The 144,179-nt window shown below is 39.8% G+C and overlaps 1 protein-coding gene and 1 long non-coding RNA gene across 3 annotated transcripts; one reads left to right on the top strand and one right to left on the bottom strand.

Moving 5' to 3' along the window:
- Positions 1 to 42,156: 42,156 nt before the first annotated feature.
- On the bottom strand, positions 42,157 to 90,149 carry ADGRA3 (adhesion G protein-coupled receptor A3). The gene is made up of 19 exons (XM_064151336.1): positions 89,647 to 90,149; positions 74,886 to 74,957; positions 71,559 to 71,630; positions 70,098 to 70,169; positions 69,126 to 69,197; positions 67,469 to 67,629; positions 66,501 to 66,714; positions 65,416 to 65,580; positions 59,692 to 59,893; positions 57,290 to 57,439; positions 54,479 to 54,640; positions 53,993 to 54,196; positions 52,192 to 52,405; positions 51,272 to 51,480; positions 47,053 to 47,177; positions 46,388 to 46,511; positions 45,692 to 45,837; positions 43,910 to 44,005; positions 42,157 to 43,743 (listed from the first exon to the last, which is right to left on the bottom strand). The coding sequence occupies exons 1-19, from the start codon at positions 89,916 to 89,918 to the stop codon at positions 42,501 to 42,503; spliced, it is 3,975 nt and encodes a 1,324-aa protein (XP_064007406.1). The 5' UTR covers positions 89,919 to 90,149; the 3' UTR covers positions 42,157 to 42,500.
- A 114-nt stretch (positions 90,150 to 90,263) lies between these two features.
- On the top strand, positions 90,264 to 128,075 carry LOC135179485 (uncharacterized). 2 transcript variants are annotated; one of them, XR_010304013.1, is made up of 3 exons: positions 90,264 to 90,613; positions 91,547 to 91,645; positions 127,995 to 128,075. It is a non-coding gene; the product is annotated as an uncharacterized LOC135179485 (long non-coding RNA). The 2 variants fall into 2 exon arrangements; XR_010304012.1 differs by having other exon boundaries at positions 127,992 to 128,071.
- Positions 128,076 to 144,179: the final 16,104 nt, after the last annotated feature.

Below are 144,179 nucleotides of genomic sequence, written 5' to 3'. Positions count from 1 at the left end.
ATCTTGCATCATTAATACCCTCTGTCACAAATGTTCACATCCAGGGTATGCATTGCTGTCCCATAGTATCAAAACATTTGGAAAGATGGCTGAGAACGATTGCCCTCTGACAGACAGCCATGGTTAATAAGCAAACCATTGGCTTCTTGCAGAGGTATCGAAACAAACCTGTGATGACTGTGTGATACGGAAGGCCTCTATCTGGCCTGAACTGGCCTCTTCTCACAGGTAATTGGAGACAGAACAAGGGGGAATGGCCTCAAGCTGAGACTGAGGAGGTTTAGATTGGACATTAGGAATTTTTTTTTTTTCATGGAGAGAGTGGTCAGGCACTGGAATGAGCTGCCCAGGGAGGTGATTGAAACACCTACCGTGGATGTGTTTGAGAGCTGTTTGGGTGTGGCACTTAGGGATATAGTTTAAGGTGAATCTTGTAGAGTAGGGTTCTATCTTGGACTTGGTGATCCTGAGAGTCTTTTCCAACCTGGATGTTTCTGTGATTCTGTGTGAACATCTGTGAGTTTGTGGCTACATGACATAACAGCAAAAGTATGTGTACATTTACTTCATAAAGGTGAACATCTCTTTAGGTCTTTAGGAAGCATTTATTAAAATATCCTCTATGTCCTATTCACAACCACCCTTTTGATTTTGACATTCATACTGTCCATGTTTTCAGCACTAGCCTTACAGGATATATCTTCAGTGCCATTAAAATCCTTTGCTCCAGGTCCTGCCTAAAATATCAATATTATTGATTCATCCTTTTTCTCTCCTCAGGGCATGATTTAATTTCACATCAATTTGTATAATGATAAAAAGAGTGAATATGCCAGAAATGAATGCTAAGAAAAAAATGCTAAAAATAAATTAAAACTCCTTATCAGCCCCAAAGTCATATCATCTTACTAATGAAGGGAGACCTACTGTGACACAGAAAAGTGGAGCTGATATGATAGCTGTCTCCACTAGCAGATTTTGTACTTCAGTTGACTACAATGATTTTACCCTGATACATTAGAATTTATTTTTAACTACTATCAGCATTATATTTGTGGGAGATTAAGTAGACAATTAAGTCAAATGGAATTAAAATTAATTTATCAAATTAAATAATAAAAAATATTTTTATCCCTTTGTATTTTGTTAGATACCTGTTTTTATTTCATCAGCAAAACCCAGTTGCACGGTATGACTTCCACTGCCAAGACAGTCAAATATAAAAGCAAGTCCATGTAGTTTAGATTCCTGAGAAGTCCATTTTGACAGCAGAAGACACACTTTCATCAGAATGAAATCTTGTGCTTGGTGAATCATTGAAAGTTTTGCTATTGAGTTCAGTAGTGACAGGATTTTGCCCCATGAAATATTAACAAAAATAATCTTGTAGAACACTTGAGATGTTTGTCTAGAGGAAACTTCTAGCCCAACTTTCCATATGAAGTGGGACCACTTTTCTAGCAAGACAAGACTTGAAAACTTCCAAGGTTGAGGTCTTTGCAGTCACTCAGGGTAGCTGTTAGGCTGCAGCTGGATGGAAGTGATGCTAACTGAAGCCTCGCCTGTCAAGGATTTTGAAACCCTGTGGAGAGGTACCTGGGCATGCTGGTGGATAACAAGCTATGCATGAGACAGCATTGTGCCTATGTGGCCATGAAAGCAAAAAGGATCCTGGGGTGTATTAAGAGGAGTGCATCCAGCAGATCAAGGGAGGTTCTCCTCCCCTTCTGCTCTGCCCTGGTGAGACCCCATCTTGAGTACTGCCTTCAGTTTTGGGCTCCCCAGTTTAATAGGGATGGGAATATGCTGGAAAGGGTCTAATAGAGGGCTACAAGAATGATTAGGGGACTGGAGCATTGCCTGATGAGGAGAGGCTGAGGAACCTCAGGATTTTTATTCTGGAGAAGAGAAGACTGAGAGGGGATTTAATAAATGTTTATAAATATCTGAAAGCTGGATTTCAGGAGAGGGGACACAGGCTTTGCTCACTTGCTCCTTGCAATAGGACAAGGAGCAATGGATGTAAGCTGCAGCACAAGAGGTTCCAGCTCAGCACAAGGGGGAAGTTCTTTCCTGTAAGGGTCCCAGAGCACTGGCACAGGCTTCCCAGAGAGGCTGTGGAATCTCCTTCTCTGGAGACTTCCAAGACCTGTCTGGATGTGTTCCTCTGTGAACCATGCTAGATTGTATGGTCCTGCTCTGGCAGGAGGTTTGGACTCAATGATCTCATTGGGTCACTTCCAACTTCTGACATTCTGTGATCCTGTGAACAGTGGGAACTTAAGAGCACTGAGTTCTTTGCTCTTAAAACCAAACCATTACTGTCCTCAGAGAATTGAGTTCTACATTTTTCAGTTGCAGTCTCTGTTTCTTTAATGTGTGTTTTACTGTTATGATGGGTACATATTTTGTGATCCTGAGGGTCATGTCAGCCTTCCTGGTAGCATGGGCTAACTCCAGGACCCATCACATTAATGCAAACCACTGTTTCCCTCCGTTCATCATGCAGATTAAATAAATAACTAAATCTACAGATTCAACTTACCCAGCAGGAACATACTTGCATTTAGCCAAAATCTCTCCGAGAAATCCCATGGTGCATTTTATATTGCAGAGAAATACATCTTATCCAGTCAAGATCCAGATGCTGTAACCTGAAAGTGTGCTAGCTCACTTTCTTTGGAAAAGCAAAGAATGAGTTACATTTAAAATGTCGATTTCTACTGTAAATTAATACAGGAAGGACATATCAAGGAATTTGGAAGCTTATGTTTCCATCCTCTGCCAGAGGAGATGGAAAACTATCTCCTGTGTCCTGGGAAAGCACCCAGACTCTCAAAACCACAGAGTTTGTGCTTTTTACTGAAACAAAGCCAGAGGCAGGAAAACAAAAGATTCATTAAGCACAGTTGAGAACCATCTCATATCGTTAAGCTGCGGCATTTTTCACCTTGAAGAACAGATCTTCTTGCTTTGCTTTCTGAGTGAAAACTAACTTGTGTAATTTAAAGCAGGCAGCTCTAACCAATAAACTGTTAAATAAAGGGCATTTTGAAGGTTAGTTGGCAGGCCAGTGGGTTGTTTGGTTTGGTTTTTGGCTTTTTTTGGTAGGACTTCAGTACCGAATTGAGCACAGTCCAATGTCTCCCTGCTTGTATCTTCTGACAAGTGTGGCCACCAGTAGATAACTTTGAGGGTCTGCCGTAATACGAATCAATAACATGGCTAACAATTCAGAAGTGGTGCTTATACTTTCTGATGCCACAGGAGTCTTTTAGTATATAAGAGGAGACAGAATCACAGAATACATCAAGAGGAAGAGACCTCAAAGGTCATCCAGCCCAACCCTCAACCCATCACTGAAGGGAGCTAGTTCCACAGCAGGTATATGTTAATTTAAATCTGAATCAATGGTTGTCTTATTTCATATTTTTGTAGTGCAGGCTTCAGTGCTATCACCATTTCCCAGCATCTCTAATGGATGTGCCTAAATGAATTATAGTATACTTTACAGATATTTGAATGCAGACATAAGATTACAAATACTGTCTGGTTTTTTTCTTTATTAATACGTAGCATGGTTTTGGCATCACTTGCTTCCAATTTAAATTTTAATAGATCAAAGCTTAGGCAATATTCTTCTGAAAGGACAGAGGCTTAAGGCTTCTCTCTTGCTGAGTTAAATTAGGAGAGTTTCAGCATTCTTTTAATCATAGAATCAGACCACAAGGATCATCTGGTTCCAACCCCCCTGCTATGGGTAGGGGCACTTCCCACTAGATCAGGCTGTCCAGAGCTTCATCCAGACTGGTCTTAAACACCTCCAGGGATTGGGGCTTCCATCACCTCCCTGGGCAACCTGTTCCAGGATCTCACCACACCTCATGAGGAAGAACTTCTTCCTAACATCCAATCTGAATCTACCCATTTCTAGCTTTGTTCCATTACCCCCAGTCCTATCATTACATGACAGCCTAAAAAGTCTCTCCCCAGCTTTCTTGAGGCCCCCTTCAGACACTGAGAGGCCACAATAAGGTCACCTTGGAGCCTTCCCCTCTCCAGCTAGTCACTGCCCAGCCTGTATTTGTGCTTGGGATTGCCTCGACCCAGATGCAGGACCTTGCACTTGGTCTCACTGAACTTCATGAGATTGGCTTTGTCAAAGTCCCTCTGGATAGATCCCTTCCCTCCAGTGTGTCACCTGCACCACAGAGCTTGGTGTCGTCTGCAGATTTGCTGAGGGTGAAATCAACGTCACTGTCCATGGTGCTGGCAAAGGTATTAAACAAGACTGGTCCCAGGACTGACCCCTGAGGGACTCCAGATTTCAGTATCCAGATTTCACACCAAGAGCAATTGTTTTGCAACGACATAATTTACATACTTCTACTGTTTGCAAGTGTCCAAATTTTCTCTTGATTTTGTCTTTCAGTCTCAAACTAAAATGTCTTTCATTATTTTCAACTTGCAAACCTTTTATTTAACCATTATAAAGAAATAAGTCATTCATGCTTTAAAACAAAGCATTTGTTAATGCTTTAAGAGAAAGAAGGGAAAGAAAATAAACACCAAAACAACTTAAAACATACATACTCTTCTCAAGGATAGGCAAGATCTATCTGCTGAAACCTTGGGTTTAGCAGCAGCTGTGTTTTGGGTGTCTAACAGAGTACAAATTGTAAATTAGGTATCTAGAGCAAGAAGAAGCTTAAATTTAATGTGCCCCCTTCCAGCAATTGTGGTATTTAAAGTGCTGTTATTTCTGGAGCACTCTCATTTCATATAGAACCTGAAATTGCTGTCTTTTGGAGATTTTCTGCTCAGAACAGTGGCTAATCCTCTACTCTCCTTAATCCCTGCTGAAGTACCTAGAGCTCCTCTGTATTGTATGAGAAATTTGCATACACTTAGGTCCATTAATTTTGCTAAGCTCTCTCCAAAACACAGGAAAGTTTTGAGCACAGCAAACCCAATTCACAATGGACATTCATCTGCATGTGATGTCACCTAAACTAGACAGTAGGAAAACCTGGAAACTAGGACATCCACCAGAGTACTCATTAAAACCAGTATGCCTTACTTTCAGATAGATATGCTAACATTTACTCTCCCCTCATCCAATATTTGGTTCTGCATGTTTTTTTTTTTGTTGCAGCATTCTTGTCAGACTTGCACTCTTGCTACCAGAGACAGAAAAGAAATTTGACCATTTCTATTCCCACATTTTCTCTCTGTCCTCTTGGTAGAAGGCTAAGAGCCAGGACTGGAGGACTTTGGAGAAGACATGTTTATTTGAGCTAGAAATACTTTGAATATATATAGCAAATGCTCTGTGAGCAAAAATGTGGAGAATGCAAGGCAGTTTGAGTTAGGTGCAGACAATGTACTTGCAGACAAGAGTAGATTTAGATTGGATGTTAGGAACAAGTTCCATACTATGAGTAGTGGAACACTGGAACAGGTTTCCCAGGGAGGTGGTTGGGTCGCCATCCCTTGAAATATTCAAGGTGAGGCAACAGGGCTCTGAGGAACCTGATCTAGTCGAGGATGTCCCTGCTTGCTGCAGAGGGGGTTGGACTAGACCACCTTTAGAGGTCCCTTCCAGCTCATACCATTCTGTGATTATAAGCATGCTCTGGGAGAAACATTTTATTCTCCTATCCAGATATAACCTGGCTTCCCCTTTAACAGCTACATCCAGACAGACCTAGTATCTTCACATCCTTTCCAAGGAGGAAAAAAGAGCGTGTGATCTTAACCCTTGTTAGATTTTGTTAGACTTGGTACTTCTTCAGAATTTACCAACAGTCTCTTTAACGGGATAATTAACTAGCTGGGGATAAAAAATGCTTGATGAATGGTAGCTACTGCAGAAACTGTTCTATTGCCCTGCTGCTCAAATCTCATGCTTTAGAACCCCTGACACATCTGTAAATCAATGAGCTATTTTTATTTGTTTACCTGTCAGTAAGCTGCTGAAACTTTGAATGTATTTATAAATGCTCACATCTCCTGTATTAAGAACAGCGAGTTCAATACAAAGCACACCTGAGCCCACTGAATTTTGTCAGATATTTATGTTGTCTCCTTATACATCTTTTCAAAGTACTTCACCTCAGCTTCAGTTTCTTAATGAAAAACAGTCATTTCTGCTGCTGATTTGATTTAGTATCTCACAGAATTTCACATTTGTTTGTGTGTAAGATAAATTCCCTATTCTGTTACATTTCCTCTCTAGAGCATTATTGTCAAGAAGCGTTACGCCACTTTAACCGTCCGTACGGGTGAATATTTTAACAGATGATGGACCTGAATTGGGGCACTGAGTTGATGCTTCCTTGTATTTTAAATACTTATCATAAATTCATAGAATTGTCAGGCCTGGGAGGGACCTCAAGGATCATCTAGCTTCAACACGCCTGCTGTGGGCAAGGACACCTAACACTAGATTAAGTTACTCAGAATCCTATCCAGCCTGGCCTTCTCTCTCCAACTCCCTCATTCCGTCTCAAAAGGAGAGGAGCTCCAGCTCTCTGATCATCCTTGTGGCCCTTCTCTGGACAAGCTCCAGCATGTCCATACCTTCTTGTAATAGGGACTCCAGAACTGGATGCAGTGCTCAAGGTCAGGTCTCACCAGAGTGGAGTAGAAGGGGATCAAAATTTAGATCAAAGCTATTCAAAATTAAACACAAGTTTGCATAATCATTATCCTTTCCCTTAGATATATGTGTAAAGAGTCAAAATAATGCATAGTCAGAAAGCTATGAATTTGGGGAATCAGCACAATTCACATTCTAAGGTCATTGTCAAGAAGGCAGTTGGTGTATAGGGACAAATTTATCCAAGCATACTCTACCATGAAGGTGTTCATTCTGGCAAAGATCTAAGCTTGCGAGAATGGCTTGAACTAGATAGTAGCTTGTCCTTGGCATAGCCCAAACTGTTTTGAGGTATTCAGTACAGCAAGACAGAGTGGGGAGCTGCAGTACAGAGACTTCATGATTATTTGGAGTGAAATTCCTGCCTTGTATGGTCTTTGGGGAAAGTTTGGTACAGGGTAAAGACAGTTTGGAAGTAGAGCCTGTCCACTCCATGTAAAGATCAGGTTGTCAGGATCAGCTTCAGTTTTGTTTGGTGACAGATATACACATTCCCTATGCACACCCTTAAGCATACACACAGGTTTGTGGGCAGAACTTCTTAAAAGACAGTGTTAAAACTGCAGCAGATGTAACTACAAAGGCTTGTAGGAAAGCAATTTCACTTCTTGATCTGGGTTAACTTACTGCCCAAAGCACTATTTTTATTATTTCTTTAAAAGCCTGGGCTAGCTCCAAAACCTGTGTTCCACAAGCTTTGAGGCTTTCCTCTATCTTATCTCAACTTCTATGAAAAGGGAATCTGCCAGTATTCAGCTACAGCATGTTGGAGGCAGTTCTCAACTCCTCCTTCCACAGAGTTCCTGCAGCTCACAGCTTCTCTGCATCCTGCTCTGAACTCTGTTCCAGCCAGCCCACACTGCACCCAGCAGGCTATAATCTGTTGCATCAGTCCTCCTGTTTCTCTGCTGTAAAACCTCAACTTTTCTGCTGACAGTTTGCCCTTGCTTTGATTCCTGCCTTCTCAGAGTACAGTGTTACAGCCTTGCCAAACACAGTGTGCCAAGAAAGCGGAAGACATCTGCTTGTACATCCTGGCTAGGTCAGCAGAAAGAGAATCAATTTATTAACATTTCTTTTTGGAGATTCTACCTTTCCTTCATCCAAGGTAATCAAATAAAATAGTAAGATAATTCCTGAAGCGACTATATTTTTGCCTCTTGTGCTAGAATCCATAGCTCACCTTCTCAGTTCTTACTGTTCTGTGTTCACATCATATTAACTAAAAAAAAATTGAAGGCATGTTGGAATTGAATTAAGTCTAAATGGTTAACAAAATATTGTTGGATCCTCAGTTAGGAGCAAGACTTAACTGCTCTATAGTCAGGAGCAAGGCTCAACGTCTGGAACGGAAGATTTCACACAAGAAGACTTTTCTTTCAACCAACAGTTAGACCAGGTCTTAGTGCTCTAGAAACATCATCCTTTGCTTCTGTAAAATGTTAAAGACTTGGAGCTTGTATCAGCTGAATAAGAGGCAGCTGGGCTTTGCACAGCAATAAGAGTTAGAATGCATTGCCAGAGGTAGGAAAATGAACACAATAAATTACAAAGCCAATCACAATTGTCAAGATGCATTTTTGAAAGCACAAAGATTTTTCAAAAAGGTTTTCTGTACCTTTCACCATGATTAGATGTGACTAAACAACTGGCAGAAAATGAAAGTGCTAACTGCAAGTGTCTGGGCAGCTACACAAATTAACAAGAAATTGGTGTTCACTGAATAGGAAAGAAACACAAAACCCATCCTGATGGGAGAATGAAGTCACTCTGCACACTACAAAACTGCAGGTTAGGGAGTAGGATCCAAGAGTTAGAGAGAAAAGCTTGCTTAAATAGCAGTAGAACAGAACCCCAGAGAAGCATCAGCCAGGGCTATGTTGGAGCCTCGGATTTTAGCTGGGTTTTATTTTGATCACTTATGACTTATTAGACACTATCTATGCTTATGCAAAAGTGATCGTTGTGGGCACAGACCTTTTATAGCCTGTCATCTCTCCAAGCTTTTTTGAGTGATCCTATTGATTCAGCAGACACATAGTGCTGCTATCAATTTATTTCTCCTGCACCTGTGCTCTTGCTGCTTCTCAGTAAGGATGGTAATCCCAGCTGTAGATATTTTCAGCCCCAGAGGCCTCTGAGATGAGCTAAGCAGAGAATATCCAAGAAAGCTGTTGAGAGGCTGCTTCTGGTCTCTTCTCACAGGTAATTGGAGATGGAACAAGAGGGAATGGCCTCAAGCTGAGACTGAGGAGGTTTAGATTGGACATTAGGAAAAAGTTTTTCACAGAGAGAGTGGTCAGGCACTGGAATGAGCTGCCCAGGGAGATGGTGGAGTCACTCACCCGGGATGTGTTTAAGGGTCGTTTGGATGAGGTGCTTAAGGATGTGGTTTAAGGTGAATCTTGTTATAGATTGGGGGGTTATAGCTTGGACTTGGTGATCCTGAGGGGCTTTTCCAACCTGGATGTTTCTGTGATTCTGTGGATTGGTACTTGGGTACACAAACAATGTTGATTCAAAGCCTATGTTCCCTGCTTTCCCTACACTGCCTGCATGGCTGTCTTAAGTTGCTTCTGCTGAAATATGTGGCATGACTTTGCATGCAGCAGTGTCACAGAATTTGACTTGAATTGATTGCACCCTGTTTTACAGCACGAAAGTTCAGCTGGTCACAAAAAGGTCACAGAACACTGGCACAGGCTCCCCAGAGAGGCTGTGGAGTCTCCATCTCTGGAGACTTTCAAGGCCTGTCTGGATGCATTCCTCTGTGACCTGAGCTAGATTGTCTGGTCCTGCTCTGGCAGGGGGGTTGGACTTGACGATCTCTTTGGGTCCATTCCAACCTCTGACATCCTGTGATCCTGTGGTACAGTACAAAGATTTTTAGCTTTTCTATTTTGTAAATTAATGACTACTGCATCTTAATTCACATGATACCAAATATGTGGGCTATTGCGAGCAAAAAGATGAATGACACTGCTTGAAATAATGGCTCCAAGGTAGTGAGGAATCATAGAAACCTTCTTAGGAATTATTTTCCACTCAGCTCTCACAGAAGGAGGATATAAACCAGCCTCTAACTAACGAAAACTTCAACACAATTCTCATGAGGGTTTCTAGTTACAGATTTCTGAGCATGTGATAATCATGTGGTCTTGCTGCATCTGTTCCCATTGACTGACTCCTCACTAGGAAACTTTTCAGAAGAAGAAACAAAATGATATTGCAACTACTTCCATGGAGTAATGTGGTGGGTTTATTAAATCACCCCCTCAAATGGAATATTCCAATAAGCCTTAAGCTATCACAATTAACATTATTTTGAGAGTATTTATGAGGATGAATTCTGGAGTACATCCACTCCTTTGGATAAAGGACTTCTGCAAGTTCACAGGATCACAGGATGCTAGAGATTGGAAGAGACCCCAAGAGATCACCGAGTCCAACCCCCTGCCAGAGAAAGACTACACAGTCTAGCTCAGGTCACACAGGAACACATCCAGACAGGCCTTGAAAGGCTCCAGAGAAGGAGACTCCAGAACCTCCACAAGTTAGTTTTAAGATGGCTTTAGAGTGGCCTCCAAGAAAGCAGACATATGGATCATTGAAGTAGGTAAGATATAGTATGTATGAAAGTGCAAGGTTTATTAAAAGATGACCTATGCTTAAAGTGCTATTCTAGAGTTCACAGAGAGATGCTCTTACCACTCATGGATGCATGTGCTTCATTGTCTATCCATATCTATATCTGAGAATCATTGAAATGTCTACCTGAAGGGTGATTGTGGGCTGGAGGAGGTTGCTCTCTTCTCTCAGGTGGCCAGCACCAGAACGAGAGGACACAGCCTCAGGCTGTGCCAGGGGAAATTTAGGCTCAAGGTGAGGAGAAAGTTCTTCACTGAGAGAGTCATTGGACACTGGAATGGGCTGCCTGGGGAGGTGGTGGAGTCACCGTCCCTGGGGCTGTTCAAGGCAAGGTTGGACGTGGCACTTGGTGCCATGGTCTAGCCTTGAGCTCTGTGGTAAAGGGTTGGACTTGATGATCTGTGAGGTCTCTTCCAACCCTGATGATACTGTGATACTGTGAAATAGCCCTGTATGGGCGAGACAGGTACAAGGATCATAGGCAAATTCATAAAACACAGACCAAAGTTCTTCTAGTTATTTCTAGGAGCTTAAATGGGTTTCTAAAGTTCAGGTCCTGGTTGACTGTTTGCCTTTCTAGTCAATGGAAACCACCCGAGAGAGATTTGGCTCACAGAAGGACCAAGTCATCTTCTGGAGCTACTTGATTCACTTTTCAGTGGAGGTATCATATTCTGTCAATTAGAAGTTTAAAGCAACTAAGCTCCCAGTAACTTCAATTAAATACCTAAAATTTGTCAGGGTAAAATGGCCCCAGGATAAATGGTTCCAAAAACTTCAGACATACCAGGCTCAGTTAACGGACTTCCAAATTAGTCAGAAGATGTGATCAAAGCATCACATTAAGGCACTATTAAGAGGAATGCACTTTGATCATGACTAATGAGGTACAAAAGCAGGGAAAAAAAGACAAAACTTAGCAGAGTTAAAATATAATTAAATGTAAGAATTAATCTGCCTCCATACTGTCTTACTGACAGGACAGAGGTTAATATTAGTGCATATTTAGACAGACATTATTATCTAATTCTCTAACCATTTCTTTCCATAGAAGCTGAAGGTACTTTTCCTGAGAGTAAAAAACATCTAAAATATAAATGGATGGCTTAAATTTATTAATAGTTTTCCCTCCATATCATTTCAGAACTGAACTATCAAGTCTAAATTCCAGAGTTTGGGAGAGCTGGTGAGGCTTCACTGCCTCAAGAAACCTCTAGCATCAACAGAATACTGCATCCATTGACTAAGCTTTGTGTTTCCGTGAGAGGTGAAATGAGTGCTGCATTTGTGGGCAGAAAATCAGAAAAATGTGGGCTGGATTTTTTTTTTTTTTCCTAGCAAAAGAAAATTATTTCTATTTTTATCATTTATAATTCTTTTTTTTTTTTTTTAATCATGCATTTCCCAGGTAACACAGTGCCTCTGGTTAATAGATAAGAAATTTGGTATTGGTGTGTACTGCAAAGCACTATGCTACTGCACATGAAGGATGAAGCCTCTGTGCTCTGATACGTGATAATAAAGCTAAATTTAAAGGGAATTTAAAAGCTAAGTTAATTTCTCACCATTTATCTTCAGCTTTCATCGATCTGAGAAAGGTTGCGCTACCAGAAATACCCAAATGTCTTATAAATGATGCTGAATCAACAGCTTGCCATGACTGTTGGTAGTATGAAGAATAAAAAAATATGAACCAATTAACATTCCAGGTCTTAGGTGGGATATCAATCCAGCAGAACTTTACCAGCAGCAGCAGCTGGTGGTGATATACATATTTGTAAACTGGGTAACAAAGTAGACTCTGTTTCCTTACCATCTGTTACATCTAGCAGCAAAAATGATGCTGAAATAATATATTTTATAATAAATAGTAGACCAAATATTCAATATTTTTTATATTCCAACATTCAGAAGCAAAATCTGTTAGTAGTGGTAGGCAATTTTTTAGATCCCGTTAGATCTGGGTACCTCTACCATGCCTTTTTCTCTGAGTATGAGAAAAAGAATAAATTCTTTCACAGACAGAAAGTGTTGGGGAAGCATGAGTAGTGCTGATGGACAGATAAATGAGTTCTGGAACACTACCTGTTCTGTGAGCCTGAGCAATGCCTTAGTCTAATGTATACACTTTAATATCTGGAAAATGTAAGAGCATGATGTTGTAAGCTACTCCAGGCTATGATTAACTATTGATGTTTTGTATACACATGGGCCTGCAGGATTGAATCACAGAGCTGGGTGTTACTCTTTATACCAGGGAAACGACAGTTTGCTAGCTAAAAAATGAAACCAGCTTTGGCTGGGAGATACTTTAAGCAGCTGCATTTTATGGTCATATTTTAAGAAGAAAGTAACAACAGTCTGACTCTGAGGAAATGATAATGGAAGATTTGACATCTAGATGCTCCTGCAGGTAGCTCTGTGGAAGCATCGGCATTAACAATGAAGAGGATCCCATCACATCTTCCACTTCCCTCCTCTGCTGCAACTCAGAAAGAAAGGGTGATATAGACAGTCTTGTGATCTTTTTCTAGCCAACAGGTTCTTCTTTTGAATTACTCCTTAGTTGCATCTATGTGATTGGAGTTGTGTTAGTTCTTTTCATTCTCTAGTGTTCCTTTTGGTTTCTCACAGGTAGTAAGCTGTTCTCAGTCTTTTATATGGCCTCCAGCAGGTTTTAGAGTTCCAAAATGTACAGCTTTAGTCCTGAAACTGTCTGTGCTTTAAGCTGCTTTAATTACCAAATGGAAAACAAAGCTTATTTATTGGAATGTTGGGATTTTGGGTAAGGCAAGAAATGAAACATCAAAATTAGAGAAATAATTGACTAAGTAGTAGCTTGTTCCTATGCCAAGTGATCAACAAATTTCTTATTTATTAAAATGTGTTGTGGAGCAGATTTTTTTTTTTTTAAGCAAACAACTACCCACCAGTGAATATTTATTTGTGATGCTGATCAACATGTCTAAACCCCTTTCTTGGCACTTCTGTGGGCAGCTGTGGTTTTCAGTATTTATAAATTGCCCTTTGGCCACAGGGTTTGTGATTGACAGCTGGTGGCTGTACAGTGGATTTTGGAACACAGGCAGCTGACAGACTGTAAGTGGGTAGTACATATAGCTGGCCAGCCTCAGTGCTGTGACTACAGATGAATAGAAGAGCATACAGGACAATCTTTTTGCTTGTTTCTAATTGCTGAAAATAAGTACTCTGAGTACAGATTTGTTTTTTTTTTTTTAAGAGGACCAATTCTTCACCAGTTCTTTTTGGCCACAACAACCCCAAGCAGTGCTACAAGCTGGGGACAGAGTGGCTGGAAAGCAGCCAGGTAGAAAGAGACCTGGAGGTGCTGATAGATAGTAGGCTGAAAATGAGCCAGCAGTGTGCCCAGGTGGCCAGGAGAACCAATGGCATCCTGGCCTGTATCGGAAACAGTGTGGCCAGTAGGACAAGGGAGGTCATTCTGCCCCTGTTCTCAGCACTGGTCAGGCCACACCTTGAGTACTGTGTCCAGTTCTGGGCTCCTCAATTCGAGATGTTGAGGTGCTGGAACATATCCAGAGAAGGGCAATGAAGCTGGTGAGATGCCTGGAGCACAGCCCTGTGAGGAGAGGCTGAGGGAGCTGGGGGTGTTTAGCCTGGAGAAGACGAGGCTCAGGCATGACCTCGTTGCTGTCTACAACTTTCTAAAGGGAGGTTGTAGTCAGATGGGTGTCAGTCTCTTCTCCCAGGCAACCAACAACAGAATGAGGGAACACAGGCTCAAGTTGTGGTGGAGGAGGTATAAGCTGGATGGTAGGAGGAAGTTCTTGATTTGCATTGGAATGAACTGCCCAGGGAGGTGGTGGAATTGCTGTCCCTGGACGTGTTCAAGAAAAGACTGGATGGGGCATGGTCTAGTTCACTGGCTAAGGTTAGGTTGGACTGGATGATCTTGGAGGTCTCTTCCAACCTGGTTGATTCTGTGATTCAGGTGGTACAAACTGATCAAACATGGAGCCAATAGAATCATGCTGATGAGGATGTGAGCAGGAGTACCTATACGAGGAGTCACAGAAAGATATGAAGAACTTCCATTGCAATTTGTAAAGGTTTAGCATTTTGTCTTCTCCATATAGAATGAAAATAACTTTGCTATGCTCTGCTGGTTTTATACATCAACTAGCAGAATGGTTTCTTAGTCTCTGCCTAGACTCTGAAGATGCTCTCATAATATGAATAAATAAACTATATTTTACAGAGAGAGCAAGTGCATGTCATCAGAAAGGTAAAATGCTGTGCAGCATTGAAAGCTGTTTTGGAAAGGGAAAAATGGACATGGAGAAGTGTTTGGGTATAATAGGTATGAGAAGCTTACTGAGAGAATCTCTGAGCAGACTTTGCCTAATGATTTGCTTCAGGTGGCTTTGTTTTTATAAGCACTGCACATCAGAACCTACAGTTAGTGTTGCATATACTACACTTGGCAGTAGATAGGTCTATTTAATGAGGTTATGAGACAGAACTTTTCTCCTGCAACAAAAAGGGAGTTTAAAATGGCTCTGATGATTTTATTGCTCAGAGCACCCAAAGGGTTGCCCCCAAGAGAAACCATTCTTTTGGAAGTCCTCTGTTCTTTGAAAGGTCAAATGTAAATCTTTCAAGATCTTAAACGTTTTGTGTCACATTTATTTCCAGGATGGTGACATTTCATCTTATTAAGGGAATTGCTTAAAAAAAAAAAAAAAAAGTTAAAAAAAGGTTCTAAGGAAATTCTGACAGAGTACCATGGAGCAAGCTGTGTTGCCTCTAGCACTCATCAAAATAATTAGGAGAAGAAGGTGGTTTTGTGACTATCTGCACAGGGCACAAACTTTTTAAATATTGACATTGTTGCTCGGGGAAACAAGAGCTCAGCCAGCTCGAACCAGATGTACTCAAATCGAACCTTTCTGTGTCAGAACTGCAAATGGAAGTCTATTACAAAACTCTATTTTATAATCAGAGCATTAATTAATGCTCATGTCCACTTTGATTTATGCAAATTTGATTCCTTAGATACAAATACCAGAAATTATGTGCTTATTCTCTGATAATTCTCATCCTAATCAAAGTACAATCTACCTGTCTGTAGCAGGGTTCTCTGCCTCTTAAAGGCTCTAGGTTAATCAGCCCTGTTCAGCTGCTCCATCTAAGCAGTGCATGATTTAAGAGGAAGATCACTGTCTGATCCTACAAGAAACTAGGGGAAATAAAGGCTGTCACACTATAATTTGAAGATGGAACTGAGCTAGATGTGGTGAATACTATGATCAAATGAAGTGTAAATTGTTGAAGATGGCTTTGGTTTTGACTTCTTACAATGGGTTTGAAGGTTTGTATGCTGAAGATTCAGGGAAAGGTAGCAGGAAGAGACGTTTTATCAAGTGTTTAAGCAGCAGAAGGAAAAGTGCTTTTTGGAAAATGCAAACAGGGTTGTTTAGATTTATCCTGGAGAAGAGGAGGCTCAGGGCAGAGCTCATTGCTGTCTACAACTACCTGAAGGGAGGTTATAGCCAGGTGGGGTTGGTCTTTTCTCCCAGGCAACCAGCAACAGAACTAAGGGCCACAGTCTCAAGTTGCACCAGGGGAGGTGTAGGCTGGATATTAGGAGGAAGTTCTTCACTGAGAGAGTGATTTGCATTGGATTGGGCTGCCCAGGGAGGTGGTAAAGTCACTGTCACTGGAGATGTTCAAGAAAGGACTGAATGGGGCACTTAAGTGACATGGTCTAGTTGATTGGCTAGGGCTGGGTGCTAGGTTGGACTGGATGATCTTGGAGGTCTCTTCCAACCTGGCTAATTCTATGAAATGGTTGTGAAAGCGAACGTGGTCACCAAGATACCATGCAAGAAAATGCAGCACATTGCTAAATATAAGGGCAAGACAGGAAACTTGCAGAAGCCTTAGAGCTGGTTGTAGCATCAGAGTCTTCCATGCAGAGCAGGGTAGGAAGCTGGGAAAACATCTGAACACTTCTAAATCATCATGAGAAAAACAAAGATGGAAGAGAAGGGTAGCAAACTTTCCCTCCGTTTAAGAAGTTCATTTTTAAAGCAGACTATTGTGCACTGTGGTGAAAAGTGTTTGAAAGCAACGGAGGAAATAGAGAAAATTGTAAGTCAGGATTTGGCAGGGAAAATGGGCTCTGAATTCTTAAACTGAGTGCCAACTCATTTAGCTACAGAAAGAACTTGAGAGGTGTGTTTTGTAATTAGCAGGCATGAGCTGGAACTGGCTCCTTCCAGCAGACAACTGAAGGCAGAAGCACAAACAGGGTGCTGCTACCTGTGCCAGGTGAGCACAGAGAGATGACTGCCTCTGCTCAGCTGCCGTGAGATGAACTCTGAGTGACAGAGGCCAGATAAGGGAGTGGTTGAGGGAGCTGAAGACTATCTGGTGAGGAATGAAGGAAGAAATGTTTTGTGTTACCTGACTTGGCCTGGTCTTGAAAGAAGAATTTAAGATGGATGTGTATAATAGCTAGCTAGGTTCCCTGTGGGTTGTGAGCTACTTCACTAGAGTGGTGAACTTAAGAGAGAGGAAACCAGGCAGTGAATGGCTTGTGGGTGGTTAGAGGAGGAGGATGAAAGTCCCTAGATGCATTTTGCATACAATCTGTCTGGAACTCATATGCCATGAGATTCTGAGGTGTACTACTACCGTATGGTGTTCTGAGAGATGTGGCTGCCTTGAACAATTGGGAAATTAAAAAACATTTCCATTTGAAGTCATTTGTAGTGAACAGTGTCTCAGAGCATGCTTGTATAACCTGGAGCACAATCTAACAGCAGCAAGTGATGGCTATGCTATTTACCATGATGAAGATTAATGTCAACATTTTATCTTTTCCTCTGATAATTCATCCCAGATAAAAACTTGTGATTCATTTCTCCTCTGGTACAAATAGATCAAGGCTATCATGTAATTGGCTGAGTTCATCAAGTTCACCACTTACATAAAATAAATTGCCAGATTTTCCCCTTCTTTCTGTCAAATAGAAAATGTCCAGGAAATATAGCTGAAAGCAATTACATTAATGGCAAAATATGTTTCATGATTGCTTGTTCTAATTTTGACCATAATTCAACTTTTTTTTAAAAAGCACTGACGTTTTAAAAGATTAAATAATCTTTGGCAAATATCTCTTGTCTTTTGACTTTTATGACCTGCAGCAACCCCAACATTTGAGGGAACTTTTGTGATGCAGCAGAAAGATATCATGATTATCTTTTCCTTTGGAGGTGTATTGAATAGAATCTCAGACCTAGAGAACAAGCAGGACACATCTTGAGTTTGTATTGAGCTTAAAACTGGCATTACCACTGCAGTTCTCTGGGATGTGGTGTGGGGTACATTTACAGTACTGTGAGGTTAGTTGGTTCTTGAGATGTCTCTGTGGAGGCAATTATGGATGTAGCTGTCCCAGTGAATCGTCTTATCCAAATATCAAGTATGTACAGAAGCAGTCTATTTAGTCTCCAAATAGGATGCTGTTAGGAAGAGGACACTGAATGAGAAGGCTGTTATTGATAAAACCTGCTTGCTTGGAGGTTGATAAAACTAGACAGTGGAGAAAATTCAGCACTTGGCTGTCACATGCATAGATAGTGAGAGGGAATGAAAACCAGAAGTGAGAGAAGCTACCTGTGGAAGGATGAGGTTGGGATTAAATTACCAAGGTCCTGCACGTGGGTCAGTACAATCCCAAGCACAAATCCAGGCTGGGTGGCAAATGGCTGGTGAGTACTCCTGAGGAAAAGGACCTGGGGGTCGTGGCTGACAAAAAGCACAACATGAACTGGCAACGTGCACACAGGCCAGACAGCAGCCGTGTGCTGGGCTGCAGCAAGAGCAGCGTGGCCAGCAGGGCAAGGGAAGGGATTCTCCCCCTTTAATCTGCTTTCTTGAGACCCTACCTGAAGTACTGTGTACAGTTCTGGAACCCCCAATACAAGAAGGACATGGAACTGTTGGAGAAAGTCCAGAGGAGGCCACAAAGATGCTCAGAGGGCTGGAGCACCTCTGCTATGAGGACAAGCTATGAGAGTTGGAGCTCTGCAGCCTGGAGAAGAGAAGGCTTCAAGGAGATCTTCCAGTAGCTTTCCAGTATCTGGAGTGGGGCTATAGGAAGGCTGGTGAGGGACTATTGACAAGGTTTTGTAACGACAGGATGAGGGGGTAATGGGTTTAAATTGGCAGAGGGGAGATTTAAACTAGATGTCAGGAAGAAGTTCTTATACAGTGAGGGTGGTGAGACACTGGCACAGGTTGCCCAGGGAGGTTGTGGATACTCCCTCCCTGGAGGTGTTCAAAGCCTTGAGTGACCTGTTCTAGTGGGAGGTGTCCCTGCCTATGGTGGGAGGATGGAACTGGATGATCTTTGAGGTCCCTTCCAACCTAAATCATTCTACGATTCTATATAAGCTCAGTCATTAAGTTATTTAAATACAAATGGAGAGGGATGCACAATTGCAGAACAGTAAATTACAATGTTGTAACTGCACCTGATGGTAAGGAGATTGTGTCTGCTCAGGATAACTCAGTTGGGTTTTGCCTTAAAGGAAAGACAATCTTTTTTGGACAGTTGTTCAAAGGAAGGCAACAATCAGATTTGTTTTAACAATGTGTTTCTGAAAATGTATGTGTCTAGGAAGAGCTTAATAGATAGTAATAGTTAGAGGGAATTGTTTGTGTGATTTTGCTAAGAACATGCTTCATGATGAGAAATGGAAAGGAGCACGTGAGGAAGTTACTAAAGTTCAGGCTTTTTTTGCTACAGAAGAGAGATTAAACATCTGTATCTAAAATTAATGGCTTTTCTGAGCCAGACCTCTAGCAGAGATCTAATGGTAGTTATGCAGCTAGACATGAAAGCAAAAGGCTAGCTTTTCACTGAAACACAGAGGATGAGCACTGGCATTAGAAGAGTGGTAATTATCTTGAATTCTTCTGGAAGAAGTTGCTGTGGAATAAACCTTTGCAGATGTGTTAAGTTACCCATTTTGACTGAATGCTTCTTTTAGCCAAATTTATGCCTCATTTAGGAGTCTGCCTCATCCCTGTTACACCCCTCTGTAGCTAATATTTGATTTGTAGTGCTGTACTCAGAGTCAGTGCTTTGAGGGAACAGGGTGCTCCAGGGGGTTGTGAAGTCTCCCTCTCTGGAGATATTCAAGATCTGCCTGAGTGCAATCTATGTGATCTGGTATAGGTGACCTTGCTCTGGCAGGGGGGTTGGACTGAATGATCTTTCAAGATCCATGCCAGTCCTATAATTCTGTGAACAAACAGCATTTGATGTAAGCCAATTTATTTATTTTGACCAAATGGCTTGTGTGATCTCCATGCTCATGAATCCATGCTCGTGAGCTCCATGAATCCCAGCCCACATTTTAGAGGTAAGCTCTTCTGCAACCACTAATCTACAGACTTAGCCTAGGATGTGGCAACCATGCTGTGATTTCCGCACCACCCCCCCCCTTCTCCCTTCTTCCTTACCAGCTACCACAAAGAGTCTGCACAGCAGACCTTATGAATACCTATGCCTCAAGATAACATGAAAAATACATCTGAAAAGTGCCTCAACAAAACTGATCATTGTAAGAGAATTTGCCCTCAACTTGCAAGGTGTCCAGAGAAGGGCACCAAGGCTGGAGAGGGGGCTGGACCACAGCCCTGTGAGAGGAGGCTTAATGAGCTGGGGTTGTTCAGCCTGGAGAGCTCAGGAGCAGACCTTATTGCTCTATACAACTACCTGAAAGGAGGTTGTAGTCAGGTAAGGTTGGTCTCTTCTGCCAGGCAACCAGAGACAGAACAAGGGGACACAGCCTCAAGCTGTGCCAGGGCAGGTTCAGGCTGGATGTTAGAAAGAAGTTCTTCACAGAAAGAGTGATTTGCATTGGAACGGGCTGCCTGGGGAGGTGGCTGAGTCACCATCCCTGAAGGCGTTTAAAAGGAGACTGGATGAGGCACTCAGTGCCATAGTTTAGTCAATAAGAAGGGTTAGGTGATAGGTTTGACTTAATGATACTTGAGGTCTTTTCCAGCACCTGATTAATTCTGTGATTCACAGAGTTCAGTTCAAACTTAAGTTGAATACTAAGGGATGCAAGGAAGATTACCCAGAACAGAAGAATCTGACTTTTAACTGAATACAACTTGACAGACAATTTGTAATAAGCAGAACTAATTTTTGCATATTAATGAGCAACGTATGAGAATATTTTCTTTGCACCAGACCACAAGTAGCTCTGCAGTTGAGATAACAGCTGGTATGGGAATCAGCAATATTTTAATCTCAGTTTACAAATGTATGAAATAAGTATTTAACTAGAGTTGAGCTTTTCTTGTGGCTCAGCTGCCTTTTATAGGTGGCAGAAAAAAATCATCCTATTGGCACACCTAGTAAGGCCCCACATCTCTTCTGTGCTTTGCTCCTCCCTGTTCATGAATATCCTCTCTCAGGTTGTGGATGAGCATGAATTCTCAGTTCTAAACTTGATACTGATGCATGACCTAGACAATGCAAAGGCTAACTACTTCTGAGAGTTACCCCAAGTGCTTTGCACAGTGATCAAACAGGAACCCTGTGCTGCCACTGTACATAGAGCAAAGGCCTCCTGAGTCCCAGTCTTAACTGCGAGAGTTTTTCTATTGATGCAGGGAACTTTCTGCCCTTCAGTATAAAACTGATGGCTTTCTGACATTTTTCACTTAATCAAAACCCATCTGTCACTGGTGGGTTTTTAAAGCATAAAGGTCAAAAGCTTCTTATATGCCTTCCATCATTACTGTATACTCTAGCAGTGAATGTGTTACAGAATATGTGTAGCTTACAGAATAAAATATACACCACAAATAATAGCTGACTAAATTATTTGTGTATTTCTCAATAAAACAACAAATCACAGTTCTGTTATAGGAGGAGTACAAAAGAGCCCAAACATAACATTTCCTGGAGAGAGACAAATTAAATAAATGCACTGGAAATACACTCTGGCCCCATTATTTAAATCTTTTCATGTATTACAGGGTGTACTGTAGATGCATTTTCAGTCCTCATCAGCCAGTGTGTGTGACAGCTACTTAAAATATTTCAAGTGAGACATGAGGCACTGTTCTCCATCCCTTGTAATGTTTGAACGTGTTGACATGAGGTCTAAATTACAGTCTCTGTTTAGAGATGGCTACGTTTGAAACATCATACTACTTTATAAATCACAAAGATAAGGAATTTAATTCCCCAATATGTCCCTTTGCCTGTTACTCTGATCTTATTTCTTGTCTATATTTAAATCCATCCTATGTAGCTGTTCTGGTTTGGTATCTGTGAAAAGAAGGTGGTGACCTGCCTGTTGGTAAACATGCTGAAGATGTAATAGGTCACACACCTGAAATATTATTTTTCACTGCCAGTAAATTACAGCTCATAGCTCTGTACAGTGACATAAATTCTGACAGTAAATTAATGCTTTGTGTATTAAAGCACAAGCTCTGTAACTTAGAATAATGAAGACATACCTCTTAGTTTTGTACATCCAAAATAGGGCTGAGGGTCCAGTGAGAGATGTTTCTTTTCTCTGTGCACTGGTAGAGACTCATCTCACATAGCAAGCTGATTAGAACATATTATTTAGACTTTCAGAAAAGCTTAATTAGCTTTGGGAACATTGGGAAATGCCTCCCCATACCACCCACTCTGGTGCTGCTCACTACTGCAGGTTGCTTTTCACATACTGACAGTTTAGTTAGAGCAATGTCTGTTCACAGTTCAAGAGGAGAGGATAGCTGCAGCTTCGTTTTCAGCTGACTCACCAATAAGTGAAAGACACAAAAATCACTGTGGCACTCTAAACACAGCAGGTGTTTACCAGCAAGATGGGAGATGCTGGATGACTAAAGTCAAGGCTGCTTTAGGCATTGAAGCTGCAAAATGTAATTTGGGTGAGAAAGCACGGGTTGGAAGAGGCACCAGAATGCTCTGGAAGCATCTCCAGCATTAGCTGCAGTGTTTCTGTTAAGAGTCCTTTCAGTGAAGAGCAGCGTGCACAGCCTCCTTTCATGTAATAACAGATGGCAAATCAAAGACCTGCATGATGGACCAGATGGAGTTCTGGAGAGAAAAGGAGGGTCCCACAGCACAAGAGATGTGGGAATGAACTGGGAGAAACAAGGCAATCAGGCAGTGTCCTTACTGTTAATGGAAATCCAGATTTGAAAGGGCAGTGAAACAGCCCATTTGGTATACTCAACTGACTTTATGTGCTGGGAGATGTGATTTTGAGCAGGCACAAAAAGAAAACTACTTTGGCAGATCAGACTGATTACTGAGAACCCTTCAGCTCTCATTGTGGGAACTGTGTGATCTGGCCTGTGTTTCCAAACATTATGTTTTCCTCTGCCTACCTTTATGTTCTCTATCACCATAGATGCCTAATTGGGTGGGTGGAAGGGTAGAGAGAGATGTAGAAGTTTGCTGAGGTGTTTCATGCTTTTGATCAAGCAAAAACGTGGTCCTTTGGCAAGTGATTCTTCTGCAGAATTGCAGATAAATACCAGATGGATACTTACTTTTTTTTTTTTTTGGCTCACATTTTTTGTTTGGAAATGTGTTAAAACATTTTTTCTGAGAAGGACATGTTGCCATCCAGAATTTCTGTCAGCCTTGCCTCATTGATTTGACTGGATGCTTGCCTAGTTCAACACACTTCAGTTAGCTATAGGCTTACTCAGCACAGTTTGGGAGTTTAAGGATGATTATTTTTTTTTAATTTTCACTGATGAAGTAAATCAAGAAGAAATGTCACCTTTTTAATGAGCCAGGAAGGGCAATAAAAGCTAAGTAAATTCTGTACCATAAACTGGGAGATGGAATTCTGCTTCTTTCCCTTGATTCTGAAGGGTAATAAATATGTAAATATGGAAAATTGATAGCTGAGACTACTGTCTGAGTCTGAAAATGTCCTTTGGGGATGTAGATACCTGGATTAATTTGGGAATTAAATTCCTGCTACTTCATTACTACCAGAAATTGTCTGAACCATTCCTATTGTGGCTTGTTATAGAAAGTTTGGTCAAGTATATTATGTTCTTCCTATATATTATCACAGATGCATAGATAATGCCTCCTCCTGATTATCCAGAATCCTAAACAAGCACATATTAAAAAAAAAAAAAACCAAACATGGATAAGAGCATCCAAATTCAGACAGGCTTAATGATCCTGGGATAACTTTTGACATAATGCAACTCATATGAGAGCAGACAACCGAAATGCAAAGTTCTTCTCAGTGGGCCTTTCTCAAAGGTTTAATAAGTGGCTCTTCTCTTGAGTATCACTGCTGACTGTGAATCTTTTCTGTCCAAAAACTTTAATTTAAAACTACTGGGTTTTTTTCAGTTTGCAATGACATATTCTTAAGTTTTTAGTATTAAATTAGTGAGATTAAAGCAAATGTCAGCATCACAGAAGTGAAATTGGCTTTTCCTCCTCTCCCCCCCCCCCCCCCCCCCCCCACTCCCCTGCTTTTGTTTCTGCTATTTAGTGCAAAAGAGAACTGCTGTACTTCTAAGAAGATTGACAAATCTTGCAAAACTGGCTTCAAGAATTTTAACACCACATATCCTCTTATCTAGCCTATTCTCTTCTGGAAGCAGCAAGCTGAGGGATTAATAGGAAACAGCTAGTGTCAAAACCATCTTAAGTTGTGTGTCTGCCCTGTGAACCTTGTGTTTCTACTCTTATTGGTTCTAATTAATGACTTTTCCCAGATGACAGTCTTTAGTAGTGACAATTTTCCTCGTGTGCAATGTACATGCTGAGCTAATTGCCTTCTAAAGAGGGGGAAAATTCTCCTCTATTTCACAACAGCTAAAATAAGCAAGTGTCAACCCAGCCTAAGACCTATAGAGAGAGCTTAGTGTGAGCTACACTGAGTGGGGCAAAAGGGATATTCAAGAATAGTGGTTTTCATGTATTGAACTGTTTGTGACAGCTGCCACAGGAGGCAACTGGAAAAGCAGAGCTGGATAAAGCACTGATTGCAGTATCTGGGTGAAGATATAAAACCTTCCTCATGGCATTTGCACAGAGAAGTCTGGGCTTTCTGTTTGTTCAGAAAGTATCTGGGAATGAAGAGATAATGTAAGGAAATAGGGCATATAATGTGAGGAAGTATAATGAACAAAAGAAACACCAGAACCCTATCAGACTAATCTAGTTGGTGGAAATATCCTGGTGAAGAGCTATGTGTTAACTCTCAAGGGCTAAAAGGAACAAAGTCTGTCTTTACCTAGATGGTAAAAGTTAAAGGCTTACAAACACAGAACAAATCTGTATTGTAAGGCAGAAATTACTTTAAACAGAGTTAAGATACCTAATTGCAAACATTCTGTTTGGGTGTTTAGCTATTTAAGCTTGGTGTTTTTAAGTCTCAATCAAAAAAAACCCACCCCCACCTAGACACTTCCTCATGTTGAAAAGAATTTGCTGTAACCAAGACTTTCATTGCCATACTTCAAATCCCTATCTTAACAGCATATGGCTCCAAGTTGACTCCATGCTATGCAAGAACTGAAAACATCATCTGAGGACAAGATTTACAACAATCTACACGCAAAGGAAAAAAAAAAAAAACAAACCACAACATCCAGAAAAATCTATTGTTAATAAGAACTCTAATCACTGTTTTTATTGGGTTTGCTGAATCAGAAACTGAAACCTAGGGTAAATTTCCACTCTAACCATGAGAAATGTCTGTTGCTCTGAACCAGGGCCTTCTTTTTTAACCTTTTTTATTTAGTTTTGCTTTTCAAAGTTTAATAGCTTCAGCAGAGGGGAGTTGAAGCACCTCTGTGACAGGAAATCATGTGTACTTTTAATATTGATATGGACATGAGGGCATGAAAAGTCTTGCCACATCTCAAGCGCTTTATACAAACAGTCACTGCACAAAAGAGCTCCTTTGTGTCCAAGGTCAGTTTTTAAATAGAGTGAAAATTTGTTCCAGTACGGTAGATTCATACCTGACAAGTCCTGTGGGAGGAGGTAGCTAAGATTATGTGGGAAAACGTCTCATCTGTATGGATCTCAACAAGGCATAGGAAAAGCTTTAGGAGCTTTGTGTTTGTACTATGTACAGCACTACACTGGTTGCAGAGGCTATGTATTACTCATATATTAGTTGGTAGAAGCAGTAAAAGGTTGTTAGTTACCTTCAGGGAACTAAGTTCATTTGTGGCACCATATTATTGAATACTACTTCTATAGAAGTGTTAAGAGAGACATGTTAAGCAGCAAGCAGGATTAGTACTCATGTCTGCATTGACTTTATCCATTTGTAGCCATCTTACTTTAAATAACATTTCCTGCTCTTGTGTATTCTACTGACACATCCACTATAAATTGCAAATAGAGGAGGAATAATGTAGCTTATGGTATCTTTAATAAACTTTAATGGCTAACAAAAGATAATGTCATAAAACAATCTCATCACTTTCTAACTGAAACTGATTTTCCCATCTGCGATCTCTAAATAGTATTTGAAATCCATAAAAATGATAAAATGTTTAATCAGGTTCCAGTACAGAAATCTCTTGACTCTCCTCTGAGACTTTTTTAAATTACAGCATGTGCTCTGTTAATCAAGCTCCTTGTTGCTGAGAACAGAAATCACTGTCCTCTCAGTAATGGATTTCTGTGCCCATTTAATGCAGGAAGTGACAATGTACACTAATCTTACTATATTGGTAGGGAGCATGTGACTGACTTAATGCTTTTACTGTCAAGAATTCAAATTTTCCAAAAGAAATTGACCATGTTATTCAGGCTCCTGGAATTTCTGTGCAAGGAATGCAACTACACCTATAAATCAGCTCAATGGATGTCAACAGCTTGAAGGGATACTTCAAGACTGTTCTCTCTTTCAGCTGTGGTGAAAGCTTCTTTCATACTGAGCTTATTATATGTAATTTAAAACACCTTTCAAAGAGTAGCAACAGTGAATGACATCTAAAAAACACTGAAGCAACACATTAAAAGTGGTTTGCAATTTGGGCACAGCAGAGTGTTCAGTTTTATTCTGGTATTCCAGAAAATGTATTAAACAGGAGAGACATTTCCTAGCCAGGTTAGGACTAAGAATGTCATAGACCCTAAAGCTGCCATCGCTTAATTACACCACCTGAAATATCTTTAGAGCATACTTCCTTACACCTTTTTTCCTCTCTCTCTACCTCCTCCAAGTCCTATGTCTGGACACCATCCCATCAGATTTCTGTGCTAATTGATTCATACATTCATCTGGAAGTTGGGAACTAAGAATAATGAGGGAAATACTACTTTTAATCTTTGGATGGACCAATATAATTTAACTGTTAAGAGGAGAAATGATTTTCTAAAATACTTGTACCACATTATTAATAGCAATGTCTCATTCCTCTTGCAGGAACACCTAAGAGTGGTTAGGAAGTGATACTTTGAAATAAAGATGAAATCCCATTGCTGTCTCACAGCAAAATAATCACATAAATATCCAGATTGGAAAAGTCCCTCAGGATCACCAAGTCCAACCTATAAACTCACTCAACAAGATTCACCTTAAACTATATCCCTAAGCATCAACATCCAAACAACCCTTAACCACATCCAGTGTGAGTGACTCCACCACCTCCTGGGCAGCTCATTCCAGTGCCTGACCACTCTCTCCATGGAAAAAAAAAAATTCCTAATGTCCAATCTAAACCTCCTCAGTCTCAGCTTGAGGCCATTCCCCCTTGTTCTGTCTCCAATTACCTGTGAGAAGAGGCCAGTTAAGGCCACATAGAAGCCTTCCATATCACACAGTCATCACAGGTTTGTTTCAATACCTCTGCAAGAAGCCAATTGTTTGCTTATTAACTGTGGGTGTCTGTCAGAGGGGAATCATTCTCAGCACAAGCCTCTCCACAATGTCCCTTCAGGTAGCTGTAGACAGCAATGAGATCTCCCCTCAGGCTCTTCTTCCTCAAACCAAGCACCCCCAGCTCCCTCAGTAGCTCCTCGTAAAATTTATTCCCCAGGTCCTTCACCAGCTTTGTTGCCCTGTCTTCAGCACAGGTGATTGAAAATTTGTGAGTTATATCTATTCTTTACCCTTCCCATATCAGTATTCGTAGGTAGCTGTAAACACCACACATACATCCTGGATACACTTCAGCCTAGATGAAGCAAAAGCAAATCTTAAGTCATGTTGCATGTGTTCAGAGCCAGGGTAACAGTATGTGTCAGCCAGTGAGGGAGCGAGCTTTAATAAGTTCTGGAATTTAAACCAAAGCATACAATATAAATGCCACAATCTACTCAGGAAAACATTAACATTTTATAGGTCCTTGGTCTTGTTCATTTTCTCAGTTTAGGCTCCAGGCAGTTCAGGATGTTCAATTTATACCAATTACATGTGATTGTCTCGTGCACTTTGTAATGCCTGGAACAATCAGGGGACATAATCATCTCTGTTTCTGAAGCAATAATGGGTTTCATTTCAAATGTGTTCATTATACAGCATGTACTTCAAAAGCTAGATAAATCTAATGACTTTTCTTGTTTACATCCAACTTATATGCTAGGACATACCTTGCCTGTTAACAGTCTGGTTGTGGATTCTTGGCAAGGTAAAAAAAATCAAGGGGAAATAAATATCTGATTTTTTTCCATTTTAAATCAGCAGAGTATGACCTAGCCAATGAAATAGCTCATTTGTCTGGGAGTGAACAGCATTCATCTAACAAAATTCCAACACTAACAATTCTAGAATTGGCTGCACACCAGACTAACACTGCTTCAGTGCCTTTTCCTCATCGCAGTGTGTCCGTTATTAACCAAGAGAGGCAAATATTCTCTAGATAAGAAAACTAAAGGCAGGTCTTATTATAAATTAAGGATTTGTATTTTGCTTCTCTTAACACCAAACCTGCTCTTAACTACGATTTCCCAAGACTGACTTTTTGTGCTCAGAGACAGAAAAAAGCAGGTGGGTTTTGAACTGAATTAGGGAAATCAGACTGCTGTTGTTGGTATCCACGCTAGTCTCAGAGCTACATGTTGTCTCAGCTCATAATCCTTAAACTATTTCCACTTCTTCACACTCCCTGCCCAAGCACACACTGAACAGGTTGCCCAGGAAGGTGGTGGAAGGCTCATCAGTGGACGTTTTTAAAGCCAGACTGGGTGGGGCTCTGAAAAACCTGGTCTAGTGTGAGGTGTCCCTGCCCATAGCAGGGGGGTGGGACTGGATGACTGTCGAGGTCACTTCCAGCCGTGACAATTTTGTGACTCTGTGACTTAATAAAAAAAATAAGAAAAGCAGCAAACACCTCATTCCCCTCTGTTCCCACAAAACCTGATGTAAATAATTACTATGATTTCATCTCAACAAGATTTCCAAAGACTATGTTATCCTTGTGGAAATATTGCAAGCAAGAACACTCAAAAATCAAGTGTCCCAAACATTACCGACTTTCTCACAAGGCCGACTGAAAGTACCTGCTCCTTTTCTCTGCCTTTCCTTGGTATTAGCTTCAGGTTTGTTTGTTCTCTTAGTTGATTTCCACTGGCCATTCTCTGTACTGACTACACTGCAGGGCCTGACAGTGGAAGATATCTCAATACCTCCTGCACTGTTCATTTGTAGTGGGATGAACAGTGCCCTGCCATTGTTCCATAGCTGTAATTGTGGTGAGTGATGGTGAGCTGATCTTCTCTGATTCCTCTGGACATGGCAGTTTCTGTTAATCCCATCATGAGAAAAGCAGTTGGAAATCTGCAGTGCTAAAATAATGGCATAAGCTTTCAGTTCTTCAGTTACTGATTGAGGCAGCTCTTAAAGGCTACCAAATGACATATGCTAAAGATGACTTCTTTACACGTACCAAGAATTTGTGTGGGAGTCTTGTGAAAGTAGTGAACAGAACAAGCACTCATTTCAGATCCTTTTCTGTATTTTTGACATTATATTTTCTGCATTTTCCCCCCTGAAATTAATGGCTGCAGACTGCAGATTTAACCATTACTCCATCATCATGACAAGCTTCTGAACTCAGCAAAATTGACTTTAAGAAGAAAGTTTGAAGTTGATTTGAGCAACAGTATTTAACCTGGAAGCCTGTCTACCTATAGGCCAAATTATGAGAAATATTTAATTTTTTTTTTTTTTGTATTTGGTCTAAAGGCACATCCTGAAAGTTTAAACGCTGAGAACTCCACATATTGAAATGAAGATTAAGAAAAGACAGGGGAAAAAATGCACTGAATAGGGAAACAGAATATTTTACTTCACGATATCTACAGAAACACAATAGAAATCGTTGTAGAGAATGATTGAAAGTCACTTTCCGTCAAAAAAAACCAACAACAAAACAAAACAAAAAAACACCAAACCAAAACAACCCAGACTGCTTATTATGATCTGTCTCAGAGGTTCACCTGGAATAAGAGCACTCACCTGATTCTTTAGCTGCTCTCTCTAGATCTGCAGTTTCACATCTGCCAGCTAGCTGGAACAAGGACTTCAGTATCCCTCAGCCTAATTGCCTTGCCCAAATTGGCAAGTTGCACCTGCTCTCTCCACTTAATACATGACTGTGATTCCATACATATTTAAATTAGAGTCTGAGTCAGCCAGGACAGGTGACCTGAGCTGGCTGATTGTGTATTCAGGAGGAAGTTTGCTGAAAAGTGTGAAGTGAGTCTCCTATGAGAGCGCTTTCTTCTGTTTCTCTTCCCTCTTCTGCTCTTGAGGACTGCTTCTCTGGATATTGTGATTTTTTTGCTGTGCTGAGTATGGCTTTGTACACTTTATAATGACATCTCTATCAGTTTGGTTGCTTCATTAAATCTGTTTTCATTTCAACCTGTGGGTCTTCTTGTCCTAATTCTTATTCTCTGTTGGTCATCGGGTGGTAGAGCAACAGCTAGAGTTTATGCCCAGATAGGGGTTAAACGTAGACAGTTACTTATTTGGCTATGTGGCAAAAACCAAGCAAACAAAAATGAGTGTCATTAAATTTAATGCACTGACCTCCTACTTGTCTATGTAAGTGTGCTGCGAAAGGAAGAACTGCTCAGGTGGATCATATAATGGAGCAGTGCGCACAGAGGGGATAATTGGTGCAACCTAAGGGAATCATTGTCTGGTAAAGAGGTGTGGGTGTTTTGAATACAAACTTGCCTGAGTGTAAGATGAACTTGTCTAGCAAGCACTTGTGTGTGAAAACCTGAAATTACCAGGGTAAGCCAAGAGTGTTCCATACAGACTGAATTAGGTGAAGGCAGATATTTATCTGAAAGTAATGTGTCCCAAATTGATCTTTTTTTTTCCTTCTGCTTTTCTAAAAAGAAGGGAGGTTTATGATACAGAAAATTATGAGAGCAGTTTAACAGCCAGAAAAGATGAAGACAAACTTCCTTTACCTCTTTCAAATGAGAATTTGCTCTGGAAGATTGCATGCGGTTTCTGCATTAATTGGCTTACAGAATAAGCACAGGTCATCTCCATCAAAGTCCTTTCCCTCTTCCAGAGGGGGATAATGCTTTGCTTGATGTTACCTGCTTGTTGCAAGCATTATGCTTAGTTAAGTGGCTCTTCTTTGGGCTTTTGGGGCCACTTTACCAATGAAGGGAGGAAGACAGAAATGCTTTGCGTTTGTTTTTTGGTGTTTCTTGGTACCTTGAGAGTAATTTCTCTGCTGTTATAGATGAAGAGTCTTAATGAACTTTACACTTGTGTAAAAACACAGCCAAAAAATATCCAGAAGACCAAATTCGTTATGCTACGGATGTTATGACAAGGGTTCTGTTGTTGTTGCATTCAGGTATTTCTCTTCTGAGGCTAAAAGACATTTCATAACTCTACTGCCTCAGCAATGAGATGAGCATATTGCTGTCCCTAGCTTTGAAACTATTTCTGAATCAGTAAGTGTCATTATGTTAATAACAGAAAAGAATGTCTTTCATCTCCAAAAGCAATTTACAGCTTACACTAAAGTGCCACATAAACTCTTCAGAGGGATCACTTTGTGCATTAACTTCTGCTGTGGCTTACAAATCTCTTTAGCCATGGGAGTCAAAATGGCTGCTGAGCAGACATCAGAGTGTGCTGTCCTTCAGTAAACTTCCCATGCAATCCAGCGAGTGCTGTGAGAGCTCCTAAACACAGGTGTGGCATACCAAAAGTACAAGTAGTGCACACTGTGATTTTGAGTGAAATCTTTACTGTTAGCATCTGGTAATACTAGAAGAGAGGAGAGGTAATTCTGCATTTTGCTGCTATTAATATTTGAACCAAATGTAGCTTTAATAGCAAGTCAAAGTGCTGCTTCTTTCACCACAGCTTTATCTTCAGTGTCTTCATACATGTTTAGGGATTTTATTTGTTGGTTTTTATTTGTGCCAAATCACCTTCACAGAATCACAGAATGTCAGGGGCTGGAAGGGATCTTGAAAGCTCATCAAATCCAACTCCACCTGCCAGAGCAGGATCACCTAGAACGGATCACACAGGAACGTGTCCAGGTGGGTTTTGAATATCTCCAGAGAGGGAGACTTCTCTACTCCCCTGGGCAGCCTGTTCCAGTGTTTTGTCACCATCACAGTGAAAAAATTTCTCATGTTTAAATGAAACTTCCTATGCCTCAGCTTCCACCCATTGCCCCTTGTCCTGTCATTGGGCATCACCCAGCAGAGCCTGGCTTCATCCTCCTGGCACTCACCTTTACATATTTATAAACACTGATGAGGTCACCTCTCAGTCTCCCCTTCTCCAAGCAGCACAGCCCCAGTTCCCTCAGTCTCTCCTTGTAAGAGAGATGTTCCATTCCTTTAATCATCTTTGTGGGTCTGCACTGGACTCATTTCATTCTCTGACTCATTTTTTAACACATAAGATGCACACACAAGACCCAGATGGCACTTGACATAAGTCAGGTTCCTTAATGCAGTGATTAAATTGGCCAGGGATGGGTAGGCAAGGTTGTTTTCTGTGTCTAGGTTTCATAACTAGACCTTTTTGGACTTTATTTTTCACTCACTGCATAGGAGATCAATAAAAGCATCAATTTAACAGATTGCCAACAAAACAGTGCAATTATAGCTCTGGCAATATATGCACAGTGCTGTTCTAATAGGATTTCTGAAAGAACCCAAAAGCAAAGACTTTGGGGCTTGAGGCAGGGGATACTGGGGGGGTTGGGGGTTGTATCATGATCAGGATAGGTGTTCAGGGGTTGGTAATGCAGGATTTTGAAGCACTAATAACAATGTAAGGACTAGAAAACAACTAACAAACTAACACATATTAGAACAAGTGACAATACAAGTGTTTGTTTATGAATGCAGTATTACCTGCCATCCTTCTGCATTTCCAGTTCCTTACTGGAGCTGCTCCATGCTCTTTGTTTACTCTGCTGCCAGTGAAGTAAGCTTTCATTTCTGGTGATGACCTTGAATGTGTTCTCATTTGGGAACTTCTTCCATTTTAATGTGACTGCAGGCAACTTTGAAAGTCTGCTCCCTACTGAAATCCATGGCAACACTCTCACTGTGGCTGAATCTGCCTACTGTGACATGCTTGTGCTGCTTCCTTACCATCCTGCTGTTACTCACATGGCTTCTTCAGACCACTTCTTTGCTGTTATCATAGAATCATAGGATGGTCTGGGCCAGGAGAGACCTCCAGAAGATCTCTAGTCCAGCTCCCCTGCAGGCAGCAGGGACAGGCCTACCAGGGCCCTGTCAAGCCTCACCTTCAATGTCTCCAGGAAAGAGGCCTCAAATACCTCCCTGGGTAACCTGTTCCAGCGCTCCACCACCTCATAGTAAAGAATTTGTTCCTAACATCACACCTAAATCTGCTCTTCTCAAGCTTGAACCCACTGTCCCTCCTCCTGTCACTGCAGGCCTTTGTGAACAGCTTCTCGCCAGCCTTCCTGTAGGCCCCGCCCAGGCACTGGGAGGCTTCTATTAGGCCCCCCCGGAGTCTCCTCCTCTCCAGGTTAACTACCCTCAGCTCTCTCAGCCTGTCCTCAGAGCAGAGGTGCTGCAAGCCTCTGATCGTTCTCATGACCCTCCTCTGTACCCACTCTGTCACGTCCCTGTCCTTCCTATAATGAGGGCTCTGTCATGGAGAACAGCAGAGGCCTCCCTGTTGTGAAGGTTACAGTGTCTCACATTAATGCCAAGAGCATCGCAAAACCAAAACAGTCCTTCAGTCCCATGAGAAAGTCTCTCCCTAGTCGAGATAAAAGGTAAACTATGGCCACTGTTTTGGTTAGGGGGAACGGCAGTTCTCATGCCTGCTCTACACCTGGTGTGGGCTGAGCTTGGGGTGGTCTTAGAAATTATTTTGGTAAAAATTATCCAATTGTATGGATTGATTATAACTCTGTGCCAATCTGTAAGAATAACGTAAACTAGCCTGGACTGGGGGGATACACCTCTTTTGAACAGTATAAAAATGGTGTGCCTTCCTGGATCGGGAGCTGCTGGTACCTGCTCCCGCCTGCTCGCTCGCTGGCCTGCCTGCCTGCCTCGCTCCTGCCGCGGTGACCTCTCGCTCCTGATCGGCCCTGCCCGACGAGGGGCCCGATCCTGACGAACAAAGGGACACCGCCCAAACTTCGAACTCTGCTGAACTGAACCACTGAATCGTGAGTAAACCAAAGGAAGAACTCTTCTACCTAAAGACTGAGTAACTTTAAAGACTCAAAAGAACTCTAAGAAAATCACAGACTCTCCTTTATTTGCCATTTTCTGAAATGTTATTCTACAACTTCAATCCTAAAAGAACTCAGGTGGGGAATTTAGCTCGGGAGGGGGATCTCCGTGTTTGAGCAATAAATCACTTGAAATCCACAAGTGAGCCTTCGCGTATTTTCCCCACAGCCTCCCAAACTACCTTCCGTGACAGGCTCCAGAGCTGGGTGCAGCACTCCAGCTGAGGTCTCACCAGAGCATACAGTTATGCCCCTTTGATATGTCTGTGAGGAGTTGCCATTCCTTTCTTTTGCCCATGACTGGTACAAATGGCCTGGCACCAGCACCATCATTTTCTAACCTCTGTCTTCACATTTTTTTTCCTCCTGTTTTACCTTCTTACATCTTCCTGGGATCTCTCAGGGCCTTGAAGATAGTTCTACAGTCACAGCCTCTGTGGAGGTGTGAGAAGGCTGGGAAAAGTCAGTGCTGCTGGCTTGTTTCTCACTAAACTGTGGGCAGTTCTCTCTTTACGCCCAGGAGAGTTGGAATGGACAGAGTACAGTACTCTGCTCCTTATGTTCTGTTATTGACAGCAGGTTTCTACTTTCTGTCAATCGTTTGGCTGATACCCAACACAAATGTTTATTGCCAACAGGTCAAAGAGTTACAGATAGTGTCCCTTTGACTCCTCTTTAGGCTGAGAGCTGCCAGGTGCCATGCTATGGAGATGGCTCTCCAGGGGCCAGCTTTTCCAGAGTGAGACCCAGGCTCGCTACTTGCACCTGCTGTATGTGAGTCTGAGGGGAGTCAGTTGGGCAGGTTAGGTTTGGAGCAGGACCATGCATTTTCTTCCTGCTGAATTCTGATGTGGTATGGTATTAGGGTAAGTGATGATATTCTGAGTAAGCAAGAACTTCACAGGTGGCAGGTAGCTCTGACTGCCAAGGCTGGATTTGATTATGGCTGGTCTGAGAGCATCAACTCAATGAAATGCTACATCCACTGAAACAAGGAGTTGAGGCCTCAGTATCCCAAGGCACCACCAACTCCCTTCCAAAACTCTGGCTTGACAGCACCTCAGATTTGATTTCCTCTGTAAAGAACATGCCCTGCTCAAGGCAGTGTGCAAGGGGTGACATGAGCTCTAAGAGGCATCCTCCAGAGTTTTTGTGATGCCTGCTCTCTAAGAAATTGAAAACTTACCCTTATGTAAAAAAAATACAGACCAACAGCAACTTGGAGCTCTTCAGCAGGAACACTTTGAAAAGAATAATTGCCTGAAGGAGGTTAGTATGTGTCTTTTTTCAAGAGCTATATTAAGCAGCCTTTGTGCAGTTAGATAACATTGCCAAGTAAGCATAAATTCAGAACCTGTCATGTGCTTTCAGAAATAAAAGGGCTGGGCTTTGTATTTCCTTAAGTGTTCTCATCTGTGTTCCACCTGATGAGTTGGTGTTCTCTTCAGAAGACAAGGCTAAGGTGATACTTTTCTTGCAAAAGCAGGGACCCTAAGGAAATCAAAAAGATGATAGAGCAGCTGTTAGAAGCATCTCTAGGTATTCTTTCAGATTCCTCATCCAGAGGGATGATGAGAGAAGACAACCACAGAGCTCATCGACTTTGAATAGGTGAACGGTTGTTGTCTCACAGAAGAAATTCTATGGCCTTGCAGAAATTGGAGATCCTAGAACAAGGATGTGAAACCATGGGAGCAAGTCCAGGAGGCCACAAAGAGGATCAGAGGATTGGAGCAGCTCTACTATGAGGACAGACTACCAGTTAGGGCTCTGCAGCTTGGAGAAAAGGCAGCTTTGAGGAGACCTGAGTGGCCTTCCAGTATGTGAACAGGGGCCTACAGGAGGGCTGGGGAGGGACTGTTTACAAGGTCTTGTAATGACAGGACAAGGAGTAATGAGTTTAGACTGGCAGAGGGGAGATTTAAACTAGATGTTAGGAAGAAGTTCTTCACAGTGAGGGTGGTGAGGCACTGGTACAGGTTGCAAATCACAGAATATGATCAAAGATCTGTGATCCACAACCTCCCTGGAGGTATTCAAGGCCAGATTGGATGAGGCCTTGAGTGACTTGTTCTAGTGGGAAGTGTCCCTGCCTATGGCAGGGCGTTGGAACTGGAGGAGCTTTGAGATCCCTTTGAATCTAAACCATTCAATGATTCTACTTTTATCTTCTTTTAAAAAAATGCTTCCTAGTTAAAGCCATTCTGCAGCAGATGCCAGTATTCCTGGGGGAAAGGAAGTGCAGAGGACATGATGGGAGCTTTTTGGGGATTTATTCATTGCAGTACCCATCTTTGGGGAAAGAATTTAATGAAATAAGAAAATTAGATGTATCTTGTTAGGAGAAAGATATCTGGTATATGCATATGACCAGCTGAGCTACCAACTTACTAACAGCTGTTACCTCTTAACTTGGTGGGGGGAAACTCCAGCAGGTGCCTGTTTGAGTGTTACCTGTTTGACACCAGGAAACGACTTATTTTACTCCAGTCCTAGGACTGTGATAATGCCAGTCTTGTGGGAACACAGGTCAGACTTCAGATAGCTTTGACCATTAATTGCTGTGGTATTTCTAGCACATAAACCTCACTCACAGCATTTTTTTCCCTGACATCCTTGGGTATGCCTGCTCTTTTTTTTCAGACAATAAGCTTCAAAAATAGGCTGGTAGAGGCGGAATCAGTAATTAAACTCCAGCATTATCACCACATCTAGACACTGGGCCACTCTATGAGCATCACAGTGTGAGGCGCAGTTTCATCTTTGTCACAGTGAAAACATTTTAACCTATGAAGCTGCATTAAAATTTTGCTCATTTCTTTTAGGATCTGCACTAGAAATGTTTGGTTGTGCTGTCTGGAAAGGCTTCTCAGTTGTTTGCCAGTTTCTGCTTTGATTTTGTTTGTGGTTTTTTTTCTGTTTATTTTGGGGGGTGGTTTGCTGTTTTCTTTGGGGTTGTGCTTTTTTGTTTAGTTGTTTTGGGCTTTGTTTGCTTGCTTCTTATTTTTAGTAAGCATTGGATTAAAACTCTTATCTCCTTTATCAGAACTACTAGTCATGGCTAGGAATTTTCCCTCTGATTACTCAAACTTTCCTCATACAGAGAGGTTTCTTAGGAGTTCATTAGAAGAGAATTAATGATCAAGACATAAGGTATCAGCTTTTCCTATTTTGGAATCGAGAACACCGAATCTAAGGTGGCAAATACAACACAGAAGAGGAAAGCACACTGCTTGAGCTGATATCTTTAACAAGTGGAATGTGCCAGGTGGCACAGTGTTAGACTATTTGATGAAAGCAACTGACATAAAAGAAGGCAACAGGCAAGCTACTGAGTCATGTACTGGAGAAAGCAGCTGGCACAAGTTACACACTGGTAGCTGCACGTGGAGTATCTGACTTTACGTTAGAGGGGAGGATGCCATTCTCTGAGATGAAACTGCTCTGACTCCCTACAAGGCATTTTTAAAGCTCATTTGTACTGCCCACAAGGTTCAGAGAAAACATCAGCTATGGGATAACCAGATGGCCTTACTACACAGGATAGGGTAGTTCAAGCCATCATCAGAGTGATGTTGATGTGGTGCTGAGAGAAGACTAAACAACTGAGGATAGAGGGATCAGGAAGCAAGGGACACCACCACCCTCTGCTCACTTCCATCCTGTGATAGGGTAAGGGGCAATGGATGTAACCTACAGCAGAGAAAGTTCAACCTCAAACAGAAGGAAGAACTTCTTTATTGTTAAGGATGACAGAGCACTGCAACAGGCTCTCCAGAGAGGTTGTGGAGTCTCCTTCCCTAAAGAGTTTCAAGACTAATCTAGATGTGTTCCTGGGTGACCCATTCTAGATTCTATGGTCCTGCTCTGGCAGGGGATTTGGACTTGATCTTTTGAGATGCCTTCCAACCCCTACCATCCTGTGATCCTGCAAAACATTGGTGATGGATCGCCCATCCAGATAATCCTTCATTTGAGAGGTACTGACCAGCATTTTAGGGTAATCTGCTGGGTTGTTCATTACTTACAGGTGGAAGGAACAAGATGCTGGTGACTGCACATCCATTCAATGGCCTGAGAACAGGTACTTTTACATATACAACTGTATTTAATAAAAATGGTCTTTCAGCCACTCATTTCACATCTAACTCTCCTCCCCTGCAAATACAGTAGCTACAAAGCTATAATTAAATTCTAGCAGTTCTATTGGAAAACTTGCAAGAGCAGTACATCTCCTGCTCATCAAAACTAAAGATTAATCGGAGGCCTGATCTGGTTAAGTGTTGTGTGTCAAGAGAATTGCAAGTTCATGCACTACAACTCCTTTGACAGCTTGCACAAGTTGCATATCCAGTGTCTTTCAAGATAAGCCTGCTAATGATTCAGTGCCTGTTTCGTCCAAATATTTATTCTAGCTATCTTGCTCAACAGCTCTGAATGTTACCAGGGATGCTTTGTTCCCTAAGAAAATTGTCCTGCAAGTTTCCATTTCACTGGCTGCATCCAATAAAACCAGTGCTTTTAAAATGCACTCTGAAGATCAGCTTCAAGAAAGACTAATCAGAGACTCAGGTCTGTGTCATGGTAGGCCTGATAGGCCAGAAACAGGCTTATACACGTCCCACCTCGCCCAGGCATGTTTTTCAGCTCTCCCTCCTGTTTTGGGGAGAAGCAACCACAGGAAAGAGGACAAAGAATCTGGAGCCACCAAGTCTGAGGATTATGGCTTGCCCAGACTTGTTTACATCCTGTGGTAAACAAGGTACACACAGTTAGCTTGTGCCTGCCTCTATCCCCAAATTTGGGTAAAGCAAGCCTATTGCTTCACCTAATATGGTCAAGCTTGGCGAACTGACATTCTGATGGGTTATTCTGTGTCCAAAGGCCCATTATTCTCAGCTACATTGAAAAGGAGATACACAGGTAAACACAACATACCACTGTATTCATGCTTGCTATTGCCTGCTGCTATTGCTTACTGCCTTATTGTTTGCCTGGAAACTCCACTGTCTCAAGTTTACCAGAACAGGCTCTAAATGCCTCCACACAATCAGCCTGCATAGCCAGCATAACACTGTGCACATTGCAAGACATTCTGCCTACATCTGAAAGTCTCCTGCCAAGAAAGGAAGTCCTGGAGATACACAGATCGTCCAGAGGAGCTAACAGACAAGGTCAGAGATTGTCTGCCCCTTTTTTTCAGGAAGCCTGGGAAGAATCATAAGTCTCAGCAGCTGAAAAGACAGTAACAGAATTCCCTGAAAGCATTTTGGGTACCGTTGGAAGCTGCAGCTAGCCCCCTGAGTCGGGAGATAATATTTTTGTGAGTAAATACTTAAAGCCTCTTTGTAATTCACCATAGCCTTCTGCCATAAGCAGAAAGGAGCTCCTTGGGTCCATCAAGTGGGTAAGCAGTATATTGACCACAAGCAGTATTTGGCCACAAGAACATTCTCTTCCAGTTCAGGTAGTCTTTACATTTTTGCTGGTTATTTCCAGATCTAGTTATTATCTGTAAATTGTTTCCATGACTGTGCAAAGAACCCATTATTACTAAAATCAGTTGTCGGGGCGGCAAGATTTCTGAATATCAAAATTAATAAACAATATTAATTTTGGAAAAATGTCATCACACAATTAACTACCCTTTCGTAACAGTCTGGAATGGAACAGGATCAAGTCACTGGTTTTGACTTCTAGGTCCAGCATGTGTTTCTGCCACCACCAAGAAACTCCTCCATACCAAATAACAGCTCAAATAGAGGGTTGGGGTTGGTTTTGCAATTATAAAGTAGTCAGCTAAAATGCTGACTACTTTATAATACTATAAGTATTTTACATGTACTTTCACAAATTAAATTATTTTCTTTGGTAAAACCTAATGAATTCCTTTTCCAAATGCCAAGAGGAGAGGTTACAAGTTAAAAAAAGCTGTGACACAAAGCCAGCACACAACAGAATAACAATGACAACTAAGTCATACACTCAATGTTGCTTTCAGAATTCTTAAATGGCATCTATTCCCAAGAAGCAAAAACAGAAACCAAATCCTAACACCACTGTCTTACTAGAGAGGTTTGTACAATGCATTCAAGATTAGTTCAGACAATCAAACTGATTAGGAAAGGGCACAGTAAACCTGGCAGACAATAATCGAAACATACTTAAGTAATCTGTAATGTGAGGAGTTATTCAACATAATAACTGAGTACTGAGGATGCTGGACAGGTATCTGTACTCAAACAGATAAAATTAACTGAAACACCCAAAAGTGGTAAGTGTAAATTAGGTAACCAAGTGCCAAATATATACAGACTAATTCCATTTGTTGTTTAGAAGTTGAGTTGTGCTGTTAGTACCAGGTCATACAGAGCATTGCTTGCTGTTTAATGAACATGGTTGTAGCAAAACAGGTATTGGTAGTGGAAATAGGTAAAACCCCAAGCAACATTCAGATTTGTCTCAGCATCAGGTTGCACAAACACCTCCGTGTAAAAAAATTAATTACAGAAAACTACACTCACAATTGATAAATCTATTCTATAATAGTTTGTTTTGCATAAAATATTTTGACTAATTTTCTGTAATTATGCTGCAATTAAATTTGAGAGTTTAACTACAATACATTTAAGGTTTACAACATTGTAAAAGACTGCATGTTCTAGCTATTTCTACTGCAGGAATTCACATGCTTTTAAGAATTAATCACCTTATTATTAATACAGCTTTGTTGATACTTTTAAAAAATCACAAGTACTGGATAGTACTGGAGAAGATAATGCTGCAAATTGTCACAGGAGAGTAAAAGTGAACTTGCAACTCAAAATGCTCTCTCAAGATTCAGTTTGTACAATGAAACTGAACCTGCAGACGCTGATTTTGCACACTCACCTTAGAAGATCATCCCATTACCACCTACTGAAACATCTGCATGTGCTCTGCCACACTGTTACAACGGAGTTTTCATTGACTCCTGTGAATTAGCACATATTGTCTGTGAGCATTCATTACGCCCAATTACAAATGATTAAAACCAATTATAAAAACCCATCCCAGTCACATAATTAGAGGGCAAAAATAAGAGTATTGTCCAAAACCATTACCAAGTACATTAAAACTATGTTCAAGTGCATTAAAATAAGCCACAGCTATCTGAAAATGTAAGTAAATTATATGAAGTAAAGATAAGACAGTGATTTGGAATAAGTTGCCTAAATGCAAAAAAAATGTAATAAACATAGCCTTATCATTTCAAACATATTTTAGGCCTTATGCAATTACTTGAGCTGTTTGCTTTGTCCTATATCTGGCTCAGGGCAATCCCAAGCACCAATATAGGCTGGGCAGTGACTGGCTTCAGAGCAGCCCTGATGAAAAAGACCTGAGGATACTGGGGGATGAGAAGCTCAACATGAGCTTCTCAGAAAGCCAGCCAGAAACCTGAGCTGCATAAGAAGTGTGGCCAAAAAAGTCAGAGGAGGCAGTTCTCCCCCGCTACTCCACCTGGAATACTGCATCCAGTTCTGCAACCCCTGTTACAAGAAAAATATGGAAATGCTGGAACACATCCAGAGAAGGGCTATAAGGAAGATCAGAGGGCTGGAGCTCGTTTCCTATGGAGACAGACTGAGTTGAGGCTGTTCAGCCTAGAGAGAAGGCTTCAAGAAGACCTTACTGTGGCCTTCCAGTATCTTAAGGGGGCCTACAAGAAAGCTGGTGTCAGGTAGTGACAGGACTAGGGGGAATGGAGCAAAACTAAAGGATAGATTCAGACCGGATGTTAGGAAGTTCTTCACCATGCGGTGGTGGAAGGCCCATCCCTGGAAGTTTTTAACACCAGGCTGGATGGGACACTGAGCAACCTGATCTAGTGTGAGGCGTCCTGCCCCTGGCAGAGAGGTCGGAAGTGGATGATCTTTGAGGTACCTCCCAGCTCTGACAATTCTATGATTCTGCGCTTTCTAGACACCAAGCATTTTCCTTAATAACTGAAACTCTTCAAGTTTTGGATATTTAAGTAGTAAAATCAAGGTGACATTCAGTGCAATAATCATTATACAGCTCACCAAATAAGTGCAAAATTGGACTGCTGGGGAAAAATACTATTTATTATACAATTAAATACAAACTTGAAATGTGTTGTGGACACACCTGCAGGGTGAGAGATAAAAAATACAAATGTACAAAACTTTGTTTGGCATCCCTCAAGACTGACACTTCAAAAGACAAAAAAAAAAAAAAAAAATCACAAAATCCCAGGATTTTCAAAGATAATAATGCACACAAATCTTTTGCTTGGCAGATTATCTTTGTTCCCTCCCTGCGAAGTACCTAGAGTTTGTAAACAGTCTTTAGAAGTGTTAATAGCTTTAAAGGAATGTGTAATCACAGTTCAGAGGGATACATCCCACAATGAATTACAATGCTACACAGTAGTTTCATGTTTCCATAACCCAGTTCTAATATTACCAGTACTGTCTGCAGTAAGCAAGGGTCCATCCTGTCCACTGCTTTTAAGTGGTCCATTCTGAATGGCTAAATTTAAGCCATAAGATTTCTGTTGGTTTTCAAGTTCAACATCTATTGGCTTCCTTAGAATATCTTTCTTGTTGTTGGCAGCTATTGTTTTTTCAGTATTTCTGCTACTTTTTGGAAGTGTACTGCAAGCATCGCTGCTGTCTTGTTGGGACTGGTTGTACTGGCGCTCTCTGTAGGCCAGGTAGGCTCTGCGGCTCCTCGAATGCCCTTCGCTGTTGCTTTGGCGGCTTTTGGGTAGACCATTTTGCACGCTGCCTTCCACGCTTGTGGGAACATCATATGCATACTCCCTCAGTACTGCAAGCCGGCTAGCACGGTGGCCCTTGCTTCTGTTCTTATGATGCCGACTTGGGTGGCCATTAGAGCGGAACTGTACCTCCAGGGGAGCTACGTGCATTTTGATGTCATTGTCCACAGAGTGTTCGGTGAGACTGTTATCAAGCTGAGGAGCTGTGTTCAGTGGCAGAGAAGTAGGGTGGCACTGCGCTGCTGCTGCTTGCAGATTTGTTAGTTTACAGCCTTGAGAAGAGTTTTTTAGGCTTGATGCACTTTTGTTGGTGCACGAAGATTCTGCGCTACTGTTGGTGCACTTGGGGGCCTCACCGTTGGTTCCGCCAGAGCTGGAGGGCTGAACGTTGACTTGCACTGAATAGGTACTTCTGCCAGGGCAGCAGGTTGTTATCCAGGCATGCCTGACATCTTCCCTGTTAATGCAGTGATGCACCATAAGAAAGGCACTGAAGCTTAAACATGTTGCCCCAAAAAAACAGCTGAAGATCAGGTCGATGGGATAGTACAGGGAAACCGACAGAGCTCCAAAGATCCACAGAGCCACATACAAAAGCAAAGTGAGGCCCACTCCCAGCAGCTGCGCTTGAAAGCTGTGCTCATTCTCCAAAGCAGAGGTGGAAACCAGTGACACTGACAAGGAATCCTGATGAGCCAGCTCCCCGTGTTCATTGGCGGCCAGGCGCTGCTGTTCCTCAACAGGTTCCTTAAGTTCGTATTTCCGCTCAGGGTGACGCTTGAGTTGTATGAATATGCTGAGGAAATACATACAGTTTATGAAAATGATAAAGCTAGCTGGTCCATAAAATGCTCCTAGACTGGGTTCCCAAGTCATCCAGCAACTGGAATAGAAACACAAAATCAAAATTAAGTGATTTGTAAGATGACATTGTTTTATCAGTTCATATGGTCCTTCTGGAAGAACTACCATTAATTACAGAATTAACTGCTTACAAAAGCAAATCCAAAGCAATCTCATGGCAGAGCTCTCAGCTACACTGTACTTACTAAGGAGCATTAGGTCTGCTGCCGTAATTTCGGATGTTTGCTGCTGCTGTTATTCCGCAAACTATGACAGGGATCCCTCCACCAATAAGGTAGAACCTAAAAAAAAAAAAAAAAGTCAAGCCAGGTGATCAGTGTCTGCTTAATGACAATGGACTTTATTCAGTCACCATAAAGGAAACGAGAGCTTTCCAGGATTCTGGAAATAAGACGTTTCTCTAAGAAAATAAACAGAGCAAAACAGATTTGGACTTTGGCAATATCCATTTTTTACTAAATCTTCCTCACTGCAATTTCTTTCCTGCTGTTGTAAACCACCTCCCTCACAGGCACTGAATGCAGGCGCACACTGTTAGAAGGAAGAAGCAAGAGCTGTCAGTTGGAAGCTGTAAAATTACTGGAGCAGAATATGGAAACTTTGGAAGAAAATAGCAAGTGGTATGTCCCAGAAATGAGGGATGAACTTGTCTAATGTTATGGATGCTACATCAGAAGATCAACCACAAGAACACCTGTTACTTGGACTTGTGTGGAAGGGTTTGGGAGACGGTGGTGTTTGGGCTTTATTTAGTTTTATCAGTCTCTAATGTATACACCTCCTGCTGTCCTGGGAGGGTGTTACTGAGAGCTGTATGTCCTCCCAAGGACAAGGCCATATGCTGTTGGAGTAGCTAACTTTATTCCGATGTCTCCGAAACTATATGAAATTCATTAGTGACAGATCAGTAATTACCAGCAATCTTTCCAATTAATGGCACTCTGTCCTGCCGCTTGCACTAATGCAGTCTGATTTCCAATTGGAATATGCAGGGAAAACCACTCTGAAAGGCAACTGGGTGGTTTTTGTCAACAGGAGACACATATTCTGATGGTCCTGAGCCTTTCCAGTGCACCTCATATTATTCACCAGAAGTTACTGCCGTCTCACTTGAAACACAAACACGAGTCTAAAATAAATATATACAGTCTGAAAATGATTAAGAGAGAGGAACATCTTTATGCAGATAGACTGAGGGAGTTTGGTCAGGAGAAGACTAAGTGGTGACCTCATTAATGTTTATAAATATATAAAGGGTGAGTACCATAAGCACAGTCAGGCTCTGCTTGGTACGTTAAAAAGCTGAAGCTAACTCTGTAACTAATCAAAGGTAATCAACTTCTGCCACCTTGTGGAAGATTTCAGCTTTACAGCTTCTAATTAACGCCCAGAGGCTGAGTAAGCTACATGCATAAACGATGTTACATTTTTCTGTTAAACTATTTCACACAGGGTGAATTTCACAGACAATTACTCTGCCCGACTTCAGAAACAAAAGTTCTAGGAAGAGTGCTTCACAAAGAACACTATTTTCATTCGGTAATAAGCGATACCTATTTTTTAAGTTGTTCATAAGCAATCTTTGGAAAACACTGAACTATTTAAATTGCAGTGTTTGATAATTGTGTGGTAACAGAGCTCCTCACGGTTGCTATTCTATGACAGCTTAGTGAGAAGAGTTGCTCTCTAAAGTTCTAATACCAAAGCCCCAATCATGGTGCTGAAATCCTGCTGATTTCTTAATTTAGAAATCTGGAACACAGCAATATGCTGAAATCCATTGTCCTTCAGTTCATCCCTCTTAACATAATGCTGAGAAACAGAAAAACTTTACAGACTTGAAAAGAAAATCTTCTGTGAAAGACACCTGCAAAAAAGCAGTGGTGACCTGTTACATTTTGTGGTCAGAATGCAAGCGTATAGCAAGCTGGGCAATGCTGAGTGGCAGAATCAAACCCCAGGCTCACCTCAACATTGGTCTGGGTGGAGGAGGTGGCTCATCAGGATCCTGACATCTTTTTGCTTTTTTGGTTACTTGCTTGTAAATATTCCGAGATGTCACACCCAGCCACAGTACTGTTGCAAGAGTGGAATAATGAAGAATTATCCCAACCTTCAAAAAGAAAAAAAACAAACACACACAACAAAAAACCAAGAAAACTACAAATGAAACTCTAAATACCCTCAGTCATTCTGTGAACTGAAGTTTTGTATTCACAGAGGGAAGAGAGGATATTTAAACTAGGTGTTAGATGAAGTTCTTTACAGTGAGGGTGGTGAAATACTGGAACAGGTTGCCTAAGGAGGTTGTGGATGCTCCCTCCCTGGAGGTGTTCAAGGCCAAGCTGGATGAGGCCTTGAGCGACCTGGTCTAGTGAGAGGTTTCCCTGCCTATAGCAGAGGGCTGGAGCTAGATCATCTTTGAGGTCCCTTCCAACCTAAGCCATTCTATGATTCATTCTATGCAAATGCAAGAGAATTTTTTTAAAGTAAAAAAACAAAACAAACCAAGACAAATTATGTTCGTCTGAATTTACCTTCTGATGAAAATGCTTGTGGAGTACTTCTGTAGGGAGGGCAAGGAGGGGGGATACATACACAGGAGTATGTATCCCTGGAAACTAATTTTTGCAAGTGTTTGCATGTTCTGCATGTTTACTTACTGCTTGGCAAATGCTGGCGTTCCTGGTCTGAGTTATGCCTCCAATAAACATCACACATGTCAGGAAAATGTGAAAGCTCAGGTTAACCAACATATGCCAGCTTTTTACACTGATCCTGATCACACTGTTAAAAGAAACACATTAGACAACATAAAACACAGCTGCATTACTGCCTCTCAGAAAACTAACAATACACTTGTGATAAATGAGACACAATTACTGGTAATGTTTGACTACTACATACTTTGTAATCAAATGTAATCTCTGGTCCTCATCACAAAAAAAAAAGATTAAAACACCCTCCCTATTAACTAGCTTTATACAACTATTTGAGGCCTGATTCAGAAATTTTAGGCTTTAAGCTTTCCCACCAAAAGAAATGTAGAAGGCTAAACAGCTTGTGAAATTCTACCACCATTCTTGGAGTGGTCTCTTCTTTAACTCTTCACTGTTGCTTCATGATACTTAGATGCATGGTTATAAAATCTAAATTGTCATCCTCCAGAACAGATCACATGAGTAGTTGCTTAACTGTTACAGTTTGCATTAACAAATTTTACAGGAGAAAAAAAAATGCAGATTGCTATCTTGCGTATCTATTAAAAAGGAAGTAGTCCTAAGCACTATGGAAGTAATGTTTCTAGCCTAGTAATTCTGATTCCTACCTGTGATGGTATACGTAACTGACTATGATCATCAGCAGGCACATTAGCAAAACCATGGCAGTGGCATAAATAACTGGATGCAAAAGATCAGCTGGCTGTGTATATAATTCAGCTCCTGTCAAGTCCTGGCAACAAAAGCGAAATTAACATTAGTCCACCTTATCTGTAGGGGCTGGGGGAATGGAAAAGGAAACAAAAAAAAAAGTGAAGTAGTAACAGGAACCTTCTAGGAAATCCCTTCCCTTCTGCCACAGCCTCAACTATCCAGATATTTATATCTTATGTTCCTGGCTTTCTTCCACAGTTACCTGCTATTCTGTCTGACTTTTATAAATATACCCACAGATGTCATAGAACACTTACACTTCATACATGCTTAAATGTACAGACAAGTTAGTAACTTACAGACACACACCACTTGCACTGTAAGATACTTATGTATGGCATTTAGAACAACTATGTATTTCAGTTATGACTATTATTTTCTGCAACAACACAAAGAACATTACAAAAAGTGGCCTCAGCAAGTCTGGAGATGATGTTATGGACTGAGAAGACTGATCAATAATAGATTGGAGGATATTTAGAGAGATGTTACTGAGCCAGAGGAATGGGCTGATAAACATCATGAAATTCATCAAAGAAAATGTGAAGATCTGCATCTGGGATGGAATAACCTCATGCATGCAAAAATACAGGCTGAGCACTGGACTGGACTGAACTGACAGCAACCAAAGAACCACTTAAGGGTAATGGTAGACAAAAAAGTTTACAGCACTGTAGCCTGCAGCCCGAGGTCAGTTTGCTTTATCAGTGAAGCCACAGCAAGCAGGTGAACTGATTACTCCTTTCTGTTCAGCACTGAGAACACCCATGCAGAACTGTCTTCAGTTTGAGGCTCCCTGGTACAAGAAAGGCATTGACATAGTGGATGAAGGAAGCCGAACAAATCAGTGGGACAAACAGCAGGCTGAATGAAGCACACAGGGCTGAAAAATACAGGGCTCTTCATCATTAGCAAATAAAAGGAAGAGGGGAGAAATCTCATTACTATATTGAACTACCTACTGGGGTGGTATAACGAAAACAAAGTCAAACTCTTCTTGGAGATGAACTATGAAGTGATGAGAGGCAAGGGCCATTATTGGCAACATGGAAAATTCTGATTAGAGACAGGAAAAAAATTGAGGAGTGAGAGCCACTCTTGAACCTTTAGAGTTGGCAAAGTTCAAAAACGTGCAGAGGGAAAGGATAAGAAATTTGGCTTTCACAAGAAACAGCAGAACATCAGGAGGAAGCTTCAGTTTGTTTCAAGAAAAATCACAGTGATAAAATTTGTTTTTAAGGTTAAGAGAGGTAATCTGTTTCCATGGACAGAAGAAGAGTTTCTGAATTCAAGCTTACAATTAAGTCAGACTCAGCAGTCTCTTCACCCCTCCTTCAATTGTTTTTTCATAAGTTTATTATTCCTAACTCACTCACCAAGCTCATTCTGAACTAATTTAATCAGATTGCAGCTTGATTTTTATCTATTTGGTTTGCCTTGGCACCTGGAAAAAAATCTCTGAGAAAGCTCCTAAGATATTATGCCTCGGGCAAGCAGTGTCATTTCATTTCAACACTTCCCATGGCGTTGTTGATATTCAGCTGGAGATCCCTAGGAAGTCATTGCTGTTACAAGCTCAAGCGAATGTGTTGTCACACGTAGCCAATGAGTACCAGAACACAAACTATAGGGGAATTCCTGTTGCTGCTTCCGGAGTGGTGACAGGTAACAAGATGTCATGCATGTATTGGTGTGAACTTAAGAAGAGATACAAAAATCATAATATTTATAATAATCTTGTATGATATCTGAGCAAACTCAGCACGCCTGCCCCTGCTAGCTAGGTAGCCATCTGATACCCACCAAGTCAATGGAATTCTTACCTATTATACTGACATTTTTGATCAGACTTACTACAAGGAGTGAGGTGAGCTAATAATTTTAATTCCGAGCTCAACTAATTCTGAACAATAATTTAATAAAAAAGATTGACAGTAAGATAACACTAACAATGATATTAAAAACCACAATGGGGTGTTTACATCCAACCAGCAGAACTCTGCTTATCAACAACCATTTCTGTTTATTGTCCTTTTCAGTATGTCTATATTAATGAGATTTCAGCTGAGCCTCCTGGTTATATTTTCTATTCTTGAGCAGTGTTTAAAATTATTTCCAAATAAAACCAAAATTTTATAACTGTGTCTTCCCAAAGCACTAGATGAGAAAACAAGGCATTCAGTTCTGGGCTTCTTTATCAGAGATAACCTCATATTATATTCTGGAGTCCAGAATATAATATGGAGACCAGTCAGTGCATTACAACCTGCTTTCTTCTACATACATCTGAAAAATAACTCTGGTGAAGTCATTTGCAAGCCAGCCAGGATGATGGAATACTGCACTCAGGTCCCTCCTGCCACCACTGTATTTGAGGTTAATGACAACTGCTGAATTAAAAGCCAAACGTCTAAAATTGCACACAAGAATATCCCGTGAGCCTGGGACCCGAAGCCAGACTTTCACAACACTGTGAGGCTTTACACATGAAATAGGCTAGGATGGTTTTTTTTCATTAATACACAGATAGGCATTGGGAAAACCTACTTAGACATACAGATCTTTTTGCAGTGAATAATTTAACAGATTAATATTACTCTCTACCCCCTCACCGAACTCTTCCTCTCCAGTATTTAAGGAACTCCTGTTTTGATTGAGCATAGAATGGCAGAAAGCTGCCTTTTGCTCTAGGTTTTTTAGTCACTGATTATCAACAGCTCTCTGTATAAACTCACAGTAAGATATTGACATAATCTTACCATTTATTAGTTTAGAAATAATACAGCAGCAGATTGAAGGTGCTCTTCATTATTCTTCCTCCAGATGGCAGAAATGTGACCAATTTAAAGCATACTCTCCTCTTATATGCATACTATAGGCATACTCTCCTCTTATATGCATACTATACATACAAATGAAGTTTAATGCCATCTTTTAAAAAGCTGTTATGTTTTCAGAAAGTATTTTGCATTTCAAAAATATCAAAGAAGGGAACTAAAGGATTATAACAGTTTGAAGTAATTTAAAACTACCTTCAGAGGTAAAGTGGAAAGTTGCTCTTTTTAAGCTTGTTTTAAAAGACTGGCATGTAAATCTTACTTTTATTTATGTTTAGTTTACTGGTATGCTGCTAACTTCTTTATGAAGACTTTTGAAAATTTGAGTTGCAAGAAAATAACTTCACATGCCCTGATCCTCATAAAGGAATCCTCTTTCTTCAACTTCCACTTAACAGTATTTCCTAAACCTCTGTTTCACTCAGCTTCCTATTAGCCTACTATTGTTATGCTATTACACACTTTCACAGAATCACTGAGGTTGGAATAGACCTCTGAGATCAGAGCCCAGCCTATAAAGTCCAGTCTTTATCACTTAGCATGTAACGATTTTATCATTTAGCAGGTGATGACTGAGGAGCAGGGCAGCAGCCACCATCTATAAACAAGAAGCTGCCCTAGTCATATTCTGAAGAGCTCTAGGAACAAACAAAAGAAATCCTACTTCGTAACTGCAGAGCACTAAAACAAGGTGCTGTGCTTCCTTCTCTAACTACTACTACATTTTAGACCTGGTTTATTAACATCAATATGCTAAGACTGGAATTTAGCTACTGGTTTATAAGCCGTAATTAAAAACTGGTTTGGATACTACATGTTTTGATTTGTTAGTGGGTTTATTTTTTCCCTTTCCCTGGCTATGAATCACAGCAAAACCAAAATATCTAGGAAACACCTGTCAGACACAGCTAAGAAATGTAATCTAACAAAGAAGATAGTTTAACTGTTTCTTTTATTTTAAAGTATCATTATTAGACTCAACTTTATAAAGGTGCATTTGATTAAGTAGCTCATTAAAATGGCTTCCTAGAATATAGTACTTTTCATATGAAAATTCTTGTGTGCCTAGCATATTCAGCATGACAGATTTTCCACTTAAACCTCATCTTAACGCTTATATTGACACAGGCAAAACTGGAGGACTTATTTATGTCTAATTCGAGGTAAAATGGTATGTGGGAATGCTCATTTTCTTTAATGTATAAAAAAGACCCTAGAATTGTATTTGGAATATTTTAGAATTCTGTGTCTCTTTCTGGAACTTTAAGTGTCATACCATTAAAACTGCATAGTTGCTGAGGGAGTGGCACTGAATGGTGGTAATATTTTCATCGGACAGCAGAATGCGACAGCCATCAGCTTTCCATCCCCCTTGCCCGTTCAGGAGATCAAAGTCCCACTGAGCTGCCACAGCATCTGCTCCATGCGCAATGCGCCGCAGTGTCACATTGATAGGGACGTGGTGACTGGCTAGGTTTAAACCATCTGTTACAAAAGAAAGGTGTTTGAACATCAATTTCTCAACGTGTAACACAGAGGTGCTAAAATCTTTTTATTAGTGTCGTGGAGGCACCCACAAAGCAGACAGCAGCAGCCACCTGTGGATTTATTGCAATGGATCTTCTATTTTTCTGACACAATAAAATTACAGACTTAGATGGCGGTTGGGAATATCCTGTTGCATGACCAATTAAACTATCTAGGGAGATATGAACCAAAAAGGGCTCTCAGTCAGAAAAGGAAAATTTCTCCACAGGTACCCAAAACATATATACATTTACCAAGAGATGGGGAGTAATGGATACGACCCAGGGGACTCCTTAGACGAGGACTCCATCTAAGGGGAGATCTGACTCCTTGCCTGCTTGCTGTGTGGAGAGCCCGAACTCTCCATAGCAGGACTTCATTTGTACCCCAGCACAGTTGTGTACTGCTGGTCCATTTCTTAATCAGTGGAAGGCTGAGTCCTTCAAACAACAAAAGAATGTGGGGCCTGGGGACACCAGCTAATATCTAGGGACTCAAGCTGATCTTTATCAGCTTCTAGCAAGCCTCAGCCCTTTGTTGTGTTTTTTTTTTTTTTTTTCGGGGGCGGGGGGGGGGGGGGGAAGAAATTGTATCTACCACAATTAAGTTGAAACAAAAGAGTCAAAAACGTTTCCTAAACATCTTAAAAAGTAATAATAAAAGACAAACCTATCTTAGCAAGTATAACTGGTGTCACAACTGTACGCCGTTTCCCATCATCAGCCAGATGTGTTGAATTTCCTGTTGCTGGAAAAAGCTTTCCATTGCGAAATGCAATGAGCTGAAGTTTGTAGACAGATTCATCTGCAGGTCTGATTTCTCTTTTTTGCTTTTGGGTGAAAAGCGTTGCTGGCAACTGGATAGAAGCCTCGATAATTGTGTTCTAGAAACAAAAGGAGATTTAAAGGTTTAAAAAGGAAAATGAAATTATTTGTAAGTCAAATTAGAAACTCCTTGTGCTAGTTTGAAGCAAGCTAGAATGTTTTGGTACAAGAACTAGATAACGGGCAGTGAAATGAAAACAATTGATGTCAACTTCTCTCACAGTCTCGCTGAGAGCTCTGGGAAGAAGAAAGACTTTTTCTCCATTTTGTTACTCTCTCTTGCTTTTGCCTTAGACCTAGTCACATCTCATTAACCCTGCTCCCACTAACCTTGCTCCCTAACCTCTTGGCTGCACCTCTTTTCTTCCTGAGAACTGGGGTAAGGTTGAGAGGGCCGGGGGAGGTGTTGGGGTGGTTTGAGAGCCCCTCCTGGGGACTCAGGTTTCTGGGAGGGGAGTTGTGCTTTTGTATTGTTTATCCTTTGTATATTTCTGTATATAACTGTATATAACTGTATATATTGTAAATAGCTGCTTGTAAATTCTGCTAGCTGTAAATAAATTGCTTCATCTATATTTCCCAGGGTCCGTCTGAGTTAGCTGGGGCAAATACAAAGTGTGGGGGGGCGGGGTAACCCCCAAACCATCACACTCCTTCATCGGAACAATGTCAGAGATTAACGCATTTAGCAGACTATGTGTTGTGGTAAACCTGCTTGACAATGTTTCTAAGTAATCCATAATAAAATAGTTGAATCAGGTTACTGAAGTGTTTTAAGTGTGAAAAGTTATCATTCTGTAGTTACCTGACCTGTTACAGGAAGCAAAGTTGAAGCTGGTATCACTAAACTATCACAAGAGTTTTCCAGATGATACTATTGGCAATCAGAAGCAGGAACCAAGACAAGCAAAGAAATGCTGCAATTGTGCATTCATACCATTCAAAATTACATGCTGTACGCAACCAGGTTTTTGTAACTTGTATATGAATTATACTTGGGTAAGGAAACCTGCATGCAACTTCACAAAATGACACAATTATAATTTCAAACATACACCCTGCAGTGGCATTCAAGGATATTAAGTAATAAAAGTAAATTGGTGTTGGTGAACTTAAAAAATACTTTTATGGAATATGAGGAAGTTTTCCCATTTTGTACAAACTCACATATCTCTGTGTGTGTATCTATTTGTGTGTGTCTGTGTACATGCACACTCAAAATTAACCTTTCAGGTCCATTTTCCTGCTTCTTGCATAATTACAGTACCACTTTGAACAGACCATTTCAGATATTTAGGGAGATTTAATATCTAATTGATTAATGAAAGTGATAATAGAGGAAAATAAAGTCGAATAACATTATGAACTAGGGAGCATTTCAATTTTCATACTTACTGAAAGGTCTGAAAACATCTTTCAACTTCAGATATTTTAATAGAGGAAATCACACCTACTCCTTAACAATGGTGTCCATTAAAATTATTCTACAACCAAACTCTATTATTATTTGTCACTAATTATCTTTTGTCACAATCGTTCTGTATTACATTAAAATGCTACTTAAACATTAATACAAGCCTGCTTTCAAAATGGTTCCTATTTAAGATATTATTACAAAGTCAGGAAGGAAACAATAAGGATCCAACCTTTAAAGCCAGACTTGACAGTGTATTTGAAACGTTGCACTTAAAGCTTAATTGTTTATCTAGATTTCCATCTGGATCTCTTCTTCCATAATCACTGAGTCCCGTACGGTCTGATGCGGCCACCTTCTGAAATACGGTGCATGTCATCCCAGTGAAACCAGCAGCCTTTATTACATAAGCCTCAAGAGCAATATTTGGAGAATACTGTGACAATAAAGACAAAAAAAAGTCAAAATTAAATAATTGTACACTCTACAGGAAGAATACTAAATAATCTTACAAGGATTCTCTGCCAAAACAGGAAAAAACACCCAGAAAACTGTTTCTATTTATCTAGCAGGGTTAAAATCTATTCAGAGTATTTCTCTCCTCCCTACAGGAATAGTAGGCATTTCAGATAATGCCAACATCTATTAAGAAAAATAAAAAGCTATTGAAAGTCAAGAGCCAGCAAAATGTCTTCTAAATAAATAAATTTATACTTACAGTAGAATAAACTTGAGCTCCATTTGCAAGCCGATACATAGCAATTTTCTGCAGGCATTGTACAATTCTAGTGCAGGCCTTGGCTTCCCTTTGTGCCATCCAGAGAACACGTTCATCAGCCAACATAATGTTACTTGCTATATCCACCATCACATCACCAAGCTAAGAGGGAAGAAAAATAAGACATTTTGTGTCTTTGAAGGCGCTCATCAATTAGAGTTATCAGAAAATATAAAGAGCCTTGTCAGCACAAAAAGCAAAAGAGAATTGGTTGTTCCTATTTCAGTCACCACTTGTCACCTTGAGATACTGAAATACTTGGACTCAGACATCTACCTCCATCCAAGAAAGCTGTTAAGCCATTACACTTTATCTATTTGCATTATACTTGGAAAACAAACCCACAAGAAATACAGGTATTTCACTACAGCAGGGTGCAGTGCTCCACATTCCACTGTGCTAATTATTTAAAAGGATTATTTATGCATCACCTTGAAATAAGCTACAAATCAATAATACTACAGCTTGCATAAAAGAGGAGATAATAAGGAAATAGTAATAGAAGCAAAAATTAGCACACTGTCCTTCTGCTCCTCTTCTTTTTGCTATGTCTGCCTTTTCTGTGATTCCTTGCTTGCTTTCAATTCTGCATGAACTGTTTTAAGCTTCATATTATGCATGAGCAAAGACAGCAAATACCCATAGGTACCAGAGCTGCTTTCAAACCACCAGTTACATTGTTTTCATGCTTACACTCTCTACCCTGCCTTCCACAGAACAGACAAACTAAAAAGGGGATTAATTTATTTAGACTAGACTCTGTCAAAATTAATGAGCATCTACACTGACAACGTTGACCTACACAAGCTCTCGACAACATTTAAGCCACAGTGACTGGACCAAAAGTGAAGCTGCATGTATTTTCTATTGGACCAAAAGTAAAGCTTCACGTATTTTCTGTTTGAATTGACTAAAATGAGATTTGGTGCCTAAATTTAGGGACTGCAATTTTCTGTGTAAAGAGACAAAGTAGGGAAGACATGTCCTTTTCCAACCAGGCAGAGCATTACTAATAAGGAGAGCACACAGTAGTTTGCTCTTTTCTAAATCTTTAAAAATAAAGGGAAGAATGGGAATAAAACTTCTTTAGTGTTTTAAGAACTGCCTCTTTCAGGGACAGATGCTCCAATCAGTGAACATTTCAACAGCTAACACAGAGCCTCAGGCTACAGCCCTTTCCATTAAAATCTGAAGACTAAATCAAAGTTAAATTGATTGAAGATGCTTACTTGCTACTACTTGAAAACTGGTAACATGTTTCACATAACTGATAGTTTTACAATAAATTAACACTATTAAGATCTTGATGTCACAGGACTCAAGTTGTTTCACAGTTTTAAAAATACTACACATTATTTATCCTCTGCTTACCAAAATATCTTTAAGTCTTACCAAATGCATTCTAACTTAAGAGACTCATCTCAGAAATTTTTGAACATTTGCCTTCAATGTTGATTCTGACATGAAAAAGCTATTAAATGAAGCTTTTCATAAGATAGAGTTTACCTCCCAGAATAGCCACTGTAATGAAATACACGACTGACAGCGAGTGAATAGTGTCAAGACAAAGTTAGTAGAATAAAACCCTAATAAGAAATAGCTAAGTCTTATTAACAGCTACTAGAAATTATTAAATGCAATTGCACATATGTTCCTTGAATGTACTGGCAAATCAAAGGTTAGCTTCATATCAGATTTAAGGTAAAATAACAACATACACTAAGACCAAAACTATCTATGCATATAACTTAGAATTTTTTCATATCATCTATTGCCTTCAAACGTGGTACAGGCCAGCTTGTGTCATTCTACAGACAATAAATCACAGCCAAGAAAATAATATCCTTAAAATGCAACGAATTATGTAGCAATATAAAACATGTTTCTGTTTTCAACTGGCTATAAAACCAGTAATTTAATGCCCTGCTTGTATATTTCCAAAATACACACACACACAAAAATCCAAGCTATGATTGTAAAAAAGAAAATTTAGCCTGAAAATTCTCCAAGGAGTTCTACAAAGAATTTACAACCAGCATTTATGGTTTGCTGAGAGTGGATGGGGAAATTTGGCTTTATTTTTTTGTGCAAATTTAAAATTGAGGCATTGTGGTTTCAAACTTCCCAACATGCACTGTACAGTGAGATCAATATAACCTCCGTTCAGCAGTGAAACAGAGAGTTCCTACCCACTGGTGGGACTATTCAACTACTCATTTTTCTCCCCAGCAATGAGCGTTCTCTAAGATTTTATTTTAATGTCTTATCTTATATTCTGCAAGATACAGGAATATTGAAAACCTTAGAGATATAGCTCAATATTGAATAAAGACAGCATAACATGGTGGGAGGGGAGAAGGTAAGTCTTGTTTTATTCATTATTGAGAGGATCTCTGAGGCTTTCATTATTTGTCTTTTTTTAGATAAGAATGTACCAATGAAAACCTGTGTGACCCACTCCATATTAAATAAAAAAAGACTTACTGTACCTATCTCCCTGCTCCAGTGCTGACCAGAGGTGTTACTCACATTACACGTCCAGTGAATGCTGGATCATCTCAGCGCGAATGCAAAGTCTGTGACCATGGGTCAGCAACTTCAGGGACCTACTAAACAAACAAAAACATGGAATAGAATCTGATAATCCACTAACTCGGTCCTGCATCTAATGTTGAGAAGGTTTCACTGCTCAGAACACTTAAGGAGAAACACTTTGATTGTCTTTAAAGTCATGGCAAATTATCCAGTTACCTCTTTGTATTTTTCAGCAAATCTTCCAAATTTCTCTATCATTTCAGCCACGAAAATGACATCCATCTTATCAGAAAAATTTGCTGCTTCGACAGTGTAAGCCAAGAGCTGCCTTGCTGTTGCCACTGCATTAGTAAGGTTCAGCGGCATCTACACAGAAGAAACATAATCATTCTGAGGAAGAAAATTCAAGTACAGGATAGAGGAAACACTTCAGTAAATAACAAACAAGCATTTTCCCAAAGAGGATGGCAATCCTCATCTTGATCATTGTGTTTTACTGTCGAATGTGCTTTGCACCAGAGCCTAGGCTTGTGTTCTGGTTTGAGGCTAATTGGAATATTTTAATGAGAAAAAATAGATTATTGGCTGTGAAAAGAAAATAAGTTGATGTCTATATTACCCATTCATTCTGCTGGGATATAAAAAACATGGACACAAACAAAGATAAGACAGTCTCTGCCTGGCTGTTGCCCTATTAACTCTTTCTGCCTCAATCTGCACATTTCCAAGTAATCATTCTGCTTCTAACACCCCTTGCTGACCTTTCCAGCTCACTCCGCACATTAAGAGAGATTCTGGGATAAGTGAAACGTGGAAAGAAAGTGGAGGGGTGGCTGGAAGCCCTTCTTGGACAGTCTAGCAGCTGGGAGGGGTTTCATTTTTCTGCATTACTTTTAACTTGTATATTGCTACATATAGTTGTAAATATCTGTAATATATTGCATATAGATATGCTTGTAAATTTTGCTAAGATGTAAACATAAAGCAGCATTCCTTAGCTTCCATCCAGCTGAGTTAGTCCGGTTAATCTCAGGGAGAAGGGTGGGAACTTCAGAATGCTACACCTTGACAACACAAAGCTCCTGTAACATGGCATTTTAGAGCAAGAGAAGCCAAAACAAATTAAAATACAATACTGCTACAGTATTCACTTGTGATTCTGTAATTACAGAAAGAAACTGGAATGAAATATACATACAAAAAACTCAAGACCCTCTCTATGACAAAAATCATGCTGGAAAATTCTTCACTAAATAGTAAACAACATGCCTGAGCTAGCAGGGACACAAAAAAAAATGGAAATTTTGAGTAGCATGGAGGAACACTGTGCAAATGGTATCAGCTACTTGTTCAGATGCTGTTCGTCCATGATAATCCAGGTGAGAAATGTCCTTTCCCCCTGCTTTTTGGTGTATGGATATCCGGTCTGCCCTATTCAACTTGCACTGTTCCATATAAGCACAACTACACATTTGTCTCTGCTGTTTTTAGCACTTGTACATAGGCTTAAATGCAAATAATATGAGATTTTTTTTTTCCCAAAAAACTCAAAAGTCCTGTATTTAAAGTGTAAATGAAGTTCAAAGTCGTGACACTGAACCAAGTCAGCATTCAAAATCAGCTAACCTGTGTGGTATCTTTGAACTCTTTTGTTAAATGTTAATTTCTTTCCACAAACAAGACACACAAAGAAGAACAGCAAAATCTTGATGTTCTTGTATAAATGTTACAAAGGTTTCACTTTGTTTTAAACTCAGACCTTTATTAGGTTTAAATTGCTTGGCAGAGTTCTGATGTTCTAAATGGCTGCATCAAAAAAACAACCAAACAATATAAACGAGAAACACATCCCAAACCCTTACCACATCAGAACTCCCTCTTATCTTCAGTTTCACCTGTTGCATTGATGTTAGTGATCTGACAGTGTGCACTGGAAATCATTAAGCTCAAGGAAGGGGGTCAAAGCGTCATGGAGGATCTCACTATGTAGTGCCTGTATGTATAAGGTTGAGTACATCACTACAGCACAGTCTGGGAGTGTGCATTAACTAGATAAGCCTCAAAAAGAAGCTGGAACTGAAAAAAATGTGTAATAGTTACATATAAAATCTGGAATACTCTTTGTATCCTGAGGAGTACTACCAGGTTAGAGAAGCCTAGTTAATTCTCACTACTTTCACTAGTTAACTCTCATCAGCCACACCAAATTCAAGTTTACAGAAAGAGGCAGAGCAGAGCACTGCTTGCAGTCATATTGAAAATAGCTGTTTTCCATTCCAGCTTCAGCTTGCCTTCTTTCTGTATAGCACATGGGCAGAACAAGAGCATCCAGTTGACAAAAAAATCAATTACGATAAGTACCATTCTCTTATGTTTTACACAAGCGCACCAAAAGAACACAAATTTCCTTGCCCTTTCAGTCTGGGGAGCACTTAAAGACCAAAACAAACCAAACTCTTAACATAAACCTAGAAGTTCTAGTCCTGCAGCCAGAGGCATTTGTTCATTGTAATTCATCTAGACCACCAGCATCACCAGTTTTTTTAAAGATGGAGAAACAGACTTTTGAGGTTATCTTTTCATTCAATAATTTGCTTTTACAGAAATGCACAAATTACCTGATTGAACATATAAAGAACTCGAGTCACATCGTTTGCATATTGGCACCTGGAGTAATCTTCTTCTGCCCAGTACCCTCCCCTGTCGCATCTGCGCCAGGCTCTTCTCTCATCTTGCGAGTTGCCAGGATATATCCCACTGCCGGCAGAATAACGTGTACACAGCAGGTATGCTGTGATGCCTGCCAACGTTCTAGGCCACCTGGGGAGTCAAAAGCAAAAAAAAAAAAGGCAAAAAAAAAAAAGAAAGAGAAATTAGACAAATTTACATCACAAGCAAATAAAAGGATTAAGCACTACAACATGAAATAAAAAGACACTCAAAACTAAGCATCTCTAAACTATTTAAAGGGCCACCTTGGCTTGCCTTCAGTATTTTCAAGCTGTTCATATTTGTGAACTATTAAAAAAATGAGTTCTAAAGCTAGCATGCCTTTTTTTTTTTAAATGAGGTTCCAGGTGGGGAGAATAAGGGGCTTATAAAATCACTAAAATCAGTTTACATTTTTTTAATAAAATTCATGCTTACTTCATGAAAAAAAAAAAAGAGATCCCATTAACACTATACAAATATTTAAAGACACAGCAGAAAGCCCTGCCCGTTTTTCATTTGTCCTGGTCACATGTATCAACCTCATATTAAACTCACTGCACTCAAATTGTAACTGAACTGCAGATATGAAGACTACAGTAACTAAGAAACAGTAGCAGCAGTAACCGTTTGACCAGTTTTGCAGCCAAACACAACAGCAAACATAAAATAATGGAAAAGGAAAGTGTTCATAATTTTACAAAGTAGAAAAGAATTCCTTGTACTCAAGGTATGTAGAAGTAAGCACTTCTTAAGAAAACTAATATGCCCTCAACTTTCTCCTAACTTTACTGCATATTTTATCTATATAAACATCGGTACAGATAAAAATTAAATAAAGGACAAATACACAGAGAAAAATAAATTGCAATACACCTTTAGCACACTCTGCTCATTCACAAGATCGGAACTGACTCAATGCAAGGTAAGAAGGAAACCACGCCTGCATTAAGCTGCACTACTGAGAAGAGAGGAGGCCAGGGACAATGAACATCAACCAGTCTGCCTGCCCCTGCTTCTAGAAATGACAACAGCCTTTGTGAATTGCTGCAGTCCCAGTATGACCTTAGTGCAACATTATACTCACTCCAGCAAGCTAACAAAAATGTCACTTTGGATCATGTCAGGGCAATTCTGATCACAGGCAGAGCACAAGGCACAGATCTGCTAGGTAAGGTGGAAGGGATAAGGAAATACTATACATGTAAACTGATCTAAGACTTTGAAACTTCTGCATGAACAAATTAAGCTCCAAGCAGAGTACAGAGATGAGCTATTTCTGATGAATACCTAAGAATCATTCTGCAATGAAGTCAGAAAGCAAGCAAGCAGATGAGGACAACTAATACATCAGCTGGCACAGCTGCTAGAAGACATGCAGGCCTACAAATACCTTGCATAATACAGGCAAACCTCAGCTTCCAGAGTGCAGTCAAGTTGCCAGAAACACTGACACTGGAGTGCCAAAATGTAATTTCCAAACCAATTTCACCAACACAATTTTTTATATGAGGTTTCACATCAAAGATGCCACTCTGAAAGGGGTATCTGTTTCTGTCTTTACAGAGAGTTTTCCAAAAGTTGAATTTTTCCAAAGCATTTTAAGTTAAAATCTGATTGGCTCAATTTTGACTAAATATATCACCTTACAGGATAATTTAAATTCTGTGGTCCTGAGAGATGTTGTATGACACAACCTCCAAGACAAATATTTTCACTGAGAAATAGCATGAGCCTTTCTTTCCTTTGCTATCCACACCTAGTGCTAACAAATTAGAAACAGAAAAACCAGAGCAGTAACACTAGGGCTCAAAGGAAAAACCAAGTTTTTCAGGAGACCTTTAATTATTATATTTTTAAGCAGCTATAATTTTTAAGCTATATAAATCTTCTGGAACTTCTGTAGCTGTCAAATGGGAAAAAAAAGTGAGTGTTTGAGTGTTTAACACTACTTCAAAGGGTATTAGATTATGAGGAGATTATTTACTTCCCCTGTTTTTTAATCCACCTCTTTTCCCTTTTGTTATTGTCCCTTTACTCCTAGTGTATTAAGTTTTCATTCATCCTCCCACACAGCATTTTAGTTTTTACCATAATCTTCTCAAAAGAATAACAGCAGTGCCAGACAGTCATAGAGTCTGTGCTACCTTTGTAACAAACTTAGCTATCTGTAGAAACATTTTATTAATATACTATCCAGATAATGATTTAGGAAGCTTTCCACTAAACCAGATATGAAAGGTAGGCAATGTAAAGCTCACATCCTTCTGCCATAATTTCACATACACAAAGACAACACAATTGTGCAACATCACTAAAACAAGCATTTCAAGGGGAACTCTATCCCCTCCCATTCACAATACCCTTTGTGCAGGTACAACCTTCTTTGCAGCCCAGCAGCAAGCGAGATACAGAATGGATTCCAGCTGTAACTGCACTTCCCTTATTCCTTGCTTTTGCCAAGTGAATGTTAACCCAGACCAATTTCAGCCAGCAACTGTTTCCTCCCAATATACGTATGAGACAAGCTGCAAAGGCACTCTCCACTTTCCCTGATGCCAGGAGACATTCCTCCAGCAGGCCCAAAAGGCGACTACTGACATGATATTCTCATCATGCAAACAAAGGCCATCAGGCAAACAAAAGCTAAACAAAGATTGGCTCCCTTTTTAACTTCTTGTGAGCCTAAGCTTGAGTTCTTCTCAATTTTCCCAACTGCTAGCTAAAAGAAATTTGGACTCTATTAACACTCTTACTTCATCACTGTTTATAATTAGGTGCTCAAAATGTATCACATATACATAAGAGTAGGCAGCTGTGGAGGAAAAGATAGTTCATTTACATGTAAGTACTGAAATTTCATTTCAGGGGGAAAAAAAAGACAGACCACAAGATTATATAAAAAAAAAAATCTTCCCTCCATGCATATTAATTCTGTTTTGAAAGCATTCATTTCTTTAAACCACTAATAACTTTCAGTTGCAATGAGTTTTTTATATCATAATTTTATTAGATTACAGGTAGTCTAATATTTTTTTCTCATGATATCTTAGTAATTCTCTAAAGTCAGCATGACAATTACAGTTTTAAGATTAATTATGCCCAAGGAGTAACAGTTTCCAAAAGGATAATTCTTATATTTAAAAAAGAACTTTATCAGCCATCAGCATAAAATTAATCTAAACATAACAGTTAAAGGATTTACTGAAGCAGAAGCATTAAGTTACCTTTTACTATGCAAACTGTATTTTCAATTTCATCAGGGATATTATCTGAATAAGACTTAAAGGAACAAATATAGTTTAAAAAAAGACAGATTCCATGATGATGGCACTTTTTGCCTTATCTTTATGAACTCTTGCTAAACTATTACTGAGCCAAAGACACTGATGACAGACATCCACTCTCACTACACTTTGCTATCCTATCTCTGAAGGGATTAAAATCTAGATGCCAGTTTTGAAATGGCTTCCAAGCTAAAATGACTAACCAGTTCCAACTAAAATACTATAAACTCAAATTCACCTAGGATCATTTACAGCCATCTGCTCGGAACCATTTTCTCACTAGTCAAAGCCTTATTTCCATATGGTCTCAAAGGTGAAAAATTACTCTTTATTATTACTCCACCTAAACTACAAATGGAAGTCTGTTATAGTAAACTCAGACACAGTGAACTTTTTGATAAGCTGAACATTTCCTGAAATCTTATTTCTTTCTGCTGAATTCCAGAGGGGGTAAATCCTATTACATTGAACAGCCACTGAACAGCACAGGTTAATTTAATGGAAAACACTTTGAAATAAGCCTTTACCATCTGTTTTCACCTCTAATGGCAAATCAAAGAAGAACGATTCACACTTGTATCATTAAAAAAATGCATAAGTGATTTAAATAGATGTGTTCTTTGATGAATACAGCATGCATCTGTTTGACTTTCTTCACCTTTTATCTTAAGCATGAAGTTCTCATCTAATGCAATGCTCATTCTTGCAGTTGAAACCACCACAGTGTAAAAAAAAACAGGATATGCACAAGCCTTCTTTATATAAATAATTCCTTACAACGTGAAAGCAAAGCTTGGCAGTAGCACCAAACTGCACCTGTTCAACAAATAATCTTAACATCTACATCCCTTGCTAACAGTACCTCATACTCAGGCACTAACTATGCCTCACAGAACACATCCAGTTGGAAAAGACCCCAAAGATCACCCAGTCCAACCCTCAACCCAGCACTGAAGGGTCAACACTAAACCATACCCCTAAATTCCAGGACAACATGGTCTTGAACACCCCCACACATAGTGACTCCACCACTGCCCTGGGCAGACCATTCCAATCCTTTCAGGGAATAAATATTTCCTAATATCCAGCCTAAACCTCCCCTGCAGAGTCTGTAACCGTTTCCTCTAGTCCTGTCACTTGGAGCAAGGAGAGGGCAGCCTATTCTCCTTGATGACAACTTCCCTTCATGTAGTGGTAGAGAGTGATGAGGTCTCCCCTCAGCTTCCTCTTCTCTAGACAGATGTGAAGATTAAGTCATAGCAAATGGTCTTAGCTAGACTAAACCTGAATTTTTGCTACAACTGCAGAAGGCCTTCTACACTTGAAAGTCTGTCTTCTCTCCTACTAAAAACTAAGTCTCAGCAACATGATTTTTCATTTCTTAAAATAATTTTTTAAAAAGTATGGCCTTAGACTGCCTGTATAGAAAGATGATGACTGCATAAAAACTGACACAAGAAAAGGAAGAAAAGTTCATAAATGAAAACAAGAAATCAAGCAGAAGATCAACACAGCCAAGCAGCATAGGAGAAAAGAAAATAAATGGAGTGGGTAAAAGCAGTTACTACAACACTAAGAAACTCTACAAACAGTAGTGAAAACATATGCTACGACATACACTAGTTCTCAGAAGGAGCTACTGCAAGGAGGTGCGACACAGAGTAGTTATAAAGGGAATTACCTTACATATAGAGAATCTATACAGAAGCTATCTGTTACAGCTGGCACCTCCAGGAGTAACGTGTTGTTAGAGTGACCAGCAGCAGAAAGATCAGAAAAGGGAAAACAGGTGAAGAGGTAAGAACAAAAGATAAAATACTCTGTGATACTCAACACAATGGAATATTACAGCTACCACTACAGTCCCAACAATCGTTAAAAGGAAGCATCATTCTAACACTCACAGGCAAAAAGAGCTCAAAACCTGTATTACATGTTTCTTATCTAGTAATTTTTGTCATAAGGGAGTAGGAAGGTTTTAAAAACACAAAGATAATCTGTGGAAAAACTGTCAACATGTGGTCCAGCAAACTCACAGGTCAGCCATAAAGTTGTACACCATTCTAACAATGTCAGTTATATATTTCAAATATCACAGCTTACTTTCCACCTCTTCCAAAGAGGCCAGTTAACAGGCTTCAAGTATAACACTTCATGGTACTCTTATGTGCACTTCTTTCAACACATACTAACGTAGAACAGTTACAAATGTATTATGCAGCATTTATAGACAAATATCCACATAGGTGCCTTTAAAGCATAACACCTTAGCTAAAAAAAGTTATCAAATGGACTTTTCTTTAAATAAAAATAAAAACCAAACCCCCCAAAAAAGACAATACCAACCTGAAATCTCCTTTATTGTTCACAACCCTCTCTGGAGGGCAGTACTGTGCAGAACTTTCTAACACCACAATATCTACTGTCCTTGTGTTATTCCCACGTCTGGTTTGTACATGGCAACCCCAGTTTCCTGTAGAGCCAGCCTGAATGTTTGAGATGGTCAGTGCACTGCAAAGATAAAATACACAGATAAAATCCAAGTCATACAACAAAAGCGATAGAAGCTTTCCCTAAAAGAACATAGGCAATGAAAGAATTACATACAAATTATCTTAAAAACTCAGATCTATCCATGAATCATTGTCCTCTATTTAACAGAGAAATAATTTACTGTTCTTCTAGCTCTCCATTTTGCCAAGGTAAGAACGGAAAAGAAGAGCCATGGGAAAAAGTTCTTTCACTACAGAAAGAAGTCCAAATTGCCCAAATGTTACCACTGCTTATGAACACAGAATTCTCAGTTGTTTCGGATTGGCCAAACTACAGTAACTTCCCAAATGCACAAGTTGTGATAAAGTCTGAAGCCCTAAATTAACTAATACAATGACAGGATATATAACCATGTTCTAGATGCTGAATGCATCAAAAGTACGCCGCAGGCAGAATAAACTACACTTACAGATCTCTGTTGGATAACTTCGGTATCACCAACTGTGGTGTACTCAAAAGGAAGAGGAAAGAATTAACAAGCAGTTTAGTTAAATGCCTTGTTTCCATAATTTTAATGTTTCAAGAGAACAAACATATCCTACTGCAAACATTTTACTTGAACTGCATTGAGAAATCCTTGGAGATAATTAAAACCCAACTGCAACAGTTATAGGCAACCTACTCTGGCTCACTCCGTTTTAAGCAGGTAAGTCTAACTGAATCCCTGGATGTCTCTCCTCAAGTTTTATAGTTAATGAGAGTGACCAGACCCAGGTAATTTAAGAGGTATGAGACGGTAGAGATTATTTCCCTACTTTGGATGCTGCTGTCTATGTGTGTTCAGCAAAGACATGAAAGGGCCTCACTGGTTATGGAAAAAGTCACTAAATCACAGCAGAAAATAAGGAGGGAAGTATGTTTTGTCTTAATGGATTCACCTTGCAATCAGTGAGCAGTTATGAATCATGTTTTTTTCAACAAAGATACCCTGCGACTCATTCGTTTCCACTATCTTTCCATCCTGATACCACAGGACTTGCATGTCTTGATCAATATATGAAGCCATACATTGGAAGGGTAGACTATCTCCTTCAAAAACAACCTGACGGTGAGATGGAGTCATATAGAAAGATGGTAACTCAAGTGGAGGCTCTAGAATACAAGAAATAAGAATACAATCATTAACAACAATCTGGTTGACATATATTTTTCAAAAGAGGTTAAAAACACAATGAGTATCAATTATAGATATAACTCCTGGTAAGCTGTGTCTTGCAAAATTTATACAATTTTTTATTGAAAAAAATAAATTCTCACCATATTATCAAAACATGCATATTTAATGGATGAAAAATAAGAGCTGGAATGAAAACATTTATGCATTTTGTTTCTTAACAATATCTCTAAGGTTTCAAAATCACAAATAAGATTTATTACTTGGAGAAGGAAAGGAGTGGAAGAAAAAACATGTGATGAACTTACTGCAACCTTCATTCCCATCTCTCTGTGATGCTAGAGTGGGGAAGAAGTACAGGAAATTGGAGGCTAAGTTAAGCCAGGGAAGAAGGGAGGAGTGGGGGGAAGATCTTAAGATTTGGTTGTATTTCTCATTATCCTACTCATTTGACTGGTAATAAAGCAATTTAATCAAATTGAGCCTGTAATGCTTGTGACCACAGCTGGTGATCCCTCTGTCCTGACTGTGACCCATGAGTCTTTTATTTCTTCTTCCCTGCCATTGAGAAGTGGCAATGATAGAACAGGTTGGTGGCACCTGACACCCAGCCAGGACCACTACCATGTAAGCGCTGAATTTCAAGGAAGCAAAACAAAGCAAGAAAAGTCTGTTGGCTAATATCAACAGATTATCTAATGTGTTACAAACCCATTTTTCAGGAGTGCTTACCACAGGTTAGAAGCTCCTGCTTAACACCAGTCACTGTCTGTGACTGTAGTGACTTGGGGTAGACACATTTAGTTTCACGTACAGTTATATTTCTTTCTTTTAACCACTGATGCATCCACAGTATGTTGCAGTCACAAAGAAGATAATCAGTCTGAAATTCTCTGCAACATAAAACAGGTATTCAGACTCTCAAGGTTTTGAAAGCTCTGCAACGCCTCTCCTCATCACAAACAGACAACAAGCAGTCAAATCCCCAAAACAAGCGGAGTTGCCTGTGACTATATGGGAAGATATCCTCCTACTCCTCTCCAAGCTGTGATCTGAGAACAAAAGTACACCCTTCCCAAGAAAAGGAAACCTTTCCACTTATGCATGAAAAATACTTCTAGTAATGTCTGTCACAGAGGGAGTTCACATTATTTAAGTGTGCAATAACAAGGAACTGCTTTAATGTGTATCACCATTACTGAAGAACACATTTCATTACTTCATTTTAGCAATCAAATGCTTTAACAGTAAAAACAACACAAAAATAGCCTCTCACCTACTTCTGTTTTAAGAGTCACTATTCACACAATTTCAATGAGACTTATTCTGCACTATATGAAATATCACATAAAGTAGACTTTTTTTTTCATTGATTTATAAAGCCTTCTCTCTACAATTTAATACTTTCTACTAAAAAGACATACCAAATCCCCCCATAGGAGTCTGTTGTAGTCAGCTAAATGAAAAATAACATAAATATTTTATCTGTTTAGAAACAGTTAAAAATGTATCAAAACTGTGTCTACACTGTTACTTTACTCCAGTGGGAACAATGCTTTTTCCTTTTTGCAAATGTCTAGAGGATAGCACAACATCACAGGCAGAACACTTCAAACACTAAATCAACATTCCTGTGAAACTTCATTTGGTTTTTGTTGACAGGAATTCCTCCAGACACACACATTTTTAATAGCAACAGTTATATCCAGGCTTTCTTGTCAAACCTGTGATGTTCTTGGACAGCAACCTTTATGTACACAATTACAATACCAGGAATAACAATTTAGGAACAATTAAAAGAAGCCAGAGGAGGGAAAGAAACATTTGCTTTTATAAACAAGAAATTAAATTGGCATCAAAGTGAGAGTTTTTAAGAAAGTCCCAGTCGAGTGAGCCAGCTGTCATGACTACCAGGGCAAAATGCAAGGTAATCATCAGCACTCACAATTCTTTTAATTTTCTTTCTTCCTTACACACAATTACAACTCTCAGGAAATTAAGGGACAGAAAAGTAAGATGAGGTTAAGATGCACCCATTGTTGTGTGATAACTAAAACTACATCGTGCTGCAAGCACTAAGATCTCTTTCTTTGGTTGCCTTTGTCAAAATGGTGTAAAAGGCTCTTTATTTAATATCAAGACATAATTAATACACAGTTCTCTCAGAACTATGTAAGAAATAGCAAACAGCCTTTGAAGGCAGTTTATAAATACACCAATATCTGTACATACCTTTCTTTTCCATGTACTTATTCAGATAAAAGAAATCACTGTTACAAAATTTAAAAGTAAAACCACAACACTGTAGTACAAGAAATGTAGATAAAATGATTTTTGTTAAGAATATAAATGATCAAGCAACTTAAGGTTAGATGCATTAAGTACTTACAGAGACTTTAGTGAAGCAAGATGATCGAATGTTCCCTGTGTAAGTGTAGAAAACAGATTTCCAGACAGATTCCTAAGAAATTAAAAATATGATTTGAACTCATAGCCAAGCAATGGACATCTGAAATAAAAACACCCCTCTCCAAAATAACAGAATTTTAAAACCCACAAGACACTGTCAGGTCACAGGAATGGAAGAATAAATCACGTCTGGTAGTTCATTTAAAGTCCCAAAGTAAACTGTTCCACAGTAATGTTTTAGTAGGAGAATTTTAAAGCTGGCAACGAGGACTGAAAGCAAATATATTCATTTATAGCAACCACTAGCACACATTAAGCACATATATTTCAAGAAGTTTAAAATTAACTTTCTTGTTCACAGTGAATTGATGTGTTGCCATTATCAAGTTATAAGAAGCACATTTGATCCAGAATATTACACATTCCATTTTCTCTCAGTGAAGACACTGCCTAAGAAGCTAACAGCCAGGGCAAAGAAGAAAAAGAATCCGTAAGCTTACATGTTATTTTCTTAATTAAAGGAACGTGCAAAAAAGCCAGCACAATATGACTCCACTGATGTCGTGGTGGAAGGCATGGATAGTACCAGATTCTATATGCCTGAAGTATTATTCTAGGGAAAATATTTTGAACAGTCTGCTTCTCCCCCACCCACACATCATGGAAAGCGGTTGCCAAGCAGACAGAGCACTGAGCAGTATGGTTTTGGATGCCCCCATTGACTTTTTTGCTTTTTGTCGTTTGGGTTTTTTGTTGGTTTGTTGAGGGTTTTTAGCTTTGGTTTCATTTTTGTTTATATTTTTCTTTTGCTACTGAGTAACAAACCACAGTGGCAGCCAGGCTGCAAGGCTTTCCAGTGGACACTAAAAACAACCTACTCCCCTTGGAACAAAGAATGTTAAATAAGGCTAAAACTGAAGAAGTAAAATGATATACAAGAAATTATACTTACAGTCTAATAAGATTTACAAGTCCTCTAAATATATCTGCATTCAGGCAGCCTATTCTGTTATTAGTTAAGTCTCTACAAATTCGAAAAAAGGAAAAAAACACAGTAATTGGTATTATTTCCAAGTAATAAACAGTCTGCAAACAAAAGTATTTCAACTAAAATTAATGAGCAATACATTGTATCATACACTTCTTTAGTCTTGTTTAACAAAATCCAAAAGGTCTAGTGTTTTGCTGTACATATGTGATTGTGAGAGTCTTTATTCATTTCTAAAATAATAATGGTTTGCCTACATACAGTCAAATGCGCCTAACCTTACCTGTAAATCCCTTTAGAACAGGCTTGACTTATATCACCACCAAATAAATTTGGGTATTTGTACAATGTATTCATCACATGCACAACATGCCTTAATTTTTTAAGTGCCAGAGACCTATACTAGCACATTTACTGTACATACATAAGACTACTTCTATATTCATGCCTACATAAATATTTAAATATTATATATTTTCCAGCGTAGGTTTTAAACTGTATTGCCAAAAATGTCTTAAAAGTCTTCTCATGGGACTAGAAGATTGTTTTGGTTTTACGATGCTTCTGGCTTAAAATGTGAGACACTGTAACTTTCATGACATGGGGACCTTTCAGGGGCTTTGCCACCCTCCATAACATACTGCAAGTAGCAGTAGTCCAGAATTGGTCTTCTGCTTTATTGTTAGGGTCTTCAAATACAAAAAAAAAAAAAAAAAAAAGTGAGCCAGGTCATCTGATCAGTGACAAATGAACTTACATGGTACAAAACTTCAAGAAGGAAAGCTGTATGCTGGCTAAAGATACTCTGACAATTCGAAGAATATATTAAAAAAAAGAAAAAAAAATAAACAAAACCCAAAAAAAGACCATCACGTTGAGGTCTGTGTCTCAACTTTCATCTGGGACAGAATTTTTACAGCCAAGGCATAAATCTTCCAAAAAAATGTGTTAATGGGAATGCTGGCACAACCTTCACTAAAGCAGCATTAACAATGCTGTAACTTCAATGTAGTATTAATAGCAAGGGACTCTACGTTCCACTATAACCCTTGGAAAAAAAAACTCACAAGGAGTTTAAAATTTAACAAAACATGATTTGGTGGTATCAAAGCTCTGAATTAACTTCCACTTAGTGATGTTTTAAGTCACCAAAACACAAAAAAGGAGAAAGAATACAAAAGAGTGACTGTAAGAACAAGTGAGACTGCCAAGCTACAAGCAGTGGATGCTCTTCAGCCCTAAGACTGAAAGCAGACTTTGTTTTGTATATATATATAACTTGGTGTGTATAAATTTAGATAGCATACACATGTTCAACTTCTAAAATATAACAGCTCTGCTGTCCAAACTTCCAGAACCTAAGACTGATTCTAGTCTCAGTGTTTTTTTGTTTGTTTAAACTGTCTAGCTGGATATACTACTTACAGTCTCTTCAGAGATGAAAGCCCCAGAAAAGCTCCTGGATCTATAGTACTAATAAGGTTGTTCTTAAGGTCCCTGTGGAGAAAAATTAAGATGTTTACCACAAACTATCTTTTAAAAATAGATACACAGGCATAAAGAGACACTTAACTTGCCTCAACTTGTTTGAAAACTGTGCAAAACCACCATACAATACACTTCTACTTTCTCTAACACATTATCTTCCAAATTTTGCAAATCTGCATTTTAACTAGAAAATGGAATATAAACATGCAATCAGTCCCTATCACATGGCAGAGTATAGAGTCAAAGATAGTTTGCCACAGTGTCTGAATAGCTTACAGCTGTGGCTGTAACATTTGCCCATTGCACAGCACAATATTGTTTAGCATAGTGCTATCTCCTTCAGTCTACCCAACTTTAAATACGTCAGTAGTGCCCAGCATCTACCAAAAGGAACAAAGGAAATCCTAAAAATACACCAGTCCCAATATTCTAAGTTTCCACCAAGGTTATTGGCACAAAAGCAAAGCAATCCAAATAAAGCTGGTAGAAAAAAAAAGACATCAAAGCACTGATTTTTCAATCTTAGGTTTCCAAAATAGCAGCCTCTAAGAAATGTGAAGCAGCTATGTCCTTAAACCCCTTTATTAATTGTATAAGTGATATAGGAGTTTCAACACCTAACTTGAGATATTTTGCAGATACAGCTTAACTTGAAAGGTCACAGAAAGCATCTGCCAGTATCTCCACAGTTTTAAACAAACTTTATCACCGCATGAATGCTAAAATTATTTCTACCTCCTTAATCATCCAACTTTTTTACTACTGTGCTGCTATTTGGAACTTCACAGGCACTTATTACAAGGAGTATTTCTCTTCCCTTAGTAATATCTGAACATTCTGCATTTGAAAAGAAAATTAGTCATCTTAATTAAAAGCAAGGATGGGAAAAAGAGTTATCCTAAATCTACCACAACATGAGCTTTTCCTTTAAGAGCAGATGTAGACATAGCCTAGTCATTTTCTACTAAAATTAAGAAACATTTCACCCTCTAGTAAAACAAAACTCTATTTTGGAAATCTTCTCATTCTGTTTACAAAATAATGAATTACCAAATTCCATATTCACATAAAATTAACATACATGCACAAACCTATTGACAAACAGATCTAAAATTTCTGCTGGGGCCACCATTTTTAATGCACTTCCCATAGGTTTGGGACATAAAAGCAACAAATAAAACTCTCTCTCCCTTTCAGTAGTAACAGTGAAGTACTGTCAGATAGGAATGAAGTCAAAAGAGAACATTTGAGCAAAACAATAACCTAGAAAGTAACAATTTGCCAGCTGCAGATACCACACAGCCATCTTTACCTGAAGAACTGAAAAACAGAAACCATTCTAAATTATGGAAATTTTCATTAAGATGCTCAAGAACTAAGCAGGACAAAACATTTAGCATGTGAGTGTTGACCTCAGGATCCAAAATACCCATTAAAATGCAATTAAAACAAATTATTATGCAGTTACATGTTTCTGACATATGAGTTTAATTAAAGGCTTTGGTTAAATAAATCTATACATCTGAAATCTATCCAAAAACCATAAAGGGAAAAAGGCAGAAAATATTTGGTAAGAGGTGTAACATTACAAAGAATGAACAAACAAGCATTAAATTAAGATAGAATCTCTCCTCTCACAAGCAGTAATGTCAAGTGACAAGGCTTCATTTAAACAGAACGAACTGTTTAAATGCTGACTGGATTTATTTCTTTTATCTCCATTAAATTGAAAGGAGGGAAAGAAGCATGTCTCCAAACAAAGAATATACTCACAAGGAAACAAGGGGGAGTATGAGTAATAAGAAGAGAAAGGCAAGAAATGGTCAAGAGTGCAATTTTAAAGGCATGCAAATTATCACAGTAAGTATTGGGGGGTTGACTAGATCTTCAGAGGTCCTTTCCAACCTCTGCTGTTCTATGATTAAGGAATATAATTTGGAACTGTTGAAAACAATGTTCACGTTTAAAATAGTTACAGTGGGTATTTTTTCCCCACTGACTATTCATTTAAGTTTGAAATATTATTAATTACAAGAGTAATTTCTATACAGTTACAAGAACATCTAGTGCAGAAAAATGCATGCATTTTTAGAGAGTTTCTTTTTATTTTTTCATTTCTTAAAAGAAAATTGGATTTGGATTCATAGTGCAAATGTAAATTACATCTCAAACTAATTATAGAGTTTCAAGTATTTCCTGTCTGAAATTGTAACAAGTTACAGCAAATCTGTCAGCAGATGCCTTTATTACCTAAGCAAGGATGTCAAGATAACGTGTGAAGATCTAAAATGCCATCAGTGCTGATAACCTTGCTTCTTTGGCACAATAGCTTCTTTCCACAATAAAGCTCATCTGCCAGTACAGAAGACAAATCTTTCTTCTGGCATGTGGGGGATAGAATGGTGAAAGCATTTCAATTTATTTAGGCCAGGTGATCTGGATTGCAGCCTTCAAGTTTTAGAGGAAGAATAAAATACTTTTAATCCCTTGACGCCAAAAGTTTGGAACTCTTCCTAGATGTTGTGAGATGATTATGAAACTGGCTACCTTCCCAGTCAAATGGCCTAGAAAAATCCTTATCTCTGAAGTTTCTGCTTGCTCCCAGGTAGATCAACCTGCCAATCCTGACCTTCTACCACCTGGAAAAAAGCTGACTGTAAGAGAAGCTACAATGCTTCTTATCCCATTGGTGATATATCATCTGAAAGGAAAAGTGAAAACAGGAAGCAAAATGTGTCCAAGAATTACTCCCTCAGACTCACTCCCATTTCCTCTCCCCAACACACACATTCAACATACACCAAAGCTGTAGAGTAAGCTGCAAAACTGCTAAAACAAAGGCAACAAACTTGCAATAAATCCGGGCTCTTTTAGTGCCTCCAATACATCTGCTCCCCACTAAACTTTGCAATTGTTTGACAAAGAATTTGACATTTCATAAGAAATTAATGCAATAATTCACTTTACAACCTAAGTGTTCTTATCATGAAAGCAACATTAACAAACCAAATCCAGTCATCACAGCATTCCAGTGAGCTTCCCATTGAAGCCGCCCTAATTTCACTTGCAGGTAAGATTATCCCATTATGCTATTACATGACATTTATATTCATGAAGAGAACATTTAACTATGTTAACTCTTCCATCATAAAAGCATACCACAAAGAACATCTCCCTTAAATAAGTCCTTCTGTACTCAGAATTATAATGAAACAAATATTATACCACTTAATTTCTAAAGCAAAAAGTGAAAGAAGTGCTTACAATCTCTCAAGAAGGTGTAATCCAGTGAAAGAACCATTCTTCAGCTCTGTTATTTTATTGTTACTCAGAATTCTGTAAAAACAGACAAGAACAGCATGTTATAAGTTTGGTAACAAGATTATTTGCTGCAGCTTGCTCACCTGGTGTAAATCTTTCTGTTTAACAACCTTTTTATCAAAGTACAATGCCCAGTCCAAAGCTCATTGTCCAGCACTGCTCAAATATTATGTTATGTGCCATAAATCCCATGCAAACTTTTTAGACATAGGAAAGAAAGCACACCTATACAGGATTATCATAAAGCATCAAAATCGGAGTAACAGAAAACAAAGCATTACACAACCTACGCACAAATTCAACATTCTGCTCTCCAACACCCATTTTGGTTTTCGGAACCACACAGTGCATCACCTGTTTCTCATTTCCTCTGCTGCCACACTTCTATCCTGTGCCACCCTTCCCAGCCATTCATCATCTATTCAGCCTTCTCCTCAATGCAGTCTCAAAATATCAGCAAGGACACTTTTACTTCTGTTTATCCTTTGTTCTCTTGAAAGACCACAGAACTGCAAACTCCTTCTTCCACATGAATAATTGGATCTGGCCCTCTAGACCAGCACCCTGGTCATCAATCACAGCCATCTGCAGATGCAAATTAACCTCAGGTAAGGAAATCCCTTTTATAGCTAGAGGCTTCCTCTCTCAGGACCTGCTTCCTACACAGTTACGTATTTCCCTGTCACAAAAAATGCCAGTTTTTCTTTTGAACCACATAATTTTGGCTTCTGAAACACTGCTTATGAAGGGTTTCACAACACAAAGCTACATTCCAGGAAGGACCCCTCATCTCATTTGTGCTGAACACAGCTCCAGCCAGCTTCATTTGATGCTCACCACTGCTTATACTGACACAAGCAGTAATTACTCCCTACCCACCCTCTTTACCTCATGTAATTATGTAGAAACCAAGATAGCCTCTTGCCAGGCAGGAATTTCATATTTTACTTACTGTTCATACGAAAGTAATTTTGTTTAGTCTTAATTTCTGAGCTCTTCCCAGCTTTGTTATAGTAAAAAAAAAAAACTGAGTGAAGGCCACCAGAACCAGGACAGACAAGCCTCAAATCTAGATGGTTCATTTCCCACCATTTTCCTAGCACTTTCTAATGTCTGATCTGCCTTTACCACTTGTACTAAGAACTGAAGATTTCTGGTTAGCTCAGTGCCCATCATTTTAAATATGAAGACAGAAATATCATCACCCCCAATACAATTTTCATTTTTCTACTGTGCTGCTTCTGTTATTTTATTGCCAACTTATTAGTTCATAAACTTCTTTCAAAATTCTTCACTTTCCCCTCATCAAGCAACTCACCAAACTCTGCCAACTCCTTGCTCACACTGTTTTACAGGTCATTAGGAAACATGTTGTACATTACAGGTCTCCACTCTACTGAGAGGCCTAAATACTTCCACACTCACTTCTTTTAACAAGTTCATAGGATGATATTTCCATTTTAGGCTGCTGTATTATTTTCATCAAACAATTTTGGCAAGGGACTAAGATATGCCTTTTGAAGAAGTACCTCATTATATCAGTGGCATCATGCTTGTAAATATTTTGCTTATCTTGAAGAACTCCAAAGGTTTCTGAGGAAGAGCTTGTCATTTCAGGAGGTGTACATTTTCCAGAGGATGTCTGTGTCTATTTTTATCCAGGTATCCAGTACATAGATTATTAATTCTACTGATCTGCTCAAGAAACACAACACACTTGGAACAATGTAGTTCCACTAAACTCCTCATGCTCTTACAAAAATCAGAATTCCTATCCCCTCCAGTCCTCAAAAATCAAGTATATTTTAAGCAAGACTTTAGACATTCATCATTTGACTTTTTCATCACCAAGTTCTAAAAGCTATCCAGGGCACACCATCTTATCCTGGAAATTTATTCAGTCTGTCAGTTTGTCCACAACTTCTTTTATAGTCACTTTGATTTCAGACAGGTCCTCTATCAAATGCATTCTGCAGATGCAACATGTCACTCCACTTCTTCATTTACACCAGTTTCATCCTCAGGTTGGATAACTACTTCCACACAAGTGCTACTAGAAGATTTCTTTCCAGTCTACTACATCCTTCAGACATCCTTTACAACAGCCATAAACCACATGCGCACACACACAGCCCTTGTTGCTCTGATGTGTAAAATTTACTATCTAATGACAAGGATTACTACTTCAAAATATATCATGAATAAGATAAAACTAAGATATAAATACTGATCTTTTGGTACAACCATATAGACACTAAGAAGTCTTTTTTTTTTCCTCCAGGTTGCTCAAAGATTGCCTCAAGCCCTCAATGGTTTAGACAAACAGAGGGCAGGCAGCTTTTTGTCTCAAAAGTGCCTTTCAGTCAATCTCACATGCAGAGAATCAAGACAGATGAGCAAATTATTTGAAAGCCTTTCAATTTTCAGTCTGGTAGATGGAAGTTTTGAAAATTCTTGAAGATTAAATCATTCAACCAAAATAATAGTTCTGATACTAAAAGGAGGCAAGCTCACTCCTTACCCTTCCCCTTACAGTCGCACCAGCTCATCTCAAGACATCCCTGATGCCTACTCCTTCATGAGCAACTAAGATTAAACTACACATTTACTCAAGGCATCTTCCATGAGATTAATTTATGTCAACTGCAAAAGCATAATGAACACATTATCCTGCACAGTCAGATAATCTCAGGTGAAAACCAGTGGAAAAGTTGAACAAAGAGTATCTAAAAGTATACTGAGAATTTGCTGTTCTATGTGTCTATAATGCCTGCAATATCCACTAGAGTGTCAGCTAAGAAATTTGCTCTTGTGAAGACACAGTTGTGGAGTCAAATACATTAAGCCACCTTACAGGAAGAAAAGAAGGAAAACTGCCCCTTGGCTGCAACTGTGATAACCCAGATGACTAAGAAATAAAACACAGAGTGTGTGCTTAAAAAAAAAACAATGTACAAATCAAAGAAGTCTGGGGACTTTCCCTTAATCTCCACATATTTCAAGGAACCTTTGCATCAAGGAAGGCCCAACAGAAAACATATTTGCAAGACTGCAGGTTTGGTAGTAATAATATAACTACAATTTTGAATAACTGTGAAACTAGTAAAAATTAAGTGAAGCATTAAAATCACCACATCTTAAAGTCTTTGAAACTACTTTCATTTCTACTTAAAGAGAAATAGGCTTCAACCTAAATTGTAAGTATTACTTGTAGAAATGGCAGGGACAGAATTCACTATTCGCAGGGGACACCTTTATTTCAAGATCCTTCCTGGATTCAGAGATGTATGCAAGAAGACAGAATAATAATACATAAAGAATTGAATGAAGTACCTTATAAAAAGCCTCATTAATAGCAAATGCAAAATGAACATAAGCCATAACAACAGCAGCAAAAAAAAAAAAAAACCCAAACAAAAACACACAGATCAATTTCAGACTTACGGATAAAATAAGGGAAAAAACCCCAAGTTCACAAAACATCCAAGTCAATCTTAAGGCTTTTTTTCAGGGAAAAAAAGAGCTATTCAAAATGGAGCAGAAACCACTTCAAAAGTAGCTATAACTGACTGAACTAAATTTAAACTAAATAAAAATTACAGTTCTGTTAAGAAAAAAAAATTAGTTTTCTGACACTGCCTATAAAATAATAAGCCTAAAGTAGAAGCCTTTGAATATCTGTGCACTAGGTAAATTTCTCTCTAGAGTGTGATGTACAAATTATAGTCAGCCTGATTTAGTATTTTCTCTGCAGAGGCTGTTAGTTGCTCAACCATAAAAGTTTAGTACAATAAATGATAGATTTTACAACACTCCATATAATCTAAGACATTTCCTCACACTTCAAACTGTTGTAAGTATAATCTTTTAAAAAATGCAGCTTAAAACTTGCTATTAATATATTTAGTCTATACATTATTTGAAGTGTTAAAGGATGTGGCATAAGATGACAAAAGCATGATAAAGCATTTACCTCAAAGTAGACATTTTATAGTCACTTTCACAATTTCTGGACATTAATGTACAGTGAAATGATGGACTATTACGTACCACTTAGAGAAAGTTATTTGTGATCAATAATAACTCTGAGTTACTAGTTTAAGATCATAATTTTTCCTAAGAGGCAAGTAATTCTGAAGACACACTAACTTTTCCATCATTAAGAAGTTTAAAGGGAAAGAGGTAGAGAGCTACTAAGGCCCATCTTGCTCAACTCTCCTTTGACAAGTGACTTTACAACAGAAACGATGCACATAAGGGTTTCGTGAAAGGGTTTCCATAGTTCTGTGTGTTACATGCTCCAGATCAGATGTTGATTTTTTCCTTTTAAACAGTATCTGCTTGAGAAAAATACTTTTTGTGTGCCCAGCTCTTACATAAGAGAAAAAAAAATGGAGATCTACCACATGCAAACACGCAGCCACAGGAATCAACACAAAAAATTTGCAAGAGAAGGCAACTTAACAGTAGATTCGAGATAGCATTATGGACAACACTTCAAGGCACCTCAGAGCAACACATTTCCCTCTCTTTTGACTGAAAGAGGTGATCCATAATAACATACATTAAACAAAAAGAAAAAAAAAAACCAACCACACCAAAACCACTCCCGCTTTTTACCCATTCCAAGAACTTGCTAAAATGTTCCTTTGCTAAATATGGCTTGGATCTAAAAGCCCAGTTTCCATTTTACTCCATAAAGTGACAGAAAAATCTGGCAAAACCCTACAAAGAAATTCAACTCTTGCTCTAACTTACTGGCTAGACCTTTAGCAACAGATGCCCAACTGCTAGCATGTAAAATGTAACTGTGCAGTCAAACCCAAAGTCTGCCCTTTGTAGTACAAAGAGTTTTAGCAATAGATAGTCATGCAATAAAGGTCATGTAATGTACCTGTTCATTTTTGACACAGCAAGAAAAACAAAGTTAAAAATGAAGGCTTTATTTATTATATCATTAGAATAAGGTGATAAGCACTAGTTAGGAAAAAAAATGTTCTATGAAACAATTTAGGTTTGTCAGCTATAAAACAGCCATCAATAAGAGAGCATCCAACTTGAGAGGAATTTATAATGCATCTCCAAATTCCTGAAATTGATTCTTTCATAGGATACTATCAAAATACACACACATCTATTAACACTATTGCAAAATAGTCAAAATGGCCTCCAAGAAGTCTATATGAAGACTGAGACAGTATAACTTTAAACCGAAATCTCAAGTAGCTTCCAGAACATATTTTAGGAGGCTCAAACAGTGAGCCAGGAAATAGAAAATAAATCAGATCATTTCATGATGATGGCTGTATACTCTAAGGACTGGGAAAGCGGCCACCAGCAAAAACTGGACTAAAATAACCATCTGTACAACCAAGAAAAATGCTTTCTGCTGAAAGCAGTAAACTTAAAAAAAAAAAAAAAAAAACAACTTTTTGGAATTTTATCTTGTTGAAGCTGCGATTTAGCAAGGATCTAAACCCAGGATTTTTTAAACAGTTAGCATTTTGCTTTTTAGTGAGTTACTACTGTCAAAGTAATAGACTGAGCAGAACATGAACAGTATTTGCTTAAAAGTAACCCTGTAATGAAAACACTCCATAAGCTATATACAGAGCATTATGAGGCTTTCCAAAGTCTGTAACAAAAGGAGACAGCAGTTTCCAACTTAACAAAACCATTAGAACTGGGGAACCTTTGCAATGAAACATCAAAAAATAGAAGTTTGCAACACAAAATATTTCCTGAGTTAATTCATTATGCACATTAAACAATATTAAGATTGTAAACTAAAACACTGGGAATTAACAAAGTGACAGTATTAAAACTGTGTCTATGTATATCATTCCATTTTAACTGGGAAGGTGCAGACTTTATGTGATACATTTATTCTGCCCGCACACACACAACGCCTGCATCACGCTGGCAATGATGCTCACTTTGTGCACTGCTACTGAAGATATCATTTTCTTAATATTCAGTATGCGGCCACACAATTTGCTTATTGCCTTTAAGACCAAACTGCTCTTTAAGGAGATATATTTTTTTTTACATCTAATGAAATACAATGGCAATCACTGGAGTACCTCTGTAAATCTTCTATGTAAAAGTAATAAATATAAATCTATTTGGAAAAAGGAGAGAACTGAGGGGCAAAACAATGCAAGAATGACTAGCAATGGTGCTGAAAATATTACTATTAAAAAAAATATGTAGAATTATAAAGTTGACAACAAAACTTTCTAGCACTTATCCCAGGTTGAAAAGCTTGCCTAACAGAAAGTAAAGAGGACACAGCAATGTTCACTTTTTTCCAAACACTAACCCTGAACTGCCATTCCTAAAGCTAGCCAAGAGCTCTGGTAACCTAACCTGTCTGACCAATGCATTCTGGGAAGCTCCCTCCTAGTTCATTTCTCCTTCTCTCCTCTAATCTGTAGCTTTTTGCATTTGCATTTTTGCAATTGTTTAATAGATGTTTTCTGCAGTAACTTTGCTGTCCTACTCCCTTCCCTGCTGCTCCCTCCTGTATTTCCACTTGTTATGCACCAGATGTGCACTTCTTAGGATTCTCACTGACTGGCAGTTTAGTAGAAGCTTACCTCACCCCTCCAACCTCCATAGATGCGAGAGAGTAACTCACTTGAGAGGAAACACTGCTCACACATATGCCTGGCCAGGCTCTCCTAAGCTGTCCCAGCCAACCCACCCTGTGTCACAGCATTTATGGCAGCACATGCAGCACACCCAGGCTCACACGTATTTCCATTTCTCAGCGGGTGTATGCGCTCTCTAGAAAGCGCTGTGTCTAGACACGTTAGCAAGCACTTCCAGTCAACTGCTGGCACACAAAGATACATTTTCACAAAAATGTATAGCATAATCCTACAGAAGGCAGTAGTTTTCGGATAGTTTAGCTCCCTGAACTGACTAGGCACGGAGCCAGACAAATGCTAGTACAGCAGCAACAGAGGGAAAAATCGCAACACACCCGCACAGAGACTGGGAGGTGAAGCTACAAACACACCAGGCTCCAGCTTTACAGGCAGCTGGGGGTAGATGGAACTTTCCACGTTCAAGGTCTTTCCCATGTCCTGATCATCCCTTCATCAGAAGCAGGAAAAAAGAGAGAAGGGGACCTTCCTTCTCCATCACAGAGATTTAAGGTTACCTCAAGCTCACTGAAGTTTCTGTGGGCTGCGTATCAACACATAAATTTGTATTTCTGTTGACCTCCGAGGCTGTTGTCCTAAACCAAGTTTGAGGTATTACTCTCTCTACAACTACTTGAAATCAGGTTGTTCTAAAGGGGGTGCTGGTCTCTTCTCTCAAGAGACTAGTGAGAGGACAAGAGGAAATGGCCTCAAGCTGCAGCAGGGGAGGTTTAGATGGGCTATTAGGAAAAAATTGTTTACTGAAAGAGTGGTCGAGCATTGGAACAGGCCCAGGGAGGTGGTGGAGCCAATGCCCCTGAAAGCATTCAAAAAATGTGTAGAGATGGCACTTCAGGACATGGTTTACTGGTGATGGTAGTGCTGGGTTGACAGACTTGACCTTAGAGGTGTTTTACAACTTTAATAATTTTATGATTCTATGAGTCTATTCAATGACTAGAATCAGTTGTTTGGCATGTCTTACAGGTTGAGCTAACTGACCTAACCCAGAAGAGGAGCAGCTTTTCCTCTTCATGGGATTAACTACTTGTACAAAGAAAGCATTTGAACTGTACAGATTCAAAAACTATGAAGGCTATCATGGTGAAGATGAGGACTAAATAAAGCAGTAGTAAAAAATCCATGAACCTAACATATCTGGCCCATGCAAAGTACATATGGGAAGCACTAAATTCTCAAAAACAGAATGCAGTTTTAAAACACATAAACAGCCATGGAAACATGAACAAACTGCAAGCAAACAGGACTTATGTGGTTGTTTACTCTTCATCACTGCAGCACAAATGCTAGTTCTATTTAACTCCTGGCATTAACTTTTAATGCCAAGAGTTAAACATTCTGCAGTTCTGCCAAGCTGAAACAAAACCAGTACTACCAATCAATAAAAAAGTATTACTCCTGAAGATGAAAATCTCTCTTCCTGAGGCTATACACAGCATAACACATTGAATATTTAATACTCAGTGAAGGGCTGATGAAAACACAAAGGGCATTTTTTTATATGGATATCTTCACGGGAGTAAAGGCATTGGGCAATTCCATATTATGACTGGGACTCAGGAAAGGAAAAAAAATTTACTTAAATACAAGAATTTACATTTGCTCTCCAGAATTTTTTATAATTTCTCTGTCCTCCATCCTTATTTTCAACTCAGGAGCTGAAAACATAGCTCTCATTCAAAATCTGAGCATGAGGCTTATAAACAACTACCCACTGTTTTACACATCATATAGTTGTCACATTTCTAATTACTTCACACCTAATCAGAAGTACAATGATCTTATTGTGAAAGGTACCTAAAACAATTTCAAAATGCTTATACAGAAGAAAAATCTTTTACTAAAAAAAAAAATTTAGTACACATTGATATATCCTTATTGCATGAAGACTATTCCCAACATTACAACCCACACCATGTGTGTTAAAGTCATTCTTGCAAGACTGCCAGAAGCAAGAGAACAGTGCCCGATTTTGCCAGGCTATCCCAGTGGAACCTTATGTCCCCTAAAGTGGAGCAGTTAGGTAGAAAAAAGGCACTGCAATTTAGAAGAAAACCTTCAGATTGCAACATCAGAATTTTCTTGCAATATTCGAAGGTACACCAAAGTGCAAAATCGTAAAAGAACACTGTAGGTGTTCGATACCCTACAGTAACAACCTCAGAATAAGCAGTAGGGAAATAAGGCATACAGCAAATTTGAACCTGATTCTGAATGTGGACTGCTATCTCAACAAAGTGAAAGACATGCAAAATCTGAGAGATGGGTACTGAATAGGTCTGTTAGAATACAAGTCTAACAGAAAAATGAAGCACCACTAATGCTTTTTAGGAGTCACATGTCACTGGTAAATAGGCAGGCACAAGTACTCACAAATTACTGAAGCCATGCAAGTTCTCAAGCACTATGTCTCTGTGCTGCCAAGTGTTCATGAGTAAAAAATATTCTGCATAGTACTGAGTGAAGAAAATGTTAAGACAAGTTTTAATGGGAGTTATTAGCATTTGCATACTCAAAAAATGTTACAATTGTCCAAGTTATTACTAATGAGTGGTTACAACAGTCTAAGACATACTTTAGAAAAGGAAAAAAAAAATCACCTGTCAAAAAAGCCTTCAAGTTAGAAATGGATATGCACCTTAAAAGAGGTAAATTTCAATCAAAGATGTTTATTATGTCTCCACTTCCTGTTTGTCAGTATTTTGGTAAAGGACACTCTTCCCCAAATATGTAATAAAGGCAAACTAAACCAATAAAGGAGATGAAGAGAGTTTAGCAAACCATTGTGAGAAAGAAGGATATGATTCATACCACGACAGGTAAATGTATAGGGGAGCAGATGGTGGGATGTGCCACATCCAATTGGTTTCTGTTGCTAGTTGTGAGAATGTAACCAAGGGAGCATGCACACCACCTGGGGATTAGTCAGGGGACAGGAGAGGAAGATGTTTGCCTTCATCCCATCGACCACCAAAAAGGAGACAGGAAGACCCTTGGAGTTACACCACACAGGCGCACAAATCCTCCACCTCTTCCAATAACTGTTTTGTATAGTTCCAAGAACTGTAATGCATAATTCATAGAACTCGTTGTTTACATAGCACTTAGTCATATAAAAGGTCAAATGTAACCATTTGTTGCCATGCAAGTCGGTGGGCACGGACTGCCCTTGCATCCAATGCTGCCTACTATCTCACAAAATAAAATGTTGGCTTTCTTTTTTGCGTGCTGGCATGGATGGTTCATTAATAGCAAAATGGCTTATTAATAACACCATCCACCTCAAGAAAATAACATTAAAACTCATAACCGTAAGTCACTATGTAATAGATATTTGGACTCTGAAGGGTCCTTTTCCTGTAAGGAGAAAATTACTGGCATAACTACACTATTTATGTAATTACAATGGAATCACACATCTCAACTCTTTGCAATACATGTGACCCTTTGCTCTGAAGATTTTCAGAATCTAGCAGTTTGTGTTACAAACAGAAAGGCTGGGCAGATTTTTAGAAGGCCAAATAAATATGCCTTTCAGCTGCTTAATAGATGTAGTCTGACATGAACATATTTAGGAACTGGACAAAAAGTGGGAGATTTTAAGATGTTTTCCCACAGCAACCCAATTAAGTCTATCTTTGAACAGTTCTAAATACAAACACAGGCCAATGCTCTGGCTTGTAAATTCTAACACTTGCAAGTGCAAAAACTGTTACTCAGATGTTCCTACTGAGGTAGGCAAGTAAAGCTACTGCATACCAGTAAGACTCCCAATACAGAAACACAATTTTATATGAAATGCACATGCTTTTTCTCTGCTTAGATCCTTATTCCTATAGGATATATGCATAATATATAACTACAAATCTCAACAAATACCAAGGATTACAGCTTCACAGGCTTGTCTTCAATTTGATTACGTATTTTCTTCCAAAGAACGAAGAAATTGTTAACACCCAAGAAGTTAATGACACCACCATCTGAGCTGGCATCAAAAACCACAACAGCACCACATTATATTCATCTAGTTATCTTCACACTAAAAGTATCTCATCTGGCTAGCTGAACAACAAGCCATCTACAGTGTTCATGTAGATACACCCTTCATTTGCATCCAAATCAGTCTTTATTACATAAGGCAATAAAAAAGTCCCTTCCTTAGATATAAGTGAACTTAATTTCAGCTTGGAATTTGATCCAACAGCTCAGTAAAGAACAAGCTAATTCTGTTTGGATTGTAAAAGAATCTCAACGCATAATACAGCCATAATACATGTTATTCTCCCATAGACTCCTCTCTATATTTTAATATTTTTCTTCCAGCATTTACTTCCCTTTTTCAACCATAAACTCAAGTCTCTATGCAACTGGAATAAAACTAGGATGTCTTTTACCTGAATTGTAACTAGAGATTCTATATAATATTGACTAGAATTACTGAAGTGCTAAGATGTCCTGCAGCAAACAAAGGCCAAGGCATTTTGTAGATCACATAACCTTAGCTTTCTGTGCTAGTTTGAAGCAGGCTAGAATGTTTTGGTGAGAACAACTAGACTACAGGCTGTGGAAAGAAAACAGTGGTGATGTCTACTTCACTCACAGGCTTGCTGAGATGTATAGGAACAAGAAATAAAAACATTAGATAACCACTCTCGCTGGGGCTGCTGTTTGAGCTGCATCTTACTCTCTAACCTTACCCTCCATTTTGGACTAATCCACTTTGCTTCCTAACTCCCTGGCATAATCTCTATTCTTCCTTGGGACTGAGGTAAGGTTGAGAGGGGTAGGGGGAAGGTGAAGGAGTGGTTGAGAGCCCCTCCTGGGGACTCAGGTTTCTGGGAGGGGAGTTGTGTTTCTGCATTACCTTTTCTCTTGTATATTTATGTATATAACTGTATATACTGTAAATATCTGCTTGTATACTGTGCTAGCTGTAAATATAAGCTTCATTCATATTTCCAGAGCCGGCTAAGTCTAGTCCGGGTGATTTTTAAAGTGTGGGGAGGTGGGGAACACCCAAACCATCACACTTTCCTAAACCACTGTAAACCACTAACTAAAAGGAAAGAAGGGAGGAACCTGGCCAGCATCCTCAAATGCTAGCCATTTATCTTAATTTCCACTACTACTCTTATTTCCTCACTTTTTAGAGACTTCTGTCCTCAAAAATATTCCACAGGGAAACAAAAAACCTGTAAATGCTAAATGCACGGCAGCAAATCTACTTAAAACCTGAGCTTGGTCAGTCATAAGGATGGAACCAGGTTTTCCAAAGCGACACAATCACTTTATTAGAGCCATTTCTAATTCACTTAAAACCCAAAATGTTGTATAAAACTACATAGGTCCACATATTTAATAGGCTTACGGAAACTAAGGGAGAATGTAAAAGAAAATTTACTGGATTACAATGCAGCTGACCTATACAGCAGTGATCTATTTTCGCTACTTATCTCTGTAGTGATCCACTAATCCAAGAAGATAGAGTAGAACCAGTACTTATCTTAACAGAAGAATCCCACAGGAATCAAGATTCAAGATAACTGAGGGCAGTTTGAGACTAATCAAACAACCTTCTGCTATCCACCAAGTGCCACAACTCGGTATCAGCTTGAAAAAAATTAAAGGTAGTTTTTGGCAAAAGATTAGATAACGATTAATCAAGCCCCTGCTAATCAATGAGTTAGTGAAATGGCACTTGGCATCACACTCCATAAATCCCCAAAACTTTCTAACCATGTTAACACAGATTCAGTAAGAAAACCTCAGCCTCTCTCACAGATACAGAAAGTCATACCTCAACAGTCAACAAACTTAAAAGATCCAGAACCACAACAGTTATTGCATACACTGTCTTGAAAACAACAGAAGCATTGGGTTTATAATCTTAGCCTTATATTTAAGTAAAAGTCTTAAGTGTTCATATTACTTGTATCAACAGTTATGACACTAAAAATAACAGTGAAAAAATACCTACCATGTGTAGATACACTCTAGATAATGAAAAACACACAGAATCACAGAATATTAGGGATTGGAAGGGACCTTGAAAGATCTCTAGTCCAATCTCTCTGCCATTGCAGGATCACCTAGAGCAGGTCACACAGAAACACATCCAGGTGGGTTTTAAATGTCCCCAGTGAAAGAGACTCCACAACCTGTCTGGACAGCTTGTTCCAGTGCTCTGTCACCCTCACAGTGAAAATACTTTTTCTTTATGCTCACATGGAACCCTGTCTGCTCCAGTTTACACCCAGTGCCCCTTGTCTGTCATGGGACATCCCGAAGCAAAGCCTGGCTCCATCCTCCCAACACTTGCTCTTCACATGTCTATAAATACGAATGAGGTCACCCCTCAGTTTCCTCCAAGCTGAAGAGTGGCAGCTCCTTCAACCCTTCCTCATAAGGGACATAATCCACTCCCTCAAGCATCTCTGTGGCTCTGCACTGGACTCCTTCAAGCAGTTCCCTGAAGGTATGAGAAAATCAAGATGAAAGATGAATGATTCTTCCAAATTCTTCTGTCACATAAGTGAGGGCCACTTACAGCTGGTTTTAATATCTGTTTGTCTTTCAGAGCCATCAGAGCTGTGACTCAAAAGTTTTTGAAATCAAGTCATCCACAGTCAACTTCATTCTGTCAGCCATTCTAACACCTACTTTTATCTAAGTTTTAATGGATTCTACTATATTTTTAACAAACACCTGCAAAGCATTTGAGGCTAACAAAAGCTAAAATGGATTTGTGGATCAAATGGCCATCATGTTCTACTTCTAGCATTCTTTTCTACTTCAGAAACTTCATATATGAACATTTTGGTCACTTCCCACATGAAATTCAGAAATATTCTCTGAATCCTTGATGACTGCCACAAGTCCACATCCACACATCTGTCACTGACTAGGTCCACATCTAAGACTTTCTGAAGGAAGCCCTTCCTTAGTGTTTCAGTGCTGTCACAGTGCACAAAACCAGCAGTCTGTTCTCATGACAGAACTGTGCTTGCTAAATTTGGACTATGGGTAGACCTTTAAAACCTGCAATTTCCAATTAAGTAGATAAATATCATATGGTGGACCCCATAATTCAGGTTGGTTTCATCCACTTTCTTGTGTAATACTTGGTTGCACTTGAGTCTTACCACAGTAGCACTTTAAGGCTCTGCAAGGATGCAGAGCCTAAGCCATTCTATAATTCCATAAGCTTCTTTGGTAAAGTGACTAGTTCATGTCTCATGAAGAAAAACAACTTGCACATCCTTTCTTAACATACACACGCTCATGTCTAAGTAAACAGCAATATAGTTTTTACTTTGGAGTAAGTTGCACATCCTGTTTGAAACTTGTTATTCAAATAGATGAGCTAGGATTGCCCCCACATAAAAGAGCACGCCTACTGCTACATGGAAGTAAACTGACCTTTTTTTTTCCAAAGAGGAACCAAAATATATCCCTTCAGCTGGTTTCACTGGGAGCTGCACTGAAGAACTTGTTTGCTACCAGTAACTTCAGGCCCACCCACCCTAAAGGGCGAGCGTGAAAACAGCTCCAGCTCCCTGCTGGCGATCAGTTGTTAAAACTGCTGCAAAGAACGAAGCTGAACTTACAAAGTTTGGGAAGCTTTATAAAAGTGAATTGTATAATTGCTGTTAATAAAGGAACACTTGAGCTTTTCGACCGGCCAGAATCTTTTGATAGAGAGCAATCCAAAGAGAAAAGCGTGAGCAAGGCCGGGGGGTGACGCCTGGGGATGCTGCTCTGCGGGAGCTCCTCGGGGCGGCCCCGACCCGGTGAGTAACGGGATGGTTCCTTCCCCTCCGCCTAAAATCACCATCCCGGGAAACTACGGCAAAGCATGAAAAGCAGCGCCAAAAGATACGCTCCTTGGTCCTTCCCCAGCAGCAGAGGAAGGTTAACACGATTTCCCTCCTCCAGCCCCTGTCTGACCCCATTTTACCTCAGGCAAGCGCTCTCCCCTACCCCGTCCACGTCGCACCGAGGCCGCCCACCCCCCACCCGGGGACGGTACTCACAGGGTGACCGTCCGGTTAGGCAGCGCCTCGGGAGGCAGGACCTGAGCGAGCTCCAGGTTGCTGCAAACTACCTTCACCTCCACCGGGCCGCCGGCCGCTGCCGCTTTGCCGGCGCTCTTGGGGCGACCGTCGTACTTACAGCCCGGGGGCAGCGCGGCACCGCCGCCATCCCCCAGTACCGTCAGGAGCAGGAACGCGGGCAGGAGCCCCACCGGGCGACGACGGCGGCAGCGCGGTGGGCAGCGAAGCGTACGGCGACCCGGGGGCAGCATGGCGGGGCTGTGTAGGGCCCCACTCCGCTCGTCCCGCAGGCGGCGGGGACAAATGGGGTTGGCCGGGCCAGGCAAGAGAGGAGCGATCAGGAGGGGAACCGCGGTTCGCCCTGGCCTAACTCCGCGGGGGCGGCGCCAGGCGTGGCTGCAGTATTGCCGCCATGCGGTGCCGCGAGGGTGGAGTGGGCTGCGGGCACGCAGGAGTCGTGGCCGCACAGCCGCCTTTGTGTCGGCGCCGGGCGGGCTACGCGCGGCAGCAGCAGCGCCGCCTTCCGCCGGTGTCGGCGCCCCGCGGCTGCGAGAGTGCCCGCAGGGCCTCGGGCCCACTGCGCAAGCGCCGCACTGGCAGTGGTCTCTCCCGCGCCTGCGCGTCGCAGGCCGAGGGGCCGCGCCAGGGAAGTACCAGCTCCTGGCGGAGGACGGTGAGCGTGTCGGTGGGGTGGAGAGCGTTCTCCTGCCGGTTAGCCTCTGCTGTGCTCCAGCGCCCTTGGCAGGGTCGCCTGCAGCGCTGGGCCTGCCCTTGGCCACGCTACTTCCCGCGGCAGTGGCACCGGTGTCCTCCTCCGGCCATATTCAGTTAGAGCTCTTGGCACAGGTTGTTGCCTGTTTCCCAATAACAGGTCTTTTGGGACCCCCTGTGTTCTGTAGAGCCAAGGGGATCCTTCGACTCTTCAAGAGTCCTGTGCCCCTCGCAGGTACGGTTTCTCTCTCCCTGATTCCATGCCTTGCCTCTTGCTCCCAGTTCCAAATCCTTGGCCTTGCAGGATGGACTGCTGCCCTTCATGCATCATGGAGAAAGGATAATCCCCTGCCAAAATGCTGAATGGCTTTCAGTACTCTTTTAACATCAAGTACTTTGTGCTTGGGTGACATTTGTCCTCAAGTAATCCTTGTAAAGTGAGGTAAGCCTCACTCCTGCTTGGCAGCCCAAGAGGCAAAGGATGATAAAAAGTTATTTCAATATCATCAATCTGAAGTGTAAAAATAATACAAAAGCCACCAGCCTACAAAGTGTCTTTTCATTGCAGACGTGGGACTCCTTTTCTGGGCCTAGTTAGGTCGTGTTCTCACATTTCTCTGCAGTCAGGACAGCCAGGCACAAATTGTCTTTGTGCCAATGACAGCTGAAATCCTCAATATGTTCTTTGTCACTAGTAGGTGTGAGAATAATAAAATAGCTGTTACCTAACAAGAACTGGCATCATGTCCTGTAAAAAAAAAAACCAAAACAACAACAACAACAAAAACCAACCAGAAAAACAAGAGAGGCTTTATAGAACTCATAGGAAGTTTTAGTCCCTAATCGGGAACTCAAAATGCCCACCCTTATGGAAGAGCGCTGGCAAATATCCTACGATGTACCTGCCACTACACAGCTGTGCCATTTTAGACATTGGCAATAACAGATGCCAAAATGAGTCTTACAAAGTCTTTAACCTAAGGTGCCCTTGAATAATGTTCAGTGCTCAAGTTTGTGACCCAGTTTTAAATGTAACGTAATGAAAAGTACAGGTAAACAAGAGGAATTGTGGATCAGGGCAAGTGGAACGAGGTTATAGTAATAACATCACAATTACCTGGGCGTATTCTAGATACTCCTCACCCACCATCATGTTTTCTCTCCTCAGCTATATGGCCTCTTACAAATGAAGATGGAATCTGTCCGGCATGTTGAAATTGTTGACCAGAATGCAAAGAGGACACAGGTCCCTGAACTTTAATATTAGGTTTGTATGCTCCTGAGTCACTCAGCAGGACCAACCTGATCTGAGTAAGACGCAAAGCCGCTATTACACTTGAATTAAATTAGGTCAGGACACAAAATGCAAAGTTGACAATGTCTTTGTCCTGTTACGCTGTTGTTGTGCCAACAACAGAGAGATCCTATTAGCATAAAACTCATCAGTGTAAAGTTAATTCTTCTGTTTAGGACTTTATGGAGGCTGGATGAGGCACTTAGTGCCATGGTTTAGTTAATTAGAAGGGTTAGGTGATAGGTTGGACTCAATGATCCTAGAGGGCTTTTCCAACTGGGTTAATTCTGTGATTATTTTAAACAAATTCAATCTGCAACGTACATTTGTATCAGACCAGTGCTTTGCATTATAGAGTCCCATCATTTCTGATCTGGCACCAGGAGATGTAAAGCTTGTTTAACTACATCAAACCACAGTCCAAGACTCTTCTTTTTTTCCTCCTCAGAAGTAGTGCTGGGTTAAACAGGTCTTTCCTTTGCTACTTCCTTCCCACAGCCTTTAGCTACATGTATAACATGATCCAAATCACTTCACAACTGCATGAAATGAAGTCTAAGGATATAAGGACAAAGTTACATTGTACATCTGCTTCAAAAGCCAGCAAGTCCTCTTCCTCCTAGCTTTCCAACAGCTCCTGTATATTTAGCTTGTATACCCTCACTCTTGCTCCACCTGTGGTAGTCATCTATTCAATAAACAGATTCAACTCAATGGTTAGGTTAACCTGGTTTTGAGTTTAGGTTTCTGTCAAGTTGAATCAGTTAAGGGAACAGTTAAAAGGGTGCAATTTTTGCTGCTTTTTGGTGTATTGAGAAAGCCCAAACTTTCTTTCCCTAAATCCCCATGTCTCCGTCATTGTTTGTAATCTTGTTGGCGCTGGTAGGGATTTACTTGAGGTGAGGTTGTAACTTGAATTTTTTTGAATGTGCTTTGATTCCAGATTGCAAACAAATATATTTTGTCGGTTTCTCTTGTTTCCCTTAGCAAAATTTGCCTTTAGTACATTCAATTTTAAAACCAGTTCTCTTTTCTTTCTAGTCTCCTAATTTCTAACTTCTTGTATCCAAGATATTCAGAAACATTTGGGAAAGAGGAGAAGACAAATAAATTCTTATCAGTATTTATGTGTAAACAAAGGTAGCTTTGGCAGCACTTCAAATCCTTGATTTGTCCTCAGGTCAGAGAGATAAAAAAGGATCTTTTAAGTAGTATTTATTCTGTCTTTCATTTTGCTTCTTTTCTTTGCTTACTCCTGTCCTTTGCTTTTATCAGTTCAGGTTACACATCCCTGCACATTTTTCCGAGCTATCATCACCTTCACTGAAATGTTCGCTCCCTAATTCTCCTCTCAAGGGAGTCTCATGCTGCCACTGCCTTCATATCTTCTCCACTTTTTTTCTCACTGCCATGGAGTCTTCTACCTACCACATTTCATCTCTTCCCTTAATGGACTGGGACATCATCAGTTATGTTTTCTTTTCCACGGCAATTGTCAAAGAAGAGGAAGCATTTGGTTGCCCTCAGCTATGTCTGCAATACTGTGGTTATTTGCTATTCCAAGTACAGGGAGGTGATGATAACTGCTGGCACATGCTTGCTTGCTGTTGGTAACCACTAAATCCAGGCAGGCACAGAGTCACCTTCCTACACCACCTACTTCTTACACAGGTGCAGGTTGTAGTACTATATCCTTGCCTCCCTCAGTTCACCGAGTTCCCCCAGCCTCTGCTGTTGCTTATGACAGCCTGGTTCGGCAAGAGAGCAGGACCCAGGCTAGCTCAGCTGAAACGCGCTTTCTCGCAGCCTTTTTTCTCCTCTTTTCTTGAGGCTCTCTCGCTCTGAGGAGCCCAGAGGGAGGCAGGGAGCGGCAAGCAGGCGCTAAGTGCTCGCAGGAAGGTGAGTCAGAGGGCGGTGCCTGGCGAGCGGCACATTTAAACGAGGAGCGGCAGAGGCGAAGCCACAGCCTGGTTCGGCAAGAGAGCAGGACCCAGGCTAGCTCAGCTGAAACGCGCTTTCTCGCAGCCTTTTTTCTCCTCTTTTCTTGAGGCTCTCTCGCTCTGAGGAGCCCAGAGGGAGGCAGGGAGCGGCAAGCAGGCGCTAAGTGCTCGCAGGAAGGTGAGTCAGAGGGCGGTGCCTGGCGAGCGGCACATTTAAACGAGGAGCGGCAGAGGCGAAGCCACAGCCTGGTTCGGCAAGAGAGCAGGACCCAGGCTAGCTCAGCTGAAACGCGCTTTCTCGCAGCCTTTTTTCTCCTCTTTTCTTGAGGCTCTCTCGCTCTGAGGAGCCCAGAGGGAGGCAGGGAGCGGCAAGCAGGCGCTAAGTGCTCGCAGGAAGGTGAGTCAGAGGGCGGTGCCTGGCGAGCGGCACATTTAAACGAGGAGCGGCAGAGGCGAAGCTAGTTGTCTCTGCTGAGCCCAGCGCGCGCCGCTGGTAAAAAAAAAAAAAAAAAAAAAAAAAAAAAAAAAAAAAAAAAAAAAAAAAAAAAAAACCCACCACAGCTAACAACTCGCAGCGGACCTTCAGGATAGCAGACATGGTTCGAACTAGGTCCAAGCTGTATAATACTTGTAAAACTGTGGGCACCCAAACAGAGCCCACCTGTAGGAGTGCAGGCGTCCAGACGTCTGGATGTGAGGAGTGCTGGAGCCTGGCACTCGACACAGGCAATGGCTGCATTAGGTGTGAGCAGATTGATTGTCTGCTTACCCTGGTGGCTGAACTCAAGGGAGAGGTGGAACGACTGAAGGCTGAAAGGGAAGGTACAAAAGAGCAACATGCTCTGCAGTCCCCCTTGCCAGAGGGAGACGAACAGAGCAACCAAGAAGAATGGATGCAGGTGCCTGCCAGAAGGGGCAAGGGAAAACCCTTCCAGCCATCTTCACATCCCCAGCTGCCCTTACATAACAGATATAGGGCACTAGAGGTTGAGGATGAGGTGATCCTGGAGCAGGCAGAAGCATCACCAGCTGGGAGGGCAACTCAGTTGCCCCCTCGCATCAGAACAAGTACCCAGAAGAAAAAGAGGAGGGTAATTGTTATTGGTGATTCCCTTCTGCAGGGAACAGAGGGCCCCATATGCCGGCCAGACCCCTTCCACAGGGAGGTCTGCTGCCTCCCTGGAGCCCAGGTCAGGGATGTTACCAGGAGGCTGCCTACTGTAGTGCAGCCCTCTGATTACTATCCCTTATTAGTTATACAGCCAGGGAATGATGAGATTAATAACAGAGGGCTAAAAGCTATCAAAAGGGACTTTAAGACACTGGGGAAAGCAGTTGAGGGAGCAGGGGCACAGGTAATCTTTTCATCTATACCCTTAGTCACAGGCTGGAATACAGAGAAGAATAAGAAAGCATATTTGATGAACAAGTGGCTCAGAGGTTGGTGCATCCAACATAACTTTGGATTCTTTGATATTGGGGAACTTCATCTTGCCACAGGTCTGCAATCAGCAGATGGGACACAACTATCACAGAAGGGGAGAAGGACCCTGGCACATGAGCTGGCTGGGCTTGTTGAGAGGGCTTTAAACTAGAATGGAAGGGGGAGGGGGTTAAACATGACAGCACCAGAGATAAATCAAAGGGAATTGAGGAAGGTAGGCTAGAGCTAGGAGTAAAAGCAGCAGCCCAGCTGAAGTGCATGTACACTAATGCACGCAGTATGGGTAACAAACAAGAGGAGCTGGAAGCTCTGGTGCTGGAGGGAAACTATGATATTGTCGCCATCACTGAAACGTGGTGGGATGGCTCACATGATTGGTGTGCTGTAATCAATGGCTACAGACTCTTCAGGAGAGACAGGCAAGGGAGAAAGGGCGGGGGAGTGGCTCTGTATATTAGGGATGCTCTGGATGTCATGGAGGTAGAAATCAGGGATGATCAAGTTGAGTCATTATGGGTGAGACTTAAGGCGAAGGCCAACAAGGCTGATATCCTGGTTGGAGTCTGTTACAGACCACCCAACCAGGAAGAAGAGGTTGATTTATTACTCTTTAAGCAACTGGAGGCTGCCTCAAGATCACCTGCCCTTGTTCTGGTGGGCGACTTTAACCTACCAGACATCTGCTGGGACTTAAACACTGCAGAGAAGAAGCAGTCTAGAAGGTTTCTGCAATGTGTGGAAGACAACTTCCTATCCCAGCTGTTACGTGAGCCTACCAGGGGGGCAGCCCTGCTTGACCTGCTGCTCACAAATAGAGAGGGGCTGGTAGGGGATGTGGTGGTTGGAGGCTGCCTGGGGTCCAGTGACCATGAAATTATAGAGTTTTCAATACGTGGAGAAACCAGGAGGGGCATCAACAGAACCTCCACACTGGACTTCCGAAGGGCAGACTTCAGCCTATTTAAGGAACTAATTCAGAAAGTTCCTTGGGAAATAGCCCTTAGAAACAAAGGGGTCCAGGAAGGTTGGACCTGCTTCAAGAAAGAACTCCTGAAGGCACAGGAGCAGGCAGTGCCACTGAGCCGGAAGATGAGCCGACGAGGGAGGCAGCCAGGCTGGATGGGCAGGGAGCTGCTGAAGGAATTAAAGATTAAAAAGAGAGTGTATCACCTTTGGAAAAGAGGGGAGGTGTCCCAGGAGAAGTTCAAGGAGGTTGCTAGGTCTTGTAGAGGAAAAATTAGAGAGGCAAAAGCCCACTTGGAGCTCAGGCTGGCCACAGCTGCCAAGGAAAATAAAAAGTGTTTCTTTAAATATATGAATAGCAAGAGAAGGGCCAAGGACAACCTCCAGTCCTTGTTAGATAGAGAGGGGAATAGAGTGACAAAGGATGAGGAAAAGGCAGAGGTGCTTAACACCTTCTTTGCCTCAATCTTCACTAGTGGGACAGGTTGTCTCCAGGACAGCTGGACTCCTGAAGTGGTGGATGGAGTCAGGGACCAGTACAGTCCCCCTCTAATCCATGAGGAAGCAGTAAGGGATCTGCTAAGTCACTTGGATCCTCACAAGTCCATGGGACCGGATGGGATCCACCCTAGGGTGCTGAGAGAGCTGGCAGCTGAGCTGGCCAAGCCACTCTCCATCATTTATCAGCAGTCCTGGCTCACTGGAGAGGTCCCTGAAGACTGGAAGCTGGCCAATGTGATACCCATTCACAAGAAGGGTCGTAAGGAGGAGCCAGAAAACTACAGACCTGTGAGCCTGACCTCAGTGCCAGGCAAGGTCATGGAACAGGTCATCTTGGGTGCCATCACAAAGCACCTACAGGATAGCCAAGGGATCAGGCCCAGCCAGCATGGGTTTAGGAAGGGCAGGTCCTGCCTCACCAACCTGATCTCCTTTTATGATCAGGTTACCCGCCTGGTGAATGTGGGGAAGGCTGTGGATGTAGTCTACTTGGACTTCAGCAAAGCCTTTGACACTGTCTGCCACAAGAAGCTCCTAGCCAAGCTGGCAGCTCATGGTTTGGACAGATTCACTCTGTGCTGGATCAAGAACTGGCTGGATGGCAGAGCTCAGAGAGTGGTGGTGAATGGTGCCACGTCCAGTTGGCAGCCAGTCACAAGTGGTGTTCCCCAAGGATCAGTGCTGGGCCCAGTCCTGTTCAATATCTTTATTGATGATCTGGACGAGGGCATTGAGTCCAGCATCAGTAAGTTTGCAGATGACACCAAGCTAGGAGCAGGTGTTGATCTGTTGGAAGGTAGGAGAGCCCTGCAGAGGGACCTGGACAGGCTGGATGGGTGGGCAGAGGCCAATGAGATGAGATTTAACAAGGCCAAGTGCAGGGTTCTGCACTTTGGCCACAATAACCCCAAGCAGCGCTATAGGCTGGGGACTGAGTGGCTGGAGAGCAGCCAGGAGGAAAGGGACCTGGGGGTACTGATAGATAGTAAGCTGAAGATGAGCCAGCAGTGTGCCCAGGTGGCCAAGAGAGCCAATGGCATCCTGGCCTGCATCAGGAATAGTGTGGCCAGCAGGACAAGGGAGGTTATTCTTCCCCTGTACTCAGCACTGGTCAGGCCACACCTTGAGTACTGTGTCCAGTTCTGGGCCCCTCAATTCAAGAAAGATGTTGAGGTACTGGAACATGTCCAGAGAAGGGCAACGAAGCTGGTGAGGGGCCTGGAACACAAATCCTATGAGGAGAGGTTGAGAGAACTGGGCCTGTTTAGCCTGGAGAAGAGGAGGCTCAGAGGTGATCTTATTACTGTCTACAACTACCTGAAGGGACATTGTAGCCAGGTGGGGGTTGGCCTCTTCTCCCAGGTAACCAGCAATAGAACAAGGGGACACAGTCTCAAGTTGTGCCAGGGTAGGTATAGGCTGGATGTTAGGAAGAAGTTTTTCACAGAGAGAGTGATTTCCCATTGGAATGGGCTGCCCAGGGAGGTGGTGGAGGCACCGTCCCTGGGGGTCTTCAAGAAAAGACTGGATGAGGCACTCAGTGCCATGGTCTAGTTGACTGGCTAGGGCTGGGTGATAGGTTGGACTGGATGATCTTTGAGGTCTCTTCCAACCTGGTTGATTCTATGACAAACACTGGTATTCTCGGATGCTCAGCTGATGTTCGTCCCACTGGACATCCTCCATTTGTCCTCTGAGATGTTTTCTGTGGCCCCCTTTCCCCATTCAAGAGTCAGAGATCTTCAGTGTCAGTAGTATAACTGGAGAAAATAGTTCTCAGTCATAGTTGGGAGTCTGAGGAGAAACACAATTTCCCTTTACCTGGTTGTTCCTTCGAGTAGTCATGTTTCAAGGATGCTTTGGCAAAATACCAAACATTCATTGGCTTTGTATACTTCTTTTGGAAAACCTTTTGGAAATGCTTAAAAGGAGAATGCTCTTGGGTTTGGTTATCGATAAATCCCAAACTAAGCCAGAATTAGACACTGAAATTTTGGTTATTAAAACTTAAATATCACTAGATGCAGTTGTGCAGAAAGAACAGGCAGGCTCTGAAGATACTCGTGCTTAATTTTCACTGTTTTGTTTGCCCTGACTGAAGGAAAAAAACTCTTAACAACATACCATGTGGATTCAACAGACTTATACTGACATCTCACTCATTTTCTGTAGATGAAACATGGACTTTGAGATACAGTCCCACCAGCAGATTTTGGGATAGCAATGTGCACAACTCAAGAAAACCTAGAATATATTGTGCAAGGTTTCTTTTTGACATGCAGTTCCATCACTACTTTTTCAGTGTTTGGCCTCCAAGAAATTGTTTCATTTAATTTTGAAACCTGGTGGATTTTTCTGTGTCATATATGACTTTTCAGTAAAATAAAGCTATAGAAATGTGTATTTACATGGAAGAGATTAATATAGTTTTTATACAAGCTTGCAAGAAATTTTTGCTAAAATGTGTAACAGTGATTTCATCCTCTTTTAAAATGTCATCATTTAGGCACATTTCTCAGCATTAATAAGCTGATAGGCTTGCAAGCAAGAATTTACTAATAGAAACCGAATCCTAGTTATATTTTGTTAAATACTTTAATAGATGATATAATGTAAATAGGATCCAAACACACAGAGTTGTGGGGAAAAAAACAGTGGGGCAACCAAAAGCTGAACTGTTTCACTACTACGACATCAAAGCTTACAGCCGAAAAGAGAGCAATGGTATTCTGAGGTGGTGGTGATGATGTCTGGCTAGATAGATGGGGATTTGCACTGTTGTGTGAACAATGCATATGAAAGAAAAGCTGTCTGATGCTTAAGCAGTTCAAATGGTTCAGAAGTTAAACTTCCTTAACATGAATACTTTGAAGAATTTCCTTCACTTCCAAATCTTATCACCTTAGATTTTACAGAACATTAACTCTAGAAAAGTCCCAATTTTATTGTCTGCGAAATGGCTCCTGCAGCAAGAGATTCTCTTTCCCTTCACAGTGCCACAAACTTAGGCAGAAAATTCAGAAGGGAAAAGGCTAATGTGGTAGTTAAAGAAATAAAAAAGGCAACACTGGCCAGTGGCAACCAGCACCTGAATGCCACATTGGCATGGGACTATGTAGGCCAGACAGTGTCCTACTGGACTGAGCTGACCCTGGGCTATCATAAAAAAATCAAAAGGGGAGCATGATACAAAGCATATCAGGGTTCAGGGATGTACCCACAGAGTAGGAGTTCCAGACAAACTGATTACAGTGACATGTCACCCTTAAGACAGAGGGTGCGGTTCTTGCTGTCAAGTAACCGAGATGCATTTATGTGTATGGCATTAGGACACATGGCAAAGCCAGCACCATGCAGAGATGCAAAAAGAAATATTTATTAAAAAAAAGCAGTGCGTGGATAGGAGAAGCAAAGTGCCTTACCATGCTACTCCTCCTGAACTCAAATCCATACCTTTCAGCAGGTGGAGCCACAGCAGTAGGTTAGAGCATGTCTGGCTGGCTGCAGAGCTAGGGCTCCTGTTACTGGAGGAGTGATCTTTGTGGCAGCCTCAATTACTAAATAAAAGCACGGTGCAACTAATCTGCAGTAAGACTCATACTGGTCTTTTTTCCCCAGTGCATTTTATCCACAGGATTACTTTTAGTCCCGGTAAACAGCCACAAGCCTTAAAAAAAATGAAGCAATAGGAAGCATAATAATAAATAGCAATTAATACATCATTATAGGTTCACTTCTCAAGGCAGAAGGAAATGGGAAAAACAATGAATTCTGGTGTCAACATCAGCAAAAATTCTGGATCCTGCTTTTTCGGGTACTTAATCATCCTGCCATCCAGGAACTTTCATGGTACTTTCAGCAGTAAAACTATCCAGGGAAAACTTTTTTGTTCAGGCGGGCCCCACAGACTGCTGCCTTTTTGTTGTTGTTTTCAGAACAGCATGATTTTATCTGGCTAATCGCAGCACGGTAAACATATCCACATTGTGTTTTGTACTTCCCAGACATTTTTTAATTTGAGATTTAAGTATTTAATTTAGACTTCATTAAACAGTTACTGTATATTAAACAATTAACAACTACATACTAAAACGTATTTGCAGAGTATTATGACTAGGCAAGAGGTCCATATCAATTTCACAGTTATGAATCTATTACGTAACTTTTGATCCTTGGTGAATGTTTAATAATTAGTATTCAAATAACATACATTAACTGTCCTATTAAATCTAAATTAATTGTGGCTCAGGGAGCATTAATTTAAAAGGTTACCTATTCTCCCAGCAGATCTGATCTTTGTTTCATATTTTTCCATTAAAATTAGTGTGAAAGACAGAGTAAATTTGTTTCATTTAGAAAATAGTTGCTAGGTGCTCTGAATACTTGTGAAGCACATTCTGCCAAGCTTCTCTGCTAATAGCAATATTAAAGATTCACTCCTGTTTTCTTCCATTGTAATTAGCATTACCTAGAGATAATAAAATATCACATATTTGTTTAGGGAAGCTGCTCCCTATTGACTGAAGGAATTGACATTCAGCAGTTCGTTAGAATCAGTGAGTCAAAATCTGTCTGTGGGGTTTGCATATTTTGAGGCTACAAAATGACCAATTCTTAGGAAGGGATGTAGGGCTGAAAATTTTTGAAATACTTTTCTTCACTAAATGAATTAGGGTCAGCACAGAATTAATCTAAATGTGACTGTCTCTCTTACAGTCTCCTGCATAACAAATGTGAGAAGCCGCAATAATGCTGGATTCATGTTATTTGATAAAAACTGCACACCCATGAGCAGTAGCTTGGCATCAGAGTGTTTAGAGAACTAAGAAATGTCATTAGAAAAAAGAACAAGACTCCTTAAAATTAATGCTGGGAGAAACTGTTGAATCATACAATCTGACACAGACTGCAGTAAGCCATCAAAAGCCCATACTGACCTCAGTAAATGATATCTAATTCAAGCTCTCTAGAAAGGCAATTCTGAGAACATCCAGAGCTAAACAGTTCTTTGCTTCTTGTAGTAATTGGTTCCCCAATCACTGTGCACTTTCAGTTTTAAAAATAAACACACCAATTTGAACTTTACTGCCTTCGGTTATGCTATTTTTAAAAGCTACTATAAAGAAATTAATCGGCACCCTATATCTAATTCTCAGGGTTGCATCCACACACCGTATCACCCTCTCAGTCCTTTTAAAGCCAAGCAGTATGTGTCATCCTGGCCCTTTTGAAAGTTTCTTCTTCACTCTCTGTAGTATCTTTACATCCCTAAAAATGCAGTTGCCAAAACAGTCTGTTTTGTACCTTGAGTTCTTTGTGCTGTCTAGATACTGTGCCTAGATATATTTGTGTATGTGACAATATGAAGATGCATAAATTATGAAATACAAACAGTGCAGCAGGCTTCTGCATCTACTACATGCTAGTTTTTTATGAAAGACCTCATGTTTCTGAAATCAAACTTTTAATGTTCTACTGATAGACCTATTACATTAATGCTATAATAACATCTAATGTCCAAACCACAAACATAGCAGAACAGTGCTCTGGCTCTTTTCCCCCCAAACCATTCCCATTGGAACCTGCAATTTTCAAATTAGGAACATAGTATGGTTTAGATTGGAAGGGACCTCTTTACCTCATCTGGTTCAGCTCCAGGTCTGAGCAGAGAGAGTGATTTGCCATTGGAATGGGCTGCTCAGGGAGGTGGTGGAGTTGCGGTCCCTGGAAGTGTTCAAGAAAAGACTCAACAAGGCACTTAGTGCCATGATCTAGTTGATTGGATAGGGCTGGGTGATGTTGGAGGTCTTTTCCAACCTGTTTGAGTCTATGATTCTCTATCAGATCAGGTTGCTCTGGGGCTTACCTCATTCTTTATAAGTTCTTATCCAAGTTCTATGCAAGTTTCCATGCTATCATCTTAAAGAATTGGTATTATTACCCCATGCATGCTACTATTGTCAAGCAGCATTATTTATTTCCAGAACCGAAATGAAAATATTCAATAGTACCAGAACTGAGCCTCTCACAAGACAGAATAGAAACATCTCAGGGTAAGGAATATTTAAATCTATTTTTTATTGAAAGCTTAACCTTAAGAATATGTATCCTGATGTTAACGTATGGCACTGATTTCTTTTATTCAGAATGCCCTTTGGTGTGATGTTATAGCACTCAGAGAAATCATTGTTGATGAAGTCACCTCAGTCATTCAAACTTTGTGTCAAGAGGAAATGACCTTTAATAAGAGGTGTACTTAAAAAACCTGTCAGCTATTAATTTCTAATTTCTCCCTGTTGATCAGCCCAGTCCTGTGTTGCCTTCAGTATACTTCTCTAGATTAAAAGTTCACACAGGTCATTATGCTTTGAATATTGGCACAATAGTAATGCTGCTTCTGTTCTCTGTAATTCATTCAGCTTTACAAGACATATTAAAGTGAACATTTCTGAGTAAGAGAGCTGCTTAGCTGGCACTCCTAGGAGTCAGCCGCAAGCTAATTGTGCACTGTAAAAAAACCCAAAAGAGTGGTATCCTTTATAGGTCTTGTATAACATACTCCATACCTACAGCAGAGAGACAAAACATGTTATTTTTGCAACACACAAAGATTCCAAATGTGAATTATGTGGTTTTCAACTATGTTTTCTTCACTCCTGTGCAGACCTATAAATTTGGTTTGTAGCTTCTGGTTTTGTGACATTTTGCAGCTGGGTAGCTCCTATTTTATAAAGTCTTGCAGCTGGGCAGTGTTACCTTCAGTTTGCATTGCCATGTTGTAGTTTTTCTCCCAGTCTATAGAGCTACACACCAGATGTGCCAACTGCCTACCTCTTGCTGGCAGGCAAAATTACAGAAGAAGATGGAGTCTGGAGCGATATGCCACATCAGGTGGGCAGTCAAAGGACTGCTATTTAAAAGCACATTCCTGAGATGCAGGTTTGCATTGAGCTTCTCTGGTTAGCTTCATGTTTGATGCATAGCATTGTATTATCATTTGAATCTGTATTTGCCTCGGAGATAAAACAGTGCTGGTGAGGACTCTTCTACAGCTCATTCTAGGGTCCTGAACATTGAATTCTCTCTCTCAATACTCTCCTGAGTATTGAGGGAACTAATGGCAGTCACTACCATGAAAGAGAGCAAAGTTTATAATCTAGCCCAGCATGAGAAATGGGAACAGTAGAAAGAACTAAATGGTGTTAGCTAAAAAATAATCTAGATAGAATTATCACCTTTTGCACTGTTAGCTGTTTGTGATTGACCATCTAGTTTAAGGCCAAGATCCAAAAAAGTTATGAGATTTAAGTAATAAAAGTTTTTGTGAGTTATTTCTCAGCTACTTAACCAGATATTTTTATGTTTCTGTGCACTTTTCAAGTGGTGCTCATTTTCCTTGTCTTAACAGGACTCAACATTTGTTTCTCATATAAAGCTGGAGATTACATAATTTCTGGCTCTTGCAATCTATTTCTTACCATACTACCAAACACTGGTGTTGTAGTCCTAGCTCTGCTTTGGCTGGAGCAGTGATCTTTAAACTCAGCTGATTCATGATTCAAAACTACTAAAGAAACAATAGTGCCAACATTTTACTTTACTGAAGAAACACATTTACAGAAAACAAGAAGTATAGGCAACAAGACGGTGTATGGTCTTGTGAGCCAGAGATGGTGCCATGGTCTAGCCTTGGGCTCTGTGGTAAAGGGTTGGACTTGATGATCTGTGAGGTCTCTTCCAACCCTGATAATACTGTGAAAGCCATTTCTCCACTGCAGTTTAAGTGTAGCTTTGCACGCTAAAGTAAGTTGTTAATTGAACTAGATTTCATTAATTAATTAAAGTGATACGTTTTACTGCTTAGCTTAATATCCATCTCCATTTCTGGAAACCAAAGGGATGCTGAAATTATATTGCAGTTTAAAAGAAGAGAAAAAGTGAAGGCTGAGAAAGATGAATTGTAGGCCACTAAATTTGACTTCAACACCTGACAACTAGGACAATTAGTAGAGCAATAGCAATCAGTATGTAAACAGCTTGAAGCAAATGCAGTCATAAATTGATGATGCATTTGTAAAAAGCACAAATCGAGTGAAACCAAACTAATTGATTTCTTTGATGCAAGAATGAATGTACAAAACAGGAATAGTAGACATAGAATTTCTTAATATTAGTAAGACACTGATACTGGTTGTGCATGGCAGTGTCGGAAAGAAGCTAAATAAATTTGGATTAAATGGAGCCAGAATAAAATGAACACACAGGTAAGTAAATCATCACTGATAAACAATTAGCTTTTGAGCTGGTAGCTGGGAGGAGATAAAATGATCAAGCATCTAATGTAGCTCAATTTAGATGTGAAGGGGGTTTGTTTGCATTTTTTTTAAGACAAAAAAAAAAAAAAAAAACAACCCTATAAACCAGCATCTAGAGTAAGAACTACCTAAATAAAGAAACTGAGCAGACCAGCAAAAATGACAGCCGTTCTGGTTCTCTGCCAGCACCAGAATAGCTTACATCAGCAGCATTTTCCTGCTACACAGCTGAGTTTCTTTATTTAGATGTATTAAATACTCCAAAGCATATCTAAATAGGGCTTTGATTACTGCAGGATTATGTCAAATTTATTTATTGACATTGCTTCTGTTGACTGATATTTCTGCCCATTCATCTAAAAACCACACAATTCATGAAATGTTTGTGCTTTTTTTTTTTTTGTTGTTGTGACTGAGAAAAGATGTCTGGTGGCATCACATGTCTCTGGGAACTTTTGCTATGCTGTCTTCAAAAAAGCTAACAAAGATTAGTATGATTATCTATTTGTTTTTACTGTAGCAAATAGGTGTGCTAGTGACAGTTGGGGCGCCCTATGGATTTTAAGAATATGGACTAAAAACTTGTTTTTGTCCCAAAATCTGATGTGAAAGGGCACAAGTTGTAGAGATATGGAAGCCCATGATATATGGACAACCTGATCTAGTGTGAGGTGTCCCTGCTTATGGCAGTGGGACTGGAACTGGATGATCCCTGAGATCCCTTCCAACCCTGACAATTCTGTGATCCGTAAGAGGTTTGTTGTAAGAGTTATAGACAGCAATTGCAGCAAGGACATTAACTGCGTCATCATTGTCAGGATATTTTATAGCTATTAGGGGAAAGGAACATATTTTGGGAAGTCTTAAAAGATTGTCATGTTACTTTTGTAGATTGTTACAAGTTCTCCTCCTTAAATAAAAAGGGCAGCACACACCTGAGCAGAGTGAGCTAATGAAAACTGATAAAAAAAAACACAACAAAAGTATTTTAGATATTTGAATCAAAATAGATCACTGAAAGAAAACAGCAGTTGCAGAAAAAGAATGGACTGAAGAGCACAGAATAAATGCAGTTAACAAAGTGTTTTACACAAGAAAAAGCTAATACCATTAATTGTTAAACAGTTGATTATCTGCCTGTACAGACTGCAGTAGTGTGTTTTTTTTCAAGTATAATGAATAGAACCAGTAATATACAGGCAACAAATAAAATCATAGTCAGTAAAACTTCTAGCACAGTCATTTCTGCACCCTTAATATAGTCCAGATTGCATTAAAGTTGAAATATATGTGAAATTGCTTCTGACTTCCCAAGGAATGGCTTTGCACTCCTAAGCAGCATGCCTTCTAATTTCAGCCAAGTAGCACATGACTTGAATAGTTAATTTTAAAAAGGGCAAGGATAAAATATCATTAGATAGATTTAGGTTACAAAGTTGGGAACTTAGATTTAAAATAATAGAAAAATACTACATTGAGGTTTTTTCAAAGGAAGTATCACATGTCAGGATACAAATACAGGAACTGAGTTCTCCATAATGAATGCTACTTTAAATGTGCCTCCTAGTACTAAATAAATTAAAGAGTTCAAAATGTAAGACAAAAATAAGTTATTTTTCCCCCTTTCTAACTCACTTTATAGGTAGGCATGCTCACAGAAAAGAATGACAACAACATTTAATAGCCTACAAATACATATTGCAAATACTGCTTGATGAGAACAAAATAAATGATACAGGCAAATTGGAAAGGGAAACTTTGCTTGCAATGAGTGGATTAGACAATACACAAGAGTGACTGTGGAGCTGCTCCTCTTGGAGTCTCACATGGCTAGAATTGATGATGTAGTGTCAAAACAGAAGAAATTATATATTAAATTAGTCTCACCAGACAATAAGGGCATTGCAAAATTTCAACTTCCAATTCAGCAGCTACTACTACATTTTTTTGAATACCCTGCCACCAAAGATGTCTATAATCACCAAGACCCCTTTCTGTGGAAGTAATGTGCCAGGTACTTTGTACAACAGTTGCTGGAAATAGGATACTCCATTTATCATCCACATTTTTACATTCCAGCTAATTATTAGCCTGGTTTGGGTGCTGACATTTCAAACCAACACAGGGAAAGGTACACAAGGTTGCCTGGGCTCTCCAGTGTACCATTCCTCCTTGTAAGTTATAGAGGCTTTAAATACTTCATTTTCTACTCTAAAATTTAAAGGCTTTTGTTATAGTATACCTAAACAGATTTATTAGTAAGTAACAATCCTTCAATTAAAAAAAACCAAACCATGATGTCTGATTTACAGAGCTCTGGTCAGAGCTTGTAACTCAAATGCACTCCTAGGAGCATCTCCTAGAAAGCACAGAAGGATACTTTTTCCCTTTTTGATTGAGAAGCTGTAGTAGAAACATGTATACACACAGATGAATAGTTCTCAAAGAATTTCAAAGAATTTTTTCAAATCTACCCTGTAGAAATGCATTTATCCACAAAAAAACACAAGTAAGATAATAAATCAATGTTAAAATAGTTATATTCTTCCCAAATGTCTCCAGCAAAATAGTGCAATGGGAGGTGTCTGATGCCCTGAAGGTGAAGGAATCTGTTTTACAGCTGTATATGAAATTTCAGGGTCAAAAACTTGCTCATAATTACTGCTCTCCAAGTGCCAGTCTGTCCAAAATGAGCACTAGAAAAGCCAAAACTTGGGGTATTTTTAAGTGAAATATTCTTCTACAAATCTCTACTAAATGGCTTTTTCCCCGAATAGCTTCTTCTGAGGTGTAGCAAAGAGTACCATGTGGTGGCCTACTACACAATGATCTAAACCAAGAGTCAAAAAGGTATCTGAGTAAGTCTAGGTATGAGGAACAGGAAGATTTTAAACAGGCAGAATTGTATTGCTGTATTACATTTAGCCAAGGGAAATAATACAATATGTGTTATGTCAATTTCATTTAGTATAGTCAATCTAATTGCCATTTGCAATCTGGAAGCATTTCTAATGTAGTCATGATTCAGTCCTCATGTGGGACATATATCCAAGACATGTAAGACTATCAAGGCATCTATACTGCACTCAGTAAAAACCCTAGAAAACTAGCTCTTGCAGATGCTAGCTGTAGTAGGGGCAACCTGTAACCCAGCTGTGGCTAACCACATGGCCATGGCAGTACCAAAAATCAGTACATCCAAATACTTGTGTGAATCTTTAGGAGATTGCTAAGCACAATGACAGTGCTAACAGCACTTAAACTAGTTAGCTGAATCTCTAACCTCTGCAAGTGCACAGAGCTAATCACAACCTTCATTAAAGCATAAATTTAGTGCTGGAAGGAAGAGTATCACTCCTGACTTGCAGTTGAGATTCTCTGTTTCCTTGAAGAGGCTATTAGTTCGGTTACTGACTTTGCCTAATTCTACATAGAGTGAGCAGGTTTAATTACATGCAATTGTCAGCTTTTGTCCACAGGGCCTAAGCCTTTTCCAACCATTAATTTAGGCTGAGAGAAAGTTAATTTGCTCACTGAATGCTCATGTGCATCCTTCTGAAGCATCTTGTGCTGATCACTGCCACTCAGAACACTCAAATAGGTGGATTCACTGAATCCAATCCAGTATATCACCACTTGTGATCCTAACTGACAAACAAGTTCCATTGAAAAAGTGCTAGTAGTGAAAATCCTAAGAGAAATGGTGACCTCAGGCCATGATAGCAGGCAGAGGGAGGCAAAGCTGCGTGAATTACAGCTAATGTATTCATGATGTAGGAAAAAATAGTGTTGAAGGTGCCTAAAAAAATTATGACCATGGCTCTTAATTTTTGCAGTATAAAGAGAAGCTCCTCCCACAAAATTTTCATAATCTTGTGAAAGCCAAGTCCAAATGTCCACCCCCTTACTTTCTCCACATCTTACCCCACCAGTCTGAGATGAAGTTGGATTTTATCTGACTCTTACCAGTCAGGAAACAATGTTCATTTAATTTTGTTTTAGCTAAGAGCATAACCATATCTAATCCACTTCATGTTGAATGATCTAATCCCTCATGATTCCGGAACTGAGTAAAAGAGCTGTAAGTGTTAGCAAGTTTATATTTCTGTGTTAAAATGCCTGGGGTGTTTGAGCTGACACTCTACATCTGCCTTGATTAGGTAGCATTTGTCAGTGAAAGACCTTCATCCTTAGCAGTTGCAGCCAGATAGTCTGGCAAATGATTGTTTCCATATCTTCAGAGTATGCTCCAATTTTCCTAAGCTCTTTTCTGAATAGAGTATGTACCATCAGGAGAACAATTCTCTCTTCATAAACAATGCCCAGGTTGATGACTGTATTGTTTATAAAACTCACCTGTTTTATAGCTAATCAGTATATTATATAAATGTGAAAATAAGATGCTTACTTTGGAGTCTTAAAGATGCACAGCTGAAGACTTCCTTCCTCTCCTCAATGCAAATGCTATTAAAACCACTTTTTCAGCAATTAAAGAGCATTAGGTAGACTCTCAGTTAAGATAAATTCACCTTAAAAATGTATTCATCACTCTCTTCAAAAGTAAAGCCCCAAAGCAAAATGCATGTAGTTGCCAGCAGCTTTAGTTAAAGCTAAAATTAGCCATGCTGATTAAGTGGATTTTGCATAACCTCAACTATTAATCCTTCATATTGGTCTTCTTTTCTTTGAAAAATCATGAAGTACCAGTAACCTAAAGGTTTATAGAGTCACTTTTTAATACTGCCTGGTTAAGATTTAATCCATTGTGTAATACTTAACATTGGCACCATCTTTTAATAGCCCAAGATTTCTAACATGCACTTGCTGAACAAAACAGACATTTTCAATTTCAGGGAAATAATGGCAATATATGCAGGGCAGAGGAACTTTGATTTAAAGAATTTTTAAATGCACTTACAAGAGATAAAATGGAACTAACAGTAAATTAATCTCTCAGTTTTCACTCTTGCTTTAAATAGTGTTCTTTTCATGTTGAATTCTCTCCCTTTCTATTTTCTTTAAGTCAAATCCTTAGTTTCTAACAGTGAGCTTGCTTCCCATCTTACCTGGCTAAGCAAGGCATAAATTACATTTTCCAGTGAGACCAATATGGAATTTGACTCCAAGCCTCTTTGAAAGCAGTCTGTTTCATAGATACTTCCATTGAAAAGGCACGATAGTATTGAGCCTTGGATCGTTGTGTTGCTGTCAGAGAGAAATTAAATGTATGCTTTTAAAAGCTGAAATTGTTCCTGTTCTCAGATCAGGACAAGGAGGAATGAGGTAGGTTGCTTTTCATGAAGTGGTGCATTGTTTCAAACTCAGCTTTTTGTTTAGGGCCTATCCTGCTAACAGAGGGTGCTGTCCCTGAAGATTTATCTAACACATTTTGCTTCAGATTTGCTTGAGGCTAAGAGTGCAAATATTGTTAGTTACTCAAGCCGAGTCGACACCTGGAAGCTCATTAGTTTACCGTAATTCCTTTGTGTGCCCCAGCCCTGCCTCAGCATTTCACAGCATTTGCTCATCTGCCTTTTTTTACAAAAAGTAATCAACCCTCACATTTTGCAATAATTGGCATTTTCTGATATTTATTTTTTTAGCACCAATAATTCAAAGAGAGTTTTATGGCCTCAGTGTTCCTTTAGAAATAATTAACAGAAAACAAACAAACAAAAGAGCTATTACAGGTAACTGGTAATTATAGTTTGCACCTCTGTTTTGCCAGTTAAACAATTTAAAAAATCAATTATAGGGCAAATTATTAATTAATTGAGCACTGAATGTTTTTTACCTTATCAGTTAGGCTTTATTTTCTTCTGTGATCAAGCGTTAATTTGTTAATTGTTTTAAACATCACTTCATCAGCAGTAAACTCAGAGCAGCTGACAGTTGTGTTTTGTTTATATATTTGATCAATACAACCAGCTGAAAACTTTCAGATCATTGATCATGTCATGTTCTGCTGAGTAATTGGCCAGTAAAACTGGATATTTGGAAACTGATGACTTAGTGCTTTAAGGGTCAGGTCCAATAAGAAACAGAAGCTGACTAGAACAAACTTTTTTCCCTTCTTTGTCTTTGTCTTCAGTAGGTGGTCTTCTAGATGATCCGTGATCTCGTTTTCAGTCTTGATGATGTTTTTCCTCTTTATTAATGACAGTTCATTGTTCTGTAGAGCACCTTACTCTGCTGTCTGTACTGCACTGCAAAAGTAGTATTCCAGATGGAAATAGCAGTGACATTTGTAGTTCTCTTAATGTTTTCTTTCTGTCCTTTTCAATAATTTATGTCTTTGCCAAACTTTCACAGTTGAAATTTCTCAGATATGATCATTGAGGAAAGGACAATTTTATCCTAGATTGTATATTAATTTCTCTTAAACCTTTCTACATTTCTTCCAGTTTAGTGATCATAAGTCATGTAACAGTTTGCTTTTTCTTCTGTTGCAGATTTTGTTTTTACACAGCTTTAAGCAACAGTCATATTTGAAGCCTTCCAAATTTATCTCAGAAAACACTTAATATAGATATGCTCTTTTCAGTGCTTTATTGCTGGTCTATCTCTGTTTGGTAGAGCTCTGCAGATATTATCCAAGCTATATTTCTATTTCCAATAGTATGAGCCATCAATGGAAAGAAATAGAACTAAAACTAATGAAACTGCAAGATTTCCAATGTTTGGGAACTTGAATTATTTCTCCTCTTGCTGAGGTTCCTGTACTCGCTAAATCATGCGGTGGCTTACATGGCAAACTAACACCTGAAGAGAGTCCACAATGGTCGAAGAATCACAAAGAAACATAGTGCCTGAAGAAGTGAGCACACTGTGAATCCACAGGAGATTACAGATGCCAGATGCTGTGAGTGGGATAATGGCATTCCCTGAATTAGGCTCAAATGGCCAAACAATTCTTTTTTGGCTATTTGCAACTTTCAAAAAGCGATGAATATCATCACAATAGATACATACGCAAACATGGTTTGAGAAGAGCTTGTATTTAAGCTTTAATGATTGTTAAGATGATAAGTTTTAAAGTGCTAGGTGGCCAATGATAGAGATAAACCACAGTGGAAAAGCACAGCAGTCTTTTGATGCTGTCCAATGAAAAAGCTATTGTTTGCAGATAGATTTGCCACATCTGTTAAAATTCTAGTTCCTCAGTCAAATACTTATCCAACCTCTTAGAAGATAGTGATCACAACTCGCTTCAAAAGCAGTTATAATTATGTGTTTTATAAAATCGCCTCTTTCCCTTACAGATTCACAGGAGAAATTTGAATGATAAAAAAGGTAATCTCTGATGTCATTACAGTGTTTGTGTTTGAATTGGTTGTATATTGAACACAAGCCTTTAAGATTTCCTTTTCCTCAGGAGCAGAGATTTGGCAGTATTGACTTTAATAGGCAATCATTCAAGTTTTAAACTTTTAAAATACAAAGTAAATTTAATACAGGAAAGTTTCTATTGTGAAGTTGTGGATGAAAAGATACATTGCAGCATCCACTCAGCAGTACGTACAGGATACTGCATAAAAAATATTCAGAAGGGCAGAGCTGGGATAGATGATTTTGAGTTTTGGGTCTTCTTTCTGCTGTTTTAATGTTTGAGTTACTGAAGTCTGCTAATGTCAGTTTACGAAGGACTACATTAAGTTTCATATTCTTTTGAGCATTGTTATGAACATGATTTCCAGGACAAAGCACCGCTGTAGAATTACTTGCAGTATGTACATACATATAAAAGACAATTAAAGGTAACAAAAGCTTTCCATTGTTACAATTGTGTATTGTAAAGCAAAGCTGCTGCCTGCATGCATTCCTAACTCTTCAGTGCCAGATAACGCTGAAGGAGACGTGAGAAGTTAGGTATTGTTCCCTAAGAAGAACATTTTCCTGATGAAAGATCTAAATGTTTTCCTAATCCCGATATTTGCCTTTTGAATGACTTATGAGAAATCATTTCCCTTTTTCCTAGGAACTCTCTTCTCCTCTATAGCCTCTTTTCAGGGACAGAGAAAGATCCGAAATATTTTTGCAGTGGAATCCTTTCCGTATTGTGGCAGGAAGCAATTGGTATCAGTTTGGCTATTGACAATGTTATTTCTTACCTTTGTTCTGGTTTCATTGTTCCACCTGTGAACTGTTTTCAAAACTCAGCAAATTCCAGTGGGAGAAAAATAGTGTAACAAATTATTATCAGCTTTTTTTTTTTTCCTCCATAGGGAAGAAAATAAACCAGGGTTTAGAGAAGGTAATGGCCATAAAGTATTTTATGTAAGTAATCAGGATATTGCCAAAATCAGAAATTATACTAGTCACAAGATCTCCAGAAAATATTCCCAACTTGCTTCGTCATACGGACATTCTCATCAAACTTTCCAAGGGGAGCAAAGGTTTTGCATTCTTTAACCCTTCTCCTTGAATGGCAAAGCTATGCATAAGGCACTAATCCAGCTGTATAACAATTGTAAGCTTTATAACCAATAGCACATGACAGAGCACGCTGAGAGATACACATCTTGGGTCTGTTCTAGGCATCAATCCAAGACTCTGTGCTGTAATTGGAAGAGAAATACAGAACCTGCAGTCTTTAGAAAATCCTTAGAAATCTTAAATGTACAGTATGTTAATGAGGAGTTGGCTAATCTTGACTGGGAGAGGGAGAGCAGAAAACAAATATCCCAATCCTTTTGCAGTTCCCATTGCCATAGTGGCAATTCAGCCATGCTGAAAGGAAATGGAGAAAACAGCTTCTAAAATATCATTTACATTATATGAAAAGAGATATTTTGTTGGAAGAAAATATTTTGGATACGATTTCTGTGTTACATTTTCTTCTCCTTTTATTCCAGTTGATTAAATGGGTTATTTTGGTGAAAGCTAAAACCTGATCCAACTTCCAACAATTTTAATGGAAAGCTTGTGCTGCTTCTGTTTGCAGAGGCTGTGTCCATATAGAATCCAAACTGGGAGTCTTTGTATTCTACTTGTTGGGAGTGTGAGAGAATTTGCATTTTTTTCACTGTATTCCAAAGAATTCCACACTATTGTGTTTAAAAAGGAGGACAAATATGAATATGGAGAGATGGGGTTTAAAAAGCAGAGATTATTACTTTTTAAAGTTGGTTTTTGTTTTTTTTTACCGTTGAAACCTCATCACTCTGTTACCATCAAGGTATTTTGTCATAATGCAGATTTAATCAATAGTTCCTGAATGCCAGCAAAAAGAGAAGTATTTATGTGTTTGGTGCTGCCGAGGCCATTCATCTGGTTAGTGAGAAATGTGCATTCTAACTTGACTCAGACAACATAAGAATCAGACTCTTTTCTTGCAAATATTTAATCTAATAACTATTCCTCATCGGTTTGCACCACCAGTTCAGCTGCCTTTTCAGTCTGGTGTGGATCAGAGGTGTCTGAAATGAAGTTTTTGGAGGAACAAAACAAGGCAGCTTTAGCATCTCTGGACACTGAAGCAGCAAATCGAAATTGGGATACCAATAACATGCCCTTGTCAGCATGCCTGCTCTTGCCCTATCTGTTAAGAGTAATTAAAACTTGGACCCGGTATAAGCCTTAGAAGAAGTACACTTTACGTATGCTCAGTGAAGAGCTTGTTAGAGTTTGGTTGTGTGGTCTGCCAAACATTCAGTGCACCTTGAGAATGTTTAGGCCTCTCTCAGCTTCTTTGCATTAACCAGATTGAGCTGTTCCTACTGAGATTGAGCAGGCTCCGTGATAGAGTTCAGAGGCCAAATAAAACTTCCCCTGCCACTTTCCAACTGCTGCCAAAGGTTGCTTTTAAAAAACCCAGATGCTAAGATCAGGAATGCAGGCCAGAAGCAAAGTTATAAAAATAGTTGGCAATCAGTAGAGCACATTCTGCTGTAGAATTTGGAACTCAGCATAGTTACTCAGTCTTTGCAAAGGAAACACATAGCTGAAACCACTGACAATCCATAGTACTAGTCCTCATAGAAGATAACAGTTTTTTATTGCTACAACTTCTTGCCTTGGCTCATATTGTCAGGGAAGTGGTGTGGACAGCAGCACCACCAGTGGACAGTTTTTGAATCCATTTAATAAACTGCTACATATGTTCTGCTAAAACAATGGTAACATACAAAAATCTGTTTGTCAAAGGCTAGAAAATAAAAGGTTGCTTTTCTGTCCCCTTACTCCCACCTCAGTCTCTATCATGGACCATGATGTAGTCTTTTAATTACATAAACACCCTCTATTTTTCTACAGGCTTCCATGGAAATGTAAGGAACCCAAACCATTTCTGAGAGCTTGGTGTGTATATTCACCCCAGCTTCACATCCTCACAGATTTCACTATTGCCTCCTGCTGGATATTGATCAGTCAGCATCACTCAGCATCAAAAGCTCTGATACAACAACCATTACTAAATCTATTCACTAGTTTAGTTTGAAAGAGACCATTAAGAGAGAGAGATACAGAGGATCTGGATCAAAAAAATAGATTTGCTTACCCATAAATTCCCCTCCCCTCTTTTTTTTTTTTTTTTTTTTTTTTTTTTTTTTTTTTGTTAGCTGGTTATAAAATTCTTTAATATTTCATCAGAAGGGAGAAAATGTCTATGATTTCATCTAAACTGTGTGACTGTTCAGTTTTCTTTGTGCCAAACTAAAACACGAGGAAAGATCTAAAGAGCTTAAATTGAATGAGATACTCTATTCATCCCTGTGACTTCTTTGTTAACTAGACAACCTCTGTGATGATAAAAAGCTCAGTGCTGCATCATTGTACCTATCAGATCCTTTAATTTTTTAAAATTTATATGTTTAAATCAAGCAAGAGAGAGCTATATTAAACAGCTGTATTGGGTTTTTTTTCTTTTGATTCTATTAGTGTAGCTTCAGGGTTAGGTACAGATTTTGTAGTAGTCTCAAAATAACGTAATCCAGTGACTTCACTACACATCTCTAATACTGTTTTGAAGGGCAAATATATATATGTAAGAAATATATATATACATAAGAAATATATATAATATTATATAGGAATGGGCTGCCCGGGGAGATGGTGGAGTCACCATCCCTGGAGGTGTTTAAGAGGAGACTGGATGAGGCACTTAGTGCCATGGTTTAGTTAATTAGAAGGGTTAGGTGACAGGTTGGGCTCGATGATCCTAGAGGTCTTTTCTAACCTGTTTGATTCTGTGACTAATATTTATATATACAGTATTATATTATGGATTATAATATGTTTTCATATCATAAACATATAATATTACAATATATATTTATGCATATATTTCTAGATCTGTATATATATATGTGTATATTATTTATGTACATATATGTGTATATGTAAAATATATTTAAATGTGCACATATATATTTAAAATATATATATATGCATATATAAATCACAAATTCTTTGAAAAATACTCTATATTTACTGAATTCCATATAGGTATTTGGATTATTTTGTTGAATTAATGTACTGCTGTTCCACTTATCTCCCTTTGCAGGTGCAAGCAGTAGTGTTCACTAATAATTTGTAGGATAAAAGTGGAAGAGTACAACTCACTGTATTTCTTGCAGTAGGGAAAAATATTTACAGCATAATGGTGTAGCACAACTCCTTTTAAAAGTGGTATCAACTACTGTCTCTCATAGTGTGTTGCTGCTCAATAGTAGCTAGTTCCATATTGCTGATACAGGGAAGTGTGTTTTATGTAAATGCACTAATATAATGGGATTTCTTAATCCTGACTGGTGGAAGAAGCTTTTCAAGCATGTTTGCTAAAGTCATAGTCAATGTCATTAGTCATACTCAGTGACATTAGAAACAGCAGTACTGTGAGAAAAGAAAATGAAAGACACAATTTCACTGCTATAAAAACTACTCACAGTATTTCTAGCCAATTCTGAAAACAAAATGTGGGACTTCAACAAGACTAAATAGCTATCATAAATATTGAAATCATTTGATTTGGTCAATATATCCCCAGTATAAAATTGGTCTGAGCAGAATTTTTTCCCAGTTTGTTCTACGTAGGTGTTAAATAATAGTAACAAAAATTGGAAGGAAAAAAAGAGAAAGAAAATAAAAAGAAAAGCAGTGCTTCTCTGACTCTTCAGCTTTAAAGTCAGGTTTATCTTAGGGGATAGATTTTTCTTTTTAATTTTCTGTGTGATTTTAAAAAATCTCTCAAGAATTTCCACATTATCAGCATCTGCAATGTGTCTCCTCTTAGCACCTGTGTCTCTGGTACTTAATATTACAGTGGCAGCTACATTTCAGGCTTCTCGTCAGTTGCAGCACCAATATCAGCCTGTACATTTGTTCAGCCATATATTCTCACAAATACTCCTTCTCTGTCAAATTGGGTTGGCTCTGATTACTGATGTCCACTGATCTCAGTGGAAGGTTGATGAATGGTGAGGACAAAGCTTCTCTGTCCCTCTAAGTGTTCAGACTTGTCAGCAACACCCACATCTGATGTGACAGGTGCACACATCTCTGCTCTAGGACTGCAGTGGCAGCAGGGAGCTGTGGATGATGCGTGCATAGGATGGGGACCAACAGCTCTTCCAACTCTGCCATGATTTTTCTTCTTGTTGATAGCATCTGTGCTGAGAAGCAAGCAAAATAAATAGTGCAGTGCTGGGAAACAGATAAGTTGTTTAGTGTTAGAGTGGGAGAATAATATGGATAATTACATGATATGGATAATTACATAATCTTCCAGGAATAAAACCCAAGTAATATGACAGGTCTCTAAGGGTAAATGTAATTTAGCAGCTGTTAACAAGGTAGAAGTTTCATAAGAATCAAACCACCCAGATACTTGGCCCACATTTTCAAAGAGTCAAATTTAACTTGTAGATCCACAGTCATTGAAATGATGTTCCAGCATGAAGTAACCCTTGGATAAAGTGCTGGGATTTCGAAGTGTACAGAAGAGGGCAACAAAGCTGGTGAAGGGCCTATAGAATAAATCTTACAAGGAGCAGCTGAAGGAGCTGGGGATGGTTAGTTTGAGTAAGAGGAGGCTGAGGGGAGCCTCATTGCTGTCTACAGCTACCTGAAGGGACATTGTGGTGAGGCTTCTGCTGGGCTCTTCTCACAGGTAGTTGGAGACAGAACAAGGGGAATGGCCTCAAGCTGAGACTGGGGAGGTTTAGACTGGACATTAGGAAAAAAGAGTGGTCAGGGACTGGAACGAACTGCCCAGGGAGGTGGTGGACTCACCATCCTGGATGTGTTTAAGGCTTGTTTGGATGCAGTGCTTAGGGATATGGTTTAAGGTGAATCTTGTTGAATAGGGTTCTGGGTTGGACTTGGTGATCCTAAGGATCTTTTCCAACCTGGATGTTTCTGTGATTCTGTGATATTGTACAAAAATAGGGCATACTGTCTTTAAAGCACATTGGGTTTATGTGCAGTGAAGGTTGTCTATAGATGATTTGAAAATTCAGCTGTGTAGTGAAATAGCCTACAGATTTATGATATAAATAGGGGAACAATCTTTCACATGTGTAAGACTTCTTTGCCTTCTATTTAAGGAATGTTAGTGAGTTTAGTTTGAAATCATTCATATGTGTCATTCTAACCTGCTGCAGCCAATTCAGTTAGGTACAGCAGGTCTTTTCCTTGCAAAATCGTATCAAGCAAGTTTGCCAGTAGGTAGCTCCACAAATGCCTTGAAACTCTCAGTTTCTGGAAAATGTAGGCAGCTCTCTCTCAAGCATCACTGAAGGGGTTTTGCCTCAGCAAACAAGCTTCATTCACAAGGGACCAGGGGATCTGTCTCTGCTTCTGGTGTTTTTTTAGAGTGGATCCCTCCCCCAGTAGAGTAAATTCACTGCAACTTAGAATTTGGGAATTGAGGTTAAAAAAGAAATTGTGGTGTTTGGGATTTTTTTGTTTTTATTTTGTGGTTTGGTTTTTTTTTACACTTTAATTATAACAGTATAAGGAGAACAAATTGTTACAGAATATGATAACCTTAAAGAGGATGGGGATGGGCTCAAGTGGCAGCAAAGCAGCATCCAAAACAGCGGCAGGGGAAGGTAGCAGTAGCCATAGCAGAAGCAGCAAAGAGGGAGATCCAAGCTGTGCTTCCAGACATAAAGCTTTTGATGCTCCAATGAAATTATATTAACTTATCCATTGTTGCTGTTTTTTGCCCTATCCCTGGAATGTTCACCTCTCCACTCAGACTCCAATACTCTTCTTCTAAGTTTCTCTGTTCCCAGTTTTTTTATGTCTGAGCTAGAAATCTAGCTCAAATAGCCACAGTTGGTTTTCATATATATCCTCCTTTATTATTTTTTTCTGCCCTGACACCTTTGCATGATGGCTCATTGTTTTTGAGCTTGTTCAGCTTCTAGGTGAACAATCCAAAAGTGTGAAATGGCCAGACATGCTTAGATATAAATGAACAGAGTGTGCTTTTACATGAGGGCCTTTTTTGCCATTTTTTTATTGGGATGTGTAAATTTAAAGCTGTGGATTAACACTCTGCTCTCTGTACACTCCATGCTAGGCTACAATGTAGTGACAGTGGCAAACTCCTGAGTAGCCAAGGCCATTTAAAAATACTGTGTGGAGGCATTCAGCAATAAAGGACAATGCTTTTCAACAGCTAGGAGCTACCAAAGACTTCTGAAGAGCGATCACCAATATGGAATATCACTTTACATATGTACTATACATTCTAATGCTGTGATGTGCAGAGTTGCCAAAACTGTCTCTGGTACAGGGAGTGTTGTAACCCTTGTTTGGCAGTCTGTTATAGCTTGTGTAGAGTTATTCCCAGCAAGATTAATTTGTGTAAGCTCCTCAGCAGGAATTATCTTGCTCACAACTAGCTTTAGCTCTCCAAGATATTGTGCACATATATCTGATATTGCAAAGCTCATAGCAGCTGGCATTACATCTGCAGTTTCCTCAGCAATATCAAAAAGTTCAAGCTGCATGATGCAATTACCAGAAGCAGTGGGAGAATATTTTATTTCTTCAGTCTCATACTCTTTTATGGTCTTTTAGCCAGTGGCTCACTCTTATGTCGCTCACTTCGCGAAGGACAACACTCTGTTTGTTAAATGGATGGCCTACTTGTAACATTTCTTCCAGGAAAAATTTCCATAGCTGCAGAATCTCTAACTATATGACTGATGGTATGTTTTTCCAGTGCCCAGACTAAATGCAGAAGAGAGCTGATGGTTGTAGACCTGCTTTAAGATGAGTCATTACTTTTTTGCTTATCCTTTAATAGTTTTTGCCCAAATTTCACTATTTTTCTCTGCTGCTGCTGCTGCTACAGATTCTTGCCCAATTTTTGTGGTATTTTTAATTTTATGTCTCTTCTAGATTTTCATCCTTTATCATCTGTTGATTGTTTTACCTAAATATTATTTTTCTGTTTTCTAAACTGAATCTAATTTCAGTATTCTGCCTGTGTTTCTAATCTTCCCGTGACCCCTTGTATTATTTCTCCATTTTCAGCACTGTGCTCAGCTCCTCCTAGTTTAATAGATCTGCAGAGTTCATTAATGTACCGTTTACTCCCTCTTCTAGCTCATTATTGAAGCTATTAAACGAGATCAGAAGTAATACTAATCTTTGTGTACTGCACTAAATGCCTCCCTCCAAAGTTATTGTTTATCATTGCCCTTTGTTGTTTGTCACCACCCTTCATTTCAGTCAACTTGATAATTCATTTCCAATTTGATTTAAGTTTGGGACCTGAATTTTGACACATTGGAGATGGGAGAAGAAAGGCTAATCAGCAGTCCAGCAGAGGCTTCTAATTAAGACTCAATTTAGAGGATCAAAGTTAGGAGTCCTTCTACTGCAGCCACAGTGTAAGGTGGAAACTGCCTCCAGAACTGGAGAACACCTTAAGCTCAGTGCTACAATAGCCTAAAGAAAACAATATATGCTAAAACTCAGACTCCTGACAGTAGAGCTTCTGCTCTCTTTTCATTAATTTTGTATTGCTATTAAAAAATCAAGTTTGTCTGGCAGACTTCAAAGTGTTTCAGTAAATTTGTTTTCTCAATAGCTGTTCCATTATGCTGCCAGGGAGGGAAGTTAAATTTATGAGTAACAATTACAAGAACAACTCAAAGAATATGTGAGCTTCTATCTTTGGCTGTTTCTGAGACGTAGTCTTGCTTCCAAAGCAGCCATATCCTTCTTCTGTTCCTGCACAACCTCAACTTTCAGGAAAGATAATTTAATTTTCACAACCTCTTCAAAGTTTAATTTCTAAATGCAGTAGTAAATACTATTAAACATCTTTTTAGTATGTCATTGGGAAGCATCAACTCAGTCGGGGAAAACTCATTTTGGCAAGATACAGTTTCTTTGTTAATAATTAATCCCACATGACTTAGGGGCCCAATACAAAAGCCTGTTCATCCTTCATTTTAATATAATATATGGCCTTTTGTAAAGTTAGGTGGGCAACTCATAGCATCAGGGTGTTTGTTAACTTGCACAAAAGTCTTTGTCCAAATACACTTGGATATCTAAGAACTGCTTGATTTTTCTTGGGAGTACTTGGTTTGAGCTCATTGCATTGCACAGAGTCTGTGTCAGTGCAAATGTGAAAACCCTGAACCTAGTCTGGAAAAAAAATCTGCCTCTGGATAGAAACGAGGTCTCCTGTAGTTTTGTACTTAGATGTGTTGAACAAAACAGTGAGACAGTGAAATACTGAACTTCAGGTTGGGGCCAAGTTATTTGTTAGATGTAGGGAAAATTATCCAAGTAAGAAGGTGGGTGAATCCTAGGGGCCAGGGCATGTAGTGGGTCTGATGGAAATACAATCACAGGTCTTGCTGCTGCAACAAGGAGAGGGTTTATGAGTCCAGGAATACAACCAGAACTGGGGTCACAAATCTAGAAATTGAGTTGCCAGTAGAGTTTGAGATTAGCTGCTATAAACTCAGCTTCTCTGAATTTGAAGCTCTGCATCTTTCAGTATCTCCCTACTTATCTGGCATAGGCTGCTATCTCATTACTGTGAATCTGCCTTAACCTCTGAGGCAAATTTTGTTCACTCTTCCTCAGACTGCTTATGGAATATTTTCCTCCCACTCAATCTCTCCTAAAACCCATCTCTGTCTCTGTTGATTCCTGCTAGGGAATCAGTAGTGACACTTTTTAGCCTTGTTTTTATGGTTAAGCATTTTTATAAAACTTTTTATTGGGTTTTTATTGCTACCATCTCCTGTCTGCCCCTCTCCCCCTATTATTGAGTTACATATTTATTATATCTCTTGTGAAATTGAATTCTATGATTTTCCAGGAAGAGATTTAACATCACTTAACATTTTCAAAGGTACCTACAAATAACATTGAATGCTGTAAAAATTATGCATTATTATTCTGGTTCATTAATGCCTATTAATCATGATTTAACTTGTCCCTGATGAGTTTTACTGCCCATTGCTTACCCTCTTGTAAATGAAAGCCTAAGAAGTCTGCTTCAGCCAGAGAACCTTAACTAGTTCATTGCATCAATGTTTTGTCATCTGTATAAAACATGTGAAGGATATATATGTTTGCTTAGGCCATGTGTCAGCATGTATTTTGGGAACAAGTTGGTATGTTGTGCCTCATTTACCCCTTTGTTCCTTTCTACTCAAGAGGTTTTTACCTTTCCTTTGCAAGACACTTGAGGAAATGCACACCTGCTGTGAAAGCCTGATTTATTTTGCATTGCATCTGCACTGTCTGGTTCTGCAATGTGCACTTCAGAATTAAATCAGCTTCTGTGCATCTCAGAAGTTGACTCTTTCGCCGTTTGTATTTCTGGCAAAAGTATCTGCATTAACTGTAGTAGTAACTTTTCTATATATACTTTGTTTTATTTTCATTATCAAAGGAAATGTCACTTAAATGGGTAATACTTTTCAGGAGGAGGACCTCACCCAGGAAGATTTCAGTATCAAAAAGATGCCAGAAAAGTAGAGAAAAAGACAAGGGGAAAAAATGTCAGTGATCATAGCAGTCCAATACGTGCAAATACTGACCTGGGCAGAGGCAGTGTGGGTGCAGCATTGAGTAAATGGGGAAGGAAAACTCCTGTAAAAAAAAAAAAGCGAATCATCTCAGCAGTGCCATCTAGCGTGGCAGGGATTGCAGCTTGCTGGGAAGGGACCGCAAAGTGCTTTCAGCCCACCCCGCTTGTTACAGGACTCCTTTTCCTCTGTCTGCTGACAGCAGAGCAAAACCAGCGCTGGTGGAAGGCAGAGGAGCAGATCCGAGGGCTTGTTTTGCAGATGGTGATCCTGGCACATATGCCACAAGGTTGTTATTGCTGCTCGAGGAAAAATGAGCTTCCATGGGATTTTAAAGAAGGAGCAAGATAGCTGTTCTGTCTGTACTCCCATACAAATCTTCTGCTCCTTGACTTCCACTGCTAAACTCATAATGGATAAAATATCCTTTCTCCCCTACTGCAGACAGGTTGGTTTTGTATCGGGAGAGAGAAATAGAAACCTGATGCCAGAAAAGAAGAAGCAGTGCAAATTTTTGAAGTTTACTGAAAGGGATGGAAGGAATAGAAGACCAGATTTTGTCTGGTGGCTAAGGAATTCATGTTGAGTACAGTGTCCACAAAGTCCATTAGCTGGGAGATGGGAGATGAGAGAGAACTGTAGGGGGGAAGTGAGAGGTAAATGAAGGGAAATAGGGATCTGTTCTGTGTACTAAGGTTTTGTACAAGGTAGAGCCCTTTTACCATCACCACCGCAGACTTTTCCACTGCTGCCTTTTCCACTTTCACTCTTAGCTGATTGAACCTCTCTGCTTTAATCCTGAGATACGCAAAGTGTGTGGCTTGCCCTTCAGTGTGTGAAGCTGCACAGGGTTTATTTTTGTCTTCGGTATAGAATCCACTTGTAACAAGTGGAAGAGTGATAGAGCCAGAAACTGTTGTCTGCAAATGAAGCTCACATCTCCATAGCATCACATAATGCTGTGTGTTTGCCTGTCCTCTGCAGCAGGTGCCAGAGGATATTGCTTTTCCAGCTGGATTTGCTTGGGGTGCAGCTACAGCAGCATATCTGATTGAAGGTGTCAATTTTTAGCTGCCAAAGTGTTAAGGAAGCTTCAAATGAATGAAAAGTCCGGATCCAGATTTGCTACATGTAAATCCATGTAGCAATTCTGTTTAAGCACTTCTGGCCCGAGCAGCGAGAAGAGGGTCAAAGATGTTTCAAATCTCAGAAATATAGCTGGGTAATGGAAATAGAGGAGGACCCTTCCACTAACTGCTGGGGGCGAAGCACATCTAAGTGATTTTCCAAATAGTCGTTGAGTATTTCCTTTCTCTAGAGATAATTTAAGTAGATTACTATTGGCTATTCCAAAACTGCATGTGAAAAGTACCTCATCAGGTGTTTGTAATCACAAGAGGTCTTCAGTTAGGAATTCAAAGAATACAGAAAACTGTGAATTAAGAGGTTAACAATTGAACTTGTGGAGGCCTTTTTTTGGGAGTATTTATCATGTTCTCAGCTGAATGGTGGTGCTGGTAAAATGATTTGTCCAGCGTGGTATGAAAATAAGTGGCAGATTAGATATTGTAAGCCCATAAGGTACAGGGATACATACAGCCATAACCCCCCTGCACTTCTGAATTTATCCCTTCATAGAGGTGGTTTTAGAGATCTTTAAAATACGTATAGATCTGATTTTCTCACATTATACCCTGCAGCATACAGACACTTAACTCCCATTGATTTCAGTACTTAAATGGGAGTTGTAGATCTAAAATTGTCTTTGAGGATGTAGCCTTTAGTTCTTGGTTATTGCTGAAAGCAAGAGCACTTGCCCATGCCTGGTACCTTCTAACGAGCTCAGTTAGCTTCACCTAATGTACTGAGCAGCTCACTGTTCCCAGGAAATCAATATTCTGGGCTGGATCCTAACCCGAGTCCTGCAATGCTCATAGCTTTGCTAACTGATTTTTAAACTGTGAATTGTGTGTGCATATAGAATGACATTATAATTTCCTGCCTTTTGAGTGGCTAGGTGTGCAACTTTAATGTTCTCTTAATGTATTTTTTATGAGCTTTCCTAAGTGGGAAACGTAAGTGGGAGGAACATAAAAAAAATAAAAATCCATGATGTGGTCTAGACACTACTGAAATGACCCTTTTCCTTCAGAAGTAAGAAACTCAACAGGGAATTCCTCCTCTTGAAAGCTTTGAAAGCTGTGCAGCATCCAACTTAAAGGCAGCATGATTGAAGCAATAGTTCTCGTGGAGTCCAAACTCAGCTGCTGCACATATCACCAGAAACACAGTGGATGAGGCAAAGGCTGACAGGCTATTTTATTTTTTACTGTCAGCTATGTATTTATGCACAGCACAACCTTCTCCACTCTGTATATTTCAAAGTGCTAAAAAATCATACCAATTGTACTCTGCATGCTCAAAGTGCGGATTTCAAAGGTTCATGACTCAGTCAAATCAAAATCAATTTGCACCAGAACACTCAAAAGCACTTCTTCTTACTGAGGACCATTTCTATGCTAAATTTCAACTCTCTGCTTGATTTTTTTTTTCCCAAAGTGAAGGAAAAGTTGCAAAAAAATCTTGTAATTATAAGAGTGGTTTTCTTCACTCCTTTCATATGCCAAATAGTTGAACTGCATTAATTCAAACAACATTTCTCTTTCTGGGCAGAGACCAGGCCAAAAATTTTCACTCCAAAAGGGGAAAGCACAACTGAAAAAGAAGGAAAAACAACCTGGAAAAGCACACAGAAACTTAAATACTCTGATCAGTAATATTCCTGCTTCATTAGCTTCACTTACATGGAGAACTCTTCTTTCTTATTGTTTTGATAGCTGCAGAGAATGGGGAACATGAGTCACGTTTCATGATAACTTATATTAATCATTTGATGGCATGTTATGTGGTGATGTGGTAGCTAAGTCTCACCTATGTGTTTGAAATGTGAAATTAGTTCCTTGTCACTGTTCTTTCCTAGCCCCAAGGCTCACTAAAACTCGGGATGTGTCTCCACTGCAAAGTACTGCATAATGTGGAGGTTTCTGAGTAAGCTTAGAGGTGCAGGCTCAGTTCATTGAAGCAGAGCAGAGCTCTGAGCAGACTAATTGTGGCTCAGCAGGATATGTTAGTGTGTGTGGAGCTTTCTGTTGCTTTGGCTAGATTGCTTCCTACACTTTATTTAGCTAGCTCAGATACTCTACACTATAAAGAAAGACTCTTGGAACAGCATGAAGAATGCTTGAAAGTGAGTCTGTTTGCCACAGCCTCAGTCAAGGCTTCATAGTGGCTAATGACCACTGGAGTGGTACTGTCATACTCTGCTGAAAATCAAATGCTTCTGCTTCTCCTTCCCACCTCCTTTGCTGGAGAAAGGCAGACACAAAAGAAAAGAAATTGTTCAGCATCTGCAGTAGCTGCTGATTCTTGAATGAACGTGTTAGCTGCCCATTATGGCAACTTTTGGCTTCCCTTCACTCCCACTGTAGTGAAAAAAGTTGTATCATATTGATATGGTGGGCGAAACCTGCTCTTAAAGGCTTCTAAATTCTAGGTAGTACCTAAGAATTACTGTTATTTGTTGTTTCCTGCACTCCTCTAAAATTACTATTTATTTCAGCAGGCATACTTGAAATAAGAAGCAGGACATAGGAAACGTTTAATACTGTATTTCTCCAAGGAGCACACAAACAGAGCACAAAGCCTGTGATAAAATCTGAGTTTAAGAATAAATCAAACTGTCTGGATTGAAGATTTGGCCTGCTTAGAAGGTCATCTTGTGTAAGAGTTACATTTACTGACCAACGGAATTTAGATGTATCGGTGCTCATGGGCTGCAATAAAGTGCTGTGAAGAGCATGAGATGTGACAATGATCTTTGAAAAGCTAGGTTATAGAAATGATATTAGAGATTTTAGTAATGCTTTAAATTAAGTGTCTTCAATATGCTTAACCTTGCATTAAACTTAGATTTAATAAGACAGATGTGTATTAAGTACTGAATATACTTAAGGGAACAATCTTGCGTTGGCAGGGGATGGACTCAATGACCTCCTAATAGTTCTCCTCCATCTCTAATCTCTATGATACTAATTGATTATTAAACACTTTTATTGAGGATTGATATGTAGCTATTATACAGTTATTAATCTTACAACCCAGCTGATATTTAATTTATACATGATTTTAACATGCAATGTCATTTTAGTTTTAGAAGAGTAACCCTGAAACAGTGCATTCACTGGAGCTCTGTACAAGCTTGCTGGTAAATGGGGTTATTTTGAATTGTGTGATAAATTCACCCTTTGCAGGGGTGTAAGTTTACAAAGCTCTCTACATTAAAAATGAAAGGTTTGCCTCAGCTGCAGCAATGCTCTGGAAGGACAAGCTTGTTGTGCAGAAAGGTGCATTTATTTGGTTTAAATGCTGTATGATGTCAGTACTGTGTAATCTCAAACAACAGCTAAATTTTGAATATTTTAAAGGTAATCTGTCTATCTCAGTTTGGGAATTGCAAAGGAATTTCACAAAACTCTGAGTGATGAAAATGGTGCAAGGCTTTTGAGCATTCAAAATTCGTTTTTGTGAATGTTTGGCTAAGCAAAAAGCAGAAGTTTTGCAGAGCTGTGTTATTAATTCAGCTTGTATATGCCTAGGGCCATGGCTCATAATGGCATTCCTTTCTTTTTAACAGACTGTCAGAATTTTCAAAGGACATCCAGAAAGCCATAAGTGCCTATTTGTTGGATGTGTTTCTCATACCCTAAAGGCTTTCTTTGATATGGACTGATCTTTTACGTTTGTGGGTAGAAGCTGCATTAGGAAATGCCCTTTGTGAAAACCTGTAATATCTCAGGAGTTGCAAGCATCTGATTTTTGGCTATGATGAATGTCAGAACTGAATCCTTTTTACAACAGGATTTTTTAATAATTGGCAGCAAGGAAAAATAGGAATAAATGCAAAACCTAATGCAATTACCAATGCTTAAAAGTTACTTTACGTGTCAGAGGGAGCAGGAAGGGACTACTGCTCATTTCACTGATGGGATTTTGAGGGGTTTGTGCCTATTTTGTGATAAACATCTACATTCAACATATGTCTTTTGATGTCAAAAGTGTAACGACCAAGTTTTGTTTTTCTAGCAGAAGTCTGGAATGCAGATGGAAAGGGCCCTAATGTCTGGGACACATTCACCCATCAGGGAGGAGATGGAGTTTTCAGGAACCAGACTGGTGATGTAGCTTGTGGCAGCTACACTCTGTGGGAGGAAGATTTGAAATGTATCAAACAGCTTGGATTGACTCATTATCGCTTTTCTCTTTCCTGGTCACGTCTGTTACCTGATGGGACGACAGGTTTCATCAACCAGAAAGGCAATTGTTTCTTAAAAATAGAAGGTTGCAGCTTTAATTCAAGGTTATTGCTGCAGTCTGGCATAATTAATCCAATATGCTATTCTGCAGCGTAGCTTTGAAATGGCAACTTTTTTTCAAAGTAATTATGGGATGATTTTTTTATAGGTTTGCAACAACTTGCTAATTAATATTCTAGATCCCCTTGGATAGCACAATCTTTTGGGATAGGATTAGTGTTACCTTTCCTGTGTATCTTTTTGCTTACTCCATTTTTTAAAAAATGGTAACTCTTACATAATTTTGCATCATCAGAATGTTCATACTTTCAGGGGTCCTAGCCATGAGGATGTTTTTTGGATGGTGTACAATAAACAGGTATCTCTTTTCTGGCAAATGCTTTTGTGTAGTTTGTGGGCATAGTCTGATGTACTGAACTTCACATCAACTATTTCACACTAAGAGGGACCTACTTTTCCTAGGTATTTTCGTTAGCAAATTAGAGAGGATTCTTCAGACTCAGACATGGACTACAGTTCTGTGACAAAGACAAGACAGTCCCTGCACTGAAAAGAAAAGCTTCCATAGTCTCTGCAGACAGTGTAAAGGCGATAGAGCACATAACCAAGCTGGTCAGATTGCTAGATATACAATTTGTTATTTATTTTAATTCCATTGGTATAGGCTGGGAATAAGATTAAAGTCACTCACTAGGAAAAGATAGGAAATAGTAGCTTTGCCTGCGAAACACAGGGAATGGAAGACAGAAGAAGGAAAAGAGGATTGTGAAGCAAAAAAGCAACTGAAGCTGAACCAGAAAGGATGGGAGAATAAAAGTAGTTGGCTGAGATCTGTTGTATACTGGGAGGATAATATTCTGAGAAGAAAAAGCAAAGTAGATTTAGATGAAGCTCTGAATCTCAGCTCTGCCTCCTACTCTTCTGAATCTCAGCTATACCAAGAAGATACATATCTTCATACTTCGGGGGCAGTGTTTGCCTTGACATTTCTTTTTTTCCCCTGGTTTGAAGACTGCAAAGATGGAAGGCTACAAAAGGAAAGGATTTCTTAGAAAATGCTCTTCAGGTTATCCTGATCTGTACTAGGAAGATACCAGCGGAAGCAATATTCTTCTGCAGAATTTGGTCATGAAAGTTTTGGCTGTTCAATAGGCAGCAGTCTGTCTCTGCATCCAGCAGATTAAGGTTTTAACCAGAGTGGAGGAGCCTTTGTTTCAAGAATTCAGGAAGGGGAGCTGATGAATCTGCAGCAAACAGACCAACCAGCCATTTTTCCCTGCAGAGCATGACTGCAAAAGCTGTGCCAGCATCCTGGAGAGGCTTGAATGGAAGCCTTGCCTTTGCCACCAAAATTTACAATATGTGGCCCACTTTCACTGGCACAGCTTGCCCTTCCCTCGGAACACTTTCAGTGGTGTGTTGAATTTAAATTTGGCTGAGTCCTTGTGGTTTCTTTCCTGTAGTGATATTCCTTCAGCTGGGGCTGCAGGCACTGTACGACCCCACAGAGCTGCCTGCTGAACAGGCATTGTTACTTAGACATCAGAGTGGGAGACAGCAAGCAGACGCTCTGAATGCACTTGGTGAGGAAAGCTAACATTTGACAAAACTCTGCTGTAATTTCAGAAAATGTTCACTTGATCCCCAGCATAAGCAGTTGCCTGATTAATATTATGAACTTTACATTTAACAAAAGGGCATTGGAGGAACTCCAAGTAGGCCAGTTTTCATTAGGCAGGAGTTCACTTCTCTTGTGCAGTGATCTGTTGAAGCAATTGTAACTGCATAGCATGGAAAGGCCATCATCTTCTATATAAACATTTTTACAAAGGGCATGTGAAGAATTAGAAAGCTCAGAGCAATGTCCTTTCAGATAAAATCATTCACACCAACTGACTCACTACCAATTTCACACCTAAGATGCAGGACATTTGAAAACCTTTAAAACCATTCTCTTTCTAAATCAGAAGGGGTAGGGGTCTTTTTCAAAGCAGTGATGTTGTAGGTGTATTGTTCCTAAGACATGTCAGAGTTTAGGTGAAAACTTACCCTGAGTTTGTTTTAAAAATACTTTTTCCAATTATTTTTGCCTCAGAAAGTGCCCTGAGCAGAGAGCAAGTTAACTGTTAAGCACTAGATGTCATTGTGGAAGGAGACAGAAGTAGTAGAGTGGGGCTATCGAGTCTTGACTCTACATCTCACTTCTGCATGAAGGTGGAAAAATCAGGAATGAGGAGAGATGACAGAAAGGAAAAAAGAATAGTCCTTCACCTTCCAGTGACAAAATGCTTCCTAACATCTGTAATGTCAAATTTTTGAGACATCTCCACAAAGCTCTTATCTGCACATTTTCTCACAAGAAAGTTTTCTTCTGTAGCTCTGCTTCTAGCTGACCCACAGATACAGCCACAGAAACCAAATCAGGCTGCTGTGGAATGTATGAGACAATCTGGAAATTTGACTTGACATATACATTTTTCAGGAAGAGAGTTCTATTTCTCTTCATTTCCTAACACAAAGGACACATCTTTTCCAATATTGGTGTTTAATTGAGATGTAAAAAATGAATGGTAACTGGTTGTACCTAAATGTTATAAATCGTACTAAGTAATTTATAAGCTGAAAATTAGAGTGAGAAATGCTAGTGTCTTCTAGCAAGCATTATTCTCAGTATGCTAGAACAAGATCTTCTATAAGCAAAGGATTTTTTTCCCTCAGTTTCAGCTTATCATAGAATCATAGAATCAACCAGGTTGGAAGAGACCTCCAAGATCATCCAGTCCAACCTAGCACCCAGCCCTAGCCAGTCAACTAGACCATGGCACTAAGTGCCTCATCCAGGCTTCTCTTGAACACCTCCAGGGACAGTGACTCCATCACCTCCCTGGGCAGCCCATTCCAATGGCAAATCACTTTCTCTGTGAAGAGCTTCCTCCTAGCATCCAGCCTATACTTCCCCGGCACTACTTGAGGCTGTGTCCCCTCCCACCAGCAAACAGTTAAACTAGCTTATCCACCTGAAGTAAAATTGGTCCTTATTCAAAAGTAACAGTAACAAACCATATTTGCTCCTAATTCTCTTGCAGATTGTAAGGATTTGCTTTCCAAAATTTAAAATTCTGATCTATTTCTTCCTCATTTACATGGGTACGTTCTCAGGCACAGAAATGCATCTCCTCAGAATTTAACGTTATTTTCTGCTGCGTTTGGAAGGGAAAGCAAACTGCTAGTGAGATTTATTGTGAATGACTTTGTAATCAAACTTATTTAGCCTTGCTGTGCTAAAGGATGCGTATGCACCTGTTTGCTTAGGAGGAAACGCTCTCTAAATCTGGGGTTCATAATTGATTACTGCAGTAAATGTTGTCTTTAAAAAAGCCATTTCATGGAGGTCCTTACAATGAGTCATCAGAAGCTAGGATAATTTGTAGTCTAATATTGTCCTTTTGAGAAGAAGGTAGTATGGGGCTGTGTGTTGGCATTTTAAAATATCAATACACAGTAAGCAGAACCTGAAAATACCGGGGAATATATGGTGCAATATAGTACAGACATATCTACTAAGGAACAGTTTTCTTGCTTTGGGTAAAACCAAATCTCTGTTTCAGAAACTGTTAAGAATAATAATCTAAACCCTACACAACCTCCTAAGCATGCATTTCATTATCTGTTAGTCTTCCTCTTCCTTTTCACTGTGTTTTCGTCTTTTTTAGACCTTTCTCAAGCCTACATGTGACTAAACCAAGGCTTTGAGATAGACATATCATAAACTATGTCTTACTAGGATCTGCAGTACTTTAAGACTCAAGAAATTTTGGTGACTTTTAGGCTTTTAACATCCTAAACCACTTTGGTATATTTAGGCCAAGTGTCTGAAACAAAGTCTGATTGATTTCATCATTCCAACAGCATGATGAAGACCTATTTCTGTCTGGAGCCTCTTAGCTTAACAAATAATAATTCAGGGCCATTGTTGGTCTTTTCCAATTACTGCACTAAGCCAGATAGTTCAAGTAAAAGAGCAAGCTAATTGATACTCTTTGAACCAGAGCTTGTGATGTGATTTTTCAATATCTAGTGTTTTCAGAAGGCTTAAAGGCAACATAGTTGTCTTTGGATGTACATAAAACTAAAAATGCCTACATGAGAGCTTAGAGTATCCTGATATTTAAACTTAGAGTGACCTCCCAGCAGCATAAAAATAGTCCTTTAGGAAACATATTCATGTCAACCACTGCTAAATCTGAACAGAAGGTACATTCCTTTTAAGCCTCTAGAAATACATCCCCAGTACTGGCTAGCTCTAACAACACATCCAGGAAATTAAAGTTGATCTCTGTCTTATTGAGGCAGGTCAGAAAGGTTGGAAGTCATTAGGTTTTAGAGAGGTGAACTAATTCCTTCTCGCACTTGGATGGACTGAGCGGTCTGCAAGAGTGGCAGTGTAAAAGCAGGAACGTCAGTTTCTTGGAGAAACTATTGCCAAGTTGTGCTGGTTGCTGAAGAGACCAGTGCTCTAAACTCCTTTTAAAATTCAGTAGAGCCTGATGAAAAGCCCTAAGTGTCATATCAGCCTAATGAAAATACCCTTGAATTCACGCCATTTCAAACTACCGAATGCATAGACAGTATCTTTGTTATGATGCTGGCACAGGTGGTGGTGAAGAATGGAAGAGCCTAGGGGAAACAGCTCACTCAGCTAAGCTGAAATCATAAAAGATCAGCTTAGTTACCTGGATGAGTGTAGCACTAAACTTTTTCAAAGACACAGTTTGCAAGGAAACAAATGCTTTCATTAGAATAAATCTACCTGTCAGGCTTTCAAGTGTCAGGGGTTTTCTACACACATATCTTGTACATGAAGCCAGACTGTCATTCAGGCACTGAAATGAAAGGATTATATTTTCATGTGACCAGCACCCATCAGAATTATATTTCTCTTGGAGAGCTGCTGTCCACTGATCTATATTGAAAATTTGCATCCTCATTTCTTTTTATATGCCTGGTTGCAAGATTTTGTGACTTGAGCACTTTTTGCCAACTCTGGGGACTTGTAACAGTAGTCAGCATGCGGTTGAGAGGCAATATTTGCATCTCATAACAGAGAGAATGTGCAGTGAGGTTTCTTTATGTGTTAAAATGTAATAAAATTATTAGGCTTACCCTTTTTTGTTTCTTTTAATATTTCTAGTAGTTTAATTATTATAGCAAAATCATTAATAACATGGGAAATGGTATCTTGCTCTCCGTATCACTTCAGCTTGCCTCAGTTCTTAGAAGAATTTGTGTGGAGATTCAAAAGATCATTGAGATCTCTGATATTCATACAAAGTATTGCTTCAGAACATTTGGAGACTGAGTGATTGCTACTAACGTGCCTTATGTTGTTGCTATAGGTGGCTGTGAAAAAGGTATAGCCCCAGCATTGGTACCAGAGCTTACAAGTTGTCTTACAATGTGATAAAAGCTCATACTTGGCACAACTACAATAAAGTAATTGGAGAAAACAATGTGGGCTTACATCTGTAGCTATAAACTCAGATTGGTAGAAGCTCTACACATTGTTTAGACTACAGACCAAAGTGTGACTGAAGGGTACCTGTCCTTTACCTTAGATGGGCTTGTCCTCAGGACAGTGAATACCCAGCCATCATGAAGTTCTGGATTTCTGCCACACATTCAAAACTAGGTTAGTTATCATTCAGGAATTCACTAAGGAAGGAAAAATGATCAATGATCATGAGTACTGCTGACTGCTTTGCTCTAAACTGTTATAGTTAAGATCAAGAAATGCACACAAGAGGCTGTGTTTCAATGGAGTGTGAAGCTGAGCAAATCCTTCTTGGTCTGTTTACAACTGGGACTTTATGACTGGCTGTAGCACCATGGGATTTGCACTGATTTCTGCATTATATCAAGGAATAACCTGAGGCTCACAGGACCATTTTACCACTATTAGCTGGCCAAAGAGGGAATCTGAGAATCCAGTGAATAATAACTGGTGATTTGGGTTCTTTGTTTGGTTTTTTGTTTTGTCTATTTTTTTGAGAAGCCCATCTGGATGGCATGAGACATTGTACAAGATATAAATAAACAAGTCACCTTGGGATTCTTAATACAGTTTTTGTATGCTGGCTAGAAAGAGTAGAAACCTTAGTGTTGTCCTGTTGCCTTTCTACTTGATAGCTATTTTACAGTTTGAAATGATACTCTGGTGTTATATTATGTTTTGTAGTCCAGCAATGATCTTTTTGATGCCAACAGTAAGGCTTTCCTGGCATACATCTACTCCTGGCAATGGGACGTGTAGTGACTGCCAGTACCAAGGGGTTAAGGAGCAGTGACAATAAGCAGATGCTAATGCAGGAAAGATATTTTAGTCTTCTCATTAAAATAAGTCATTTCACTGTCTTCATGGGTATTTGCACAGTTTTGCTTTTCCATTGTTAGTCATAAAAGGTCAGCTCATGGAAAATTAAGTTAATAGGGTCAGTGCAATTTGATGAAAACTACTTTTAGTTTGTAGCTTAGAAAAGATAGAGGGTAATGCATCTGATTTTATGGGCTTTCTTGCATCTGTTCTGAATAAAACTCCTGCTCTCTTGTTCTAGGTTTATATAATAACCCTATAATTTACATGACTGAGAGTGGGTTTTCCCAAAGTGACCCTACACTACTTGAAGGCAGTCAATGGTGGGAATATTTCAGGCTGATTTTACAGGAAAATTTGAAAGGTATCATTTAACATTATGAAAGATCATTTATACAAGCTTGATATAATTTTATTTTGTGCTTATTTTCATTCAGCAATGACCAATGTTTCTTGAACCTAAGATTTTTTGTAAATTAGAGTAAAATTATGTGATTAAAAAACAAAGAAGAAATGTCTAGCTGAAAAGAAAGCAAATGTTTTCAATCCTGCTTGGTCATCTTGTGGAAAAAAACAGAGGGAAAGGTACTCCATATGCACATTTTCTCTAAACTCAGATTTGTAGGGCAGAATAGAATCAAGCAGGTTGGAAGAGACCTCCAAGATCATCCAGTCCAACCTATCCCCCAGCCCTATCCAGTCAACTAGACCATGGCACTAAGTTCCTCATCCAGTCTTTTCTTGAACACCTCCAAAGATGGTGAATCCACCATGTTTTGTTTGGTTTTGTTTTGTTGTCAAAGCAACTACATTGATCTTCAAAAGTGCTATCTTTCATACTTCACACTGTGAAGGATGTAAAGCTGAATGTACCTGAAAACCTGACCACTGCATCTCATTATATTCCTTACAGAATATAATCTCTCATACACATTGAGGTCTGGGGAATAATTAGTTCCTGTACAAGGCCATTAAGTCATTATGCTCAGCTTCTGTCTTTGTGTCAGGATGGCCAAAAGCATTTATCACTGGTGAAGCCCTTTTTTCTTTTTACCTTGCTTTACTTTTAGTTTAGGTAGAAACAAAGTTGTTGCAATCTTTAGTATGCCTTCCTTCTGTTGGTAATATTCTCAAAGGTAATTTGCAAGGAGTAGATCTCCTCACCATCTATCAACTGAATTGCATTTTAAAATGCAAGCTTACTTAGGTAAGAGTGAGTCTTCCTGTTAGACTTGTCCAAAGTTATCACAATCATGACTGTCATACCATAGATATGACATAGGTCATCTCGAGTGCCATCACAAAGCACCTACAGGATGGCCAAGGGCTCAGGCCCAGCCAGCATGGGTTTAGGAAGGGCAGGTCCTGTCTGACCAACCTGATCTCCTTTTATGGTCAGGTTACCCACCTGGTGAATGTGGGGGAGGCTGTGGATGTAGTCTTACCTGGACTTCAGCAAAGCCTTTGGCACCGTCTGCCACAACAAGCTCCTGGCAAAGCTGGCAGCTCGTGGCTTTGACAGATTCACTCTGAACTGGGTCAAGAACTGGCTGGAGAGTAATAGCTGGCATGGGACAGAAGTTTTGTCAAGGAGTTTTGTTTGCTTACAGTGAGGGTGGTGAAACTCTGTCACAGGTTGCCCAGGGAGGTTGTGGATGCTTCCTCCCTGGAGGTGTTCAAGGCTGAGTTGGATGATAAACTATATGATTTTTGAGGTCCCTTCCAACCTAAACCATTCTGTGATTCCATGTGGTCTGACTGTAACCAGTGCAACCTTATACAGGTTTAGTTATATGTGCAGTTTGACATGAAGTTGGATTGATGTTTATCACTTTCTCTAGTAACAAGCATGGTGGAACACAGGCTGAAAGAGGTCCCTGTATGCAAAGATTATATTAATATTAAATCTGTCAACTGTAAGGGACTCTGTGAAGAAATGCCAGTGACATCATCCTCATGTAAATTCTCTCCTGCTACTCTGAGTAAACAGTTTGTTAAGGCCACTTCATATGTACTGACCCACAAATGAGCAACCCATTTCAAGTTTTCAGCTCAGATATCCTGCAAAGCAGGTTATTTGGAGATGTTGACTCTATTCAATGCTTAAATTTATTAAACATTACATGAAGCAGAACAGTTTAATTGCCCCGCATACGGTGTCTACCCCATAATAATTCCTTATCTTTTGAGCTAACTTTTGAAATTATTAGCACAGGCTTATTCATGCAATGAGCTCTGGGTCATGGCAGGGGCCTGTGTGGATTCTGCTGTGGGATTTGGGCATGCTTACTTGCTTTTTCATCTAACCAGTAAATAAATAAGTACACTTGACTACAAAGAGGAGTATATCTACAGCCTATTACTGAACTTGCTAATAGAAAAATTTCAGTGTGTTTTAATTGAATTATTAGTATTCTCATTTTATTTTTTGGCATTAACACACCCCAACCCCCCCCTGCTCCTAGCTTTTAGAATACATGATTTCATCAATAATGTTAATTTTGTCAGCCAAAATATTCAGAATAATAAGGAGCTCCCCTTTTCAAGACCTTGTGTTTTAGAAAGAGTTATTCTTTATTATTCTGGAAATCAGATGCTACAGTGCCTCTCAAGCTAGGTAACAAGAATCCCGAAGCTTAAAACTCCTCAAAAAATTACAATCATTCAGGATTATTTAAATTACAAGATTATGGTAAGCAGGAACAGTCCTGAGTTGGTACAGCAAACCTCACCTGCTAAGGCTGTGATCGCACAATATGGGTAACTAATCAAACCACTGTATGTTACCTCTGTGCTTTAGTTTTAGGAAAAGAAATTTGGTCCTGTCAGAGAAAAAATGAGATTTTTTATTTTTGGGGCAGCATTATTTAATAGGACCAGAAAGAACAACATGAATATGAACTAGGAACTAGAGAGTAGATAGCGTATAGCTACTATAAACATATCACATCATAGCTGATACAGATTGAAATAGTTTTAAAATAGGTACAACTACTGCCATGTTGCTTCTGCACTACATGAATAGATAAAAGCATCAATATTTTAGTAAGTGTGGATATACATATTTAGCATCTCCACACAGCCATAAGCATGTATGTGCTTTACAGATAAATTAAAATGATGTCTTCGTACCCCAAGGAACTGAAAATCTTCTTTAGATACAATGCATGAAGAGATGTAGAACAGAAAGCTGGGTGAGAGGTAAAAAAGAACATGGATCAGAGTAGTGAAATGCTTTTTACTACCATTACTCTTCCTTAATTTTATGTTGTGTGTATTAAGGATGACATCTAGACCAAAGATCAAGGCTGCCAATAAAAAGGTAATTGAAACTACTTAATTTTGAAAAGTGGAACCTTCTAAAAGAGATAATAGGGTTTCATAAAGTCTGTGGAGGAGAGCAGTGCAAATACTGGGTAAACTATTGCCAAGAGGCAGCTGATGGGGAAGAGCAATGAAGTTATTTTGTAATCTGGCTGGTAGAAGGTTATTAATAATGCTGATGGGGAAGAAATAATGAATCAAAAGTATTTCAGAGGGCTGCAAGAAGTAACAACTGGAAAGAGCTGAAGTTAGGAGGAATAGAAAGTGAAGAAGTTGAGAATGATGTGATGTGATATGGGCAGAGGCAAATAAGGGGGAGATGAGCAAGAATAAATGTGAACAAGCAGGACTAGATTTGGGAGTAAATAGAAAACATATGAACATTTAATTTGGAGTCAGCTAGAAGGTCAATAGGAAACAATGCAGGGCAAATAGAAGAAATTATTGTGAGGCAAAAAGGGATGGTTAAGATTCAGATGGTGAGAATTTTCACTTTAAATATGCTTGAATGAAGCTGAAGAGAAAATGAGATACAAAGAATGCTGACTGCAATGGCAAGTCAGAGCAGAACTGAAACTGACAGTAAGCAAGGTGGTTCATCTAAGAGGATCTCTTAAAAATGCACCTTAAATTAAATGCAGTCCCTCTGGACAGCTTTTTTTGGTCATTTTTCCCCTCAGACTTCTAAGAGTTGTTATAAAAGCTTTTATATATTGTCATCACTACACACTTTGACCTTGTTCTTATGAACTAACAGTTTAGTCCCCGTTGCAGATACCTACAAGCCTGCTTTTGCTGCATTCCTATGCACACAAGCCACTGAGGTTATAATGCAATACTGTAGTCCATGAAAATATGATTTATTGCTAAATTAAATATGGATGTCATAATGTGAGCCCCTCGGGTCAACTATAAGCTTGAATGTTATTGAAAGAGCTGCAGCAGCAGCTCTGTTTCTTCATTGCTGCTGACAAAAATGCCTCTACAAATAGAATACAACAATGCAGACATATTAAGGAGTCTCTGAGATGTACTGTCCGTGGCATAACATTGCCATGTGACATTTTCAAGAACTATAAATACATTGACTGCATTATAGTGTAAAAGTTAAGAAGCTTTGCAGTAGTCACTGCAGAAGCATTAAAATAAAGCTGAATTTGCTGTGAATGTTATGAGGGATTCAAAGCTTTTAAAAAACTCCAACATAACACCTACCCCCAAACTCTAGAAACCACATGAATCATAAAGATACAGTTACTACAGGGCAATACCTTTATCAGATTTTAAATACAGCTTTCAGAGGTCCAGAATACCTAAGTATGATTCCTTAAAGTTTCACCTGAAAACCTGTTTTAAAACTTCACAGTAAGCCAAGAGCAGCTACACATCATTTCATTGCCTGAGAGCACCTCTGGACAACTGAAACCATAGGATCATAGTATGTTAGGGGTTGGAAGGCACCCAAAGAGATCATTGAGTCCAACCTCCCTGCTGGAGCAGGACAATACTATCTAACACAGACTACAGAGGAACAGATCCATACAGGCCTTGAAAGTCTCCAGAGAAGAAGACTCCACAACCTGTCTGGGAAGCCTGTGCCAGTGCTCTGGGACCCTTACAGCAAAGAAGTTCCCCCTTGTGTTGAGGCAGAACCTCTTCTGCTGCAACTTACACCCCTTGCTCCTTGTCCTATCACAGGGAGCAAGTGAGCAGTGTCTCCTTTCAGATACTTTTAAACATTTATCAAATCCCCTCTAAGCCTTCTTTTCTCCAGACTAAAAAGCCCCAGGTCTCTCAGCATCTCCTCATCAGCCATGCTCTCCAGTCCCCTAATCATCCTCGTAGCTCTCCACTGGACCCTCTCCAGCAGTTCCCTGTCCCTCTGAAACTGGGGAGCCCAAAACTGAACTCAGGATTCAAGATGAGGTCTCACCAGGGCAGAGTAGAGGGAGGAGAAGAACCTCCCTTGATCTGCTGGACACACTCCTCCTAATACACCCCAGGATCCCATTAGCCTTCTTGGCCACAAGGGCACATTGCTGTGCCACGGTTAACTTGTTATCCACCAGGACCCCCAGGTCCCTCTCCACAGGACTGCTTTAACCACTTTGTAGCAGTATTTTCTTATTACTAAAAATTTATACCTCATTTCCCCCAACAATCCTTTAATCTGAGTGTTTTAACCCACAAAAGTGAGTGCACTTTTTTTTTATTTGACAAATTCTAACTAGCAATTTTCCAACGTAATGTTATGAAGGAACATTTTCTTTCTCAAACTTGCTCTGTAATCTGCCTTCAAAATATCTTCAGTGCAGATAACAAGATCTGGTTGCATACTTGGGGAAACTTCAACTGGAACTGGATTGATGGTGGCCTGGTAACTATGCCAGCAGAAGAGGATCACCTCTCTGAAGCAAAGATATGTGAGTGGATTTCTTGCTTGCCAGTGTCTTTACATTGATTGAAAAGATTAAATGAAGAGGGAAATTCTGCAATAGCTGTTAGATATTTGTGGGCTGATCAGAAGGTCCCTAGGGAAAGGCCTAGAGGAAACATGGGAGCCTTGTGTGCAGTGTTAGAAAGAGGGTATAGAATAATAGAGTCATAGAATCAGTCAAGGTTGGAAGGGACCACAAGGATCACCTAGTTCCAACCCCATTGCCATGGGCAGGGACACCCCACACTAGATCAGGCTGTCCAGAGCCTCATCCACTGTGGGTGTTTAACACCTCCAGGGATGAGGCCTCCACCACCTCCCTGGGCAACCCATTCCAGGGTCTCACCATCCTCATACTGAAGAACTTCTTCCTAACACCCAGTCTGATCTCTGCATTTCTAGCTTTGTTCCATTCCCCCCAGTCCTATCACTGCCTGCCACCCTAAAAAAGTCCCTCCCCAGCTTTTGTGTAGGTCCCCTTAAGATACTGAGAAGCCACAATAAGGTCTCCTCAGAGCCTTCTCCTCTCCAGACTGAGCAGCCCCAACTCCCTCAATCTCTCCTCATAGGAGAGGTGCTCCAGTCCTCTGATCATCAGCTAGCAGCTGAATGATGCAGCAGTTTATTGCAGTTGTGGACCTGGATGTAACCTGTATTTCCCATTCTCAAATGGTGCCTGACATGTGCTTTGATTAAATAACATAGTCCTCAGCCAGCAGTGAACTCTTAGTTCTCAAAAGTGTTAGTGACTGCTGCACAGGAATAGTTCCTGCTCTGCAGAGAAGAGATACTGTGTGAGAGGTTTCATGGCTACTCATCATCTCAGAGATAACCTAACTGTTTAGGCACTGTGGATGTTCTACTGCTGATGGAGAGCTCATGATTAAGACCCTGCTAGAACTCCCTTTAGGGTATGGCTTTTGTTAGAGGATTTGCCTTGCTTCGATAGAAGTATTTCTGCTCTGTGGAAGGAAAATTCTGGGGGCCTCAGCTTTTGCTGCTGTTTGCCTCCATTGTACAGGCAAAGACTGGAGATCTCAATAACCAGTCTCTAGTCTCCAAATCACATATATGTGGCTAGAGAGTTAGAAACAGCTTTTACTCACCTGCACATTGGAGATTTCCCTTAGGAAATGATTCGTGCATCTACAACATAATCCCCACATCAGAAGTAGCTACTGTAGGTTTTTGATTCTGCTTTTTTAATGCATGAGATGAAAGATAATAGCAACTACACTGAAAAATAAAAGAGAAAGAAAAAGGAAAAAAAAACCACCCTTTACAAATATAAAGGAAGGATTTTGGCCTTTATGATGAATAAACAGGCTTTTACAGAAACGGTGAGTTCAAACTCATCAGATGTGGATTGCGCACAACATCGTTTGGTTTGATATCAGTTCTAAGCCACATGCTTCATTTGGAGTTACCTTTCAGGAGAAAATGTACTAAATCCACAGAGGCACATTATAAAGTATTCTGTGCTAGCGTGGTGTCTTTGAGACAGTTTTTAATTTAAATCTCCCCTTTTTTTCAAGATAATTCACTTTTAAATAACTCAGGCCCATTATGTGTGTTCCTAATGCCTTTCCTACAGAATTGCTCTTAGCAGAGAGTAAGTTAATATATGATACAGTTTGGCTAAGCTTTCCCATATAGGCATACATCTTTCCTGGATTCGATAGATAAGTCCAGTTGATTAGAATAAACATCTTTATTTAGAGATCTATCATTTTTTAGTCACAGATTTCTATGCCAGAAAAAGAGATTTTGCATTTTAATAAGATAAAGTTGCTGAGGGAGAGGAAACCTCAATCTATCCCACTCCTGCCAGTCTGATGCCAATGCCCTCAACAGATGCCCAGAGCCTGGAGAGGGATGACAGGTCGACAGGGGAGCACTTGAAGAGCAGCACAAAGGAATTCCAGCCTCTCCAAGCAGTAAGTCAGCTTCATTGGGAGCCCATCTTAAATGCCTCTAAGCAAAGACATGTTGCATGGAGAATAACCCAAAAGAGTTAGAGACATGCATATGCCTGCAGGGCTATGGTCTGACTGGTGTTATGGGGATGTGATGGCTCTTATGACTGGAGTGTGGAAATGGAAGGACAGAGACTTTTTAGAAAGGACACACTGTTGAGATAGGCAAGTGTGTTATCCTCTGTGCCAGCAGTCACCTGGAGTGCATAGAGTTCTGCCTTGGGATGGATGAGGAGGCAACTAAGAACTGATGGGTCAGGATTAAAGAAAGGGCAGGGACAGGTGACATTATAATAGGAGTCTGAAATAGGCTAGATTTAGATTAGGTGGAAAGAAGTTCTTCAATATATGGGTGGAGAGGCACTGGAACTGGTTGCCCAGAGTAACTGTGGATTTCCCAGCCCTGATAATGTGCAAGGCCAGTTGAATGGTGCTTTAACACCTAGTGGAAGATGTCTCTGCCCATGACAAAGGACTTGGAAATATTTTTAAGGTCCCTTCAAATCCAAACCATTCTGGGATTGCATGATTCTATGAAAATGCAACAGGAAACATGATACTTCTTAAGAGTAGAGCTCATTACCAAAATATGAGAACTAGTTCAAAAGGTATTAGAAAATGAGTGAGGAAGCTGTTAAATGTAGTAGTGCTGGTACAACCTTTTCTCAAGGTACATGTAAAAGATGATTCTTGATTGCTTTCCAAGGGAAATATTTATGCCCTGTTCTAGTGGGAGGTGTCCCTGCCTGTGGTGGGGGCTTGGAACTAGATGATCTTCTAGGTCCTTTCCAACATAAACTATTCTATGATTTTATGATTCTCATCTCTCTGTCTAAATATCTGCTGTTGAGCATTTAAGTAGGTGGATCTGTGATATGTGTGTCCTTATGTTCATTTGACAGTTACTAAGGAATGGATCTTTGCCAAGACACTTCTTCTATGCAGAGTTTTTTGTTGTTGTTGTTGCTTGCTTCCTTTCTTTGTCTGTTTGCTTGTTTGGTTGGTTGGTTGGTTTTTGTTTGGTTTTGCTTGGTTTGGATTTGGGTTTGGGTTTGTTGTGATTTGGGTTTTGGTTTTCTTTTGTTTGTTTGTTGGGTATTTTTAACAGTACAGGTAGGAGAATGAATGAGCAGAGAACCTTACTCAGGGTCTACTCTATTAAAAAAAAAAAATCTGTGTTTTGAATTGTTTTGGTAGCTAATATAACTCTATCCAGCTTCCAAACTAGCTATAAATCATGATGTTTCTGTGATACTAATAGCTCATCATTTGATTTCATGGGAGTTATTGTCATTCTAAAGGGCTAAAAATGATGTAAATGCAGCTGTACAGGGAATATTACAATGTCAAATGAAGCAGTGTCATTGCAGTTCTGTGTATATGCTGCTACAATGTCAATATGAAAGGAAAGAAAGCATATTGATCAACAGAGCAGAGTATCAGAAGTGATTGGATAAAATGCAAACAATGCATTATCTGTTAGAAAGTCATATTAAATGAAAAAAACCTCCACAACTTCAGGCTATAACAATGCATTGAATTTGAACTCACAGATGTCTGGGTGCTTAATGCCACTGCAGTTTTTACTGAGCAAGTATATGATCCTTCAATGCATTAATATATACATTCAATATGACCTACTTTATAATTGCTGTGGGAGTTTGCCTTTGCATTTTTTGATAGCTCTCTGTTCAGACTCTCAACCATAACGTTGCATTAGTTTATTTGCATTGAATCAATTTTGCTAAGGGTTCTCCCATTTTTATATAAAGAAATACTTAGCTTCATTACACAGGGAGTGAAGTATCTTGATCTCAATTTTAAACTAGGGAAATTGAGGTAGCACAGGTT

The sequence above is a fragment of the Pogoniulus pusillus genome, chromosome 11 (assembly GCF_015220805.1).
Source record: "Pogoniulus pusillus isolate bPogPus1 chromosome 11, bPogPus1.pri, whole genome shotgun sequence".
NCBI classification, from domain to species: Eukaryota; Metazoa; Chordata; class Aves; order Piciformes; family Lybiidae; genus Pogoniulus; species Pogoniulus pusillus.
The sequence above is the reverse complement of the archived record's forward strand: the minus strand, read 5'-3'. Positions and strand labels throughout refer to the sequence as shown.

What these genes read in the sequence shown, in the direction of transcription:
- ADGRA3 (XM_064151336.1), bottom strand. Translation starts at nt 89,918, where the DNA reads ATGCTGCCCCCGGGTCGCCGTACGCTTCGCTGCCCACCGCGCTGCCGC. An exon ending in TTACACCTTCTTGAGAGATT is followed by an intron (nt 71,631 to 74,885) that starts GTAAGCACTTCT and finishes TTTTCTCCACAG; the next exon opens with GGACCTTAAGAACAACCTTA. An exon ending in CCACCCAGACCAATGTTGAG is followed by an intron (nt 44,006 to 45,691) that starts GTGAGCCTGGGG and finishes TTTTTTTTTTAG; the next exon opens with GTTCTACCTTATTGGTGGAG.